The sequence below is a fragment of the Carcharhinus amblyrhynchos genome, chromosome 2 (genome assembly GCF_965287045.1).
Source record: "Carcharhinus amblyrhynchos chromosome 2, sCarAmb.v2.hapA, whole genome shotgun sequence".
In the NCBI taxonomy this organism is placed as follows: Eukaryota; Metazoa; Chordata; class Chondrichthyes; order Carcharhiniformes; family Carcharhinidae; genus Carcharhinus; species Carcharhinus amblyrhynchos.
This window is the reverse complement of record NC_137325.1, coordinates 59,136,966-59,281,144: the sequence shown is the minus strand read 5'-3', so window position 1 is coordinate 59,281,144 and position 144,179 is coordinate 59,136,966. Positions and strand designations below refer to the sequence as shown.

Here is a 144,179-nt window from a genome sequence, read left to right as displayed (position 1 = left end):
TCTGGTTGGAGCAAATCAAAAATTGGCTCCTCTCCATCCTGCAGGTGCACTTAGAGGAGTAGATAATCCACACAACCAGGAACGCGGCAGTCACAGCAGACAGCTACGATCTCACCCATAGGCCTGGAAACTCAGGCAGTCCTTTTCCAAACCATACCCATGATCACTGGCAAGATAAGCCAGGCAACATAGATGGGAAAGGACACCTCCTCTCACAAAAGAAAACACAAATAGGGTGCCCCCTGCAGTCCAAACAGATTTGATTTGATTTATTATTGTCACATGTATTAACATACAGTGAAAAAGTATTGTTTCTTGCGCGCTATACAGACAAAGCATACCGTTCGTAGGGAAGGAAACGAGAGTGCAGAATGTAGTGTTGCAATCATAGCTAGGGTGTAGAGAAAGATCAACTTAATGCAAAGTAGATCCATTCAAAAGTCTGATGGCAGCAGGGAGGAAGCTGTTTTTGAGTCGGTTGGTACGTGACCTCAGACTTCTGTATCTTTTTCCTGACAGAAGAAGGTGGAAGAGAGAATGTCCGGGGTGTGTGCAATCCTTAATTACGCTGGCTGATTTGTCGAGGCAGCCGGAAGTGTAAACAGAATCAATGGATGGGAGGCTGGTTTGCCTGATGGAATAGATTACATTCTCGACCTTTTGTAGTTCTTTGCGGTCTTGGACAGAGCAGGAGCCATATCAAGCTGTAATACAACCAGAAGGAATGCTTCCTATGGTGTATCTGTAAAAGTTGGTGAGAGTAGGAGAACACACAGAGGCTGGTATATTTCCACTGTAACAAAATAGGTCACTCCAGACCTGAATTCTGGAGGTTGCAAAGAATGCCCATAGGTCTAATAGGACCCCAGAGGACACCCCAATGGATAGTGCAAGCAGAAACCCTCACTGCAGAAACCTACCTCTTTGAGGGCATTACGTGAGCTTGACAAATGCCTAGAGAGTTTTTGGAGCTTTTGCCTTGGAACAGTGTCCCTGTACCTATTCCAATATGTGAGCAAGACCATTCTACTGCTCTGTTGTAAACTCCTTTGGGGCCACTCAATTCTTACGGTTGGAGGACAACATGTGAGTATGGTACAGCGGTGAGGCTCTGTTAAGTATATGGTAATATATGGTAATAGGGTTCCTGACCTTTCATTGCAGGAACTCAATTTGTCATTTTCAGGGGGTGAAGGCAATTGAATGGGGAAATCCTGATGATATGAAAGCCGTTTTGGGACTCCCCCTTCATTCTCTATCCCTGTCACCATTCCCACCATCTGCAAAACAGGGGTGGAAAATCCACCCCAATGCCCCAAGTTTTGAAAGATACTCTCTAAAAACAGGTGTTCATTTGTGAGCCTAAGTTGGAATCATTTGGGGAAAATTTTTGTAACACTAATTTTTAACTGTGAAATGTAATCTTGTGTGGTTAAGTTTGCCTTTCTTTTATTAAAAAATGTTTTGATTCAATATTTAAGATCCCCTGAAGTGGTACTAGAACTTATGAGTCCTGACTTCAGCATACATACCTTCTTGAAACAAAATCCAAATTGCAAACCTTTGCAATAGCCTGCCGAGTTTTCCCTTTGGGACTTGGTCAGCCTGGCAATTTCCACCCATCAGATCATAACAAGTAATGCCTCATTAAGTTGAAAATCAACAGGGGAGGAGAGCAGGAGCTGACCATCCATGAGGGGGCAGCGGTGTTCCAAAAAATGTGGAATGTGTATATGTCATGACCTCCCACCTAACTCCATCACATACACGGCACTGCTTGGAACTTTCAATATCACCTCAGCCCTGAGTTCTTACACCTCAGGCTTTTTTCTAGGCAGCTATTGGGGAAACAAACATTCAAGAAATAGCTCACTAAAATTTGCCAGAACAAGCAACCTGACAATTTTCCCTCTTGCCACCAAAATGTTGTGCATTCTCCAAATTCCAGGTTATTATTGGTGGTACATATCGAGCATGACATACTTTTATCCATAATAATGGAGCATTCATAAACTAAAATATCTTTCACTCTATCCATAAGACCATAAGGTATAGGGGCAGAATTAGACCATTTGGCCTAGCGAGACTGCTCTGCTATTCAATCATAGCTGATATGATTCTCACCCCCATTTTCCCGCCTTCTCCCCATAACCCTTGATTCACTTATTGATCAAGAACTTATCTACCTCTGTCCTAAGAACACTCAATGACCTTGCCTCCACAGTTCTCTGTGGCAATGAGTTCCATGGATTCACCACTCTCTGGCTGAAAAAATTCCTCCTCATCTCAATTTGTTCCTTCACTCTGAAGTTGTGCCCTCGAGTTCTAGTCTCTCTCACTAGAAGAAACATCCTCTCTATGTCCATTCTATCTAAGCCTCTCATTTTTCTGTAAATTTCAATTAGATCCCCCCTCATCCTTCTAAACTCCATTGAGTACAGGCCCACACTCCTCAATCGCTCCTCATATGACAAACTTTTCATTCCTGGGATCATTCTTATGAACCTCCTCTGAACCTCCCTCCAAGGCCAGCACATTCTTCCCTAGGAATGGGTCCCAAAATTGTTCACAATATTCCAAATTGGTCTGACTACAGTCTTATATGGCCTCAGCAGTACGTCCCTGCTTTTGTATTCTAGCCCCCTAGAAATGAACACTAACATTGAATTTGCCTTCCTAACTGCCAACTGAACCTGCACGTTAACCATTAGAGAGTCTTGAACCAGGACTCCCAAAACCCTTTGTTCCTCTGGTTTCTGAAGCTTTTCCCCATTTAGAAAATAGTCGACACCTCTATTCTTCCTACCAAAGTGCATAATCTCACACTTTCCCACATACACTGTTGATGTTCAGGTGGTCTGTATTAATCCATACAACATCATGCTTCCCTGGTAACAGTTAATAAATTTTCATTTGAAAGTGATCAGCAGTACAGATTCACCAGCCCCCCCTCCATTCTTGACTTCTCTTGCCGTGGGCTCTATTTTCTTCATAACATACACCAATAGCCAGCTATCAGGATTGCAATCATAGATGTTAGGCTGCAAATTGAAACTGGTGACAGGAGAGCGTAAATTGAAGCTCTCAGGAAAGGAAAGTTTTCCATTGGACAGTTATGAAAAATTGATGGGAAGTGACCAGTACCTGCCAGTTTCTATGAAGTAATGAATGATATCCCACTTTGCTCCAACTCACTGGATCATTGAAATTTTTCTGGTGCTGAACTTAAGTACTCTATGTTATGCTGCTGGCATTGCCGTAACAATGATTCCTGACAGGTTCCTGACCCACTGTTCAACTGACTGCTGGATATGGCTAGAAGTGGGGAAGGGTAGGTGGGAGTGGAGAGGACATCCCACTTCAATTTCTCTTCATGCTGCTAAAGTAGCCTCTTCCTCGAACCATGACCCTGCAGCTGCTGCTGCTGCTGCAACAACTCTTTGATGTTTCCCTGTGCTTCCAAAACTTCCTCAGAATATATAACAAACTCCCTCAAAAAAATGAAAAGCAATCATCTGTATCTTCCCCTAATTATGTCTCCTACTGCCTCATAGAGGCAGCAAGACTTCTTTCAGAGCTATTTTTACTGTCTGATGTTTTTCAATTGTACATCTTATGTTATGTCATTTTTTCAATGTTCAGTCAACGACTATGTCTGGATCTTCTTTGACACATCTTAGTAAAAGGCATATTCTTCATTTTATGACCATATTTGTTGCTTTTCCTCTACATCTTTCAATATCAAATGCCATTTGTGATTCATTTCTTCAGATGTTATGTTTTTGCAGATCTTTCTGAAAATTATTCCTTTGTTCTGAACATTCTGCTTTCCCACATAATTCTGTGTCACCAGCTGAAGGCTTGATGTTTCACTTTTATTAGCTTCTCAAAACATTCAGATGTTTTGAACCCAGAATTCACCTTCTCCCTGCGTAGCTTCCCAGCTATGTTATTATTGTTTCTTTAAAAATAAATTTTATTTTGCAATATTATTTTGTCACCATGCATCATCAATAAATTAGTATTAAAATTATTTCACCAGGGTAAGAATTATATTTACATAGCACTTCTCATAACTGGATGCCTCAAAGTGCGTTACATTCAATGAAGTACTTTTGAAGTGTATTTTAATGTAGGAAAGTTGAAATAATGTAATGTTCTGAACTCCCACTTGCAGATGGTGCCATATTGAGTACTGAAAATCAAGCACTTCTGGATCATGTACAATAATTGTTAAAATTAAGCATCCTCCAACTATGTGCCTAAACCTTAACCATCAAAAGCTACACTTTCATCATTTCTATCCCATTTGAGATATTTTTGTGGTCTCAGAAATGGCATCAGCTTTGCTGAGGAAGGTATGAGTAAAGATCTTTACCAGATTGTGCCCTACAACCAGACAGCTTCTCAATCTACCAAATAGACCGTACAGCAGCCTCAGGCAAGGTGAGGGGAGGTGGGGTCTGCCTCCTGATAAACACCTCATGGGGCCTAGACATAGCAACACTGGTGAGTTTCTGCTCCCCAGACCTAGAATACCTGACACTAAAGTGCCGCCCCCACTACCTTCCGCGGGAGTTACCCTGACGGCAGTTTACATCCGACCCCATGCAGACGTGAAGATCCCACTGGATGAAATATACACCACTACAATTAGCCTTGAAACGAAACATCCTGAGGCCTTGTCCATCATGGCTGGGGACTTTAATCAGGCCAAGCTCAAGAGCGTACTACCAAGTTACCACCAACACTGTTCCACTAGAGGCCCAAACAGTCTAGATCACTGTTACACACATATCAAACATGCCTACTGCTCTATCACTTGCCACAGTTTGGCAAATCACACCACAAGGCTGTGCTCCTGCTCTTGGCTTACAAGCAAAAACTGCAATGGGACAATCTGTCAAAGAAAGTCATGCAATGTTGGTCTGAGGAATTGGATGATCTCCTGCGGGGCTGCTTAGAGTCAGTGGACTGGTCAGTGTTTAAAAACTCTGTAACCAGCCTGAATGAGTATGCCACTACAGTAACTGACTTCATTAGTAAGTGTGTAGAAGACTGTGTGCCAAAGAAGCAAATCCACAGGTTTCCCAAACAGAAAGCATGGATGAACAGGGATATCGACTGCTTGCTGAAGTCTAAATCAGAGGCATTCAAGTCAGGTGACACTGGCCTATACAAGAAAGCCAGATATGATCTAAGGAGATCCATCAAAGATGCCAAAAAAAATACCGGACCAAGGTGGAGTCCCAGGCTAGCCACACCAACACCCGTTGACTATGGCAAGGTCCACAAGATGAAGGCATGTAAAATCATTGGCTTCAACGCAACCCTCCCTGATGTGCTCAATACATTCTACACCCGTTTTGAGCAAGAGATCAGCGAGAGTATGCCCTCCCCCCGGAAGCCTTGGATGAACCTGTATCTGGGGTCATCACTGCAGATGTTAGAGCAGCTTTCTTGAAGGTCAATCCACGGAAAGCGCCATGCGCGGATGGGGTACCCTGATATGCGCTCAGATACTATGCGGATCAGCTGGCAGAGATATTCACAGACATCTTCAACCTCTCTTTCCAATAATCTGAGGTCCCCAGCTGCTTCAAAAAGACAACCATCATCACGGTACCTAACAAAAACCAAGCAGCGTGCCTTAATGACTATCAGACGGTGGCTCTGACATCCATCAGTATGAAGTGCTTCGAAAGGTTAGTCATGGCAGGAATCAATTCCAGCCTCGTAGACTACCTGGATCCACTACAGTTCACCTACTGCCACAACAGGTCCACAGCAAACACCATCTCTCTGGCCCTGCACTCAACCCTGGAACACTGGATAGCAAGGACACATATGTCAGACTCCTATTTATTGATTACAGCTCAGCCTTCAACATCATTATTCCTGACAAACTCACCTCCAAACTCCGTGCCCTGGGCTTTGGCTCCTTCCTCTGGGACCGGATCTTGAACTTCCTAACTCACAGACCATAATCAGTAAGGACAGGCAACAACACCTCCTCCACAATCATCCTCAACACCGGTGTCCCACAAGGCTGTATTCTCAGCCCTCTGCTATACTCCTTATACCCCTATGACCGTGCGGCCAAATTCCCCTCCTATTCAATTTTCAAGTTTGCTGACGACACCACCGTAGTGGGTCAGGTCTCACACAAGTGACCAAAGAGGTGGATGGGGGTAAGGCAGTGGACGTGGTGTATATGGATTTTAGTAAGGCGTTTGATAAGGTTCACCATGGTATGCTTCTGCAGAAAATGCAGATGTATGGGATTGGGGGTGATCTAGGGAATTGGATCAGGAATTGGCTAGCGGATAGGAGACAGAGGGTGGTGGTTGATGGTAAATATTCATCATGGAGTTCAGTTTCGAGTGGTGTGCCTCAGGGATCTGTTTTGGGGCCACTGCTGTTTGTAATTTTTATTAATGATCTGGATGAGGGTATAGTTGGGTGGATTAGTAAGTTTGCTGATGACACCAAAGTCGGAGGTGTGGTAGATAGTGATGAAGGGTGTCATAGTTTGCAGGAAGACTTAGACAGGTTGCAGAGCTGGGCCAAGAGGTGGCGGATGGAGTTTAATGTGGAGAAGTGTGAGGTAATTCACTTTGGTAGGAATAACAGATGTGTCGAGTATAGGGCTAACAGGAGGACTTTGAATAGTGTGGATGAGCAGAGGGATCTAGGTGTATGTGTACATAGATCCCTGAAAGTTGGGAGTCAAGTAGATAAGGTTGTTAAGAAGGCATACGGTGTCTTGGCGTTTATTGGTAGGGGGATTGAATTTAGGAGTCGCAGCGTCATGTTGCAACTGTACACAACTCTGGTGCGGCCGCACTTGGAGTATTGTGTGCAGTTCTGGTCCCCACATTACAGGAAGGATGTGGAGGCTTTGGAGAGGGTGCAGAGGAGGTTTACCAGGATGTTGCCTGGTATGGAGGGGAGGTCCTATGAGGAGAGGCTGAGGGATTTGGGGTTGTTTTCGCTGGAAAGAAGGCGGCTAAGAGGGGATCTTATTGAAACATATAAGATGATTTGAGGTTTAGATAGGGTGGATAGTAATAGCCTTTTTCCTCTGATGGAGAAATCTAGCACGAGGGGGCATGGCTTTAAATTAAGGGGTGGTAGTTATAGGACGGATGTCAGGGGTAGGTTCTTTACCCAGAGGGTGGTGAGGGATTGGAATGCCCTGCCTGCTGCAGTTGTAAATGCGCCTAGTTTGGGGGCGTTTAAGAGATCCGTGGATAGGTTTATGGACGAGAAGGGATTGGTTTAGGTTAGTGGGTCAGTGTTTTGTAACTGGTCGGCGCAACATCGTGGGCCGAAGGGCCTGTTCTGCGCTGTAATGTTCTATGTTCTATGTTCAATGACGAGACAGAGTACAGGAATGAGATAGAGAATCTGGTGAACTGGTGCAGCAACAATATCTCTCCTTCAAAGTCAACAAAATGAAAGAGATTGTCATCAACTTCAGGAAGGGTAAAGGAGAACATGCCCCTGTATACATCAATGGGGACAAAGTAGAAATGGTTGATAGCTTCAGGTTTAACGTTTCCAGATCACCAACAACTTGTCCTGGTCACCCCCATGCTGACACTATACTTAAGAAAGCCCACCAACGCTTCTATTTCTCCAAAGACTAAAGAAATTTGCCATGTCAGCTACAACTGTCAGCAATCTTTATAGACACACCATAGAAAGCATTCTTTCTGGTTGTATCACAGCTTGGTACGGCTCCTGCTCTGCCCAAGAGCACAAGAAACTACAAAGAGTCATTAATGTAGCCCAATCCATCATGTAAACCAGCCTCCCATCCAGTGACTCTGTCTACACTTCCCGCTACCTCGGCAAAGCAGCCAGCATAATTAAGGACCCAACACACCCCAGACATTCTCTCTTCCACCTTTTTCCATCGAGAAAAATTTGAGGTCACGTACCAACCAACTCAAAAACAGCTTCTTCCCAGCTGCCATCTGACTTTTGAATGGGCTTATCTTGCATTAGTTGACCTTTCTCTACACCCTAACTATGTCTATAATAGTACTTTCTGCACTTTCGTGTTTCCTTGTCTATGAACGGTATGCTTTGTCTGTATAGCGTGCAAGAAACAACCCTTTTCACTGTATATTAATACATGTGACAATAATAAATCAGATCAAACCAAATCCAAATCAGACTGTTCAAAATAATTCAATGTAGTTACTAGAGAAAGGAGATTTCTAAATCCCCGCCATTTATGTCAGGTTCACATTCAGATTCCAGAAACGAAACTCAAAGTACTAATCAACTGATCATTTAACTTTCTTGTTTGATGTTTTCCAACATTAAAAAAAATGATTGTACTATGAGTAGAAATATTTCCTAGTAATACATTGGACCTTGATTTCTGTTATTTTCTAAATAGTAAATATTATGACATGTGGCAAGTAACATTTGCACCACACAAATGCCAGTCGATGATCATCACCAATAAGGAAGATCCATAATCTCCCCTTAATATTCAATGGCATTACCATCACTGAATCTTCCACTGTCAACAGCCTGGGGGTTACCATTGACTGGAAACTGCTTGGACTTGCTATGTAAATACTGTGGCTACAAGAACAATTCAGAGGCTGGGAATTCTGCACAAAGTAACTCATTTCCTGACCCCCTAAAGCCAATCTGCCACCTACAAGGCACAAGACAGATGTATAATGGAATAATCTCCACTTGCCTGGATGAAGCCAGCTCCAGGAACACTCAAGAATATTGAAACCATCCAAGACAGAGCAGTCTGCTTGATTGACACCCCATGCACCCACCTTCAACATTCACATCCTCCAGCACTAATGCACAGTGGCAGTCGTATGCAACATTAACACGATGCACTGCAGCACTCACCAAGGCTCCTTAGACAGCACCTTCCACATCCACAACCCTCTACATACAGAAGCACAAGGACAGCTGATGCATGGGAACACCACCACCTGCAAGTTCACCTTCAAGTCACACACCATCTGACTTGGAACTATATCACTGTTCCTTCACTGTCATTGGGTCAAAAATGACTGTAACAGCTCAGTAAGATGGCTCACCACCATCTTCTTAAGGGAAATTAAAGATGGGCAATAATTCCTGCTTTGGATGGAGGTACGAAACAGCAAAGGGCAGCTGACATTGATTGAAGTTGTTTATAGGCCACTTAATAGCAATGAAAATGTGGGGCTTGGTACTAATCAAGAGATGAGAGAAGCCTGTAGCATGGGCAATACTGTGATCCTGGCTGATTCCAATCCACATATTGCCTGTTTAAACCAAGTGAGCACTAATGCTGTAGAAGGCAAGTTTCAGGAATGTGTTCGAGATGCATTTTGAGAGCAGTTTGTTGATGACCCAACTACAGGACAAACTGGAGTTTGACATGCATCTCAGAATGTTGGGCAGCACAGTGGCACAGTGGTTAGCACTGCTGCCTTACAGTGCCAGGGACCTGGACTCAATTCTGGCCTCAAGTGATTGTCTGTATGGAGTTTGCACATTCTCCCTGTGACTGTGTGGGTTTCCTCCAGGTATTCTGGTTTCTTCCCACACTCCAAAGATGTACAAATTAGATGGATTGGCCATGGTAAAATTGCCCATTAATTTCTCAAGATGTATAGGTTAGGGGGATTAACCGTGGTAAATATGTGGGGTTATGGTGATAGGGTTGGGGGGGGGGGTGTTCCTGGGCAAGGTACTCTGTCAAAGAGTTGGTGCAGACTTGATTGATTGAATGGCCTCCTTGCATTGTAGGGATTCTGTGTGCAGGTTAGAAGGACTTTTCATTGCCTCTTAATAGTAAATTGCCTCTTAATACTAAAGATGTGTAGATTAGGTAAATGCACAGGGTAATGGGAATAGGCAGAGGGGGGTGCACTTTCAGAGAGTCAGTGTAGACTCAATGGGCTGAATGGCCTCTTTCTTCACTGTAAGGATTCTATGATTATAAGTTGCTATAGTGATTGTGGATGATTTGGTGATCTTTTTCTGAACTTCTATAGGTTCTGGAATGGTTCCTGAAGATTGCAATGTGGCAAATATCATCCCACTATTTAAGGGAGGGAGACAGAAAACAGGGAACTATAGACCTCTAAACCTTGCTTCAGTAGCAGGGAAAATACTAGAATCTATTGTAAAGGATGTAATAAATGGACATTTTGGTAATCATGATCTGACTGGAAATAAACAGAAAATTAATGGAATGGTGGCCTTTATCAGAAGAGGATTTGAGTAGTGAAGCCTTGAATCAATTGTATAGAAGTTTGGTTGACTGCAGCTGAGGTACTGTGAGCAGTGTTGATCCCCCTGCCCTAGAAAAGGTATTATTCTCACAGAAGGAGTGCAACAGAGACTTGTTCTAGAGGTGGCAGGACTATCTTATGAAGAGTGATTGGGCAAACTGAGTCTGTATTCTCAAGAACAAGAGATAATCTCTTTGAAACCTAAATATTACTTAAAGGTATCAAGAAGGTAGATACAGGAGAGGTGTTTTCTTTGGTGGAGTATCTAGAACCAGGAGGCACATTTCAAAATCGGGGAATGCCCCTCAGCTCCAAGAAGAGGAGAAATTTATTGACACAGAGGTGATGAATCTTTGTAGTTTGCTACCCCAGAGGGCTGTGGGAGCTCAGTCATTGAGTATGTTTAAAGCAGAGATTGATGGATTTCTGATTAACAATAACATGAAGGCATATGGGGATAGTTTGGGTAAAAGGTATTGAAAGGTCCGATCAGCCAGAATTGTAATGAATGGCAGAGCAGGCTCAATGGCCTGAATGGCCTACTCCTGCCCCTATGTTCCTAACCAGCAACGTCCACATCCCACGAACAAATAAAAAAAACAACTCAATCGATTTTCCTGATCGTCAACTTCAGCGATGATATTCTTCATGTCCACATCAATCATCCGCTGCACTTTATTTTTATTCTTAATTTGTATTACACGATAATATATTAAAATAATGAGTGTGGGCATGATTGTAATTAAATTAATCTTACATAAGGATTCAGACAACTTAAAGTTTTCTGGCATGGCTTGTTGCGTATGAACAAATTAAGCAGATTAGTATGGGCTGGCAGACGAGGCCAGCTTTCAGGGTAAGTTCACCCTGCAGTCCAAGTAGGTGGGAAACATATTACTGTGTAAAGGCCAGAACAAGACAGACAACAACAGTAGCCAGCCTGTAGTAGAAAAAGTGCCCTACCTTGTGCAGAGAGTCTATTGGAAGAGGACGAGTCACCTTCAGCTCCCTAGGTGCCAGTGTCTTTGCAAACTGTGGACCCTATTTTACCATTTTGATTCTACATGTTGAGCGGACTTGAAACTGGGAGTGTTTCAGACCTGACTTTTAGACTTGTTCTCAGGCGCCCCAATACGCACTCTGCCTGCAAAAATATCAGCGATTCCGAATTGTGCCACACAAGCCTGTGGGCAGGGCTTAATGCACCCGAAATCTTGCAGCTCCGATCGGTGCCTCCAACTGTGCATGCGCAGAAAAAAAACGATAGAATGCAGCTCCCTTGCCACATCCTTCCTGGGCCAGATAATATCTTCCCTTGGCCCCCACAGACATTGCCCCATCTCCACAACATTACTGACACCCTTATACCATCCCCCCCATCATATCTTTGCCACCGAGACCGATCACAGGCCCCTCCTCCCCCTTCCCTCCAACTGCTCTCAGGCAGAGTGGCAGTGGACACCCACCTTCCTCCCGCCCCCACTGATCACAAGCAGAGTGGTAGCAACCCCCCCCCCCCTCCTCTCCCCCCATCAATCTCAGGCAGAGTGCCAGTAGACCCCTTCCCCTGCATTGATCTTAGGCAGAGTGGCAGCAGGCCCTCTTTCACCCCCACTGAGCTCAAGAAGAGTGGCAGCAGACACCCTTCCCCCTCCACTAGTCACAGGCATAGTGGCAGCAGACCCACTCCCCCCCGCCCCCCACCCCCCACCTGCTGATCTCAAGCAGAGATCCATCAGACGCTTGGTACTTATTATTAGTGTCATAAGTAGGTTTACAATAACACTGCAATGAAGTTTCTGTGAAAATCCCGCAGCTGTCACACTCCTGCCCCTTTTGGGTACACCTAGGGAGAATTTAGCATGGCCAATGCACATAATTGGCACATCTTTGGACTGTGGGAGGAAACCAGAGCACCTGGAGGAAACCCACACAGACATGGGAAGAACATGCAGACTCTGCACAGACAACCATCTAAGCCAGGAAACGAACCCAGATCCCTGGCGCTGTGAGGCAGCAGTGTTAACCACTGTGCTATGACTCAAATGCATAAAAGGTAAAAGCCACAGTCAGTTTTAAAGCGAGTAGGGTGGCCACCAATATAATGTGAATGATCTTGCCAACCAGCAACTTACAGGAGTCATTACGGGGCCTGATTTTACCATCACGTTGCGCCCATTTTCGGGCACGAAATCTCAGTAAAGTCGGATATGAGGCAAGTAGTGTGATCCGCGCCTGCCTACACATCAGTTCCCTTTTTACTAAGGCCTGAAAATGGCTGCATGCATTTAAATTGACATAAATTAAATTGGTGCATGCCCAAATTTACCGGCACTTCCCTCTTTGGAGGCTTTGATTTCTTGGAGACAAAGGATGCCCGCTGAAGAGATGGTTTCTAACCCCAATGAGAATTCTGTGCACAGAGGCTGAGATGTTTTATAATGAGAGCTATGGTTCTTCCAGGGCCATCACAAAGTCCACCAATGGTCCTGTTAAAACGTGATTTTGAACATTGAACCATGCTGGTGGCGCTCTGGAATATTGTCCTGCTCATGTCTCATGGTTTAGTTTATTAAGGCAAGTTGCAAGAAATAGACTGAAGGGTACACATATATTGATCGAGTTAAGTTCAGCACCAAAGCTTTGGTAACATTTCAGGTTTCCTGATTTCAGCCATGCTTCAACCATCAGATATCAAACTTTGGTATTCGCTTAAATGGTCTCTATTTAAAAAAAATTGTGCAAGTGTGAGAAATATCGCTCTACTCTGTTCCTGAAATGATTATTAATACTGCTGGACTGAGCATTACATTGTGCTTATGGAACTTTTGAGCATTTACCACCTTGTTAAGATGCAAAGTGCTTTCAGTTTGGCATGCTCTTTCTTATACAACTCATCAGCACTTTTTTTGTGCCTTTCCTCTATAATTTTACTCATGAGTTATAGTAGATTCATTAAGAACATGTAAGAAAGCCTGAATAAGAGCAGACCATGTAGTTCAACAAGCCTACTGTATTCAAAATGCAGGCATACATGACTATTTCTCCACTGTTGTATCATGGACTTGATTTAAAATAATTTTGATCACCATGTTCTTTGGAACTACAAGATGACCTATCACTCCCACACTAGAAATCGTATAAAATAAATTAAAAATGATATTATTATGAATTCAAACTTAAAGTTTATTTATTAGTGTCACAGTAGGCTTTCATTAACACTGCAATGAAGTTACTGTGAAAATTCCCTAAATCGACAATACAGACTCTTGTTACAATCTTTTAAATCAGCTTTAAATGGTTAATTGCAGTGAGTATGAAGATTTGTTTGTTTATGAATATGATCAATAAATCTTCAAGGGATACAATTCGCGACTGCATTCTCTATGATTAGGTAACATAATTGGGAAAATCAGAGCCATTAAAGTCGAATGTAACCCATCAATAATTTAATTTGGAATGGTAATTTGTTTCTCTATTTTAACCTCCAAACAAAATTATTCCCTTTCTATTTTAGCAATTCATAATTTTAGATTTTAAATAAGTTACATGCTGCTTGTTACATAGATTAAGTTATACAACTCAGCAGTTTAAGCAATAGTTTTGTCAATTAACTATTCTGTTTATCATCGTGTTTCTTAAATTAACATTTAATTCCCAACCAATCAATACCTATTGTACTTTCCCGTTCAAGTACGAACAAGGAGAGCTTTGAAGTCTGAAATACCCTTTGATGAACATATACACTATGCAGGTTCTGTGAGAAATTACTGTTCTTATAATCAATATCTCTGCCAGCCAAGGTAATGTAAATCATAAATCCATGTAGATTTTTAAAAAAACATAATGACTGCTCTTTTAACAGCAGAATATTGAACCAGCGCAATCTCAAAAGATCCAGATCATAGTGCACTGCTACAATAAGGCCAGTTTCTTGTTCTCAGCCTAACCCTATTTACATATTTTTTCAATCATATTCCTCAATCCCTTACTCTCCAGAAACACTTCATATACTCATTAAGAGTTGATCTCATGTAAAGATTGACCCCATGAGTTCATAGTTTTTATATATCTCATTTACCCAACTTTTTCAGGAATCCCCAAAATTTCAGAATCAAAGTATAGGCTGGGATTTTCCATTCCTGTTCCCAGCAGCAGGGTTTGGCAGCAGGAGTGACAAATATAGAGAGAAGGCCCTAGACACATTACCCAGTGGCATAAATGAAAGATGCAATCTACCCTTCTCTGGCAGTGGCAGGCTGTGCTCCCCGCTGTCCAACATTAGAAAATTCATTCTAATTTTAAACATTTATTTATGTTCCTAGGCCAGCATTTATTTTCTATTCCCAATTAGCCTTGAGAAGGTGGTGCTGAGCCGTCTTCTTGAACTGCTGCATTCCACTCATTGTAGGCACATCCACAGTGCTGTTAGGGAGGGAGTTCCAGAATTTTGACCCAGCAACAGCGAAGAAACATCAATATATTTCAAGTCTGTATGATGAGTGACTTGATGGGGAAGTTCCAGATGGTGTTGTTGCTAGATGTTTGCTGCCTTTACCCTCTAGATGGTAGTGGTTATGGATTTGGAAGGAACTGTGGTGAATTCCTGTGGTGCTTTTTGTAGATGGTAGATGCACCATTGTTTTTCGGTGATGGAGGGATATTAGCTTTTCATTATTGGGTCCATACACCAGGATCATATCTTCATGTCAAATTAAACTTCCATGATGGTGTGATGCCAGACTGGCATGATGTACAGCCAGTCTCAAAAGGCAAAGACCAAGCGAACAGACCTCCAAACGGGGGCTCAGAGATTAGGGCTTTCAAACTGGTACAGCACTCATGGAGCATTTCCCTGTCTTCAGCTGGGGGGAAGGGGGGTGGTCACAGGGAGATCTGAACAGCAGTTTCTTCTTGGCTGCCTTGAGGTGCTGGGGATGGTCTTCCATGCAGGGATGAAGGGAGGGAAGGGAATGGAAGCCGGGAGACTGGGCCTCAATGGAATTGGAGGTGGGTAGTAGGAATCAGTATGGACCGAAAATGATATGCGAGCAAAGCACTGAATGATGGCAGGGCAGGTGAATTAGATGGTGCCTGCCAGTGATATGATGTGGATCCAGTGATATGTGCCCGCATATTTCTTTCACTAAGCGTCACACATTATGCTATAAAAAGTACCATTTTTCAGATTTTGTTGATTTCTGGGATGATTCCCTCCATAATCTTTACAATTACATCAAAAAACCCCAAACCATGATTCATTAAAACAGTTGCAAATACCATAATTGCTCCAATGGTACTTGTCAATCACGGCAGAATGAGTATCGATTGATTTTTGGATGTGTAGCCAATGGTAATACAAAATTAATAAACAGTGCATATGAAATTAGAGAGGGCAGAAGGTGTATAATCCAGAGGGTGGGTGGAGGGGCAAGGTCCCAGTGATGGGGACAGAATCCAGGCATACATTATACAACTTCACATCCTTCACTTCTCTTTGGCTTATATAGCTTAATTAACCAGATTTGAAGAGCTTTCCCCATTCCCGAAAAATGCAGGAATATATGTCTAATGGTATAATACTAAACATGCAGGATACAATACAGAGGATGCAGGATATATCCATATATATACCCAAGAGATATCAGATAAGAAAATGCTGGAAAATCTCAGTAGGTCTGGCAGTGTCTGTAAGGAGAGAAAAGAGCTGATATTTTGAATGCAGGTGACCCTTTGTCAAAGCTAAAAGGCATAGAAAGTGGGAGATATTTACTCTGTAGGGGAAGTGAATGGAAGATGAGTCATAGCCACAAAACAAGGGGAAAGACTGCTATTGGCAGTCCACAGAGAGGATAGAAGGTGTGAATGGCCAAATGGCAGAGAAGCTGAAAGCAGAGGATAAACTGTGACAGGTGAAGATGTGTGGGGGACGGGATAGACGGGTGAGAAACAGATAAAATTGAGAAAAAGGGGAAGCAATGGGGGAGAAAAGATAAAGGAATGGGGAGGTAAAACAGGGGGAAAGAGTGGGAAGGGAAAGAAAAAAAGAAAGACAAGAGATATCACCTTGAATCTTGTCTGTATTGTGGTCACCATGAAATAAGCGAGAGATGAAAATGCATGGCACGATGCAGAAAATATTCACAAGGCTAATCTTCATGAGTCTGCGTTATTAGGAAACACTAGAAAATCTTAACTTCTCTGCTGGGAAAGCAGATGGTGGTGTAATAAAGTCACCGTAGGGTTTCTATGGTTTCTATGATAATGTGGTCCAGAGAATAAAATGACAATTCTGCAATATCAATTTTAATTAAACTGTGATTGCAAAATAAGAACATGCAAATTCATAAAAGTTCATTTTAGAACTGGCATCTAAAAATTTGCACACGGAAGCAGGAGTGGAGGGGGAAATAATTCTGCCTTTGGAAATTGTGTATAATGTGTGATATTGGCTGGATCACCTATTAAACAACTCTCAGATTTTCATTTTACTTCAAGGCAATTGAAACAAATTTCATGAGAGGTGTTTAATGGGTTGACAAGCTGAATTGAAGCATTTTACACAATAGCTGAAGCCAAAATGATCCTAAGTGGCTGAACAGCATTTGAAATGACTTACAGAAGCAGCAGTTGTAGAGAATACCCAGGAAAATCCAGCCAGTATCACACATTATACACAATTTCCAAAAACAAAAATTATTCCCTGTAAGTGGAAATCCTAATAGGGTGGTAAGATTTTCAAACCATTCGACATTTAGGCACTGGCAGAAGTAGCAGCATTCAGTTAAATGCCTTTTAAAATTAGCTTATGAGCTAGCAAGAAGCAATTTACACATATGAGATGCAGTAGTTGATTCAAATGAGTGATTATGATTTTAAAACATATATGCTGATATTTTGAATGTACTATTATTGAGTTTGAGGAATATTGTTCTCTTTTGCTCCAGAGCATTTTACCACGAGGCATAATGGTAAAAGTCTTTAGGGCAAAGCCATATTTCGAGAGAATATTTGAACTTTGGAAATATGCAAGATTTACCAGTGAAATTTCATATGGAAGAAACATATAGGACACCTAATCACATTTCATGTATGGTGTCTATTCACTGTCCAGGCAAGATGGATTCATGCTCAGATGTGGAGTCATGTGTTAATCTGGTTTACACAGTAAGAAAGCTCACAACACCAGATTAAAGTCCAACAGGTTCATTTGGTAGCAAATGCTACTAGCTTTTGGAACGCTGCTCCTTCGTCAGGTGAACCTGGTGTTGTGAGACTTCTTACTGTGTTTACCCCAGTCCAACGCCAGCATCTTCACACCATTAATCTAGCTTGGCAGTGACCTTTAAGAAAACCATGGGAACATTCATTAGAAGTTTGAGCTAAGTATCTGGGGTTACTAGACAACACGGGAAGTGGGGCAGCCAAGACAGGAGTTAGCTTCCATATTCTACAGACTAATAAAATGCCATTATGCCAGAGAGTAGGATTTGATTGGCTAAAATATATTGATTTGTGTAAATTGAAGATGATTGATTTAAAGTTAATGAAAGGTGGGAATTATTGAAGAGAAAAATCTATAATTGATCTGTTTTGGATTGTATATATTAGATTCATGGGAGAGGTCTAGCTGCTCTACATCAGAGCTACTCTACCCTTTGATGAACTCCTGGCAGCCGCTTGTTTAAATAAAGTTATGTATTTGTACGGAGATACCTGCCTCATGCGTCTTGTATTGTCTAAACTTTAAGCAGTACCAATTACCTCGGTTACCAAACAAATATTCCCCCACCCCTGTGTGCAAATTTTTAGATGCCAGTTCTAAAAATAGCTTTTATGAATTTGCATGTTCTTATTTCACCATCACAGTTGAATTTTAAATTGATACTACAGAATTATCATTTTATTTTCTGGACCACATTATATACCTCCATCACATTATATAACTCATGAGTTAAGATTTTCCAGTCATTCCTAACAATGCAGACTCATAAAGATTAGCCTTGGGAAGCTTTTCTGTATTGTGCCAGGCATTTTCATCTCTCACTTCTTTCATGGAATTATGTAAAAACAATTGGAAGTTGTGATGCGGGGATATTCAGAGCTTTCTGGAATAAATTAATTAAAATGTACCAAATGTCCTTCCTCATCTATAATTAGCATAGCTGCCTCACAGTGGTAAAGGCCAGAGTTCGATTCATGGCTAGGGTCATTATCTGTGTGGAGTCTACACATTGTCCCCGTGTCTGTGTGAGTTTCCTCCAGGTGCTCTGGTTTCCTCCCACAGAACAAAAGGCATGCTGATTAGGTCATTGGCCATGCTAAATTCCCCCTCAGTGTACCCAAACAAGCACTGAAGTATGGCAACGAGGAGATTGTCATGGTAACTTAATTGCAGTGTAAGCCTATTTGTGATACTAATAAATAAACTTAACTACATCATATTTTTTAAAAGTTAAATGCACCACTTGCGAAGGCATGATGTTCATCTGTAGGATCTTCCTTTACCCAACAAGAACAAGGCCACATTCTACATCACATGCGCTGTTAGCTACTGCTCTAAACACAAAGACCTTCACTCACTGATGTTGACATGCCATCAACAAAATAACCGCATAAACATTGCTAAGGGAACAGTTTAATGTTGAAGTTATGCTTGTGTGCAGAAATTCTGATGCTACTGAGCAGCAATTACTGGGAAGCTTTGCCTTTCTTCTGAATGATGTAGGATTATTTAACAGCAGAGATCATGTAACCTGACTTCCTGAATTTAACTCTGGAACAAAAAGACAAATTGGTTCTATTTTAATCAAAGCTAAAAGTGAATCCACTCATGTTCGGTTAGGCAGAATGATGTTTTAAGTGCAACAGGTATTAGTCTGGAAGTTATATTGCTAATATTAGCAGATTCACATTTAACACCTTGCCAAGTCATTTCTCTGTTCAGGGCTATTAACCCATCTGCTATTTTTACAATAATAAAAAGACATTGACTAAAATTCTTGGACTTGCTCCCAACCATTGGTATTACTTTGCCAGAAGCTGAGATTCCCCAGCACATCTAGATAAGTAAAGCCAGCAGAGCGGGAGTAATCCTGAAGTTACTCTGAAGTAACTCATTGTGAAGAATTACTTCACAATGTAAGCAGCAGTGGAAAGGAAAATGATTCCAATTTTAGACCACTGAGTTAAGAAGATGGAACGAGGAGATTAAGTACATTGGCACCAAAATTCATGTGCCACAATAATTTTGCAATTGCCATCATTGTGCATATTGCTGCCTTTTAGCTATGAATCCACTAGATTGTACAGAAGGAGGACTGGCTATGTGTTTGCAGGGCCCAATGCATGCCTGTGCCCAGCTGCCCCATGCAACCTGAAAATCTGGTGCCTGCCTGCTGGGGAGGGGATAGATTCCCTAGATTCCTTCCAGGTCCAATTCAATGTTCCTTTTATAGGAAGATAGGAAACTAAATTCTGAAGTGGATATAAGGAGGCTACAAAGAGGTGTGGTTAGGATAAGTAAGTGGCAAAGATATAGAAAAATGGAGTATAATATGAGAAAGATTGAAATTGTCCATTTTGGCAGGAAAAATAAACAAGAACCATATTACCTAAATGGTGCTGGTACTGCCCCAGGATTTTCCTGACAAACCTGGGCATTAACCTGGCTCTAATCCTGGCAATGCCAGGGCACTGCTCCCTGCTCCTTTCTGCTTTTCCCTCCCACTATCAGCCTTTGCCGAATTGAAGTAAAATTCAATGCTGCATCTTGAATTTGGGCTAAAATGAAGGGGGGGGGGGCACATGTGAACTGTTCTGGAGTCTGCCTAACAGCAGACCTGGGTGACATGGCTGTTAAAGATTAAAAGGAAGTCTGGGGTGTTTTGTTGGAAAGAAAATGTAAGGTTCTCATGCTTGGAGACAATTTCAGAAGCATCTGTATTTATAGTTGTGAGACTTCCAATCTCCAAAGTCCTGGAAATGTGTTGAGATTGTTGAATTGTAAACAATTTTACTTTAAACTGTCTATTTAATTCTAAGATAAAATAGAGCTGTGGACTCCAGGATAGCTAATCAGCAGCTCTTGCTGGATATAAGGCCCAAGTGGCTCACATTGCCAAGGAGATGGACTTTGAGACGGGAAAGTTTCTAATATATCCTTGAAACTTGTAGACAGGTTAGGCTTTCCAGGATTGGAAAGAAAGGGAACATCTGGAGGCTGAAAGGCTGAAATTTTACCACCCATCCACCATGGGAATCAGAGCAAATGACAGGCAGAACATGGAAAGGTCAGTTGACCTTGGGTGGAATTTTATGGCTTTGGGATGAGCGAAGATGTAAATCCCGCTGAAGATCTCTGGTTCACTGTGCAGGAATACAGGTTAGAAGTCATAAGAACATAAGAACATAAGAAATAGGAGCAGGAGTAGGCCATCTAGCCCTTCGAGCCTGCCCCGCCATTCAATAAGATCATGGCTGATCTGTCGTGGCTCAGTTCCACTTTCCCGCCCTCTCCCCATAACCCTTAATCCCCTCTCTTATCAAGAACCCATCAACCCGCTTCTTAAAAATATTTAGCGAAGCAGCCTCCACCACTTCAACGGGCAGAGAATTCCAGAGATTCACCACCCTTTGAGTGAAGAAGTTCCTCCTCAACTCCGTTCTAAACCGCCTCCCCTTTATCTTGAGGCTGTGCCCCCTAGTCCTACTGTCTTTTTTGAGCGGGAAGAGTCTCTCCACCTCTACCCTATCCATCCCATTCATCATCTTATACGTCTCAATGAGATCTCCCCTCATTCTTCTAAACTCTAACGAGTACAAGCCTAGTTTATTCAAAAACAAAATTGTGAGGATGTGATGTCACTTGAATATTTGCTTAGCTTGTGCTCGAGGGTGAACCACCAGGCAAACCCTCAATGTGAAAGACAGTTCTGGATTAACCCAGAACTGTTAAGAGCCTATAAGGAAAAGGAACAATTCTTGGAGCCAAGAATTAATTAGTACTGAATCTGGGAAAATTGAACAAGCACTTAATGGATGATGTAAAGTTTACTGTTGAGTGGATTTTTCAATTGTATTGGAAGTAAAAGGGACAGGTTTTGTTCTGTAATTTAAAATATAAAATGCCTCCAGAAAGTGTTTAGTTAATAGTGATTTAGCCTGTTTGTTACAGTAGAAATCTTAAAATGTCAAATCTAGACATGCTATCCTTTCAGCTATCAACTGGAAATTTGAATTTTTTGCTTTAATTTTATGAATCTCTATTAAATATGTCAAGTGACCTGAAGTTTACAGCTGCATTTGCAGATTCAGCAGAGGTGTTCAGGAAGGCAATTAACCAATCTGTGTTTCACCTCTCCAATGCCATTCTTTGGGCAAATGAAAGGCAGGGTTGCTGCTTGGTTATACAGTATGTTTTGCATCACTGTTGACATTACTCATGCAGCTGTCAAGGCCTGAATTTCTGAAATCCCTTCCTAAACCTTACTACCTCCTCTCCATCTCTCCTTCCTCCTTCAAGATAAACCTTAAAAACTACACGTTAGCCAACATTTTGGTTCTCTGCTATAATATCTCCTGTGGCTCAGTGTCAAATTTATTTGCCAACACTTCTGTGACATGTTGTTATATATTTTACTCTGTTAAAGACACTATTGAAATTCAAGTTGTTGTTTTCAGTGTTGCACATCTTATTGTGCTTCTTGTAGGTTCTTCCCAATAAGAACAGTATCAAAGTAGCTTTATAAACTCAGGTGGGCTTGTACCTCCTTGTGGTGGATCATGATTTGCAGCTGAAATACTAGGTTCAATTGGACAATAGCTGGTTAATTATTTACAACTGTCTTTATCATTAGGCTGTGAAGGGGCTCAAATCATTGAATACAGCAGAGATCTACTGTGAACTGCCAAAGCCACATAGCCATGGAAACAATAAAAACAAAGAATAGGAGAGGATTTAGATACAAAACACGGATGCCATTGTTGAGTTTCTGCTCCAGCTAATAGTCAAGGGCTACTTACATGTTTTGATAGACAAAATAAGTCACTGTATAGAGTAACAGACAGTCAAGGACCACAGGTGTGTGTATTTGCTGATAGCATAAATTAAGTAAATATTCCTTGTTAATAATTGGGTATGATAATTAGGCAAGTGTAATTGATTAAATACTACTGTGAGAAACAAATAAAGTTATCGGAACTATTAGTTGGGAATGGATATTAATGATTTTTGAATGAATATACAATTTTGACTGGTGTATGTAAATCCCTTACAACAGAATCTGAAGGCATAATTGTTATTGTATTTCCCTGTTCGGGGAGTCTGTGAGCTTCTGTGCTTGTCGGACACCGTAGGGACTGGGGTGTATTATTGACCCCTTTAATCACATCTTTGTTTGATGTTTTAAGTTTTCTTTACTTTTTGTTTTGGATAGTCCCCCCTCTCCCCTCCCCTGTTCCCCTCCTCCCACCTCCCCCCCTCCCCCCACTCCCCCCTCACCAAACCACCCTTCCCCCTTAAGGGGCTGCCCCTTTTACTTTGCCCCTCAGTTTGTTCAATTTAGTTTGCCAAAAATAATGGAATCTATTATTTAGTTGAGTTGAGTTCTAGTTGAGTTCTTCGATAATGTGACTGAACACATTGACGAAGGAAGTACCGTGGACGTGGTGTACATGGACTTCAGCAAGGCGTTTGATAAGGTCCCCCATGCAAGACTTCTTGAGAAGGTGAGAGGGCATGGGATCCAAGGGCCTTTGGCCTTGTGGATCAAGAACTGGCTTGCCTGCAGAAGGCAGAGAGTGGTTGCGGATGGGTCTTTTTCTGCATGGAGGTCGGTCACCAGTGGAGTGCCCCAGGGATCTGTTCTAGGACCCTTGCTGTTTGTCATTTTCATAAATGACCTGGATGAGGAAGTGGAAGGATGGGTAAGTAAGTTCACTGATGACACGAAGGTCGGTGGTGTTGTGGATGGTCTGGAAGGATGGCAAAAGTTGCAGCAGGACATAAATAGGATGCAGGACTGGGCGGAGAAGTGGCAGATGGACTTCAACGCGGATAAATGCGTAGTCGTCCATTTTGGCAGAACCAACGGGATGAACGAGTACACTATCAAGGGCAGGAGTCTTGGTAGTGTTGAGGAGCAGAAGGATCTTGGGGTCCGGGTCCACAGGACTCTTAAATCGGCCTCGCAGGTGGAAGAGGTGGTCAAGAAGGCGTATGGTGTACTGGCCTTCATAAATCGAGGGATTGAGTTTAGGAGTCGGGAGGTAATGCTGCAACTTTATAAGACCCTTGTCAGGCCTCATTTGGAGTACTGTGCGCAGTTCTGGTCGCCTCACTATAGGAAAGACGTAGAAGCTATTGAAAGGGTACAGAGGAGATTTACAAGGATGTTGCCTGGACTGGGAGGCATGCCTTATGAAGTTAGGTTGAGGGAACTGGGTCTCTTTTCCCTGGAGAGACGTAGGTTGAGACGCGACCTGATACAGGTTTATAAAATGTTGAGAGGAATGGATAGGGTGGATTCTCAGAGGCTATTTCCCCGGGTTGAAATGGTCGCTACGAGAGGACACAGGTTTAAGGTGCGGGGAGGAAAGTACAGAAGTGATGTTAGGGGTAAGTTTTTCACTCAGAGGGTGGTGAGTGAATGGAATCGGCTGCCGTCAGTGGTGGTGGAGGCGAACTCGCTGGGGTCTTTTAAAAGACTTCTGGATGAGTATATGGGGTTTTATGGGATTGGGGATTATAGATAGGTGTTGATGTGATCGGCGCAACTCGTGGGCCGAAGGGCCTGTTTGTGCTGTGGTGTTCTATGTTCTATGTTCTATGAGCCCTGAGTGGTCGGCAGGCTTCCGTCCTGTAGCTTGAATAAAGATTTTAAATGTGAACCCTGAGTATTGCCTGGTCAATTACAAGGAGTGAGGTACACCATAATCAAATAGCTGTGGAACTCCCACAACAGCTGTATGTGGCATCACCATGACAGATAGCAACCTCATTTCTGATTTCTCCTAATGAAGACTCTCTCAGTATATTTAAAGATCGACATGGGCACACATCTCTGGCCTATATTAAAGGCACTTCACCTGATCCCCAGCATATTTAAGTTGACAAGGCAGCCTCTTGTACAGCGAAGTCTAAGGCCTGTTTAGCTCCATTCTAAGCACATGCAGGAAGAACTCAAATATAATGCAAGACGTATTTACCTCATTCTCTGCTGTGGATGCCCCCAGGACTACTATATGCTCCAAAATAAATTCAAACTCTATCAACTGCTCATGAACAATGGCACTGTTGCAGGTATTGGACACCTCTCTAATTGTTACCAGGTTTTGCAAGTGATATTTTAAAAAAAACATTCTATGGTTGTTTGAAGTCTAGTACATTGCAGCTGAGGAAGGATGTTAGCTGGTAATCAAATTCCTGTTCCTAGATTGCTGCCAGCACAACTGACTTTCTTTCACATATCACCAAGCGTACCGTCCTCAGACTGACTCTTTAAACTTCCCCAGGCTACATGCACATTTCACCTTGCTGTGCAGGATGAATAATACAGAGAATGATGCGGTACTGGCTTCTTGATTACCATTGAGTCATGTGACTGATTGCTGCAGCTTGCTGATAGAAACACTGAACAGCATATGCCAGAATATTGAAGTTAACTATTTAAGCAGCACATATGTTGTTAAAGTGTATGGCGATGGTATTCTGCTGTACATGAGTCTGAATGAATGAGTGAGGAGTGAATGGGTAATAAGTGACATTTGTCATGTCGCCATTGGTTCTCTTGCCAATCACATTAAATCTCTATACTTTGGGTTCTGAACTCTTTTGCCAGTAGGAATAATTTCTCTCTATTTATTGTCCATGCTTCATTAATTTGAACTCCTCTTCTCAATCTCCTCTCTCTTCAAAGGACAACAAGACCAAATGCTCCAATGCTTCCACAAAACGGAGGCCCTTCATCCTTGGAACCATTCTTGTGAATCTTTTCTGCATCCTCTCTAAAGCTTTCACCTTCTTCATAAAGTGTAGTTCCTAGAATTGGATATGATGTTCCAAATGAGGCTGAATTAATGTTTTATAATGGTTTCTTATAACTTCCTTGCTTTTGTATTCCATGCATAAATTTGCAAAGCCGACGATCCCTTTCAATCATGTTCTCAACCTGCTTTGTCACCCTCAAAGATGTATGCACATATAGCCCAGGTCTCTGTTCCTATACTCCCACTAGAATTGTATCCTTTATTTGCCTCTTCCTATTTTTCCTATCAAAACATATTGGGGGCAATTTGCCCAAAGAAGTTCTAAGTGCTGAATTCACGGGAAAACTGCTGTGAATCATTATTTTTTTTCAGTGGGAGTTCAGACTTGAATCTCCCCACTCTGTGCACTGCAGAGGTCACAATCGGGAATATCATTAACAGCTCAGGGTGGGGTTGGGGGGAGACCTATTCACGCCGGAGACTGACAGTTCTGGAACTCTGCACATGCACAGTGGCCCCGATCTGTCAACCTGCACTTTGCTGGCCAGCAATTGAGCTGGCCAGACTAGGACCGCCCCGCTCGTGGCCCCCTGTCCATTTGCAGGCCAGATCCGACCTCCCCGCCATCCCAGAGCACCCTGATCTCTAGCTCCCACCCACCCAGTACTGATGATTTTCCCCCACACCCACCCCACCCGGACAGACTCCCCCCATGGGAGGCAGACCCGCAACAGACCACTCCCCCCAGCCTGCCCTGATCGCTGGCCTCCCTCCAGCTCCGAGTAATCCCAAATACAGAGTGGCAGTGGGACCGTCCCAACCCCACTGATCACCCCACACCTTGCTCTCTAACCCCGCTCCTATGCCCTGCCCCCTAGACCCCGCCCCTTGGCACTGCCTGATGCCCAGTGGACAGTGTCAAGGTGCCCCCTAGACACAGACACTTAGCCCCTTGAGCAGTGCCAGGGTACCCATGCTCAGGGGGCACCCCCCACCACCCAAATCCATGGGGGGCCCCAATAAAAATCATAGTCAGATGTTTACAGCATGGAAACAGGCCCTTTGGCCCAACTTGTCCATGCCACCCTTTTTCTTAAACCCCTAAGCTAATCCCAATTACCCGCATTTGGCCCTCTATACCCATTGTACCTATGTAACTATCTAAATGCTTTTTAAAAGACAAAATTGTACCTGCCTCTACTTCTACCTCTGGCAGCTTGTTCCAGACACCACTCTCTGTGAAAAAAATGCCCCTCTGGACACTTTTGTGTCTCCCCCCTCTCATCTTAAACCTATGCCATCTAGTTTAGACTCCCCTACCTTTCGGAAAGGATATTGACTATTTAGCTGATCTGTGCCCATCATTATTTTACAGACCTCAGTAAGATCACACCACAATCTCCTATGTTCCAGAGAAAAAAATCCCAGTCTATCCAGTGCCTCCTTAAAACTCAATCTATCAAGTCCCGGGAGCATCCTAGTAAATTTTTTCTGCACTCTTTCTAGTTTAATAATATCCTTTCTATAATCGGGTGACCAGAATTGCACACAGTATTCCAAGTGTGGCCTTACCAATGTCTCAACTGCTGTATTCAATGTTCTGACCAATGAAACCAAGCATGCTGAGTGCTTTCTTCACCACTCTGTCCACCTGTGACTCCACTTTCAAGGAGCTATAAACATGTATTCCTAGATCTCTCTGTTCTGTAATTTTCCCCAATGCCCTACCATTAACTGAGTAAGTCCTGTCCTCATTCAATCTACCAAAATGCATCACCTCCTATTTGTCTAAATTAAACTCCATCTGCTATTCATCAGCCCACTGGCCCAGTTGCCGCCCCCTTCACTGCAGCGGGGTCTCCCGCTAGTTCCCCGAAAGTGGGGAGCTACTCTAAGCCCCACCAAAGTGAAATTGCGGGGTGGGAGATACTATTGGGCCAAGAAACTTCAGTCCCACGGGCCCGATAATCACATACAAATAACATTAAAATACAATTAAAGTTACTTACCTGCTGGTCCCACCAGTTTCCAGTGTTGTTTCAACCATGCTGGATATCCGCGCTGGTAGATGCTCATATGTTGGGAACACATGTGCAAATCCTATGAAGCAGCGCATACGCGATTCTTCCACCTCCAGGTGCTAAAAAATTAGCTTGTCAGAATGGGAGAATTGCCCCCATTATTCCGGAAATCACTGTATTACATTTCACCCACCACATGTCTGGCCTTTCATCCAGTCTATGTTCTCTCGAAATCTAACACTCTCCTCCTCACAGTTCGCAATGCAAGTCTTGTGTCATCTGTAAATTTTGAAACTGCGCTCCAAGTTTAAGCTATTAAAAAGTTCTAGTTGCCTATGGAATCCTACACTGTACCATTCAAAAACAACCACCCAGAACTGCTCTCAGTTTCCGGTCATTCAACCAACTTTGTATCTGTAGTTATTAATGAGGCATTTAAGAGATTTTGTGCCAATTTTTATTAATGGAAGCAAACAGAGAATATTCAGTATCTTAGAACATTTCTTCTCTTCTCTTGAGTATCCTGTTGTCTTGGAGGATCTGCAAACAGCTATGATTGCTCTGATCTCTGGGGAGCAGGTAGTCTCTGCCATGAAGAAGCTTCAGCCTGGTAAGGTGCTTGGACCATTGGTTTTGGGTGTGAATTCTATAAGAAATTCAAAGACTTGTTATTAGAGCCATTCATTGGAATTATAATCATTCATTTGGCATAGGTTTGCTACAACAGTCACTCCATGAGATGAATATTTCCTTAATCCTGAATCTGGCAAGAATTCTCAGCAGTGTACATCCTACAGACCCATGTCTTTATTGAATATTGATGTGAAATTGTTGTCTATGGTTCTGGTGAAGCTTCTGGAGGAAATCCTTTTTGTAATTATCCCGAGTGATCAGACTGGATTCATTAAGGGTCGGAACTCATGCAATAACATTAGGAAATTTCGAATATCATCCAAGTCTTCCAAAAGCACGCTTTGGATGGGTTAATGGTCTCCCTATATGCCAGAAAAGCATCCAATAGGGTAGAATGGAATTATCTGTTCTATATGTTGCATAAGTTTGGATTAGAAGGGGACTTTGTGAAATGGACTCATGTATTTTATGAGAACCCAATGGTGGTCATCCTTACAAATAGTAATAGGTCGGAGAATTTTGACCTTCAGAGAGGGCCTAGGCAGAGATGTCCCCTGTCTCCCTTTTTATTTGCTTTAGTTATTGAATTTTTGGCTGAAGCCTTTGGACATGACCCCTAGGTTTATGGGTTGTCCAGAGGGGACGGACAGCACAAAATTTTGCTTCATGTGGGTGATATGTCGCTGTTTGCCTCTGAGCTGAGCGTCTCTGTTCCTAATATTATTGATGGGGTGGCTAGATGTGGTCTTTTTCCAGATTATAAGATTAATTTCACAAAACTGGAGGTTATGCCCCTGAGTAGATAAGGGGCAAATTCCCCCTTCCTTCTCGTTTTCTCTTTAGGTGTTCCCCTTGGAGTTTACTTATCTGGGCATTCTTTTACCCTGGATTTTGGCTGTTATATAAGGTGAACTGACCTCCATTATTGGCCTCTATTAAATGGAATTTACATTGTTGGCAATCTTTATTGATTTCCTGGTCGGGTAGAATTGTCTTGATTAAGATCAATGTGTTGCCTGGGCTACTTTTTTTTCTGTAAATGCTACCTATCCTGTTGTCCTCTAAGATCATGAAATAAATTTATGGGTCATTTGGTTCTTTTGTTTGGAACAAGAAGAAGCCTCATTCAAAAGTAGCTAAGTCGCAGTTGCCTGGTTCTAAAGGAGGGCTGGAGATGCCAAATATTAAGGTGTACCAGTTAGCTTCCCACCTTAGATTTATACATGACTGGGTTAGACGAGATCCTTTCTCCAAGCGGCTTGATGTTGAAGTTGATCAGTCCTTATACTCCTTGCAGTGACTTTTATTTCTTAGGAATCCTAAAGTGGTCTTAGGTGAGAGTGATAATCCCATTGTCATTGTCACTCTGAAGGCTTGGAAGATGGTCCATGAGTTGAAGGGGAGATTTAATTTAATTTCTGCTCTTTCTCCAATTCAGATAATCCAGATTTCCCGTCATGTATCGCGAACCATGGTTTTATTATCTCGATGGATAGATTAGGGGATGTGTTTGATGGTGTGACACTGTTATCCTCTAAGCAGCTGTCAACAGTTTGATATCCTGAAATGCTTTTTTTTTAGGTACTTGGGGACTTTGTCCTTAAGAAGAAAACTCTTCATTTTGATGCTAAGATTTCTCCAGTGGAAAAATTTCCTGCTATCTGCGGAGCCCAGGCATTTAGTTAGTAAATTTTACAACACTTTATGCTCCAAACCTGGTGAATACATTGGATACATTGCAGTCTTAGGAGAGAGACCTCATAGTAAATACTGAGGTGGAGACATGAGGTGATATTTGGGAATAAGCTAATAAAATTTCAGTTTGTAATAAAACAAAAGAAACTCAACTTAAGTTATTGCACCATCTGCGTATTACTCCAATATTACAGCACAGATCTGCCTCTGCTGTATCCTCATTGTATCAAAAATGCAAGGTGGACATGGGGGATTACTTGCATTGTTTTTGGTCCACTGTCAAGATTGATTTGATGTTCTTAAAGAACTTGAAAGGATCTTTGATGCAGCCTTAGAGTTTGATCCCTTACACCTGATACTGGGTTTCTACTGGTGGCAAGTTTCGAACTTTGGTATTCAACAAACATGGCCCATCTTCTCTTTGATTTTGCTATTGAGTCTTGGCACCAAAAATAGCTTCTGGCTATCTCACCCATCGTTACTATCCTGCAATGACCTTCATGAAGTTGGTTTAGGACATGTTTCATTAGCGATGGTGGAGTGATGACCCTCATTCCCCAGAGAAGACAAACAGCTTATACTGGTAGTTTAAGCCTTTGATATATGGCTTCAACTCTCACTTTATTCCTGTTGTCTTGTTACGAAGTACCATGTCCATAACTTCTGACTGAAGTGGATCATTCCTGGTATACTTATCCTGTGGTTACAGAAGTATTATTGAATTCTTTGAAATAAGAAATGTTGCCACTCAAACTATTTATTGATGACACAATGACACATTAGGTAAAGATAATCTGAACATCCATCAGCGTTCCCATGGAGATTTGATTCATGATATTTTATTGTGTAGGTGTGAGCTATAACAGTATTGCCCATCTCTACATTTGGCTTGCTGCTAGAGACGGGATACAAATATGATTGTCAGTGGTCAATGATCCATTAGTAAAGTACATTTCCTTCCATATGGGTATTAGTAAAATGATGCCTAGAGCTTCCTTCCCTATCTGAGCAATACTTTATTTCTGCTTTGGTCATGGATCTTGATGCAATGTTATTGGCTTCACTGCATCATTGGGCATTACGTGAGAAGCCACTACTCCCACCTCATAAGGAGATGCATTGCAATCCAATTGTAAAGGTAACTTTGGATCAAAGTGTTTCAGGACTTCTGACTTTTGTAATGCCTCTTTAGTTTGTACAAAGATTTTCTCATAGTGATCCTCCCTTTTCCATTTCCTGTTTTGGCATAAGAGATGGGATTTACAGCCTCGCTTGCAGTGAAATTGTAAAATCCCTCCCGAGGTTAATGGACCTTTCCATGTTCCACCCCTTGCCCGCTTCAATTCCCATGGTAGGTGGGTGGTAAAATTTCAGTTGTGCAAAGGCTTGAGAACATTTGCAGGTTTTGGACAAACCTGCCACAATAGTTTAATAAGCCCAAAAACAACCAGAGTTAATTATGTTTTGAGGTTCAGGTGCCTCAGATATGGCTTTTACTTTTGAAGACAATTTGTGCAGTCCCTTTGTATCCATGACATGCCCAGGTATTCAATAGAAGATCTGAAGAATCTGAAGAATCTAAGATGTACCGTGTCGAACGCATTCTGGAAGACCAAGTGCAGCACATCTACTGCTTCCCCTTTATTCACTCTGGTTAAGAATTCTTTGAAAAACTCTAATAAATTAGTCAGGCATGATTTTCCTTTCATGAAACCATGCTGACTCAGTTTCTGTACTCTAAATCCATAATCTTCTAGTATCTTTAGCATGGCATCTAAATTTTGGAGGTGCTCTTCATTCTTTCCAATCACCAAGATGTCATCTAAGTAGCATTGGACTCCATCTAGTCCACTGAGAATTTGATCCTTGGTACATTGGAACAATGAAGATGTGGACATTATGCCAAATGGATCTCTAAATAGCCCCTTATGAGTCACGATTGTCAAATATTGTTGTGAACCTGGATCCACATTTATCTGGAGATAAGCTTGACTAAGGTCAACTTTATTGAAACTCTGGCTTCCAGCCAACCCAGCCAATAAACTGAAGGCAGAGGGTACTGCTCGACACACACTACTGGATTAATAGTGATTTTAAAATTGCCACATGTGCATACTGGGTACTATCAGCATAGGCTAATCACTTACACTAACAGGTTTGAGGACCCTTGTCTTAACCAACTTCTTTGATTCTGCCTTAGGCTTGAAGATGTACAGCATTCGCCTAGCTTTTAAGCATCTTCTTTGGTTTTTGTCCTTAACCTTTAGCTTGACTGAGATAATTCTCATGCTTCTCATCCCTCCAATAAAGACAATGGCAAGTTTCTTTAAATTTTTCAGGAGATCTGATTTGGACTCTGACATGGGATTCACCTTGGCCCAATTTAATTTGATTCTCTCCGGTCTGGTCTCTCCATTAGGACTGGATAGTTACCCTTTACCAATGGCAGGGACAAGTTTGTGGTCTGCCTGTTTAGCTGCTCATGTACATTGAAATGGCCCTCAACAGGACAATATCCTCAGTACAGGTTTTGAGTATTATCTTTAGGGGTTTCAAGGCAATGTGTCAAAATTTCTCTTGATTCACAATTTCCAATGAAACAGCGGCTCTAGTGTCCACCTCTATTGTTATTGCTTGTCCATCCAGTAAAAGTGTGAGCCAGTAATGGTTGGTTGCACCAGAAATTGTCAGTTTGTCATTTGACAATATGGGAACATGACATGGTGATAACCGCACTAAACATTCCTAGACACAAGATGATCAGGACAGATAGGAAAGAGAAGAAAAGAAATTGGGTGGCAACGTCGCCTTAAAGAAGACATTGCGCACCTATGCCTATATTCCTGGAAGTGGGTGGCATGTGAAGTAGTAACAGGCTCAGATTTTCCCTGAGCCTAAATGGCACACTAAAAAAATGCGATTGCAAAGCAGGCCAACTACTGCAAGACAGTCCCTTTTTTGTATCACACTCCCTCCATTTGATTTTCACTTAATTAATCTGGATCATGCTTTTTTATAATTCCTGTTTGAAACTTGTTTCTTCCTCCAACACATCTGTTCGATATGCCCTTTTTTACCACAATTTACTGCAGTAAACTGTTCCTGAGTGCTCAGTTTTTGCACATCAGTGGCAATCTCAAAACTGTGTTTGTATTTGGGTTTTAGTTGATGCCTTATAGACTTCAATTCTCAAGGTCAATTGTTCAGCTTCCTTAGCTGCTAATTCCATAGAGACCATGACTTCTAAAGCCTCCTTTCTGTTAACAGTCTTTTCTGGATAGCTTTGCTTTTTAACTCACATACTAGTCTGTCTCCAATGATGTCGTTCAAGATATCTCCAAATTCATAGAAATTAGCTAATTTCTTTAAAGTAGCTATGAATTGCGTGATTGATTCATTGGTTACACTATGTGGTAAAAGTGCCGCATAGATTTTAGCACTACCTTGCTTTTTTTCAAGCAAGGTAACCCTGAGCTCCAATGTTCCTTCCCAGCTCTCAAGTAATTATTGCATTACCTGCTAATCACAGTAGAGGGAGCACTGTTCCAGACACTGTCTCTGAATATTCCAAGCAGAGTGCATAGCAGGACTTTTTTTTGATGCTGTTTTCTTTCAAAACCTTTGTTTAAATTTTGATTTCTTTGAAGGTCGGTGCTGTTATTTGGCACCTCTCTGTCATTAGCTTTGGTGTAGCATGATTTTTATCTTCTTAATTCTGCAATTATTTTTGGAGTGTTTGTAGTGTGTATTCATCCCATCCTTGTCGCCAGTTGTCTTTGTACTATTTTAAAAGAGAAGCGCAGGGCACAAAGGTCTGAAAAAAAAAACAAAGCTTACATTGGAGAAGGTATTGTTCTTACAAACCCTCAGTTCAGACTGAATGTAACCCAGCCCAGCTGCTGATAACATCATCAGTATGTCACATAATTAAATTCTTAAAGGGACCTTGTCCAAATAGTGACAAACATGAATACACAACACTTCTCCTGCACCTTATCTTTACGTACCCACCTGATGTGGAGGGGGAAGATGGGTGGAGGTGCTGTGGGGATGCAGTTGGTGGAAGGGGAATTGTTGCTCAAGACTGAGAGACAAGGGGTTTATTTGGCTGAAGGGAACCTGAGATGATGTGCATTGTTGGGTTTGGTGTGGGGACATTGGTACCGCATTGGGTTGAGGTATTATTTAGTTGATTATATGATGACAACAATGGAGGCCTTTAGAGTCTTGGTCTGTGAGCCCCATGAGGTAGCAGCCATGAGAAGCTTATTGGAGGTTTAATTTTTGCTGCCATATTAATGGGATACAGTCCTTAAGTGAGGCTCCTGTCAAGGGTGATGCCCAAATAAACTGGCTGGAGATTGTGCTTCAGTCTCTGGCCATTCAGGGTGCTGTTCAGCTACCTCTTCATAATGTGAAGGTGGCCTGTTTTACAGGTGTTCAGTTTTGGGCGCTATGTCTTGCAGTAGTTGGCCTTCTTTATAATCGCATCTTTTAGTGTGCCATCTAGGCTCAGGGAAAATCTGAGCCTGTTGCTACTTCACATGCCACCCACTTCCAGGAATATGGGCATAGGTGCACAATATTCTCTTTAAGGCAAAGTTTCCAACCAATTTCTTTTCTTCTGCTTCCTACCTGTCCTGATCATCTTGTGTCTAGGAATGTTTGGCATGGTTTTCACCATGTCATGTTCCCATATTGTTCCCTGGCCTGAAGCTGACCAATCTTATCCCTCATGCTGTGTGTGTTTACATTCATGCACTGTAAATTTAACATAGACCTTACTGCATTTCCCCTTATTCTGCTCACCTACTGCTGCACTATTTTTAAATTTATTCATTCACAGGGTGTGAACATGATTGCCCCAGCCAGCATTTACTGTCCATTCTTAATGTCTTATTTCTTACTTTGGTGCCATCTGTCTCTCCCAATTCTATGTTCACCTTATTACTCATTTCTAATGTTGTAGGCTGGTTTCCACCACTCTACAAAGTTAGTTTCAAATCTCCCCAACAATCCTAGCAAACCAGCCATCAGGACCTTGATGTGAGTAAGTAAACAAATGTCATTGCAGCTATGTTAGGTGGTAAGATTTTTTTAAGGCTTTGCCTCCCCAAATACCATTTCAGGTTAATATGGCAATAAATAAATGTGCCATGCTGCAGTGTGGGCACAAATGTTAGAACGAGTTCACTTTTGAGACTTTAGATTAAATTTTAACCATAGTTGAACATAATAAGAGGACGTGCGAAATATGTCCATCCACTGAGCATGGGAAATCTCGACTAGCCTTACCTTGATAGTCATTGTGAGATTTTCAATCCATGGGCAGCCTCCTTTGTCCCAAAACCCTAAAGTCCTGCCTGAGATGAACGGACCATGGTCCGCCCCTCGATCGCTCCAATTCCCGCCGTGGGCATGACAGTAAAATTCCAGCCCTTTTCTTTTCTCATATTTGTTGGCTGTTTGACATTTATTCTTTCTGTCAGAGAGAATGGATCATCTTCTTGCTGATAGAGTTTTGGACACCAGGAAAGAAAGTCTCCTATGCTGCACATGTTGTAGAAGTTCCTCCAAAACAGCATCTGGGAATCAATAAGTTCCACATTGTTGACCAGCTGATTCCAATATACTTTCCAACAACAATCAAACAGCCTTTAACACTGGCTATGGCTTTTAAGAAATTCAAGTTGTGTGCTGACAGAAAGTTTCTGATGGGGCAATCTTGGCTGGGAGCTCATGGTGAATACATAAATCTGACTTAGGAAAAGTCCATGTGATGAAGCCAGTGGTTTATCAGTAAACATTGAGCATTCTGAGTCTGTTCCTCAGGCCAAGGCCAGAACATCTTTGATTTGATTTGATTTATTATTGTCACATGTATTAGTATACAGTGAAAAGTATTGTTTCTTGCATGCTACGCAGACAAAACATACTGTTTATAGAATACGTCAGGGCAAAGGAATGGAGAGGATGCACAATGTAGTGTTACAGTCATAGGTAGGGTGCAGAGAAAGATTAACTTTAAAGTAGGTCATTCAAAAGCTTTATGGCAGCAGGGAAGAAGCTGTTGGCTGGTATGTGATCTCAGACTGTTGTACCTTTTTCCCAGCGGAAGATTGTGCAAGATAGAATGTCCGGGGTGCATGGGGTCCTTGATTAAGCTGGCTGCTTTTCAGAGGCAATGGGAAGTGTAGACAGAGTCAACGGATGGGAGGCTGATTTACGTGGTGGATTTGGCTTCGTTCACAACCCTTTGTAGTTTCTCGCAGTCTTGGTCAGTGTAGGAGCCATACCAAGCTGTGAAACATCCTGCAAGATTATCTGACCTGTGTTCTTTCTACAAGACAATCTTGAAATCTTTAGTACTTCTTGATCTGATTGATGTATCCAGAACACATTCATTTGCCACTACATTTTGATAACAAGTTGTTCAATTCTATCCCATTAGAATACTGTTGAAGCTCTTCAGATAAAAGCTTTGAATGAGCATTTATCATGCCTCTGGTCGAACAGAAGTAGAGTACCTGTGGTGAATGATAAATGATGTTCTTCTGAAATAAGTGCTCTTCATGTGTGTGGGTTAATTAAAGAAAACTTTAGATTTCCCAGTGGGATGGAAATTAGTTCCAGTGCTCTGAGTTAATATAGTAATTCCACTTAATGATTCCTCAGGGGTGATTTTAAAGCTGAGATGAATCAGTGCAGCTGGAGGCTGAGGGAGTCGGAAAGCAGACTGGCACATTGGAGACTGAACTCTTGGACATGACTCCTGATCCACAACAACAAAATCAGAGATAGCTCCCTATACAAACTGGCTGCTGGGCATAAGCCTGATTTTGGGCAGTAAAACGGTGGTGTGAGGAACACAATTGAGCCAATCCAGGCACTGAAATAAATGGTTGGGATTGTGTTTGGAATGCTTGGAGGACAAAATTCTGGGAAGAATAAGCCTGATGCTTTATTCTGAAGTTTGGAATCATAGGTCTTTCTTTTCTGGCCCAGAGAACAACAGGGAAACAATGCAATAAGATACTCTTCCAGCCTTGGATTCACTTCTGAACAGGTTTGGCCTGGATTTTTGATAAGAGAGGGGATTAAGGGTTATGGGGAGAGGGCGGGAATGTGGAACTGAGCCACGACAGATCAGCCATGATCTTATTGAATGGCGGGGCAGGCTCGAAGGGCTAGTTGGCCTACTCCTGCTCCTATTTCTTATGTTCTTATGTATGCAAGCCAGAGGGATTCCTACATCCCAGGGTTCAGATTACAGTCGAATGTCAACAATAACATTGGAGACTGAACAGGATATTTATATAAAGACCTCTGGACAGTGTCCTTGGTGCCAGCATCAGTATCAGTGTTGGACAGCAGTAGATGGCCTGCCACCCTGTCCGCTTTCCGCTGGGGGACACAAGTTAAAATTCTTGGTGGTGTATTTATGGTGTTATTTCAACTCTTTAACCTTTTCTGTCAGAGTGAAACAAGATATTGTTTTCTTCTACAATCTCAACGGCTCCTTTCTCACAGGGAATCAAGGGGTGGGATTCTTGCAATCTGCCTGTGACAGGTTTGTTGGTGGGCAGGCACAGTGAATCTGGTCAGAGGCAAAAAGTTGGAAGTCCACTAGCGTAAAACCACCTTACAATTCTCCCAGTGATGGGTTAATGGCGGATCACCCCTCCCATTGGCAGGGGGCGCATATGCCATTTGCATCTCATGAATGAAACAGCTGCCTGCCAGCATCCCAAAAGGCCTTTCAATCTCGCGCTTCACCAGCGGGATATTATGTTGGCATCAAACTCTGAATGGCATGCCCAAGGCGGTGCCAGTTCACAAGAGATTACAAGCTGCGTGAAACAAAGCCTTTCTGCCATAGTGCTGCGCTGCTCCTGATGCAATGTTCATCACGCTGCCAGAGCACTTTCTGTCCTCCATCTCAGGTCGAGCTAGTCTTCATGGACAACACTGCACTGCTGGACCCATGTAACCCAGTCAGATCAGTACTGTGCCTGGGGTGGGGGAGTACAGGGCACTCCTACCCTAGTGTCACACAGTAGTGTCTATCTGGACAGCACTGTGCTGCGGGACTGATGCTGCCACCGCAACAAAGATCCAGATTTGACCAGAGTTAGAGCGTGAGATAAGGCTGGGAGTGGAGTGTGTGACCAAAATGGATCATTCGCTTAGTATTCCTGGCTGAAAGTTGTTGCAAATGCTTCAACCCTGCCTTTTGCACTATTGTGCTAGGCTCTACCATCATTGAGGATGGAGATGTTTATGGCATGTCCTGCTCTGCTTGTTAGTGTTTAATCACATCACTGGATGTGATGGGACTGCACTGCTTTTATTTGATCTGTTGTTGTGGGATCATCTTACTCTATGTCACGTTGCTGCTGCTTTTTGACAAACATAGAGCCCTGTTTTATAACTTCACCAGGTTGGCACCACATTTTCAGGTTCACTGAGTGCTGATTCTGGCATAGTCTTCTACACTTCTCAATGAACCAAGGTTATTTACCTGGCTTGATGGTTATGCTTGAGTGAGGGTGAAACAGTGACATGAAGTTGCTGATTGAATACAGTTTTGCTGCTGGTGATGGCTCTTGTGGATACTCAGCTTTGAGTTGTTATCTCTGTTCTGAATCTATCCTGTTAGAAAAACAAAGATAGTTCTAAGGGATATCTAGTTGTATTGGTAAACATCAAAAATAAGGTATAGTTTTAAGTGTGTTTAATTTAATGTTTCTGTGCTGGGAGGATAAAACCTATAATTAGATTCATGCTGGACGAAGTGTTTGTATGTGTGGGGGTTGGTGTCAATTCCAGTTGTGATTCTATTGTGCTTAGACAGGAGTCCAGCATGGAGACTAAATAAACCAACAGTGGGGTCTTGTAAGATGGAGAAGCCTTTAGGTTCTAGTTTAACTATTTTGATAGCAGTTGGAAATAGGTAGTGGGAGAGAAGACAACTCTCACAGCTTTTCTTGCAGCAGTTGAGTTTATAAGGCTAAGGAGGAAAACATCTCTCTCAGCCTTTCTAGAAGAAAAACCATACTATAGAGAATTTTCTGTGATCTGCTTACCTTCAGTGGTTCTTCTAAGTGATGTTCAACAGGGAAGAGTACTGATTTGTTCAGAAAGGTGAGAAGGCGAAACCAGGGGATTGTAGACCAGTTAGCTTAACATCTGTTGTTCAGAAATTGCAGATGTCAAAAAATTTGGATTTATTGTGAATGGTGAGGAGGACAGTGATAGTCTTCAAGAGGCCATCAACAGGATGGTGGAATGTGTGAACCAGTGGCAAATTAAATTTAATGTGGATACATGTCAAGTTATACATTTTGGTAGGAGGAATGAGCTGAGGAAATAAATGATACAAATATTAAAGTGAGTGCAGTAAGAAACTGCAACTTAAAGATGCCTGTCTGTAAATCATTGAACGTGGCAGGGGAGGTTGAGACAGTATTTCAAAAGACACCCAGGGTCCTGGGTTTCATAAATAAAGTCAAAGGACTGGATATTCATGTCAGAGATAGGAATCGGGAGACAGGACTAGTCCATAAAACTTCCCAAGTAAACGAACCAACTTCAGAACTGTTATTTCAACAGATGTCATCACTGAATACGTAAAAGTAATGGAAAAGATTACTTATTTACACTAGGGCCTGGATTTTCATGGCTTTGTTCACTTCAGAGTTGGCCAAAGATGGCTGACGATGGCAGAAATCATGCCTCCATTTCTGCCGGTGGCCATTTTTGGGGTGCAAGAAAGGGAGCAGGGTAGAAAGCCCACCTACTCCTACCTAAAAGCCCAAGGTCAAGATTTCTGCTGGGGTGGGCAGGATGGGGAGTTTGGAAGATGCCTGCAACCCTGACGAATGAGAAGAGGTAGGAACGCCATGGGGAGGAGACAGCAAGCCTGGAAACTGCTTAAATTAAAATTAGAACATTTTTAGGTGAGGCAAATTAACCTGAAGGGAGGTCAGTAAGAGGGCATGGATAGAGGGAGAAAGATAGCTGCATATTGTGGCCAAACTTTAGACAGAATTCAATTTTGATGGGGCTTCATTCAAAGGTCCTAGTTTTAAGTTCTGGCAACTGAAGCTCTAACCTGTTGCCAGCACTTACAAGGGATCATTGGAACTTGTGCAGGCCCGTTCCATGAGTCATCAGACCAAGCTCTGGCATGAAGTTGGGGCCTTCCACTAGGAAAATCACCAGGCAGCCTGGTGACAATGATAGGATTGCGATGGTAGGATTAATCCCATCTCCCAAATTCCACCTCTAGCAGGAGAATCCTGGCCTTCATTATCATTCTAATCTCCTCTTCCAATACTGGAAAGTACACTCTACTATTTTATCCATTTGATGAACCTTTTTAATTCAACTGAAGGCTTTTCCACTGTAACATTATTGATTTTTACTTGGCAGCTTGGTTGAAGCAACAATCTGGCCAACACATTGTTTAAGGGCAGTTACATCTTCAAATCATGGCACTCCAATGACTCACTTTAACAAAGAAAGAAGTCCTTCATGCTGCAGCGTTTAATGATGAACTGTAAAGGAGGCAAAACCACTGGACTTTTAAACCCTTCCCATCTCTAATCTGTGGTTCATGTCTCCATGCTGCTGGAGTAAAATAGACAGCCTCTTTAATCTGGCCACCTCCATAAAAATCAAAAATACATAACAGGAGATAGGGTCTCAGTGAGCCTCCAGGAGCATTTCGAGCACCTTCTCCCTTCTCTCCACCCTTGTGAAAATGACTGTGGGTGGAAATGAAGGTGAGACATTTGGGTCCACCACTCCTCAGGCATTTGTGCCTTGTCTCACCTCTGTTTGCTGCCAATCGAGACCATAAAAACTTGGCCCATAGAGAACAAAAAATAAACTTACAATTAGCCTTCATAAAGCATAGGTTCAGACTCAGCTGGAGCATTCTGTTCACTTCTGGGTAATGCATTTGAGCAACGGGGACAGTGCAGGAAGATTTAGGAAAATGGATCCAAGGTGAGGGACTTCAGTTATGTGGATAGATTGGAGAAGCTGGGGTTGTTCTCCCAGCAGAGGGGAAGATAGAGGGAAGATTTAACAGAGGAAATCATTAAAAATATAGACAGAGTAGATAATTTTGTGTAATTAAGTGGTTTTCTGGGCAAAATTCAGAGGCATTTAAAAGCCATTGCTGTAGGTAAGTCAAACCAGGTCATGATGGCAGGATGCCTTCCTTAAAGAGGAACCAATTGAGATTTTATGACAATCCGATAGCTTCATCATTCTTATCACTGGTACTAGCTTTTTACTCTAGATTTATTTAAATAACTGAATGGAAATTCATTAACTACCATGATGAAATTAGAATGTACACCTCCAGACTATTAGTCCTAGTCTTGAGTTTGCAAGTGCAGTAAGGAGCCATTATGCCACCATACCCTGCAGGGCCATTAATAGGGCAGTTGTGAATGGTAAAATAGACAGGAGTTCTGTGCCACTGGAACTCGAGCACATTGTGCTCTGGAATAATTTCCAAAGGGCAGGAGCAGTGATTTTGGAAGCATCCAAAATTTAAACAGCTGAATGTTTATTTTAAAAGTGTGAGGTTTGAAAATCTCTCTCGGCCTATCTACATTGCATACAAATAATTGATCGGGAATCCCACTCAGCTGCTGACATGCATGGTTCCTCCGGTGGTGTGTCGAGGGGTTGAGTGTGCTTTCAATGTTCTCAGCTCCCCATGATTTCCTCCATCAAATCTCCATGCCAGTCCCAGTACTTGGGCCGTCTGTTGGGGGAAAGGTAAGGTAAGGGTGGCAAACTGGCTGAGAGGCCAGTTAGCAGCAGAGGATCCAGTTAATTTTTATTGTATCAGATCAACTCCCAGTCACCACCCGCTTATAACAAGGGCAATTGCCCTGAGTCTGCCATAGCTGGAAGGACATAGCCGGTCTGTGTGGTTCAGCTGTTCACTGGCCAAGCGCCTGAAGTTGTTGGATTTCCCAGAAAACTGAACCAACTCATTCCGACACTTCCCAGACATAGAGACTTATTATCATTCATTAATTTTACATAAAAAGGGCTCATTTTATTAAAAATTGACTTTCAACTGGCGGGTACAGCTTTAATCACATCCTTCACAAGAGAACAGGATTAACATTTGAAGAAAAGAGATGTGCATAGACACAGGGAAGAGGGACGGAGTGGGATAGCCAAACTGCTCTTTGAAGGAGTTTGTACAGACTCGATGGGCCAAATAGCCTCTTTCTGCACTGTACTCTGCTATGATTCTATGAACAGTTACAGTCCTTGGCCTTACAATATTTTTGTAAAAGCAGCATCTAGGCTATTTCTTTTTTTTCTAGTGTAGTGAATTATGTAAAGAATTGGGGCTTTGTTTATCTGAAGTGAACTGTGGTGTATCTAAAAAGCGTCAAGAATTCTTGACCAAGGAGATTAATTTGTGGGGAATTTTCCTGCGCTAAAGTTTATTCATTAGTCACAAGTAACACTGCAATGAAATTACTGTGAAATTCCCCTAGTCGCCATGTTCCGGTGTCCATTCGGGCCAATGCACTTAACCAGCACGTTTTTCAGACTGTGGGAGGAAACCGGAGAACCAGGAGTAAACCCACATAGACGCGGGGAGAATGTGCAAACTCCACACAGTCACCCAAGTCGAGAATTGAGCCCGGATCCCTGGCACTGTGAGGCAGTATTGCAACCACCGTGCTGCCCCCATTAGTCTTGGTCTTGGGTTTAAATGCAATCATACTGCAAGAACTACTGTAATTTCCTGTAAAGAAAGACAGATTGCACAGCAACATGGACAGCAGCTGGTGTTTACCTGCATGACTGCCATTCCTGAAATTTGTGTACAATAGACTACTGGAGAAAGGCAACTTCCATCTATCCACCCAGCTGCAAAAATTGTTTCATTTTCTGTTCAGGCTACCTGCTGTTAGGTTTTATTTTGATTTGATTAAAAGTTGCACTCACTGCAATCACGTTATTACACTTTTCTCATTAAATTGCCAAGATGTGCAGCATATTTTAGATCACAGTAGTTTCATCTTTTGGTAAGGAAGAGACCGTCCCTAACAAATCACAAAGACAGAGATGGCACCTCCCTGATCAGAACATCTCAGATTTCCCCGGTAAAAAGCAGGTTATCCTTCCAATCAATATTCCCCATTCCAACTGATATCATAGAATCATAGAATCTACAGTGCAGAAGAAGGCCATTTGGCCCAATGAGCCTGTGCTGACAACAATCCCACCAAGATCCTATCCCTGTAATCCCACATATTTATCCTCCTAGTCCTCCTGATACTAAGGGCCAATTTAGCATGGTCAATCAACCTAACCTGCACATCTTTGGACTGTGGGAGGAAACAGGAGAACCCGGAGGAAACCCATGCAGATATGGGGAGAGTGTGCAAACTTCATACCAACAGTGACCTGAGGCCAGAATCGAACCTGGGTCCCTGGCACTGGGCAGCCAAGAAGTCATTCTACCTTACTTTTAATTGCCAAAAATTTACAATAGGCAACCAGCTGGTTTCCAGGACTGATTCTTTGCCTGTGATTTCGTTAGGCCAGGAGTGCAGTCAAATGGAAAAATGGAGCTGACCTCCTCCAGCCCTGTCCTTCCTATCCACCTGTGCTTTAAACCTATCCGTGCCACCTCCCCTTCCCACCCAAGCCTGCTCAAACTCTCTCTGCACAAGACCCCAGGCTTACATGCTCCAGGGATCCGTGGGCCTCCTTCCTTCTTCACCGTAGTCCCAATATTGATGTGCCCTCGGCACTGCCAGGACTGATGAAGCTGTCAACTGATCAGATTGTCTGGCAGCTCCAGAGGGTGGGATTCCCCCCCTCAGTGAGGGGCCTAATTTGCACTTGGCCCTTGTTTTGCCCGCCAACAGTACTTTATGGTGGCAGGGTGGCACAGTATGTAGCATGTCAGCTCCACACTGACGTTGATTCTGGAGGGGTGAGCAACCCACATCCCCATATTGTTCAGCCCTTTATTTGCCTTGGTCAAGGAAGCAGCAGGGCCTACTCCAGGAGGCCAACAACCTGCCTGGAGAGTCTACCACTGCTCCTCAGATAAATCTGAAAACGTAATTCTTGACTTGTACATTCTACAAACCAGACATGGCTTCCTACAAGATCAATGCCCATCACCTCCCATCTTTATCTGCTGTCTTCTGAGAGGCCACGTCACCCCTGGAGCTGGCTGCTGAAGCAGTGACCAAAACTTCTTCTTCTCCAAGTGTTCCTCCAGCTAGAATATCATATAGAATCATAGGATCCCTACAGTGTAGAAGATGCCATTCGGCCCATCGGGTTTGCACTGACTCTGTGACAGAATATCTGACCCAGGCTCTCTCTCCCACCTTATCCCTGTAATAATGGAGCAAATAGCAAGCATTATAAGCAGCTCAAGCTAAAGGTTGCTTTCACACCTTCATGTAAAAGATCCACGATGAGTAAAGAACCAGCAACTTAATAGTTATTATTAAATTTGACATAAAGTTTGGGAAGGAGATGTTTAAGTCACAAACTAAAGTTTTAAATTTTGGTAAGCCTGACTTTGAATAAAAGAGCAGAAACTGTCCTCGTTAGACTGGGCAGAACTGAAAATAAAAATACAGCTGAGCAGTGGGACCTGTTCAATGCAAATCTTGTATTTACTCCTACTGAGCAATAACTCTCTTTGTGTAACCAAAAGAACCCTTGTCAACAAAAGAAGTGGAATGTAGTATAAAACTAAAAGGAAAGGACTTAAACATTTTCTTTGTTCTTTGGGTAGGGGGTTTTAGTTCAGTCAGGCAGCATGGTCGGTGCAGGTTTGGCGGGCTGAAGGGCCTGTTCCAATGCTGTAATTTTCTTTGTTCTTTGTTCTTAAACAAAGTCAAAGTCAAAGAACTGTGGAGGTCCCAATTACTGGAAAAGATATGAAGAACTGCAACAAGTGAAAGTCAGCGGATTTGCAACAAGGAATTCATGAAAGAAAACCTGTGAGGGATGCCAAAGGCAACATCAAAGGCTTTTACAGGTATATTAAAGGAAAGAGAATGGCAAGAATAAAGTGAGGCTCTTCAAGGCAGACACAAGTGTTATTGTAATTGGAAATGGCAGACTTGCTCAATATTTGTTTCCACTGGTCCTCACAGTGGAGTAAGAGAATAAAATACCAGGTCCAAAAGGAAAACTTAAACTAAATCATAGCGACAAGCCATCAAATTTAATATTTGGGAATTCTCCCAAACAAAATTCTAAGTGTCGAATTTGCGTAGAAACTGGAGTCAATCCCACTATTTTTTCAGTGGGGTTTCAAAATGAGTCTCCCACACTCTGTGCATCACAGAGATCCCTAGCGTGAATCATGTTGAAGTTCAGTGGGTCGTCAGGTAAATGGAGAGTGGAGAATTCTCCACTCATCTGATGAACGTTTGTGGCATTTATGATCAAATAAACCTTTTGGACATTAACCTGGTGTTGTGAGACTTCTTACTGTGTTTACCCAGTCCAATGCCGGCATCTCCACATCATGACTCCCAGACGTGTCCAGGCGATCCCCGACCTCCCACACCGTAGCTCGCCTCAATTCCCCTCCACCTCCCCAACAGTAGTCCCGATCTCCCCGACCACCATGCCACCCCCCCCACCAGTCCCAACCAGCTCCCCTGCAGCCCTGACCCAAAACCCCCTCGCAGTCCCGATCCTTCTAGTAGGCCGATGCCACCAACCCCCCCCCATTCCAATGGCCAGCCCCGATTCCTGTCCATCCTCCCTCTGCCATCAGTCCCAAAAGCAGAGTGGCAAAGAGGCCTTCTACCTCCATCAATCTCTCCCAGAGACCCCCTCCAAATAGGCCCTCTGGCTCCATCCCCTTGGCACTGCCTGATGCCTGATTTTCGAGCAGCGATTTTCAATTCTTGAGCAACGCAGTGGGCTGGGAGATTGCCCCTTGTATTCCTGATCTTCCAAATTCTCTTCAAAATTTCTATGGAGGTTATATGTATAATTTTGCAGAAGGCATTTGAGAAAACTGTTTAGGAGTAATGAGACTGCATAGAGTAGGAGATAGTTCACTGATACTGTTATAAAGTTGGTCAGGAGCTCGGAAGGTAGGAATAATAAGTAAGTATTTAAATTGAGTGGAGGTGGCTGGTGGTGTACTCTGCACTGGGATCTCAGCTTTTCATTTATAAATGATTTCGACAAAGAAGTAGAGGTTTGCTGCTAACAAAAAGTGACACAGTAAATAGTGTAGATGGGAACAGAACATTGCAAAGGGGATATTGATACACTTAAGTGAGTGAATTTAATGCGGTGAAGTGCGAGGTGATCTACTTTAGACCCTAAGAAAGATAGGTCAAAGTGATTTCTAAATATTGAAAAGCAGGGGATTTAGGGATTCCATGTAAAGGAATCACTAAAGGTTAGTGGAAAGGTTCAAAAAGTAATGAATAAAATTAATTAAATGTTGGCCTTAACTTGAGGTCTGGAAGACATAGTTAGCAAATGGGCTGTGAGAGAGACCCATTGAAATTAGGCCGTCCTGCCTATCAGGTGGGCGCCAGGCATGCTTAATAAATATACCCAGCGAATTAAGTGGTATCCTGAATGCACTTACAACTTTGTCATTGAGCTGAATTTATTACTGTTGTGTCTGTAAAATTGTAAGAGCAATGCTAAATTTATGCTCCCATGTGTGAATTCCCATCTCAGAACAGTGCCTTCACTGCCTCTAATTCAACAGCACTTGCATTTGCAATACTTTCAATCCCTAAAGCAACTGCAGAGTGCAAGTCAATAACAGTGCTTGTGGACTAATTGTGCTGTGGATCTGTTAACTGGATTAAGAATGTACCAATCATTTTCAATCACATCTCTTAGCAGCCAGCAGTGAATGAAGACCATCATTTACTTCTGTTTGGAATGTAATTTAATCCAGATCCCAGAGGTAAAAGTACCTTGTTCAATCAGACTGTGCCATTCAATTCTCCATCAGCAGCTTGCTGTTAAATCTGACAAATGGTGATAGATTACATATAAACAAGGGAGTGTGTGCTTTGCTTCATTTCACCTTTAAATATCCACCATACAAAATTTAAGTCACTTCTTGTTTAAATGTTCTTTAAATGCACACCTTTCAAAATATTTTCTATCACATTTAACACTTGATACAAATTTAGAAATTGCAAACCGAATATAGAGATACCAACATAATACCCATTAGAAAGATAAAAAACAGCAACTTCCTTTTTGCATGTTAAAAAGTACAATGGAAATGAGAGGTCAAAACCAGAGGGTGATTATGAATCTGTCAATATTATAGAAGTTCATTATTGCGCAGCACTCTACAGCATAATTCAACATAAAATATCACATTCAATGTTGTCAAGTTCAAAACAACATAAGATGTTAATAAAAGTAAAATACTGCGGATATTGGAATCTGAAACAAAAACAGAAAATGCTGGAAAATCTCAGCAAATCTGACAACATCTATAGGGAGAGATTAGAGTCAATGTTTCAAGTCTAAATGAGCTCTGTTGAAGGGTCATCCAGACTCAAAATGTTGGCTCTATTCTCTCCTCACAAATGCTGTCAGACCTGTTGAGATTTTCCAGCATTTCCTGTTATTATATAAGTTAATATTAGAAGTGTTAAATCTGGACAATGAAATGATGAGCTAAAAACTTCCATTTCTGTGGCTCTATACTGACAAGCAGCTTGAATTCTGTTGTAGAGCATTGCACTGCCCAGAGCATTCAAATCATGTTTTTGCCTGTTTGACTGTCTGTTCCTACAACTGCTGTCTTTTGTCTGAAAAAAGACAGTGATTATTCTTTGATTGTTGCTTAATGGATGTAAGCAATCCCATCAGTTGTCACCCTCGCTAAAAAATTGATTTTCCTGCGCTAGACTGATGCTCAAGGTGTCACAAGGTTATAGCTGAAGGTAATTTTCAGACCTCGAATTCTGGCAGGGTTCTTCCAGCCAGAATATTTGATTTGTTAAAAAAAGATAGGGAAACGGCAAAGCAGTAGTTTGAAATGCTAATGTTATTCTGGTTTCTTTTTTCTCTCCGTGATGGCACTGATGTCCATTTTGCACAAATGTGGCTTTTTCTCAGCAGAACCAGAATTCAATCATCTAGCAAAAGGCCTTTTGAAAAATAATTGAATTTTTAAACAACATTTGCAAAGAAGCGATGACTAGCTGGAAATTGATAATCATGCATCCTGTAAATGAGACAAAAACAAAAAAAGTTTTTAAAATTTGAACTTAGAATTTATTTTCAAACCATGAATTATCCTGGAAAATATTCTCTTTGAATAAAGAAGTGGCTTAACTGAAGGTTAATTATGCTGCTTCTGCATTATACACTACTATCCTTAATCTGGTTTACTTTACCTATATGAGAACAATAGGTTAAATTTTCTGACTGGGAGTTAAATGGAAGTAAGGAACCTACAATTCATACTTAAAGTTTATTTATTAGTGTCATCAGTAGGCTTACATTAACACTGTGAAAATCCCCTAGTCATCACACTCCAGTGCCTGTTCAGGTACACTGAGAGAGAATTTAGCATGGCCACCTAACCAGCATGTATTATAGACTGTGGGAGGAGACTAGAGCACTCGGAGGAAATCGGGACAAACTGGGGAGAATGTGCAGACTCTGTACAGACAGTGAACCAAGCCAGGGATTGAACCTGGGTCCCTGGCACTATGAGGCAGCAGTGCTAGTCATTGTGCCACTGTGCTTTCCTTTATTCAGTAATCTTGATAATGGTCATGCCATGATCTCTGGGGTCAGCCTCATCCTAATTCCATTCGTCAGAATTGCCTTTGCACGAGGTCTCACCCATTGAGTTTGGTGAGGGTTGGTATGGGGGAGGGGGGTGCAGAAAATCATTGCTCCTAATCCAGCAGTGGTTTAAATGGCCAACCATCATCATGTTTCTAATGATGAAGCAAAATTATTGTGTGTGACGTGACTGGTAGGAGTTAAAGTTGCCAGAAAACAACAACATTTTCTGGTGGATGTGTGGACTTTGTGCTGGAAGAGCTATGAGAGAGGAGGGACCATCTCTGCAATGGTACAAGCCCATAACGAGAGCTGCCATTAAAGCTTGCCATATATGACACTGGCAATGCCATCATTCTACCTAAGTGTGAATAATATAGAAAGACATTTAATGATTTTAAGAGAAGCCACTTAGACATTGCATAATCTACTGTACATTTCTTGCAATTGCTTTCCCATTGCATTCTCTTATAGCACTTCTAAAAACAATACAGTTGCCATGAGACAGTGAAATAACCTTTCTGCATCTTGCCTTCAAGAGAAAGTGTTTATTCACTCAAGTCTTTCACAGAATCATAGAATCCCTACAGTGCAGAAGGAGGCCATTCGGCCTATCGAGTTTGCACTGACTATCCAGAAGATGATACTACCTAAACCTTTTCTGTAACCCCATATATTTACCCAGCTAAGCCCCCTAACCTTCACATCTTGGGACACTAAGGGGCAATTTTAGCATGGCCAATCCACCTAACCTGCATATTTTTATATGTACTGTATTCAGTGCAGAAGAAGTCTGCCCTTTATATTCATCACAGCTGTTATGAGCTCCTTGGATACTGCCAAATATCATGGAAGTAATTGCCACTTATCAATTATTACATCCTTAGTCAAGGAGAAGACAGGCAATAATAGAGTATGAATACTGACAGAGATATTGATGAATTAAGTATGCAATCCTTTAATCTGTATGAATGGCAAGACCTGGGAAGTCACAGCATCACTTCATTCTTGAAACAAAAATCCATAGACCGATAAGTGCCTGCCAATATCCTCTAACATTGTGGGCTGAGTGGAATGATACATGATTTGCATAGTGCATCTGCTATTACAGACAGTTCTTAGACACTCAGCCACCTCTTGCAGACAGAAACTATGGCACCCAGAAGCTGTTTGGGGTTGAGTACCACAGTGTTTCATTCGGTCTTTTTCGATATCTTATTTCACGCCTTTCAGTCCTGCATCATCAAGGGAGATGGGGTTAGCCAAAGTGGCATTGAAGTAGTTGATCAGACCTGATTTAATCGAATGGTGGAGCAGGCTCATTGAGCCAAATGGCTTACTCTTTCTTCTATGTTTATCCTACATGGCAGCTGATACTACATTTTTTATTTGCAAAGTAAGTATTTGGTCATCTTTGGAGGTCAGAACAAGGAAGCGAGCTGAACCATGGCTCTCACCCTCAGACCATTTGGACTTACGGTTGTACCTTTTTGCAGTCCTCATCTGTGCAGAAGAAAGAAATCTCCAAATAAGGATCGATACTCTTACAAAGAGGGTTAGAGGGAAAAGGCTTATTTTTCTTTAGAGACTCTCTGGTACTAGGCCCCCAGACTCAGCATAGTCCATCAGCATTCCTGGCCTTCTGGGACAGGCACGTTTCCAGGCTGTATCTAAATAAATGGCCAACTGGTTAGAATATTTCAATTAGGTGAAATCTGGCTCCATAAGCTGATGTGCTCAAGGTCAGTAGTAAGCAGATGCTACAAATTACACTGGGAACAAAGCCCTGGGATCAAAGCCCTACTGTAGTTGTCAGGAGCATTACGATAATTTACATAGAATAATTGACGAAAACTTAGGTAATGATGATAAAATGGTCAACATTTGCCTTCATTAATCATCTAAAACTGACAGCAAAGTCTTGGGTCCATATGTATGTAGTTAAATGTGAGTAGCCAGAAGTTGCTGTTAATGATTCTCTGTAGGCCGGGATTCTTTGCCCCATCTCACCTCCCAGCCTGTGGCATGTTTTCCTGTGGTGGCTTGCCTTTGGCTGCTGGTGGGATCTTCTGGTCCTGCTGAAGTCTAAGGCATTTTGCATGGCTCGCTTGTACCACTGCTGGAGAACCTGCTGTGAAAGTTTGTCTTTGATGGGACTGGAAGATCCTGTGGCAGGAAAGGTTGGAAAATCCTGCCCTATGACTTTCCATTGGGTGGACTGTAGAAGTTCCATAAAACTGCCACCAATCTGAAATCACTGGACAGATGAGAATCTGCCCTTTTACACTATTTAACTTGTGTAATAACCTATGGATACATTCCAACTTGTTGAATGAAGTGTAACTGGATTTTTGATGGTGCACTAAGTTTATAATTACCACTTAACAACTTCCCTGACCATGATTTGTGGAATAACAATTATCTACATTATGATTTTTAAAAATCCACTTTTAAAATAATAATTTTTATTGAAATTTGCTTATATTATGGGCAGAAGACCTGGACAATATCTTGAGATGTGAATGATAGCCCATCTAATGTCGCCCTTGAGAGGTTTGTGGTGGAACTTCTTGAATTGCTACAGTCAACTGGATAGTGAAGATACTTCCGTAACATTGCTAGGCAGAGAGTTCCAGGATTTTGTCAGGGTGGCATGTGACATGGAGAGGAATTTGGAGGCGAGTTTGTTTCCATGCACCCTACCTGTCTTATTCTTACCCTGAGAGAGAGCATGGGTTTTGGAGTTGCTGCCAAAAAAGCCTTGATGAATTCCTCAATTGCCTCCTGCAGATAATACAGAAAACAGTTAGAGGTTGCTAGTGATGAAATTGCTGAATGCTTAGGTTAATGAATGAGGTCTCACAGAGACAAGAACTGAAGAAGGGAAGATATTTTATTGGGCACTGGCAAATGTTATTGGTCTCTAATTGGATCTTGCCATAAATTTGGGGGTCTGATCTCGGACCATAACACACAATAGGTGGCACTTGTGATCATCAAGACTTGTCATCAGAAACCAATTGCGTACATCAGTAGGAACTCTAAGTGATGGCAGACATAGGAGTTTATGTGCATGTGCAGACTGGGAGCCATCTGCACTTGTGCAATTCAGCCTCTTTAAACCACTTGGGCTGAGGTCTGCCCTAATGCACATGTGCATGATTGAAAACAGTGCAAAAACCAAAGTTAGATGGCTGGGAGTGGAGTGTCATGGAAGGCTAGTGTCCCAGGCAAGGGACAAGGAGGGAGGATAAGAAGGAGTCCCAAATAGAGAGGGGAAGGGAGAGGTCCCAAAAGAAGAGAGGAAGGGACAAAAAGAGATTCCAGTTAAGTTACAAAAGAGAGAAGCAGACTCCAATTCAGAAAACGGATGTGGGTAGCAGATTCTAAGTTAAGTGAGCTCAGGAGAAGTCCTGGTAAGTTAAGAGGAGTGGTGGGAATACTTGGTATTTGCAGAGGGCTCAGTGTAAGACATGAGGGCCTAAGAAGGTAGCTGCAGGTTGGTGACATTGTGCTGCAGGTCACTAGGGCAAATATACACCATTGGAGCAGTAGCGTTCTGCCTGGAGTGGCCCCAGAGCTGAAGTTGTGTTTGTGAATTGGTGCTTTAGTGCATACTGGGAAATCCAAGGGAATAGAATCTTAGTAGACAAGATTGAAACCCTATGAAGTAGGCTGTTGTTGATGCCATTTGTGTAGTGTTGATTTTTGGAGAAAATTTTCAGATTAGATATTTGAAGACGAAGACTAGAATTCCTCAACAGAGTAACAGGGTTTCAGTTTTTGGATGGGTTGTCAAGAAATCTATTGACCATGCCCTGGTTACATGTGTCATTTATTGTGTAATGTGGTGTGTTCGACCTTAGGTTACTTGTCGCTTCATATGTACCTCATATTTACCTTGAATATTAGAGTGTAAGATATTAGAAATTGTTTCAACTTTGACTTTGTATAGTAGTTATTTTTTGTTTGTTCCAAACCCATGGGCACTTGTAGCTTTATTCTACCAGCAAGTCTCTTGAATCTTAAACTTTTGTCGACTTTAAAAATGTTAGTGGTCCCTAATTGGATCTTGCCATAAATTTGGGGGTCTGGTCTCAGATCATAACACACAATAGGTGGCACTTGTGATCATCAAGACTTGTCATCAGAAACCAATTGTGCACATCAGTAGAAAGGTCCTCACTGCTTTCAGTGTATACCATGATTAACAACCAAAATAGTATCCAACATGCCGATACAATTAAAAAGTAATGGCTGCATTCTCCAGCTATTTGAACAGTCCACATGATTTGGATATGATGAAACAATATCTTGTTGGCTATTAGAAAACCAGGCTTACCCCTTGCTACACAACTTCTCGGCATCATTTTTCTACCTAGTAGCTTCATACAGCTACTAGATAAAGAAATATTTCCACCTGAAGTACAACGCAAAAAATAAACACTTCCATCGTTTGGATACTTCAGTTGGGATCCTACAATATTCCATTGTTACAGAATTGTTATATGTTGTATGCAGCTCAGATATGTAGCAACAAAAAAGTTGTGGAAGACAGTGAGAAGAACAAGAAGTGCTATGATCCCGATAAAGATCAAAACTTTAAAAAAAGACATTCAGACTTCGAGCCACTAGCTGAAAGAATAATACGGCAAGTTGTCACATTTTCATATTTTTACCGCAACAAATGACAAAAAGTAGTAATGACTAAACCACTTTTTTTTTGCAGGCAACTTATACTTTCGGCTACAGGTAAGAATATTCCTCTTTTACACTTATTAAGCATCACACTCTCCATGGAATTATAGCCCTAATTGCTAAAGATCATAGTTGCTCCTAACTTCCAGTAGGTTCCTGTGTGCCCACTACACCAAGTAATAACTCAGAGTGAGCAGTTCCAGGAGCTATTCTCAGTTATCAGGGAGTTTCTAAAATCCATCACATGCTGTCAGAAAGGCACAATTGCAATTATTCAATCATTTCATTCCATCACCTCAGACAGTGGGAAATGTCTGGACAGTTTCAGCATTTATTGCATCTGCTTATCTGCTTCCGATATCCTTGTTTTTATCTGTAGCCAGTACAAGGAATTCTTCTAAGTCTTTTGAATTCTAAAATCTCCAGTTGGCCAATCCTCTGCGTAAGGACATGGATTTAAAGTTAAAAACCGAAGATAGAAAATGGAACTAAACATTTTCAGAAAACAATGCAGTGGATCAGTCATTGGCAAAACAATTTTTCTACCAAAAACCTCTGGAGGATACCTTTCAGAATTCACTCATCTGGTCTCAGCAACACTGTTTGTTTCATTTCGGTAATTCTTAGAAAGGCAGAGTTGATGTTGGAAATAATGGAACTTAGGAAGAGTAAAGCCATCCTGTTCTAAATCTGTTATTTACATACTCAATTCCACATACCTCTCTTCCCCACACAAATATCACCTGTGTTGTGCAGTCATCCCATTCCCAGGGATTTTGGCTCCTCGCATTTTGTTGTGTTATTTTAATATCTCCATTTTAATGTCTTTCAGTTCATAGGTGCCATTTCCATACTCACACCATGCTTCCCTTAAAGCTTTTATCTCATACATTTTTTAAACAAGCAGGAAGCTTTCTTTCACAGATGGAGGTGAAGTAGATAGGAAAAAGAATTTAGTAATTGAATTTCAGAACAATAATGGAGAAAATAGGGACCCATAACCTTTCCATTGACATCATTTCTGTATCTGTTACTGACTTTCTGTGGTAATTAAAGAATGGGAGCATTAGGGAAAATTCATGCATCCATTCCTTGACCAACCAGAATTACTCACTGGAAACACTATTAGTTACCTTGGGCTTCAATGTATTGTTTTATTTCAGAAGACAATCTATTACGCACAAAGCTGTGTTGTCTGGCAACTGAGAACATAACTGTCTCCATCTCTTGCTGGAATGGAAAATCAGCTCCCACTGGAGAATACTGTCTCTGGGAACATCTGATAATTTCAGAGATATGCTCCAAAGAAATGTGACGTACTTATTTAAGGCCCGTACTACAACGAAGAGTTATCAACAGTCAAAGCTCTGTCATAGACCTTAGCAGTTACTTGAAATTGTATTTGCTATACTGTGACATTAAGTCAGTGATCAACTTTAAAATAGTCACCAGTAAAGGCATACCAACCATAGGAATGGAAATTGTATTATTGTATATGCTGTCAATTGATTTAAATTTTAGAAATAGACTTCTTCCCATGTCGATACATGTTCACCCACAAAATTCTCTCCTGGTCCCAGAGATCAATTTGTAAATAAGGAACAGAAATGAGATTTTTCCGGTTTACATTACTTCTTCAACAGATGATCTAAGCTTATGGGGGGAATTCTCCTGTTTTCAGGGTAAGTGCCCAGGCCGGTGGGAAAACTAAAGGACTTCCGGTTGGCATTGGCAGCATCTGCCAAGTGGTATTATTCCCCTGCACCAGGTCCATGCTTGTGATTAGCAACACCAAAGTCTGCCTAGCACCATTTCTGCTGTGTTGGGGGGTGAGGGGGGGTGGGACTGCACGGCGTGAGCCTAGTGGATGTGCCATCAAACCTGTTAATTATATAACTATTTGCATAATTATCAGGTTGCCGCCTGCCATGGTCGGGAACACAATCTGGGCCTGCGAAGTGTAGTGAGTAAATCCCAACAGCCATCGCACCCATTGGGAATCCCAGCTTTTCGCCCCATTTAGCAGGGCATCAGGATTCCTGCCAGCTGTCTCACAAGGCTGGAGAATCCCCCACCCCCATTGTTAAAGCTATAATCAGTTACTGAGATGATCATGAACAACTCTACTACTCCTTACTAAATGGTTTGTTGTATTGTCACAAATTCCACTTTCTCTATTATCTTCTATTTTCATGTACAAAGACTTAATGAAGTCTTTCACTTCCAGGTATCCAGTAGTACCTGGACATGAACATATTGTATGTTTCCTCCCAGGGGTGTAAAGGTGAGTATAGCCCTCAGGGATGAGAGAAATGGCCAGGCAGTGCCCTGGCAATGCCACCTGGAACTGTCCCCTAGCACAGGTTGGCACTGCCAAGTTGGCATGGAGCCAATGTGGCAGTTCCAATCTGGCAATAGCAACCTTTGCCAAAGCGCAGTTCTAGGTGCAGATCCCAGTGAGAGCCTCATAGTGGAGGAGAAAGATTTATTAACTCGATTGTATGTGGTGGTAGCCGGGAGTGAATGTGGGGTCTGGGGATGCTGGTGATGGCTGTTTGAGGAGTTTGGATGCTGGCAGTGGCTGTGTGGATGAGGGGTCGGGGAGAAGGGATCAGATGTCTGGGGGGAAGGCAGAAGGTGGGTGATGGGGTGAGTGGGGTGGTTGCCAGTGCTGACTGTTGTGGAGGGAAAGAGAAATATGCTGAGTCTGATCAGCAGTGGGGTGGGGTGGGGGGGGTGCGGGGGGAGGTGTGGAGCCTCTGGCACCTTCATGCTGGGCTGGGCAGGAGGATTATTCATGTTCTTATCAGGGCACTCTTTAAGCATGGTGCTCTGATCTCAGTGCAGTTGGGCTTTGCCAGTGTGTTTAGGCCTTGCCCCCCTGCACGATGGCACAAAACTTACTCAGATTTTATTTTGACAGGGTGTAGTAAGATCGGGAGAGAAAGAGAAACACGCCGTTTTACTCGCCAGAACCCACATTCTGCCAAATTCTGGTAAGATTTCCCCCAACCAATTTTAAATTAAACAAACCTAACCAGCAAACAAATGTACGTCAAGTCATTTCTTAGATTATAGCTTGCCTGTTTTCTCAAAGTATACAAATAATCTTTCTGATATGGAAGTCTCTGATAACAGTGTAAATTTGGGGTTGCGGTCCTGCATGATCAGCTCAATGAGGTGGTTGAGGGAGGTGGTTACTGAGGTATTGGGTGTTAGGGTGAGGGGGCTATTAGGTTGGGAGTTTATGTGTTTCTGGGGTTGGGGTGGATGTCAAGATAATGTGTGCGTTGGAGAGTTTTTTTGAGGGAGGGGTTTCCTGGCTGCAGAGGTTTTGTGTCCATTGTTGAGTCCGACTCCATTTTTATCGGGGGGGGCGGGTAGCAGGTGAGCTATGGGAGGAGGGGAGCAAATCAGATTGTGGGGGGAGAAAGTCCTGGGGGTTTCCTGATCAGGATGTTGGTAGGTAGGATGTGAGTTGAAGGGTCGTTTGTTGCTTTTCCACATCTTGGCACTTTTGCCTCCCCTGTGTGTTTCTTTTAAGGTGAGTGGGGCAGGGGATGCTCCCAGAGCTGGTGGCATGGGGTGACTTTCTATTTCTGTGTGTTTTATGTTGTGGTGGACAGGATGGTGTGGTGTGGAGTTGGGTAGTATGTATTGGATTGGCGTGTGGGCACTAGTTGGTGGAGTGAGGGGGTGTAGCAGCATCCTTGTTTATCTGGATGGTTTATGGATTTGGCAGGAGGCAAGAACTTTAGTTGGCAGTACAAAGATGACTTCTTTGACCATTTATTTATTCAGTAATTTATGTCCAAATAGGCTTACATTAATAATGTAATGAAATTACTGTGGAAGGGTAAACTGAGGAAGAATTTATCATGGCCAATCCATCTAACCTACACATCTTTGGAGTGGGGAAGGACACTCGAGCACCTGGACATAGAGAGATCATGCAGACTTCACACAGGTAGTGGTCCATGTGGGAACTGGCAGTGTGAGGCAGCAGTGCTTACCAATGTGCCCCTGCACTGGCCCATAAATAAATGATTTCACATTTATCATGTTTTTTTCAAGTGATCCTGGGAGGATTAGTTGTAGCCCTTCTTCAAAGTTTCTTTTGTCAGTGATGATAAGCTACGCTGTGTTCAGGATTCTTTCCATTGCTCCAGGTGATTCAGGGAGTACAGGCATTTGCATTTTTAAGGGAGAGCCGTTTTGTTAATTGTGATAACCTATCCTGTGTCCAGGTTTGTCCTATTGTTTCTGGTGATCGAATACTTAAAGATTTGTGTTTTACTTTGGCCTGCCTGTGAATTTTCAGAGTCACCCTGTGGCCAATATGGCCTCCATTTTATATCTGGCTTGAAAAGTACAGATTTATATTTTTGTTTTATGGGTTTACATTTTTCTGAGTGGATTATTTTGATGGTTTTAATAGGTTCCCAAGTGTGTTGGATTACCCCCATTGATTAAGATGAACCCATATCAATCTGCGGTCTGTGTCTAGAGTTTTTATTTATCTGGGGATGTAATAGATTCACCCATCGTAGGGCTGCTGAAGGTTGAGACCAGGTCCGGCTGAGGTTCATTCGTGTTGGGGGGAATGTCACCAGTGTGTGAAAGTTCTGACCACTTGTAAATGTGGCCAGTGTGTTTGTGGTCTGAGAGTGTGGGTGGATGAATATGAGCAAAGTAGGATATGAATGGTTCTTCAACATTTTTATTTCCCCTGACATTCCTTAATCACCCTGTCGAATTGCACAATTTCACCATTCAATTGCAGACCATCTCTGACGGTGGTGAAATCCATAACTTGCTGGGAACTGATGAACTGATCGAATCAAACTGTGGCCTATAGTCTATAATGATCTCTGGCAAATCCCATTCTGTGAACAATTTGTCTAAAATATCAATGATTGAAGTGATGGTTATGGGATGTATTACAGAGATTTCCAGCCAGTTGCTATGTAGATCAGGGACAACGAGCATAAAACGTTGATTCCTGGAGGCTGCTTGCACTTCTCTAAAAATATCTATTTGGACTTGTTGCCATGGTTTTATTGGCCATGGGGTCAGTTGTAGACGTGCAGAACACAGTTTAACCGATTTTTCACCGAGTGTACAAGCTACATATTTTCGTAATGATCTCTTCTATTGCGGGCCATCAGACTGCTTCACAAGATTGTTGTTAACAATATCCAAATGACTGGGGAGACAGGGGCAAAGTGCAACTAACACTGGACTAGCAATCCAGTGACCCAGCTCTGGAGACCCAGGTTCGAATCCCATCATGACAGATGGTGAAATTTGAATTCAATAAAAATCTGGAATTAAAAGTCTAATGGTGATCCATCTGGTTTGCTAATGTCCTGTAGGGAAGGAAATCTGCCGACCTTACCTGGTGTGGCCTACAGATCTACAGCAGTGTGGTTGACTCTCAAATGCCCTCTGGAGGGCAGTTAGGGATGGGTCCAGCCAGCAATGTCCACATCCTGTAAAATGAATAAATACAAATGTTCTTCATGGGTAAGGTACAATACAAGTTGCTGTAGCATTTTAGGAAACCTCTCAAATTCCACATGTGACACTGTTGTCACCAAACAATGCCTTTCTTGTACAGCACCAGTTCTTTTTCACAAGACCACTCAGTTTTTACATACTGGCTTACATTCTGCCTTACATGCCTATTGCCAATTCTCTTTTCAACTCCTTTTGTGTAACAACATTTGCAGTCGCATGTGAAATCACTGCAATTACATCATCTTCACCATTGTTAACACTGTCTGCTACACATGTCAGCTACTTGGGTTTCCTGCACTTATGAGGTACTTGACCTCAAAGCTCTACTGATGGAGACAATATGAGCATTAATAGATGCATGGAGGTCAATGACTGGATTCTGATACAGTTAATAATGTAGTCAGTGTTCAATGATTGATGTGGAGAGTGAACTTTCTACCATAGAGCTACATGTGCCAATGTTCAGAAGTGTAGAGGCAGGCTGCTGCGTCCTGCTCTCCAGCAGAGTATTTGTTTTCAGTTTCTGACAACGAGCATGACACACAAGCGATTGGTTGTTCACTTCCTTTGCTGTCCTGTGAGAGCACACCTCCAATTGCATTTCCTGGTGCATCTGCTGTGACATATGTTTCTGCTTGCGCGTTGAAATGCGTGAAGATTGGCAGAAATGCTATCTTTGCCTTTAACGTGCCAAACATTACTCATCGTGCAATTGTCCATTCCAATTGTGCACATTTGTGAAGAAGCTTCCGTTCACATGAATGAATTAGTGATAAAAGCTGGTAGTACCAAGGAACAATGGCAATGTTTTCACGTTGGTTGGGGCCAGAGTACATGAATGACTTTGATGTTGTGTGTAGGATTTGCTCCAGTTCCTGTCACTCTGCACTCTAAAACGTTAATCTCTGGCGCTACAAATATCATTTGCCATTATTGAGCACTAAGTTGTGTTGTGCATGTCAAGTATTCTACTTTGTCAATTCCATGGACAACACATTGACAGATAGTTTGGGCACCACCTCAATGTCTGACAAGACTGAAGAAACAATATTCTATAAAGCATTGGGTGCTGAATTTAGTCCATTGGGTATTCTGTGGTACTAAAACACGATATGGAAATGCCGGTATTGGACTGAGGTAAAACACAAAGAAATCCCACAACACCAGTTTAAAGTCCAAACAGATGTGTATGTAGCAAATGCCGCAAGCTTTCGGGACAGCCTGTCCCTTTGTCAGGTGGCTCGGAGCTCTGGTCGTAAAAATGACACAAAGGCACAAACTCAATTTACATGCATAATGATTGGAATGTGAGTCTTTACAGCTAATCAATTCTTAAAGGTATAGACAATGTGAGTGGAAAGGACTTTAAGCACAGGTTAAAGAGATGTGTATTGTTTCCAGACAGGACAGTTAGTGAGATTTTGCAAGTCCAGGCAAGTTGTGGGGGTTACAGATAGTGTGACACGAACCCAAGATCCCAGTTGAGGCCGTTCTCATGTGTGCGGAGCTTGGCTATCAGTCTCTGCTGAGTGACTCTGCGCTGTCGTGTGTCGTGAAGGCTGCCTTGGAGAACGTTTACCCGAAGATCAGAGGCTGAATGCCCGTGACCGCCTAAGTGTTCCCCAACAGGAAGAGAACAGTCTTGCCTCGTGATTGTCGAGCGGTGTTCATTCATCCGTGTCGTAATGTCTGCATGGTCTCCCCAACGTACCAAGCCTCAGGACATCCTTTCCTGCAGCGTATCAGGTAGACAATGTCAGCCGAGTTGCAGGAGTATATACCATGTACCTGGTGGATGGTGTTCTCACATGAGATGATGGCATCCTTATCGATGATCTGGCACGTAACCTGTGCTTAAAGCCCTTTCCACTCACATTGTCTATACCTTTAAGAATTGATTAGCTGTAAAGACTCATATTCCAATCATTATGCATGTAAATTGAGTTTGTGCCTTTGTGTCATTTTTACGACCAGAGCTCCTAGCCACCTGATGAAGGGACAGGCTGTCCCGAAAGCTTGCGGTGTTTGCTACAAATAAACCTGTTTGGACTTTAAACTGGTGTTGTGGGATTTCTTTGTGTACTAAAACACACCATGTGTAACAAATCTCTAGAATCTCAGCCCTGATTACTAGCGGTATCAGAAGTGTGATGCTATTGTGCTCTTTCGATATATTTTGTGTTTAAGGTGGGGCTACTTTAGGATGTTTTGTTACAAGAATCGATTTGCCTGGGAAACACGCAGATCAAATACTAAGAATGCAAGATAATAATTGATTTTAGCTGGGAATGCATTACTTTGAAGAATTAATGAACCTTTTATTTACTTGTGTTCTCCTGGGATTTTAGATTAGGTATGCAGAGTCATGTGAGTTTTGCTTAAGTTGATTGACAGGGACAGAGTTATGTGGTTAATGGGGGAACTAAGCTCACAGGAAAGAACAGTTTCATTTTCATTTTTAAAGTGAGAATAGTTGCTGCCTGGAGCCAGTAAAGTAAAGAAATGTCTCTCTGTTCCTCTCATTCCCTCTTCAGAGGCTTTCTGGAAGCTCCAAGACTATTAACCTAAGTCAAATCATGTATACCTGTCTTTTGCTCACTAATTATAAAGAGGGGTTTAAATCTATAAGAGAAATATTGCTTGATTGAAACTAATAGTGACAGATTAGCAGAATTGTCTATTATAATGTTTAAGTACTGTTCAATTGTTAAAAGTTAAGCTCATTCATTATTTCTAGTTAAACTGTATTGTTAAATGAAGTTTGTTTTGATAAAGGCTCCCTAATTTGTCAATAGAATCTCACCTGGAGTGAAACATCCTATCCTTGACATTGATGCCAAAGTAGAAGAATAGTTGGAGTCGAGTCTAGCTTCCCAATATACCGTGAGGTTTCTGATCTGGTAGCCTAACAGACAATACCTTATTTGAATATAGAGCTTTGTGAAGACCATGGAGTCTTGGAATTACGAAACATTTCTTAGATTTTAGAGGTGGATACTTGACTGGAGTGATAGATTTGTTGATCTCCCTAAGACTGACACATTGTATAAGTTAGCCATTGTGTTGTGCAATGACGAGGTTCAGTATATACAGTAAATAGTTGATTCACTTGATGGTAAGGTCTACTTCTAATCATTTCCGCTCCTGTGACACTTTGGCATAGATTACAATTGGCAACCATCTCAAAATTTGAAAAGCGAGTAGAAGTGATGTGTCAATGCAAAGAGCATGAAAGTGCTCCTTAATCTGCCCAAATTTTGTACATAAGGAAGGTTACCAGCATGTATAGTTTGTGTCATCAGTCAAATTCATGTCTGCTCCAGTGAGGTCTTCATGTTTGAAAACAAATCTAATCTAAAATGTTTAACCCTTGACGCTTCTGCTTTTGACCACATAAAATGTGAACCTGTCCATGGTAGTGTTTTTGTAGCGTGCTGCATGTGTTTAATCGAGTTGTCATAAGGTTGAAGAATGTCTGCCACAGGAATGACGAAGTTGTGAAAAATATTGATTGTATAGCTTGTCATTGAATGGTCCTTCATACCAACATCAATGAGAAGCCATACTGAGTTGTCTGCAGTCTTGACTGAGCATCTCTTGAAATGACTAGGTACTTTAATGTTTGTGATGGTATACACATGCTGTACTCATTCTCAGGAAGAGATCCTCCAACTGTAGACCTGCAGACCTTTACAAAGTGATTGACTTCAAGCATGAGTTATATTTTTCCCTTTGAGCTGTACATGGTGTTGTAAATCAACAAGCATTTCTACAATTTGTCCCAGTGTAGGGGTGATGGGTCAAGAACCTGATGAGGCCCTTTTGTCCGTATCCTTTGCATGAGAGCTGGTTGGACAAGCTTTGTCCGCAACCTTGAGTCTAAGGGCCCGATTTTACCATTTTGATTCTAAACGGTGGGAGCATTTCAGATCTGACTTTTAGACCCGTTCTCAGGCGCTCCCATACATACTCTGCCTAAAAAAAATCAGCGATTCTGAATTGTGCTGCACAAGCCTGTGGGTGCTCGAAATCCTGCAGTTCCAATCAGTGCCTCCAACTGTACATGCGCAGAAAAAGTGATAGAATGCTGCTGCCCTGCCATATCCCTCCCGGGCTGGATAATGCCTCCCCCTAGCTCCCGCAGACATTGCCCCATCCCCACAACATTACTGATCCCTTTATCCTCCCATTTTACGTCACCCAGGCTGATCACAGCCCCCACCCCCTTCCCCCCCCACTGATCTCAAGCAGAGTGGCAGCGAACCCCCACCAACCCCCACCCCCACCCTCCACCCCACTGAGCAGAGCAGCAGCAGATCCCCCTTCACACCTACCAATTTCAGGCAGAGTGGCAGCGGACTCTCCTTTCCACCCACTGATCTCAGGCAGAGCAGCAGTGGACCCCTCTTCCCCCCCACAGATCAGACAGGGCGGCAGCGGACCCCCTTCCCATTCCACTGATCTCAGGCAAAGAGGTCCTCCCTCCCCTTCCACCCCACCAATTGCAGGTAGAGTTATTCCCCCACCCCCTCACCCTGGATCCTCCCTGAAATGTGGCTAAGGGAGGGACAGGAATGGCAGCTTAATGTTCTAGGGTATAGATAGAACAGGGGGTAAGAGAGGAGGGGGAGTTGCACTTTTGATAAGGGAGAGCATCACAGCCGTACTGAGAGGGGATATATCCGAGTATTCAGCCACTGAGTCTATATGGGTAGAACTGGGAAATAAGAAGGGGGAAATCACTTTAATAGGGTTGTACTATTGGCCCCCAAATAGTCAGCGGGAAATTGAGGAGCAAATATGTAAGGAGATTACAGGTAGCTCCAAGGAAAATAGGGTGGTAATAGTTGGAGACTTTAATTTCCCCAACATTGACTGGGACAGCCATCGTATTAGAGGGTTGGATGGAGAGAGATTTGTTGAGTGTATTCAGGAGGAATTTCTTACTCAGTATGTGGATGGCCCGACTAGAGGAGGGGCAAAACTTGACCTCCTCTTGGGAAATAAGGAAGGGCAGGTGACAGAAGTGTTGTGAGGGATCACTTTGAGATCAGTGACCATAATTCCATTAGTTTTAAGATAGCTATGGAGAATGATAAATCTATCCCAAAAGTTAAAATTTTAAATTGGGGAAAGGCCAATTTTGATGGTATCAGGCAGGAACTTTCAAAAGTTTCTTGGGGGAGTCTGTGGGGAGCAAAGGGATGCCTGGTAATGGCATGCTTTCAAAAGTGTGTTAACCAGGGTTCAGGATAAACATATTCCTCTTAGAGAATGGGGCTGGCAGGATGGGGGGAGTGGATTTGAGGGGAGAACGTGACACATGCAAAAAGGGGTGAGGGCCCAGCCAACCTCTTCCTACCTACTCTTGAGCTTACCCCAATAACATGGACAAGCATGGAGTAAGCAGCCTACCCATCATATGTAAATAAATGATTAAGGGCCAGTTGAGTTTTATACCAAGCCATTTGACGCTGATAATATGCTGCTCAAGCCATAGTATGGTTAGTGTGGGAATGGGCAGCTTGTTTTAAAAAAATGTTTTTAGAAGGATGAGCAGGGAGGATGCTATCACCCTTTGCACATCAGGAGGCATCTTCTAATATATAGTGTGTCTTCCCCTTCCTTCCAATCCACCTATTCTCTAAAACTCACCAACAACATCCCCAACCCCTCCCTAAGTGGCCTTCAAGCCACAAAACAACACAGAATCGCCAAGCAGAAGCTGATATCTAAGTTCTACATGCATTAGGGCAGCCTCAACCGGGATCTTGGGTTCATGTCACACTACTTTCCCATCATACTGCCTGGATTCACAAAATCCTACTAACTGTCCTGGCTTGAGACAATTCACACCTCTTTAACCTGTGATTATCTCTCTTTCCGTTTGCACTGTCTGTACCTGCAAAGACTTGATTACCTGAAAAGACTCACATTCTAACCATTTTTCACATTCCAATCTGTAATTATCTTGCAATTGTGTCTTTGTCTATATATGCCATGTTTGTGAACCTACCTCCACTCACCTGATGAAGGAGCAATGCTCCGAAAGCTTGAGGTTCCAAATAAACCTGTTGGACTTTAACTTGGTGTTGTGAGACTTCTTACTGTGCCCAGCCCAGTCTAGCGCCAGCATCTCCACATCATGGCTCCCTAAGCTGGCCAATCCATCCCTGCCCAATATCCAGGATTTATCACACTCTGAGATGCGTTGAGCTTTCTCCTTGGCTCGAGTCACAATCCCAGTAGCACCCATTGCTGAGCTCTTAGTGCCATCAGGACTGCTTGACCTCCTGGTCAATCCGATTGGTCAGCAGCATCCGAGGGCAAGAAGTCCTCCCGAGGTAAAGGGCAGAAGTCCCCATTCTGAGCCAACTTATCCTGTTTGCATTGTGTTATGCAGTATCTTATGGCTGCAGGCGGGCTTGAAAGAAGCCCATTTTTGTGCCCATTCCTATTTTACTGAGAAGGTGAGGGTGGAGAGGGGTTATTGGAATGAGACATCATCTTCCCTGCAAAATGCGTACCAAGGTGTCTGTAAGTTATACACTTGGAAGGTCAGCTCAGGGTTGAATAAAACACAAAGATTGTAAGCAATCTAGTTCAAACTGACACAGCAGATTCAATAATCCAAAACCATTTTGAGTAAAGACAGTCTACAGAAAAAAGACACTTTCATTACATCCATTTAGAGTGGATTCATGCTACTTTCTCTGATGTGAAATGACAGTGTTCTAATCTTCAGCATTACTCAGTCCAGCTTCAATTCAAACTCACCTGTCTACTGTATGAATGCTGATCTTTATTGTCTAATGCAGAAACTGCTCACTGCACTACATCTTTTAGCTGCGCCTAGCACATAGAAGTAGGAAAATTGATCTGAACACAAACTTATTTCTGAATTGCTAATGTACTGTGGTTGTAACAATGTGGGTGTGAGTAGTCTGTGACAAGGTTATTTCATTCCTTTTATACACCACACTTCTGAAGTATCCATGTGCCATTCTTCCTTTCAATGCTGAACAGAGATTTAATCATTTCTAAAGGAAATTGTTAAAAAATTAAATCACTACGGGAACTCCAAAATATGAATCAAACTTATTTTGCCAATTTATGATCATTTCCAACTTGCTCAAAATAACAGAATTTAATTCAAAAAATATGTTAAAGAATTGGTACACATTTCCAGCACTTTTCTAAATTGGCAGACAACACAGGAATGGCAGGGATCATGGTCAGGTATACATTCAGGAATATCTATCTGCATGCATCCCAACATCGGAAATTGCTGCCCGAGATTAATGGACCTATGCGTGATCTGTGTCCTGTCCATTACGATTCATGTGGTGGCAGGACAGGAAAATTCTGCCAATAGTGCTGTGGGCGGGATTTTCCAGTTATGCGGACCCCAAGACCAGAAATACCCTCCTGGAGTCAATGGGCCTTTAAATAATGTGTCAAATTTTCCGTCCTGCCGGCTACAAATCCTGTGCTGGGCGCGATTGGAAAATTTACCCCATTGTGTTTTGGAAGGAACTTCTTCACCCAAAGAATGGTATGAATGTGGAACTTGGAACCACAGAGTTTCTGAAGTGAATAGCATGGCTGCATTTAAGGGGAAACTGGACAAGCACAGAAAAGAGAAGAGAATAGTTATTGGTTTTAATGATAGATTTGGATGAGAAAAGATGGGTGTTGGCTCATGCAGCCTTTTTCTGTGCTGTATATCCTATGTCTTCCTATAAAAGCAATATTTGAGGAACACTGAATATCATGGAGGTATCCATGAAAAGAGGGTAGATCCTAACTGTGAAGAGGCTAACAATTTTTTTAAAATTCATTTACTGGATGTGGGCCTCACTGGCTAGCCCAGCATTTATTGCCCACCCCTGGTTGCCCTTCAGAAGATGATGGTGAGCCGTCTTCTTGAACCTCTGCATTCCCTGTGGTGTAGGTACAAATACATTGCTGTTGGGGAGGGTGCTCCAAGATTTTGACCCAGTGAAGGATAGTGAAGGAATATATTTCCAAGTCAGAATGCTGAGTACTTGGTGCAGAACTTCCAGGTGCTGATGTTTCCAGGTATCTGCTGACTTTGCTCTTCTAGATGGTAGCAGTCGTGTGTTTTGGAAGTGCTGCCTCAGGAACCTTGGTGAGTTCCTGCGGTGCATTTTATAGGTGGTGCACACAACTGCCACTGTCCATTGGTGGTGGACGGAGTGTTTATGGAAAGGGAAACAATCATGTGGGTTGCTTTGGCCTGGATGGTGTTGAGCTTCTTGACTGTTGTTGCAGCTGCACCCATGCAGGCAAATTGAGAGTACTCCATCACACTCCTGACTTGTGCGTTGTAGATGGTGGACAGGCTTTGGGGAGGCAGGAGGTGAGTTACTCACCGCAGGATTCCTAGCCTTTGACGGGCTCTGGTAGCCACAGTATTTATATGGCTAGTCCAGTTCAATTTCTGGTCATTGGTCATATCCAGGATATTGATAGTGGGTGATTCTCTGATGGGAATGCCAACAAAGGGTGATGGTTTGATCTTTTATTGTTGGATATGGTGAAAGCCTGGTACTTCTGTGGTGTGAATGTTACTTGCCGGTTGTCAGCCGAACTGGATATTATTTAGAGCTTGCTGCATTTGAGCATGGATTCCTTTAGCATTTGAGGAGTTGCAAATTGTGCAATTATCTATAAAACATCCCCACTTCTGACCTTGTGATGGAAGGAAGTTCAGGGATGAAGCAGCTGAAGTCCAAAAATATGCAGGTTAGGTGGATTGGCCAGGGTGAGATGCTCTTTCAAAGAGATGGTGCCGATTCAACGGACCAAATGGCCTCTTTCTGCACTGTAGGGATTCTATGGTTCTATTCTATGGTTCTATGGTTGGTCCTAGGACACTATCATAAGGGACTCCTGCAGTGATGCCCTCGAGCTGAAATGATTGATCTCCAACCACAGCAACCATCTGGATTACTCCCATAATTCAAAGATGTGCAGATTAGGTTGATTGGCGATGATAAATTGCCCCGTGGTATCAAGGGGATTAGCAGGAATAATACATGGGGTTACGGGTTAGGACCTGGATGGGATTGTTGTCGGTGCAGCTTTCTTGGGTTGAATGGCCTCCTTTTGTACTGTAGGGACTTTAAGATTCTACGATTAGTGACAGATTACGTTGAAACTGTAACCTGTCAATAGCTTATGTGGGATTAATCCTGATTCAAGTTAAAGTTGCACCTTCATCTGTACACCTCAGAGATATGAACAACAGAAAGTTTGTGCTCATTCGACCATGTTTATTCGGAGATTTATGTATTGTTTTTAGGTCATTCTTTTGTAGAACATTAGAACCAAATCCATAAGAGGCAATCTAAGTAGTCTGATTGGGCCTATGTCCATTGATGCCCAGCAGTGTGAACATTGCCAGAGTTTGTGGGGTCAGTGGAAGTAATTGCCTGGGGTAGGCAGGCACAGGCTCCAGTTTGGATGTACCACTGGAGCCTGCCTATTACATTCAACTGCACCATTTGCTGTCCAGCTCCTTCTGTGGGAGAGAGGGCTCTCTTTGCTGGTGTGGACTGCTTGGGTAGGACCTATATCTTCTTGTTTGGAGTCTTGAAGCCTCAGAACTGATCCAGGTCTAAAATGTGCCCAACAATGGATATTTCCATCCCTGCTCCATACGTTCTAGACATATGTCTTGCAGGCAGGCTGGAGAATCCCAGAAACAGCATGTGGCCAGCACCATTGGGTGTCTCTGCCAAGGTTCTGTCAGAACTTTATATAAGAAGATGCAGCATAAAAGTAAATAAGTCTTGCTAGAACTGTACTGGGCATTGGTGAGACTGCAACTTGAGTATTGTTGTACAGTTATGGTCCCGTTATTTAAGGAGGAATATATATGCATTAGAAGCAGTCCAGAGAAAGTTTACTTGATTGATTCCTGGGATGTGAGTGTTGTCTTGAAAGGAAAGGCATGCCCAATGATAGGTGATCTTATTGAAACATTGAAGACGTTGAGGGGATTTGCAGGGCAGTGCCAAGAAGATGTTTCCCCTTATGGGAGGGAGATGAAGAGAATTTTTTTTTCTCTCAGCAGGTTGTTAGTCTGTGGAATTCTCTTCTCCAGAGAACAGTGGATGTTGAGTCACTGAATAGTTAAACTGCTGAGTCGGAGAGATTCTTGATTAACAGTTGCATTACAGGGCATGGAGACTGGACAGGAAAGTAGAATTGTGGCCACAGTCAAACCAGTCAGGATCTTATTAAATGGTGGGGCAGGTTTGAAGGGCTGAATGGCTTTTTCCTACTCCTAATTTGTATGTTTGTGTGCCTCAGGAGGGGGTGGTAGCAGCAGCAGCCAGCACGATTGGCACAGTGGTTAGCACTGCTGTCTCACAGCCCCAGATTGGGTCACTATCTGTGTGCAGTTTGCACATTCTCCCGCGTCTGTGTGAGTTTCCTCTGGGTCCTCCAGTTTTCTCCCACAATTTGAAAGATGTGCTGGTTAGGTGCTTTGGGCATGCTAAATTCTCCCTCAGTGTACCCGAACAGGCACCGGAGTGTGGCAACTAGGGGATTTTAGTAACTTCACTGCAGTGTTAATGTAAGCCTACTTGTGACACTAATAAATAAATTTTAAAGTTTACCCCGGTGTTGCTGCCGTTCAACTATTTCATTCACAGGCCTTCCCTAAAAGAGATGTGTCTCTCTCCAGCTCCTCGACTGATGGGTGAGACTCTCATCAGCTCCATTTAATACTGCCTGACGTTTCCCCTCTTTGCCGAATCCAGACTAGGAAGCACAGTTCAGAAATAAGGAGCTTCCCTCTCTCACTGGTTCATTGATCTTGAGATTTCTCTTCCAAAGAGAGATAGAGCTGGATGATGGAATGTATTCAAGGCTGAGTTGGGCATTTATGGTCCACAAGGAAGCCAAGGGTTACTGGGGGAAAGAAGGAAAGTGGAGTTAAGACCACTCTCAGATCGGCCAAGATCTTATTGAAGGTGGAGCAGGCTCAATGGGCTGAATGCTCTTCCCCTGCTCCTATCTCTTGTGATCTGATGATCAGCTGAAGCCCAACAGAATTGCTACCGGTGTTCAGGGACATTACTGTTGTTACTGTTATCATCAGTTTCTTCCACCTAGCAAGGTAACATTTTTTCCTATCAGTTGTAATTGCTGTCAGCTCGTCAGTGACATGGAAAAGCTAAACGTGCATTAATATAATTATCATAGATATACAACAATTCAATTTGAAGTCAACCTTTAATATTGAATATGATTAAAACTTCAGAGGGCTTACTTAAAAATCAGCTTGCACAAATTGAAGCAATGCAACTTTTTTTTTACTCGAACTGTATCATGTGGAGATCATGTAATGATGAGGCTCCGACCAATGGAGTATGAAAGAGATAATCTAATTGTTCCCATGTGAGGTGGGAATCGGTTTTGGCACCAAACATACATTGTGTTCTTGCCTGCTATTCCAGGCTGCCAAGATTGGCCTTGTGATGGGTCACATCAACAGACTCGAAGTGGGAATCATTTAAAGACCCACCTTCAGTCCATTCACAAATGCATCGGCTTAAAAGATTTTCAAAAGGATCTCAAAAATAATTTCAAATTTATCTGTATTTAACATAAGAACATAAGAAATAGGAGCAGGAGTAGGCCACCTAGCCCTTCGAGCCTGCCCCGCCATTCAATAAGATCATGGCTGATCTGCCGTGTCTCAGTTCCACATTCCCGCCCTCTCCCCATAACCCTTAATCCCCTCTCTTATCAAAAACCCATCAACCCGCGTCTTAAATATATTTAGCGAGGTAGCCTCCACCACTTCAACGGGCAGAGAATTCCAGAGATTCACCACCCTTTGAGTGAAGAAGTTCTTCCTCAACTCCGTTCTAAACCGCACCCCCCTTTATCTTGAGGCTGTGCCCTCTAGTCCTACTGTCCTTTCTGAGCAGGAAGAGCCTCTCCACCTCTATCCTATCCATCCCATTCATTATCTTATATGTCTCAATGAGATCTCCCCTCATTCTTCTAAACTCTAACGAGTACAAGCCTAGTTTATTCAGCCTCTCCTCATTGTTCAACCCCCTCAACTCCGGTATCAGCCTAGTAAACCTCCTCTGCACTCCCTCCAAGGCCAAAATATCCTTGCGTAAGTGCGGCGACCAAAACTGCACACAGTACTCCAGCTGCGGCCTCACCAGTGCCCTGTACAGTTGCAGCAAGACCTCCCTACTTTTATATTCAATCCCCCTCGCTATGAAGGCCAGCATCCCATTCGCCTTCCTGACCACCTGCTGCACCTGCAAGCTGGGTTTTTGCGACTCATGCACAAGGACCCCGAGGTCCCTCTGCACCGTCGCATGCTGCAGTTTTTCGCCACGTAAGTAATAATCCTTCCTACCATTATTCCTACCAAAGTGGACCACCTCGCACTTGCCAACATTAAATTCCATTTGCCAGTTCCTGGCCCATTCGCCCAGCATATCTAGATCCTTCTGCAGACTCTCCACACCCTCCGCACAATTTGCCGTTCCACCAATCTTGGTGTCATCAGCAAATTTCAACCCCGTACACTCGGTTCCCTCCTCCAGATCATCTATATAAATGGTAAATAGCTGAGGCCCCAGCACCGACCCCTGGGGCACTCCACTAGCCACCAACTGCCAATCTGAATAGCACCCATTAACCCCCACTCTCTGCCTCCTATTTGACAGCCAATCCCCTATCCACGCTAACACCCTACCCCCAACTCCATGCTCCCTGACCTTCTGTAATAACCTCTTGTGCGGCACCTTATCAAACACCTTCTGAAAATCAAGAAACACCACATCCACTGGCTCTCCTCTATCCACCGCCCCAGACACATCCTCATAGAACTCCAATAAATTTGTCAGACACGACTTCCCCTTAACGAAACCGTGCTCCGTCTGCTCTATCAAACAATTCTCCTCAAGTTGCCTCGCTATTTTCTCCTTGATCATGGATTCAAGCATTTTACCTACAACAGACGTTAAACTAACCGGCCTATAATTCCCTGCCTTTTGCCTGCCACCCTTCTTAAACAACGGCGTAACATTAGCCGTTTTCCAATCTTCCGGCACTTCCCTGGAATCCAGCGACGTTTGGAAAATAATCACCAAGGCATCCGCTATCACCTCCGCCATTTCTTTCAGAACCCTTGGATGCATTCCATCCGGTCCTGGGGACTTGTCCACAATCAGTCCCTCCAGTCTTTCGAGCACTACCTCTCTAGTAACAATAATGTCATTCAGGCCCTCTACTCCTACCATCTTTCCATCGCTAACACCCGGCAAGTTATTCACATCCTCCTCCGTGAAGACCGATACAAAAAAGTCATTCAAGGTCTCAGCCATTTCCCCATCCCCTACCACTAAGTCCCCCCTCTCATCCTCTAAGGGTCCAACGTTCACCCTAGCCAGCCTCTTCGTTTTTATATATTTATAAAAACTCTTACTATCCTTTTTTGTATTAAGCGCTAGCCCAGCTTCATAGTTTAACCTACCCTTCTTTATCAACTTCTTCGTCATTCTTTGTTGATATTTAAACCTCTCCCAATCCTCTTCTTGCCCACTACTCTTAGCTACTCTAAACGCATCCGCTTTTAATTTAACACTTTATCTCCTTCGTTATCCACGGCTGATTATCTCTCCTCCTACAATCCTTTTTAACCATCGGAATACATTTCTGCCGAGCACCAAGAAAGATCTCCTTAAAGATTCTCCACTGTTCCTCAGCAGACCTACCTTCCAATGTGCTCCCCCAATCAACATTCGCCAATTCCTCTCTCATCCTATCGTACTTCCCTCTGTTCAAACAAAGGATACATGTCCGGGAACCCACTTTCTCCTCCTCCATCTGCATCAGAAACTCCACCATACAATGATCACTCTTCCCAAGAGGATCCTTCGCCACAAGGTCCCTAATTCTACCTGCCTAATTACATAACACCAGATCCAAGATAGCTCGCTCCCTCGTCGGCTCCTACACACACTGTTCAAGGAAACTATCCCAGCAGCATTCCAAGAACTCTTCCTCAAGCCCACCACGTCCAACATGGGTCAACCAATCAAAATGCAGATTGAAATCCCCCATAATTATCGCCGTTCCATTCCTGCACGCCGCATTTATTTGTGCGTTAATAGCCCGCCCCACCTCCAGATCATTATTTGGGGGCGTATAGACGACACCCACCAGTGTCTTCCTCCCTTTGCTGTTCCCAATCTCCACCCACAACGATTCCACTTTCTGCTCTTTGGCTCCTATATCATCCCTTACTACCACAATCTGATTCTTGATAGATATGTATACTATATGTATTCTATACTATATGTATTCTGTTTTCCCTGTCCATTCCCCCCTTCACCACAAACCCTCGCTCACCACCCTGATCCCTATTCCTTATCTGCCTTATCAACTGATGAAATCACATGCTGGATTGCTTCTAAGAGCCCATAAAACACCCCAAATAAACAATATGACTCATCAGAGCAGCTGTATACATATCATCAAGAATCCGATTGTTGGGGCTCTTGGAAACAGTTACCTTTTGAAATTGTTTCTAAGTACTTGACATGTCGTATTGGTCCTGTTTCTAAATGTTCTAATATGTGGTAGCTGCGAATTACTTGCACATTTTTCCCCAATATATCATTCCGCATAATGAGGTAACGTATGCAGAAAAGGGTTCAATGCCCTTGCTGCAGTATATAATTATCAATATTGATGTATAATTCATCAGAAGTATTACCTATGTGTCTTAGGAGTTTGAGTGCAGATCTGAGATGTGTAGTACTGAGTACATATTGCATTGAATCAGTGTCCTTCTGTCTTTCTGGATGATCCAGAGGGATGTTAAAGATCCCATGCCACAACTAAAGGTGTTGGTGCAATATCTTCAACATAGGCTAGCAACAGATTATTCAGTGGTTATTCGTCTCAATGCCATTTGGGGAACTAGCAATGTTGCCCACATTATAGTCACTGCAATTCTGAGTAATTCAGTGTATGCTTTCTTTATATTTTTCAAATTCAGTTTTACTGTGCATCAACCTGTTGTGCTTGGTTTGTTCCCCATTGAGGAATCTGTGTTGATATTACATTGGGCTGTGTATTTTTATTACTATGCAGCTGCTCACTCTGCTCAATAGTGATATTGCAATTTAATCAATATAAGAAGTCAGGCTGAATGCCTTGGTAAGACTTATGCAACAATCACCTGATACAGGACAAAGACCTCATTTGTTCTTAATTTCAATCTGTGTTTCATTTTGCTGCATGCAGCAGTTCTTTGAGATTCAAACAGATCAAAAGGAATACAACATATATTGGACCAATCAATGGCCGCCTGGCTGCGCTAACTAAACCCAGATAACTGCAAATCTTCTGTCTCTAGCTGCAGAATGCACCTCACCTTTTAATAGTGTTTTATTTATATCATCTGCTTAATACCTCAGCCTGAGCATAACCATTATTTCTCAACCATAAGTAATCAGATAAATAATCATTCATTTTCAGGGGAATAATAGTATCGGGAACTCTATTGAACACATTTTACTACTAACTGCTGTACATCAGCAGAAAAGATGGATTATAAAATAAACCAGAGATATTGCCATTCCAAAAATTAAAATTGCTTCAGGAGGAAGGTTTCACATTTTTACTTTTCTTTCCTTCCTGCCCAATGCCTCCACTCTCTAGGGTAGAGGCACCTTCTAATCCCATCCCCAAATAATCATTTACAAGTATGGATCCAGGCAGTGTGTGTTGACTGATTTCTGTGGTGCAAAGGCTATTTTTGCTATAAAGGGAGTGCAGAGAAGGTTTACCAGACTGATTCCTGGGATGTGGGACTGGTGTATGAGTCAGTTAGGATTATATTTGCTGGAGTTGAGGAGAATAAGGGGGATCTCATGGAAACCCATAAAACTCTAACATGACTAGACAGGATAGATGCAGGCATGAAGTTCCCGATGGTGGGACATCCAGAAACGTGAGTCATAGTCTAAGGATACGGGGTAGGCTGGTTAGGACAGAAATGATGAGCAAGTTCTTCACAGAGAGATTGGTAAGCCTGAGGTATTCATTTCCACAAAAAGTAGTTGAAGCCAAATATTTTCGAGAAGGAGTTAGATATAGCTCTTAGAGTGAAGGGGATAAAAGGATTTTGGGGGAAAGGCATGATCAGGCTATTGAGTTGGATGATCAGCCATGATTATAATGAATGGTGGTGCAGGCCTGAAGGGCTGAATGGCCTAATCCTGCTCCTATTTTCTATGTTTCTATGAAAGCATTACAACCAAGCCTAATCCTAACCTCACTTCACAATCAGACACATTATCCAGGAGGCAGCATACAGGCAGGCTGTGCATGAACAACTGAGTCATAAGAGAAGCATGCATCCAGAGACAATTATAATTCAGAATACAGAAGCAGTTGGCTCACAACGCAAACCGCTCTCTTCGCAAAGGTGTCCAGTTACCTGAGAGTCAGGGGGACATCATTTTTGAAGTACTAATGGGCCCATCAAGAGCATCAAGTCAACGACTTCGCTTGGGAAGACTGTTAAGTGTGATCAAACCAAATTTACCCAGCAAAGGATGGATCCCATTTTGTCTTTTTTGAGAAATGCAGGAGCGAATTTATTTGTGTACAATTCATTTGTCTCTATTTGGTCATTTTCTACAGTAACATACTGTTGAATTAATTTACTCGGCCATTGACCCTGAAGCTTACTGTCACTCAAATCCCAAGCAGATGGTATACAAAATGCATTAGAAATAACATGTATTCAATTTATAGACTACCCTGATTACTTGTGTCCAATGTTACAAATGAATTGTTAAATTCTGTAGGTCTTTAAAGCACACTCTTGTACTTTCAAGGAGAAAATCATGAAATCATATAAGAAGAAATTGGGTAGTGTGCTTGGTAATATGTACCATCTTTCTGGAACATCAGCTAAGATAGTCTGAATGGCCTTTATCATGTAATCTGACCAAATCTTTTAAAAGTATCTTAAAGTATTTTCTGATCAAGATAGCATCAGGGGAACTTGTACTGGTGGTTATGGATCGAATGTGAGATAGTATTCTGTATGTAAGTGAATGAAAGCATAGCAGATTGGACAACACATGGGGGAAAGGAATGGATATGAGAATTTAGGTGGAAGAGACGGTCAGTGTTGACATACAGGAAGACAATGCAGGGCAGGTAGTATAATGGTAAGCACCCTATTTAAGACATAAAATACATGAAGCTTTATCTCAAAAGGACTGATAAGCAGAGTCAAAATGTATTTTAATTACATTAATATGATCTTAGCAAGTACTTTGCCAAAAATATAAATTGGAATAAATAAGTGTCTGAAAGAAGGCAGGTGAATATAAATTACCAAAAAATTCTTCTAGCAAAACAAAACAATATGCATCAAATAACACAAAGTACACCTATAATTTTAAGCAAGAGTGTTTTAACAATTAATGGAGGTATTACATCCTAAGGTAAATAATTACTTTGACCTTCACAGTTCACTCTGTATGTCTTGCAGCTTTGTTATTGACCAGTGATGAAATGTCACTGGACCCTGCACATTTTTTCCCAAAAATATACTTTATTCATGAAATTTGTAAAATTACATCACATAACAGTTCAAATTTGGCATTAAATGAATTGCAATACAGATCAACTTCTTTCAATATATTAAACCAGGTGAGAAGGGGTGAACTGGCTCCCCTCTGTTCAACCTCTTCGGTTAGGCATAACAAAGGTGTAAGTTTCTTCTTCACGAGAGTATGCCTTTTCCCAATCAGAATGTATTTAACAATTTAAACTCTGAGCAATAAGGCACCAATCAAATTGAATCAAAGAAAGAGCAAATCCATTTACCATTAAACTCGAGAAAATAATCAGAATGCAATGTCGAGCATTCAGCCCTCATGTCGTCATTTGGGCCCACAAACATATACATACAGAAACAGACACACAAGTATCAGAAATAAGGTGAGTTAGAGTCCAATAAAAAAGAATATAGAAGAATATATTTAAAAAATCTAAAAGAAGCCAAGGTGGCATGGTGGCACAGTGGGTAGCACTGCTGCCTCACAGCGCCAGAGACCCTATTTCAATTCCCAGCTTGAGACACTGTCTGTGTGGAGTCTGCATGTTCTCCCCATATCTGCATGGGTTTCTTCTGGGTGTTTGGTTTCCTCCAACAGTCCACAGATGTGCGGGTTAGGTGCACTGGCCATTCTAAATTCTCCCTCAGTGCACCCGAGCAGGCACCAGAGTGTAACAACTGGGGGATTTTCACAGTATCATCATTACAATGTCAGTGTAAGCCTGCTTGTGACACTAATAAATAAACTTTAAAAACTTTAAGAATACATGTTTAAGTGTCCTTTGATTACCCTTGAAGCATAGATTTAAACGTTGTGGCAGACTTAGGTTAGCTGGTTTCTTGGATGCAGTCAGAGGTGTTGCAATTATAATGAGATCTCAGTTCGCAGTAGGTTTCTGGCTCCTTGAACCAGGCAGCAAGCTTATTCCAAAAGAGAGAAAGGGAAAGAGAGCTGCCTTTAGCCCGTTTCCTCTGCTGAAGACTTTCTAATCACTGCCTGTGTCACTTGTAATCTCTATAAAGTACCTGAACATCCTCAGCTTGAAATACTTCACCTGGGGGTGACACAGTGGCACAGTGGTTAGCTCTGCTGCCTCACAATGCCAGGGACCTGGGTTCAATTCTGGCCTTGGGTGACTGTGTGGAGTCTGTACATTCTCCCCAATTGGCATGGGTTTCTTCTGGGTGCTCTGGTTCCCTCCCACACCCTGAAAGTGTATGAGTTAGGTTGATTAGCCATGAAAAATTGGCTTTTAGTGTCAGGGGAACTAGTAGGGTAGATATGTAAGATTACAGAGATAGAGTTGCGGTGGGAGGATGGTTGGTGCAGGCTCAATGGACCAAATGGCCTCCTTCTGCACTGTAAGTTTCTATGATTCTGTGATTGTGTATTTCCAAGAGAGCAATGTGCAAAGATGTGGCTCCAGACACAGCAATCTTTCTCACTGTCAGCCAAACTGTATCCTGGTGCTTGTTTGAATGTTCTGGCGATGTGGCATTCCACTGAATGACTTTGACAGTCTGCTCAGGAAAACATCTTGCAGGATCCACCATCTCCTTTTCCCACAGAACCTTGAGGACCTTAGTCATAAATCATTGTCTGATTGAGTTCTGGTTCAAGAGGTTTTTCTGTATGACACTTTTCCTGAAGAGACAAGTGATCTGGCATGGTCCGACTGAGTTGAGCGTTATGTGACAATGTAGCCAGACTCATCCTCTGCAGCACTTGGGACAGACAGAATGATGATCGAGTTCTTACCTGCAATATCAAGGGACCATTGCTTCCACAAACCCAGTTTCTGTATCACTGTGGTATACACTCCTACCAGCTTTTGGCATATCCCCCAGCCCATCCAAACCACATCCCCAGCAGACCACGTAGTCTCCTAATTCCCGGAACTGGGACGTGCTAGCTGCTTCACTACTCCCGGCTTTCGAGATCTGGAACTTCACTGTTCCCGACTTCCCGGAGCTGGGATGTGCTGGCTGTTTCACTACTCCTGGTTTCCCGGACCTGGGATGAGCTTGCTTTTTCACTACTCCTAGGTTCCCAGGTTTGGACTCGTCAATATTCCTGGCGTCCTGGTGCTGGGGTGCGCTTGGCCCTTCACTGTTTGCAGAATTTTGGAGCTGGTTGTGGGACAGATCTCCTCTAGCTCCTTTGTGTTTTATCACTTGTTCGTGTTACCTTTCTTGTCTTTTCTTACCTGATGAGGAGTACCTGCTGAGAACTGTTTTGGACACGAACCACATCTTGCCAGTAGTGTAGATGGTTTGTTCCCTTGTTTGTGTCTTCTACTTGGAAGTTTTCTCTTAAGCACTTCCCACGCATCAGATTGCCCCGTGTGCTGGCCCCTTTTCCATTGATTCTGTCTCCTGAGGAGGAACCTCAGAGCACAGTGGCTGTGCTTGCTGCAACACCTTTCTCCTTCACCCGCTCCCTCCATGTGTCCTTCGTCATGTTCCCCACACTGGGGGTCTTGGTGGGGCGGAGGATTGGTGGACCCCTTGCAGCAGCAATGCTAGCCCATTACTACCTCCTGCTCCATTTGTAAAGGTGACCTGCCACACCACACACTTTGCAGCTCTTACTCTGCTTTCAGTCTTCTGTCTGGTGAACGTCCTGCTTCCAGTTCTTGCAGATGATCTTTCTGCAGGTAACTCAGGTGTCACCAGATTTTCTGCAGGTACAATAAACTCTGGGCTGTTGTATGTAGACCACGTAGCCCCAGCTTCCCACCAGAGCAAAGCTGGCGGAGGATGGTTCCAAGGTCACATTGATCTGCCGTTTGCTGGTTCAAATCCTGAATCAGTCCTTGGCCTCAGCGCGACTCGCAGTCACCTTGATGTACCTGGCGAGGGAAGTGAGCACATCCATGATTGAAATGTGGGGATTGTAAAGATAGACGGTCACAACGTAGTTCCGTTTCAATGGCAGCAAGGCGGTGGGTTCACAGTCAACATCGACAGTTGCACCGTAATTCCTATCCCCATGAACACCGTCTGTAGTTTCAGGCTTTCGGCAGTGTTTTTAAAAGTCACAAATACCTGCCGCTAGGTACTATACAGTAAATCCTATAGGTAGAAGGTGTTTGTGGCTTCAAATCCACCTGCATATACAATGGCTATCAGGTGGATTCAGTTTTAAAACTGACCTCTCAGTGTGGTTGATTCTTAAGTGCCATCTGAAATAGTCAGCAAGCCATTCAGTTTGTGGGAAATTAGGGATTGACAACAAGTGCTGGCCGTGCCAGCAATGCCCACATCCCATGAAAGAATAAATTAGAAACAGCTCTGGGCCTCCTGGCACCTGAAGGTGCCTTTTGCCCCCCCTGACTCTGCCAGGCAGCTTGGTCTCTCCTTTACACCACAGGGCACCACACAGTGACTCAGTTCATCTGCCCAAAGAATGCTGCAACATCACCCATCACACAGAGCCACCTTCAGCTCTACCTCTCTCACAGGGACCCGTCCTCACCTGGGCATGTGGGCAACAACCGGGACTCTGAGCCTGCTCACAGGGCCCTGTCCCCCAGCCATAGGGCCTTGCCACACAGAGCAAGGCTCTCAAACTCATTCCCCAAACCCACTCCTGGAAAGAGGGCCTGGCCTACCACCAGCCCCACCCCAAACCACAATGCCCTGTCCCTAGCCCCCCACTCCATCCACAGGGCCACACACTCCCAATGCCACTCAGAAGAGCCCCCTCCCCAAAAATCATTTGAGGTGGCACAGTGACACGATGGTTAACACTGCTGTCTCCCAGCACCAGGCTTGGGTCACTGTCTGTGTGGAGTCTGCACATTCTCCCCGTGACTGTGTGGGTTTCCTCTGGGTGCTCCGGTTTCCTACCACAGTCTAAAGATGTGTAGGTTAGGTGGATTGGCCATGCTAAATTGCCCCTTAGTGCCAGAGGGACTAGCTAGGGTAAATGCATAGCGTTACCGGGATAGGGTCTGGGTGGGATTGTGGTTGGTGCAGACTCGATGGGCCAAATGGCCTCCTTCTGCAGTGTAATGTTCTATGATTGTATGATCACCACAGGTTCCCATGCCCAGCCCTGTCGTACGGTTATACATACAAGTTATACATATCTGTAGGAGCTCTGCCCGGAGGGTTGTTTTCACTGGTGTTGTAAGGGTGGTCACTGTACAATCTGAGGAGGAACTCTGGCCCTGGGGGGGAGATGGGGGAAGCTGCTGAAAGCAACAACAAGGGTTCTCTCCAGTCTGAGCTTTCAAAGCCCAGCCTCCCGCAGCTGTCATCGCGAGGTGTGCCCATAGAGAGGAGCTGTGCTTTCTTCCTGCACTCACTACTTCCACAACAAGCATAAACGTGACGAGTGGGGGATTTTCTTCCTTGCAGGTGCGAATGGTCTTTCATTTCCGCGCAGAGCAGACGGTGCGAGAGGAAAGTGAGTTGCGGAGAGCTGCGGACCAGCTTCTGATGTCTCCTTCCCCCTACAGCCCCGGCCAGGAACAAGCTGCCTGTTGCTACTTTCTCTCAGCGTCCGCAGTTGCTGTTTCTGATGGTTAGTAATGGTTCTGGATGGGCTGTGAGTTATTTTGCTCAAGACACTTTATTGTAGGCGCTGGGAGCCTCTGTCCGGAACTGCGATTTGAGGGATCCGCTCCCAAATCCGCAATGAGATAAACGTTATTAGATCAGATTAGCTGAGAACACGCTGCATTGCTAGGAGGGAAATTAACAAAAAAACTGCAGCTCAGAATTATAATTGTATTAAATGCAGGATTGATTGCAGTATGGTATAATATCCAAATATTCGAATGCAGCAACTATTCAATATAATGCATTTGAAACGATTAACTCGCCAAGAAGCGTTAACTGTTTAATCGCCTATTTTTGCATCATCGTCAATATTGGAGTAATATTGAGCAGTGAAATTTAAAGCGGATTGTGTGGCTTCTTTACCGCAGACAGCAAGCCCTCAGCACCCCTGCAAGGGGCTGCATTGGAATGAGTTTCAGGAACAGCTATTTTCAATATGACCACTGCAAAGTTGCTGAAATTATTGAACACATAAAAAAGAAAGTTTTCTCTTTCTGTGTCTCCCCCAGCCCCGCTCTCTGCGCGAGTGCCTGCAGCTCCTGCCATTTCACATCACTCCAGATGGATTTCTGTCACCAATGATCCCAGCAGATTTCATGCTGAGGGTTCCCGGAGCCACTTTCTGCCCGGGTTTAATTACCCTGCTGCCTTCAACCCACAGACTTGCATTTTGAATTTGTAACTATTCTCCCCACCCACCTCCCCCTGAGCATCTCCTTAATATGTGAGCGAGGGGAAAGAGAGAATTGTGCAAGAGGCTTGACTCCAATTCTGATGGGAGTGAATATTTCACTGCCTCTCTCTCTGATTCTGCGAGGAATTGGCAATGATGGCACATTTCCAAATGGATTCAATCACACACCCCGCTCTTGCCTGGTGACATTCAGATCCGCCTGTCCTGCTGGATGAGTTGAGCAGATATCAGTCTGAAAAATATAATGAACACTGCATAATCTGCAACTCGGCTTGAAGGAAATGCAGTGAGTTCGATTGCAGTTCGTTCCCTCACGGTACTGAGGTTTACAAGTGAGGGAAAATGTGGAGAAGTGAGGATATAACAGTTCCAAACTAGCCTATAATAATGCCGTTTGTTTAATATATGCACCCTCAATTATCTGGTGTATGTGATCCTTACTCCAGAGGGTACACAGGATGAGCAGCACAGCCCCGGGTAATGGGTGTATGATAGAAAACAAAAGTTTCATCTTGGGCAAGTTTAAAAAGGGAATTGTGCAGTCTACACTACTGGAAGGAAACACGTCTTTCCATATATTTTGACAGTGAGTGTCAGTGGGCAATTGACTGCAAAGAATCACAGAATCAGGCAGTGGTTACAGCGCTGAAAGAGGTCATTCGACCCATCGTGTCTGCACTGGCTCTCGGAATGAGCAATTCGTCCAGTGCCATTCTCCGTCCTTCTCCCCATAACTCTGCAGATTCGTTTCAAATAATCATCCAATTCGCAATTCAACCTGCCCCCCCCCGCCCCTCCCCAAACCCCCAGCGGGCCCCCACCACTCGCTGTGTGAAAAAGATTTTCCCTGTCCCTTTTGCTTATTTTGCCAAACATTTAAAATCTGTGCCCTCTCATTCTTTGTCCTTTCACCCGTGAAAAGTATTGTTTCTTGTGCACTATACGGACAAAGCAAACCGTACCTAGAGAAGGAAAAGGAGAGAGTGCAGAATGTAGTGTTACAGTCATAGCTAGGGTGTAGAGAAAGATCAACTTAATGCAAGGTAGGTTCATTCAAAAGTCTGATGGTAGCAGAGAAGAAGCAGTTTATGAGTCAGTTGCGGCGAGTCCTCAGACTTTTGCACCTTTTTCCCGATGGAAGAAGGTGGAAGAGAGTATTTTTGGGGTGCGTGGGTCCTTGATTATGCTGGCTGCTTTTCTGAGGCAGAAAGAAGGAAGTGTAGACAGTGTCAATGGATGGACTTTGTTCATGACCCTTTATGTTCCTTGCAGTCTTGGATAGAGCAGGAGCCATACCAAGCTGTGATACAACCAGAAAGAATACTTTCAATGGTGCATCTGTAGAAGTTGGTGAGTGTTGTAGCTGACACAATGAATTTCCTTAGTCTCCTGAGAAAGTAAAGTCTTTGATGGGCTGTCTTAACAATATTGTGTGCAGAGCCAGACCTGGACACCTAAAAACCTGAAGCTTTCACCCATTTCTATTTCATCCCCATTGATGTTGATAGGGGCATGTTCTCCTCTACGCGATCTGAAGTTGACACAATTTCCTTTGTTTTGCTGACATTGAGGGAGAGATTATTATCATTGCACCAGTTCACCAGATTCTCTATATCATTCCTATACTCTGTCTCATCATTGTTTGAGATCCGACCCACTACGTTGGCGTCAACAAACTTGAAAATCGAATTGGAGGGGAATTTGGCCATACAGTCACAGGTGTGTAAGGAGAATAGTAAGGGACTGAGGACACAGGATTGTGGAGCACTGATGTTGAGGATGATCATGGAGGAAGTTTGGTTGCTTATCCTTACTAACTGCCGTCTGTGCATTAGGAAGTTCAGAATCCAGTTGTGGACTGAGTAGCTGAGCCGAAGGCCATGGAGTTTGGAGATGAGTTTTGCAGGAATAATGGTTTTGAAGGCTGAGTTGTAGTCTATGAATAGGAATCTGACATAGGTGTCTTTGTTATCTAGGTATTCAAGGGCTGAGTGTAGAGCCAGGTAGATGGCATCTATTGTGGAACCTGTTGCAGTGATACGTGAACTGTAGTGGATCCAAGCTGTTCGAGCAGCTGGAATTGATTCACAACATGACTAACCTTTCGAAGCACATCATAATGTCAGAGCCACCGGCCGATAGTCATTAAGGTACACTGCTTGGCTTTTCTTTGGTATCAGGATGATGGTCGTCTTCTTGAATCAGATAGGGAGCTCAGATTGCTGTAAAGAGAGAGTGAAGATGTCTGCAAATACCCCCACGAGCTGATCTGTGCAGGATCTAAGTGCTCATCCGGGTATCCCATCTGGACCAGTCACTTTCCGTGAGTTGACTTTTGAGAAGGCTGCTCTAATGTTGGTGACCTTGGATACAGATTCATCCAAGCTTTCTGGGATAGAGGGCGTGCCCATGCTGACCACTTATTCAAAACAGGCATAGAATGCATTGAGCTGATCAGGGAGGGACACATTGGAGCAGTAATTTTACCTGCCTCAAAGAACAAAGAACAAACAACAACACAGCACGGGAAACAGGCCCTTCGTCCCAACGAGCCCGCCCCGCCATTTCAACATTGTGAGTCCCCTCTTCCACCATCTTTCTACCTTCAATCTGTCTTTCTAAACAAGTTTCTCATCTTCTGAACAGCTCTCTTTTGCACTCTCTCCAATGCCTTCACATTCTTCCATATGAGGAAGGATCTCATTTCCAGTCCAATCCTGTCAACACATCAGCATTGGCAGCTGGGATTAATGGGTAACAATCAGTCACTGATACTCCCCTTTCTCACTGTTAATTACACCATTCTTACCACGAGTCTGGATAAAATCCGATAATTTAATAAAGACCAGGGATTTTTCTGAGCTTTATGACTCATCTACATCACAGTTAAATTCTGCAAGTTGGTGAGCTCCCTTTTTTGCAAGTTTATGCCACATTCTGGGATACTTTACTGCCACATGCAATCCTCAGATACTATTGATATGGTTACTTTTCATGTATCATCTTACTGACAGTAAGCATCAGTTGATTATTTGACTATGAGGAGCGTCACAATGAAGCCCAATCCTCTCAGGATCAAACCCTCTTTGTAGAAAGAGTTACTGAATAGCTAACTAGAGCAGGTCACTTTCTTTTTCCCAGCCAAAGGATTGAATTGTTGCTAACAGTTCAGGTTTACATCAGCTAACTTGGCATAAACTCAGATACAAACTGGAACTTTCTGCTCATGAAACGTAATGCTGTCATTACTCTCTCAGCTATCGAAGAAGATTTACTATAACTAATCTAATCTACTATACTATATTCTAATCTAATCTACTGTACTATTATACTATAATCTAATGTAATTATATGTAACATTAAACATTTGGCATACAGTGCATATTTCTGTAACTAACACACATATTTCATGTAATAAATTCCCCATTATGTTTTGCCCATGGCTGATCTTTGATAAAACGACTTACATTTATATTGCACCTTTGATGTAATAAATCATCTCAAGATTCTTTACAAACATTATCAAATAACATTTGATGCTGAGCCACATTACGGGATAGATGTGATCACCAAATATTTGTTCAAAGAGAAGGTTTTAATGAATGTCTTAAAGATAAGTAGAGAGGCTACGAGAGCTTTGGGCATTGGCACCTAAAGGCATAGCCTATTCCTAAAGTAGAATATCCATTGATACACCATGGGAAATCCAAAGTACTGCACCAGATATTGCTGGAAATGTAACATTGCATGACAAATTGAAATGGATAGGCAGCAAATGGTTTCCTGAATAATTCTCATTTCTGTTTATCATCATGGTGGATGGTGAGCTTTTCAGCAGGTGAGGCACATGATATGCACAACTATGAGTATTAATATTATTGGATACAATAGCGTAATATTTATCTTACTGAGCGTGTAATCCAGAAACCAGGGATAATAATCAAAAGATTGTGAATTTAAATTGCACAATAGCACTTTATATTTGAATTCTGGTTCCTCAAAAGAAAATCTGGAAATCTTGTTGTCTCACCATTGTTCAATGAAGGCTATGGCTCAAGAATGGAAGACTTTCAGATCATCTGGTATTAGAGGGCATTCTAGGAGATATTTCATCTTTTGGGATGCCTCTCCACAGTCACAATTAAGCGAATGTGTTGGTTGTATCCTCATGTCTACATATGGACTTAGCCCTTATGATTGAGACACAGCCAAGTAGGCTGTGTTTCACTGGCTCCTGTGGAGGAGGGATTCCTGTGGAAATAAAAACTGGTATCAGTAAAAATGTAAAAGTAACTGTCGATGTGTGGTAAAAACCTAACTTAACCAATAAGCTTCAGGGAAGGAAGTCTACCATACTTACCCAAAATGACCACACATGACTTAAGTCCAATACCAACTGCCCTCTGAGGTAATCTAACAAAAAATCAGTACAAAATCACTACAAAGTTCAAGAAGAAAAAGCTAAAGAAATTGCTTTAATGCAATTAGGAATGAGGAATAAATGCCAGCTTTACATCTCTAAGATGTATTAAAATTAATTTGATCACCTGTCCTTGTTTGTCCTGTACTGAGATTAAAAGAGTAACAAATTATCAATGTCAACATTTCAAATCTTGAAGCCTATGCTTCCATTCTTTGCGCAGTAATGGGGTTTATTCACCAAATAAAATGAATTATTGATTCAGTAGTTCAATAACAAAGCTGGAAGTATATTAGGTTATACATAAAGTAAAAAAACTCTTTCTTTTAGAATAATGTTTGTTCTTTGACATTTATTATATATGTGTAGCTAAAATATAGACAACCAATTCATTATTTAATATTTATTTGACCTGGTTCATCCATGATGATCAGGCATGTAGAAAGAACATTAGAACATAAGAACTAGGAGCAGGAGTTGGCAATCCAGCCCCTGGAACTTTCTGTGCTATTCAATATGATCATGACTGATCTCATCTCAGTCTCATATCCACCTTCCTGCACGCTCCCCATAATCCTTTATTCTGCTACTAATTGAAAAGCTATCCATCTCCTCCTTAAATTTGTTTCATTTTCCAATCTCCACTGCACTTTGGGGTAGAGAATTCCACAGATTCATGACCCTTTGAGTGAAATAATTCTTCCTTATTTCTGTTTTAAATTTGCCACTTCTTAGTCTAAAACTATGGCCTTTCCTTCGAGAATGTCTAACAAAGGCAAACATTTGCTGTACACCTACCCATTCAATCCCCTTTAGCATCTTATATCTGAATTTGATCTCTCATTCTTCTAAACTCCAGCGAGTATAGGCCTAAACAGTTCAATCTCCCTTCATGAGGCAAATCCAAGAATCAATATAGTGAACCTTCTCTGAACCATCTCAAATGCATTTATATTCTTCCTCAAGTAAGGGGACCAAAACTGTGCACAATATTCTAGATGTAGTCTCACCAATATCCTATATAATTGTAGCAGTGCTTCCCTACTTTTATACTCTATTTCATTAGCAATGAATGCCAAAACTCCCTTTGACTTTCTTGTTATCTGCTGCACCTGCATACTAACTTTCTGCAATTCATGCATGAGGATGCTCAGATCCTTCTGCACCAAAACATTTTGAAATTTCTCTCCACTTACATAATAAGTTGCCTTTATTCCTCCCACCAAAATGGATAACCTCACACTTATTTATGTAAACTCCAACTGCCAGATTTTCACCCACTCACCTAATCTATCCAAATCCATTTGTAAATTTCTTATTTCCTCAATGCAACTTGTCATCCCACCTCTTTTAGTGTCATATGCAAATTTGACTATTGTACATTCTATCCCTTCATCCAAGTCATGAATATAGATTATAAATAATTGGGGCTCGAGGATTGAACCCTGTGGCACACCATGAGTTACATCTTATCAACCAGAAAAAGACCCATTTATCCCCACTCTCTGCTTTCTGTTGCTTAGCCAATCCTCTATCCAAGCTAATATATTACCTTGAACCCCTTGGGGGTCTTATCTTGTGTATTAACCTTTTGTGCAGCACCTTATCAAATGCCTTCTCAAAGTCCAGATACACTACAACTACAGGACCCTCATTACCCACTTTGCTTGTTACATCTTCAAAGAACTGCAGCAAATTACTCACACGATTTACCCTTCTTAAAACCATGCTGACTCTGGTGGCTTGTGCTTTGACTTTCCAAATGTTACTACTTTAATAATGGATTGCAACAATTCCATAGAAAGGTATTTCATGTTACATAGCTCCTTTCATGACCTTAGGGCATCTCAATGTTCTTTACATTCATCGCTGAAAAGAACATGAGTTTTTATTATCTGGAGGCTAAGTGACCTGTTGCACTCCCGAAAAAGTTGCAGTTGAGAACAAGCATTAAAAAGATTACTTTGTTTCATCAATTTATCTGTACATGTAGAAATGATTGCTAGTATTTCTGTACTCTTTGCTAATTATACTGTGCACGCAAGTTTCTGTTTAATTAACAGTCATAAGACTGTGAGAAAAGCATTTTGAATATAGATTTAATTTTGAGAAGCCCTTTGCTTCAAATTGAAGGAGGAGATGTAAAGGGAAGCACCGGTTTCATGGCAGTGTCTAAAACATGGCAGATGTCACTTGGAACATGAATCAATAACAATGTTAGGTGAAGCAATGTCTCATTTATTATCATGGCAGGATACATATGCTTGGATGTCCTTGATTTATCCAATACCCGATCATTGCTAACAAAAGTACTATTTAACCCCATTATTAGAGAGTGATTGTAAGGTTACAGACAAATTGGATCAGTGGAGGGACAAAACCTGGAGAGGAAAAAAAAAATGGAGAAATTTGGGAACAAAGTAAAATATATTGGAGGGTCAGAGATACACAGCGAAGGGAAATAGAGATTTGGAAAAAGAAATGTGATGGTCAGAGAGGCAAACACAAGAGAGAAAGAAATAGACAAAGCAGACAAGAGAGGTTTACGGACAAAGAAAGAGGCGTATACACACATGGGGTGAGGTGGAATGAGTAAGTTAGAACAACAAAGAGATTTGAAAAGCCAGCGTCAGGTCCTTAGGCAGTAGTCAAACTGTGACATGCCACATATAAAATTTGCCATGTTTTTGCAACAAGACAAACCAGTCTAATTTTGTGAACTATACTGTCGAGCTGTATTCATTATCTGACCTGCAGCTATTGATTAACTTTAGACACTGCCACCTTAAGTTGAAAAATGTTGACATGTGAGCCTTTAATTGAAAGGAAATCATTCAGCACTGAAAAGCAAGTTGACTGTATGCAAAAAGACTAATCACTAATCAAATATAATTCACATAGACTTACTTTCAAATTTTTTTTAATCTAAAGAACAATTTTGGGGATTTCCTTGAGTTTATTGTTTCCAGTGAGAAATATTTTCCAATTAAAAAAAATATAATTTGTACAAACAGCATTCCAGATAGCACGTAGCAACTATTCAATGTGGAACATCGGAGGCTATCACACAGAACGAACTGCCTAGAGTAGAAGTATAACAGGATGTAACTGAAATATTGGACAGAATATCGGCAAAACAACAGGGTGGAAAGAATAAAATAGAGACATGATTGACTTAATGCCTTTAACACGGCAAATTAGTGTTATTAACGGCTAACCTGTAACATGGATATATGGAAATGTGAAAACACAATATATAGGCTAGGTGGGAATAGGGAGAAATCAGATCAGTCTCGATCTTATTGAATGGTGGAATAGGCTTGAGGGGCCAAGTGGCCAATTCTTACTAATTGGTATGTTCATAAGGAATGAATTTCTGAATGTCACTGAAAATGTATTATTCTTGCTAAAATAGATAACCTTTGGAACTGGTATAGGTGACAAAAATATGGCGATGAGATCATGAGAATGAAAAACAGGCACAACTGATTCTGGATTGAAAGATAAAGGTGTGATAAAAGGTGAATGCAAATTGCCACGTATGAGAGCAAGATTGTAATGTCAGGAAAAAAATAACCTGAGAAGGTGATGCTAAATTTTGACAAAATATTTGTGGCTGAAAAGTTGGGTAAATCTCATATGAAACTGGATGTGATCTTGTCCAATGCACATGTATAACAGGTCTAATTATTTAATTTATAATGTGATCACAATTGAGGGAAAGCCATTAGTGCAATATCTAATTCTGATAATGCTTGAAAGACTGTGTGCATTTAAATTATTAGAAGTGAGAACCACCTGGAAAGAGTATGGGATGTAGATAACAATCCAGGAAAGGATTTTGATTTGATTGATTTATTATTGTCACATGTATTAGAATATAGTGAAAAGTATTGTTTATTGCGCGCTACACAAAGCGTACCTTTCACAGAGAAGGAAAGGAGAGGGTGCAGAATGTAGTATTACAGTCATAGCTCACTCTTCGGCACTCAGTTACTAGACAGACTATTGATTTGAATAAAGATAGGAAGGATCTTTTCTCCTAAGTAGAGGGATCAATAATCAGTGGGCATTGACTTAAGGTAAAGTAAAGGACGAAAGATTTAGAGGGAATTTAAGGAAAAACGTTTTCACCCAGGAAGTGGTGATAATCGAACTAACTCCTGAAAGGGTGATAGAGGCAGGAACTGTCATAATATTTAAGAAGCATTTAGTTGAGTGCTTGAAATGCCATAGCATACAAAAGTATGGACCAAGCATTGGAAAATGGGATTAAAATGGATAGGTGCTTGATGGTCAGTGCAGACATGGTGGGCTGAAGGACCTCTTTTTGTGTTGTAAAACTCCATGACTCTAAAGGATAATTATCAATTCAAGATAATGAACACAGCCCAAAAATGTAGTTAACAAATTTGAACTGGTTTGTCTTAGAAACATGGCAAATTTTATATTTGGCAAATCACAGTTTGACTATCGCCTAAATTATAATTTAATGACTTTTGCTAGGTCATGAAAAGAGTGATTGCGGAGGATGTGGCATACCTCCAATCTTCTTTCCATTGGGATGATTTGAATAATTGGGATTTCCATTGGATGTAAGGGATCTTAACATCAAGTTGTTACGGGTTTCCTCTTTACCATCAGAAGCTACGCCTTCAGCTAACTATGTCCATCCTCTGAAATCTTCTCCAGTGCACTGTCACCTGATTCTAAACATCAATGGTGCTTCACCCTTTGTGCTACCCCAATCCTGTTCTCCCTCTTTTTCCTGCTTCTCCCTTTTCCTCCTGCTTCTCCATGTTTCCATTTGTATAAACCTCTGAGACATTCTCCGTACTGTGACAAACATTGTGGAATATTTTGTCCTTAAGTTCTGCTGCTTGGCTTTAGAGAACAGTTAAACACGAATGAATATTTCACAGACCTGAAATGTTAACTGGATGCTCTCAGACCGGCTCAGCATTTCCAACATTCCATGTTTTTATTTCAGATTTCCAGCACTTACAGTATTTTGTTTTGTGCATAAACTATTATTATAAAGTTTACTACAGCATTCAAGAAAAATTAAAAGAATATATTTAAATAACTATCCTTTTGAAACACACAAAATTGGTGATTTTGAAGAACCATGATTAGCAAAGCTCAGGAAGCTGATTTGAACAGTTTTTTGGTGATCAAGTTACTTCAAACCAATTAGGAGACATAGGGCAGGATTTCTCAACTGCACTCGCCCCAAGACTGGAAAATCCCTCCCAAGTTCAGCGGACCATTACCTGGTCCGCCCCCCTATCTGCTATGATTTCTGTGGCGGGCGGGATAGGAAAATTCCCACCATGATCTTAATTTCACTCATGATCAACAATGCCAATGCACCCTTCTAATAAATATTAAAATGTTGTGGTGACTTACCATAATGGTGGGAAATTGTCGGGAGCAGGTTGGTCATTCCTTTTACTATTTGCTCAAGTTTACTTTCTAATAAAGAGTAAAGTTGAGTGAATTGTAAGATAAGCTGCCAGTTTGATCCCAAATGTTTGCCACATGTGGGTTAAGCTAAAATTACCCTCCTATGTGTGGTGCATGCTTTGTCTGCCATACTTTGGGCCTCACATTTTGGTGCCATTCTTGAAAAATGGCGATTTCTGTATGACAATCAGGTCTGATTGGTTGAAATGACACACTCAGAACTGAGCAAAATGTCACAACTTAGGATGGAGGGATGGAAAAGCTTTCATTGAGGAACCACTAAAAATGTATGCAAATAGACACAGTTTGAGCAGTCAACAATATCTGCTGATTAAAAGAGGAAAGTTGAACGAGTTACGTTGCTGCAAGTATTTTTGAAAATTGCTTATATCAACAATATAGTTTTCTTCATGAAGCTGCATGCTTATGACTAAAAATAAAATTTGTCACTTTATAAGTGATATTTAAACAATTAGCACAAGAATAGGATCAATGTAGCAATAGAATCACACATCTTTAAAACACCTTTAATGATATGTCTTCCAAAGCGTATATGGAAAGTTTCAGCTCATGCAGATTTCCATTACTAGATTGTGAAACTTTACTTGTCTGTTACGGAGGGAGAAAGATTTTAAACATTTTTTTCAGCATGGGTTGTTCCTCTTTCCTTTGTACTTGCAAAAGAGTTTTTGGAATATGGATTGGGTGAATATTGTAACAGACTTCATTGTTGTCTTGATGGGGCGGTCTTCATTGGCTTATGAGTTTTTTATTATTCTTTTTGATATATTCTGTGAATATCTTAGCAGTTGGGTCAAGGTTATACTGTTCAGATACAGTTATCTGATAATTAGTATCAATGTCTCAAAATTTCGCTACTGCAAAGCAGTGAATTGTCCAAGATACTTCAGCATCAGCGCGTTACATTATAACAGAAGAAATATTGTCAAAAATGAACAAAGTTAGAGAAAACGTTTCTTCAAAAGTATATGAATACATCAAAATTGTAGATTAAATAACAATTAATACATACCAAGAAATATAAATAATTTTGAGAAGTAAATTTATTAATTATAAATACCAGCCTGGACATTGATCTTGATATTTACTTTGCTTGATTGTCCTTCTGAAAGTTGTGATAATCCAAATCTCTGGGGTAGATTGTAACTCTGGCTGAGTAAAATGAGTGATCAGAACCAGCAGTCTGTTTTACATCACTCTTCACTTTTACTTCCATTGGAGCCAATGGGGGAAAAAAAGGATGTAAATTGGACTGCCAGTTGATTCTCACACATTTTATATTATTTCACAATTCAAAGCCTAGCCTTCTGTGTGTCAATTAACAATGGAATATTGAATATTACAGATAGGCGAATGGAAGATTGTAAATATTATGCATTGGAGAAAATGAAATCTAGAAATTTTCAAACATATGGCAAGACGTCAGATATGTGGAGAAACTAGAGAAGCTGGGATTGTTCTCCTTACAGCAGGCACAATCAAGGAGCATTTTGATAGAGCTGTTCAAAATCATGCAAGGCCTCATCTGCCTGTTCTAAATCTGTTGCCCACCTGAAAGAGGAGGGATGCGGCAGCTGGCTAATGGGTGGGAACAGGATGTCAAGCAAAAGGAAGTAGCATAGTGGGGTGGCACTGTGGCACAGTGGTTAGTGCTGCTGCTTCACAATGCCAGGACCCTAGATTTGATTCCAGCCTTGGGTGACAGTCTGTGTGGAGTTTGCACATTCTCCCCATGTCTGTGTGGATTTCCTCCCATACTCCAAAGATGCACATTAGGTGGATTGGCCATGATAAATAGCCTGATAGTGTCGCAAGATGTGTAGGTTAGGGGGAATAGTGGGGTAAATGCATGGGGTTATGGGGGTAGTTCGGGGTGGGTCTAGGTAAGATGCTGTATCAGAGAGTTGTTGCAGACTCAATGGGCCCCTTCTGCAATTAGGAATTCTATAGTTCTATTCTAAGCCACTGGCTGGGATTCAAGGATTGGTCCCAGTCACTAAGGTACATCATGGACATGGGGTTTTGAAAAGATTTCATGATTGGGAATGGGGGTGTTTGAATAAGGAGGCCTAAACATTGTTTGTGGGTGAATAACATAAAGTTTTTCATGGCAGTATTAGAAAAATGTGGTGAGCTCTCCCAGTGTCCCATTAATATCCATTCCTCAAGAACTTCTTTTACAAAGACTAACTGGGTATTTATTTTGTTTTTTGTTTATAGAATCATGTTGTGTTCAAGTTGACTGCAAACTTGTCTATATTTCAAAGGAGCACTGTGGGAATCGCAAGGACAAACAAGGTACCATATCAATGCAATTTCAGTCCTTTATTACCACTGTACTGATTGTGAGTAAACACACAAAAGAGATAGGTAACAAACTGTACCTGTATGGGTCTGTGCCATTCACATGGTACACTTACCTAGATTCTCATAGGAGGGTCTGTCTACCAATGCATAGAAAGGCACAGAGCAGAAAAAAATGCAAATTGCATTATCAGCATCAGAGTGAATGCTAATCCGGGGATGATATTACCAAGGGGAACTTGTAGACATGGAAGAGAAGTAAGGATGGGCTGTAGGGCAAGGTTAGGTTCTAGGAGAGCATACAGATAGCAGTGCAGAAACAGAGGAGAAGCCATTCATTACTGGATGTGCCCTGTTTGTATTTGGACAGCAATGAATTAAACTTTATAAGGGCAGTCCCTTGAAACTAGGTGATGGAGCTGAGATATTAGAAGCAAATAGTGTGGCAGCTACTTTAAATTGTCAAGGAAGATGAGGGAGGGAGGGGGGAACTGTACCACAATCTCAGATATGACTGTGACTCTTTCTTAATGCTGGGAATGCTGGCCAGGATATTTAGGATGGCAGAATTTCCCTTCCCACCATTGAGTGCATTCTGCTGATACTGGCTGCCCCACTGTTATTGATCTCTACTACAAATGTTAATTGACTGGAGGTGGGACTTCTGCACTTTGTTTGGGAGAAAATCCTATTTCAGATATGTCGGCCAATTAGATTGCCTGACAGCTCACCAGCTCCAGCAGCATCAGAAGCTGTTGGAACTCCAAGCAGTTCCCAGATTCTAAGTCCTGGAGGATGTGGGGATCTCAAGACAAAGGAGGGAGGTGAGACCATAGGGACCATAGGCAGGGGGTGGGAGAGGGGGTATGGGGGGAGAGTACACCTGGAGGGGCCAACCTGAGGGGGGGTGCTCTATGTTGAAGGTTGTTGATGGAGGCACACCCCCCATTCCCCTTTCCCACCCAAGGCCTGAAGAAGGTCACTTTCCAGACTTCTCCCCTGCCCTTGAACAACTCCTGCCTGAAAACTAAAGCTGGGTAGGAAATTTCCCATAAGTGGTCACTAATTGGCCACCAAGGGCCTCGATATATGGTCAAGGTTGAGCCAGCCGGCTTAGGCCTTGTTTGCCCACTCAGAATTGCAGAGAAGTCAGGATAAGCAGGAGTCCAGTGAAAAAGCCATCTGAGGAGTTGTACAGATTCCCCTCTTGCATGCCCATCAGAAGGGTAATGTTTAGTTCTGCCCACTGAGTGTAGAGAGGTGGGCTTTGAAGGAGATGAATATGGCTTAAAAATTCATGGCTAGCTTCATCCTCTGTTTTACAATTGAATTGAATTCTGTTCGTGATCGTTAACCTATTGGTAGTCCTCAACATGTTTTAATTTGATTTGATTTGGTTTATTATTGTCACATGTGTCAGTATACAGTTGAAAGTATTGTTTCTTGCGCGCTATACAGACAAAGTATTCCGTACATAGAGAAGGAGAGAGTGCAGAATGAAGTGTTACAGTCACAGCTAGGGTGTGGAGAAAGATCAACTTAATGCGAGGTAGGTCCATTCAAAAGTCTAATGGCAGCAGGGAAGAAGCTGTTTTTGAGTCAGTTGGTATGCGTCCTCAGACTTTTGTATCTTTTTCCCAATGGAAGAAAGTGGAAGAGAGAATGTTGGGGTGCCTGTGTTCCTTGTTATGGTGGCTACTTTTCCAAGGCAGTGGGAAGTGTAGACAGTGTCAGTGGATGGGAGGCTGGTTTGAGTGATGCACTAGACTTATTCATTTCACCTTGATCTGAAAGAATGTGGAACTTGCTTTTTGTGAAATTGGATGTAATACTTTCCATTTACAATAGTTATACTGTTTGGAGCTCTGGAGACATAAATCAAAAATCTAGCCTTGTATTTCTTAGAGGTGTTCAGTCATTATCCCACAGGTAGGAACTGCGTTCTGTTGTCCCCTTAGTCAAGTGTATGCATTGTACACCAGAACCTCTGGTTTCACTTTTACTGAGCAGAAGTACTATTGCAACAAGACAATCATCAGTAGAGTAAAACTAACCTGTCTCACAATGGCCTAAATCCAGCTCACGTTCCCAATGAATGGGTGAACAATCCAATGCTTGGCAAATTCTGCTTCACAGTGATAGGAAAGTCAGCATCGAAGGATCAAAGAGGGATGTCATTATGAACTCCTGGCCACTGCAAGCCAGTTATCCATGTTGTAACTTTTCTGAAAGCTCCTGCGTCAAATCCAAAAGACCAGAAGGAACCCTCATTGGCAGTGCATACTGACCAAAAATACCCCAGTGGTATAAAACACATTCCTTTTCCATATACAGTTGCTGGTGGACCTCATACATTCACGCTGGAACTCTCCCAAAAGAATTCAAAGTGTTGAATTTGTGGGAAAACTGGAGTAATTTACGTTGGTTCTTTCAGTGGGAGTTCAGATTAGAATCTCCCACGCTCTGTGCAATGCACAGGGCACCAGCATGAACATCATTAGATTTCAGGGGGTGGGGCCTATTCCTTCCTGGAAGACTGAAACCAATAGGCCTCAGTGCATGCGCAGTGGGCCTGAACTGTCAGTCTCCCTCTTTGCTGGGCAACTCAATTACTGGCCAGCCTGGGACCCCCAAATGTTGCCCCCCCCAAACCCTTCCATGCACCCCCGCCCCACAGTGCAGATCCCCCCAGGAGGCAGACCCTCTCCCTGCCCCCCCACAGCCTGCCCCAATCGCTGGCCTCACTTCCTGCCCTCATCAACCCCAATGGTAGAGTGACAGCACGATCCCCCGCACTGATCACCCCTTAAGCCCTGCCCCCAAATAGCACCCCCCCCCTTCACTTCATGGGGTCGTCCCAGTAGATCCCCAAACGTGATGATCTACTGTAAAGTCTACTGGAATGAAATACTCCTTGTGGGGGGGTGGTGGGGAGGCTAGTGGGCTCAGAGAACTCAGTCCTGAGCCTGCTAATGACATTAAAAACAGATTTAAAATATCTTAAAATGACTTACCTGGCCTTCCTACCAGTTTCCAGCACAGATCTGACGGCACTGGAAATCCAACGCTGGGAGATGTGCAAGCGGCGGAAACTCATGTCCAAATCCCGAGCATACCTGGCCGCAAGATTCTCCCACCCTGCTGTGCCAGGAAACTAGCGCTACAAGGATGGGAGAAACACCCCCTCAGTCTCAGCTATTCCATATACCCACATTTTAAGTCATTTTCAGCTGCCTTTTCTTCAGTTCTCTCAGACAGCTAGGACTTTTGCACCAAGTTCACAGAATAGAGTACAGATATGGTGTGAAACACCATTTATAGAATTGTCTTATTCTACTGTGCAATCAATAGCGTCACTATGGTGGTACACAACAAAGGCAATGTCTCATATACAAGGGGACTAATACCTCCTCAGGAAATGGATAAAGATTTTATCTGTCCTTACTGAAAATGATGGTTGGAGATTTCCAATTGAAAGTGCGTCCTGATCATCATTTAGGAGCATTAGTAGTCCACGTGGTGCCTAAAAAGTTGGTGCAAAGCAGGCTCATTTACAGAGTGTAATATTTAGTCTCACAAAACTGCCTCTTCCTAGTTTAGATCGGCTTGTCATGTGTTCCATTTATCACAGGAACATGACGACGATTAGGGCAAAATGGGAAATGTGACGCATTGGAGGGATGGTGATAAACATGCTTCTTTGTAATTTGCATGCTTAGTCAGGTCAACAAATGAATAACTAGCTAATCTCCTGTTGTTTTGCTTTCTGGGAGCCTGGATTCTGCAGCATTATAACATTTAGACAAGTCTCAATGTGAACCAAGGCGCAACAGACAGCAGTGAGTGGAAGTGGAGAGCAGGGAATAGGAGCATTTCTGCAATCTTTCTATGTTTATTAGAATAGAAACCATGGGGGTGAAATTGAACCTGTGCTGTAGCACAGTACAGTCAATAGGCAATCAGGCAGGACTTATTTCTTCAATTGATTTCAGCGAAAAATAAAATTTGCTGGAAAGTAAAATGCGCTTTGCTACCATCTGTTTTGTGCTACCATCCAAAACCAATTTCACCCCAATCTTCCCTGCCACTTTATCCATCGGACTGTGCTATCTAGTTACTGAAGAACAAGATAAGTTCAGTGGTTCATCTTCTCCTTGCTAGTTAATTTATTGGTGCTGTTTTTTGATTGCTGACTCCTGATTGGTGTTTCACATCTTCTTGATGATTTTAGTATATCAGTCTGTCCCCAATCTGTCCTGTTCAAAATTGATTGTGCTTTACAAACTATAGTTAAAGCAGATCTGAGGTATATTTTCAAGTATGTTGCATTGATGGATGCATGCTGGAGGCAAAGCATCTGATAGATGAAGGAAAATATATCAAAAAGAATTCAACACACAAGTTCCATGGATTCTGAAAATATCCTTTCACTTTTTAATGCACTAATCCCAATGCTGTTCTCCAGTTATTGAATGGTGCAGCACAGATTGTTGCCCTCTCCCACCCCCATGCCAGCCCTTGTATATTTCTGCGCTACCCTATGCCTCTTATTTGCTCCCATGTTTCCTCGATACCCTTTAGTCTATAAGCGACGTGGAAGTTTTGGAGAGAGTACGGAAAAGGTTTACCAGGATCTTACCCTGGTGTGGAGGGTATTAGTTATGAGGAGAGATTGAATAAACTGGGATTGTTCTTCTTGGAAAGATGAAGGCTGAGAGAGTGATCTGATAGAAGTTTATAAAATTGTGAGGGGCACAGATGGAGTGAACAATTGGAAGCTTTTTCCTATGGCAGAAATGACAATTACAAGGAGGCACATGTTCAAGGTAAAGGGGGAGGGGTGGGGGGGGAAAGGTTCAGTAGAGATGTGCAGGGTAAATTTTTTACACAGAGACCTGGAATTCACTACCAAGTGAGATAGTTGAGGCAGATATTAGCCACATTTAAGATTTATTTGTTCTAGATACGTGAACAGACAGGGAATAGAGGGATACAGGCGGTTGGTCTAGATAGGCACAGACATGATTGGCACAGACTTGGAGGGCTGAAGGGCCTGCTCCTGTGCTGTACTGTTCTTTATTCTTTGATTACTGACAAAGTAGTTGTCAGTAACCAAAGAATAAAGAACAGTACAGTACAGGAACATTTAAAAGTTTTAGAACACCAAGAAAAAGCCATTACTCATGGATAGCAAAAATCCTAAGTACTGATCTTTCATTATTTAGTCTATCAGTCAAAGTAATTACTGACAAAATACTTGGAAACTGCACTTCCAATCATACAATGCTTATTCCTATAGATTGAATAAATCTCCTCTATTGATTCCTAGAAACTTTTATTCCTGTTCAAATGCAGGATAGAAGCAAATAAATGCAGCAACATCTGTTGGCGAAAACAAGCACTGTAATTGAGACTTAGAGTATGCGAATAACAGAATATTTAAATCAACGTTAAGAATGCAGCAATTTTAAGTTGTGATAAATAGTTTAGCTTGACTACATGATACCTCTTTCTCTATTTAATCAAACTATCATATAATAGCAATCAACAACCAGCTCCTGTTGCAGCGATACTCTTGACATAGTGCTATGTTTTGTTACAAAGGAAATACAATTATAGAAGCATTCTGCAGTGTTAGTCTAACCACAAAATGGATGCTGTACTTAGAAGAAAAATATGAACAAATGTCTTCTTAGCGTGAGAATTCACTGTGTCCCTGGCTAAGATCAAGCGTAGTAGCGACATGCTGCACTTGGTTGAAGTCATTAGGTTACAATTTAGCTTCATTTGAAGCAATTTTTTAAAGCGGCATCTCGGCCTTTTGGCTAAGATGCAAATGAGATCAAGCCTTGGAGGAGGAGCTACACCTACTCCAATCAGCTTGGAACATGTAGATCACGCCCAAGACAGGAGGTGAGAGCCCTGTCTTGTCAGCTTGGATCGGGAATATCCCAACTAGTTGGGACTCTGAATTGGACTTGATTTGATTGGATTAAATTGGAATAAAGAATAAAACAAAAATCTGCAGTATAAGGGTCTGGCACATATAGGGTTAATGTCGAATTGTATATATTACCAACCACACAGAGAACACATGAGCCACATGTAGAATCAATCAAATGTTGGACAGAGCTGTGTGCACAAGCAAACATGGACAAAGCTCCCAGCTTTTGTGACACCTAGAATTTTTTGGGGGAAAATTCTGTTTTAGACTTCATTTTTGTTTAAAAACATAAAATCTTGTGCCATAGTTCTGTTGGTCAATCGTTAGTTGTTTGAGTTTCTTGTTTAAATGGTTCCTAACCTGGTTGCAACATTTGTAACATAGATGATTGTTGTTAATGACAGAAACTCTAGGCATCATGAAACAAGGAGGTAATGGCTGCAATCTATTGACCACATTAGCCACAGGCGCAAATCCTGTAATGATCGCTAAATTTCACAAGAAGGCCTAAAATGAGATTTGCGCCACCAAGATCTCAGTTTGATATCTTCTCCGCGGCCCCTGCCCCCCAAAACACCCCAGAACCTGACTTCTATAAATGGATAAGTACTTACCAGCCTGGATGCCTTAACATCTGCCCAACCAGTCAGCACGATGTCATGCTGAGGTGAATCACTACTGGTTTTCAAAAGCGGGAACCAGTCATGATGACCATGCCAGGGACATAGAAGTGGTGGTGAGGGACATGACCAAGCACAGAAACTGCCAATCTGGCAGTGTCAGATGGGCAATGTCAGATGAGCAGTGTCAGGTGGGCAGTGCCAAGTTGGCACTGCCAAGGGTGGGTTCTCCCAGTGGGGCTCCCTTATGTGGGCAGGGTGGGGAGAGCGAGGGGTGGGTCTCGATGCATGCGAGGGATGGGGGGTGTAGAGGACTACTGCGCCTGCACCCATCTGTTAGCACTGAGATCGATACATGCACAGTGGCTTTGCTCTGCCTGCTGGCCAGGTCAATCGCTGGCCAGTCCCACCACCCGCATTGCTGCCATCTGTCTCACAGCGGTCTGATCGCTGGCCCCGACCATTCCCAGGCTAGCTCCGAACCCTCCCTCCTTGACTGCCCCAATCTCCAGCCCTCCTTCCGATTCCCCACCCCTGCAGTCCCGATACTGCCAGCAGCCCTGCCCCCTGGGGCCCCTAGGCACTGTCCGAAGCCCAGTGTGTTTCCTCTTGGGCAGTGCCAGAGGGCCCAGGCTGGCATTACCAAGTTGGCAATGTCCAGGGGGCACCCTTCCCTGCTGCCCAACCCTCTGGTAGGCCCCATTGCCCCCCCTTCACTCCAGCCACTTGGGCCACTAGTTCCCAGTTAGTGGGGAGCTACTGTAATGCCTGCTGGACTGAACCACTCTGGCAAGGTGTTGGGGGGAAGATGCTAGCAGGCCCAGAGATTTCAGTCCTGGGCCTAATTACATTTATATTAAAATGACCATTTAAATGGTCTTTTTGTTTCCCTGCTGATTTCTGGCGCGGATATGATGCTGCCGGAAATCCAACACTGGGAGATGCCATCAGGATGGGAACGCTTGCATGAACCCCACAAATTGGCCAACGTGGGAATCTCCTGGCCCACTGCACTAAAAAAGGAGCGTAGCGGGATGGGAGAATTGTCGCCATGGTTTGGCAGCACCGGGGGTGGGGGGGTGGACTTGGGTTTAGAAAAGCACTCCAGAGAGGAAAAGAATATTAAATGGCTACAAACCCATCAGGAACAGGCTTTTTGATGCAGCCCTTGAAAGAAAACAGATTACACCAACACCAAGGGTATAGATATAGGGAGCAGCTGCAGACACAGCTGGAGCGCATGCAGTGGCTGTAACCACAACAGGGGAACAAATACTGTCTGTAGCTAGACAAGGAGCAAATATAGAAATGACAGCTGCCTTGGAGGACAGAATGCTGTTTATTTTTATGTAGAAAAGTATTAAGAATAAAAAACTGAACAGCGACAGTGAGGCTGCGGACGAGCGAAGCCCTGAAAAATACGAATTCTCGACATCTAGGCTGAGTAATATCAGCTCCAGAAAAAATAAAGACTTAACTCTGCAGGCAAATCTTGTCTGGCAGATTCCAATCCAGACTTGATCAATTTTCAGGATAAGGGTAAATACTTTTTGTGTTGTGTTAATGTTGTAAACTGTATCCTTTATAAATCTATGTATGGTTGGCTATCAATAATTTAAGCAATTTGATTAATTTTGTTGCCATTATTAATTCCCATCTGGTAACATAGATAAAGGTTTGAATAATCTGATTTATTGTGGTTTTATGGTGTGATTAGTAGTTTTTTTCCTACCAGTCTATATTTGAGTAAATCAGTGTGATTAAGTTGGCAGATAAAGGTGGAGGGATTATCCTTTATCCATAAATCTGAAAACTGAACACATTTACAAATCCCATTATTTTGAACCACATCGACCTTTGGCACAGGAAGTCTCTGTCCTGAGCCACCATGAACCTCGCTGACTATATCTGACCTTTAGCACAGGAATTCTAGTTATTTGTCTGCACTGTGCATCATGTGATTTTTGTCCACAATGTTTACCTTGCGACCTTCCTCCTACAAGCAGAATCACAGATGGTGCCACAGGTGTGAAAATATTACATGTACCCTGAGATCATTATTTATTCAGTGATATATCTTCCTTTTTGAGCCAGTTTATTTATCTTAGACTAAAGCTAGCTGAGGCTTTGACTATTGTAAGGTAAGTAGGCCTCCATTACAATATATGCGGTATTTGAAAAGTAAAATGATCTGAAATCCTCAATACAATCAGACCCGAGGGTTTCGATACTCACTCGACCTGTAGTTGGAAACACAGGAGTGTGGGGGGTGTGGGGGGACCAATCTTAACAAAAACATTTCTAAGTGTTAAACGAGTATGGAAATGGGAAAGAATCATGTAGATCTTTTGGATGAGTTCCCAATAATGTGGCACTTAGAGAAAAAAAGAGCCAAGATGTGATTCTCATCAGTAAGGGGTGGGACAGAGCCTGAACTCACCAGTAGAGCTGGTGGCTGAGCTTTTGGGCACCATTGTGCAGACGCCCCATCTCTGAGAGTATACAAGGCTTAACATAGTGTACACAGTACACCGGGAGATCTCCTGACATCCTGGACATCAACATCCCTTGCCGATCGTCACTCACCCGTGCCCCCCCCCCAAACATTGCCCCCCGCCACATCCACCCCCCACCCCCTGACCACTGTCCCAGCCGACTGCAGCCCCAACCGATCCCCACCTCCCCGATCGCTGCCCCGGCCAATGCCAATGCCCCCCTCCCCCCAACTGCAGAGTTCCCCCCTTCCCTTACCCACCCTATGAAGCATCTCCCTGCCTCCCCCCATTATGGCTCCACCCACTTCTGGCCCTACCTCTTTGGGTCTGATCCGACCAGTAGGACAAGCCACGAAGTTCATCCTCTCAAGGAGTCCCTGATTTGCTCAAAAATCTTTTCAAAATTCCTTCATGGATATGCAACGCAAAATCTATCCCGAAAGAATGAAAAATTTGAATATCTTGTTGCGTAGCATATGGAGATCCCAACTGATGACATTTTGAAAAGGTAAATTTTTGAGAGCAGAAATTTAGTGGGTTACTACAAATCTGCACTAGATATATAGAATGTGGTAGTATGTCACAGATCCTGGGCAACGCAAGGTCAACCATTGCTGATACCTAGATGGAGTTCTGTCACAAACCTTACAGTTTCAAAAATACAAGAAAATGATCCCATTAGAAAAGAAAGACTCGTATTTATTATTGTGTCTTTTGTTCCTTCAGGAATGTCCCAAAGCATTGTATAGCTAATTGGTACTTTTGAAGAGTGTCACTGTTGTAATGTAGGAAAGAACAGAGGGTCAGTTGCAGTTTAAGGACTTGTCAGTTGTTAAAAATATCAGTGAAAAAAGCAGTCCTGAGTCAGAAACCCAAGTGGTTTAGATGCAGTGTTAATACAGTTGTTAATGTGCTGCGTGACTGTGCCATGACTCAGTGCATCAGACTAGTCATTAAAGGCAGTGCTCATCTTAACCTGGTCAACGACCCAGATAATGTACAAGTAAACGCAAAGGTCAAAGCACCCCTGAGGAACAGGAGTTACAGAATTATTTTAACATGATTGGAATGCTACCACACTGAGGATCAGGAAACAGGTTTCTAAATTTAAAACAAATAAGTTCAAAGAGATGTGGGAAGAACTGAGACAAATTGATTGGTGAACAATGTTAATATTTCCATCTAGAAGACAAATGGAATGTTCTTTAAAAAATGCAAACATACGATCTAAGAGCAAGAGTCGACCATTCAGTCCCTTGAGCCTGCTCCTCCATTCAATAAGATCATGGCTGATCTGTATGTATTTCAAATTCTACATCCCCATCTATCCACAATAAGCTTTGATTCCCTTGCCCAACAAGAACCTCTGCCTCCCCTCCACCACCTCCTGATGCACAGTTCCACAGTCACAAGACCCTCTGAGAGTAAACAATTCTCCTTATCTCTGTCCTAAAAGGAAAAGCCACAATTTTAAAACGGTGCCCCATATCTCTGGATTCACCCACAAAAGGCAATAGAATTAACAAACTAAAAGGGAAAAAAAGACTAAAATCCTTCAGAAAGAAGGAGTTCATAGGGATAAACATATCATTTAGCAGAAACTTATTCAGACTGAGCAGGGCAGCTGAGATCGACCTAGAAAAATGCAGATCAAGGCAAAGTAGAACAATAAAATATCTCTTTCATTTTACAAAAACAGGGAACAGGCGAAAACATTAAAATATACAAATTGACTTGTAACTGATAATGACCACAATATAGTAAATATTCTGAATCACTTCATTAACATGAACATCATGCCCTTCTTCCAAAAAAAGGTGTATTTCACAACTTCAGTACAAATGAGATTGAAGAGTTTAAAGTGAAGCTTCTAGGATGAGCTGGTTTTTACCTCAGTGTTCAGAGGCACTGCTGAAAGGCCTCACTGTCATTGTGAGGAAGTCACTGGAGCTCCTGGTTTTTTTTTAACTGGAAGCGATTTTATTTATACAACGTTTCCATTGTAAACTTTTCCTTCCGAGAGATGAACCTGGAGGAGTGAGTGGCACCAACACCAGGTTTGCCATGCTTGACAGGCTTGTAGATGATGGAGAATTCGCCAAGGTAACGGCTGATTATTTCAGGCTTGATTTCAACCTCATTAAAGGTTTTGCTATTGTTGCGCACCAACCATGCTGCAAACCGTCTCTGGGAGGATAATCAGACCCTGAAGGTGAATTTAACAATCTCTGCTTTCTCTATTCATGCAGTCATAGATTCCCTACATTGTAGAAGGAGGCCATTCAGCCCATTGAGCTTGCACCGACAACAATCCCATCAGGTGCTATCCCCATTACCTCATGTATTTACTCTGCTAATCCCCCTGGCACTAAAAGGCAATTTATCATGGCCAATCAACCAAATCCACACATCTTTGGGCTGTGGGAGGAAAGCAGAGCACCCGGAGGGAACCCACGCAGACATGGGGAGATCATGCATATTCCACACAGACAGTGACACAAACTGCAAATCGAACCCGGGTCCCTGGCGCTGTGAGGCAGCAGTGCTAACCACTGTGTCACATTGGTGAAGCTTCCTTTTCAGCCTAGTGCAGCCACTTGCGGAGGAACTGCTGTTTGTGGCACAGGCCTCTGTTCATACATCAGCACTGACGGGTACAGTACTGTTCATCTGCTATTCATAGACATGCTGAGGAGCTGATCCAGGTCAACATCTCTTTAGGTAAATTTCCTGAAAGTCCTTTTCTTCTTCTGTTCTACTTGGTCAGAGATTTTCACAAAGCCTGCAGGCAATTACAGACCCATTACACACAACACAAGAACAAGAGAAATAGAAGCAAGTGTAGGCCACCAGGCCCTTTTCTGTGCCATTTCCCCAGAGCTCTCTATTCCTTGAGCTATCAAATATTTATCCACTTCCACTTTAAATACTTCCAATGACCTGGTCTCCATCACCCTTTGGGGAACAGAATTCCAGACGTCCTCTGCAAGAAGAAATTTCTACTTACCTCAGTTTTAATTGACCAGCCATTTATCTTGTAGCTATGTCCCCTGGTTCAGAACTCTCTTACTGGTGAAAATATCTCATGTCTCCCCTGTCAAACTGCCTCGGGATTGTGCATGTTTGAATAAAGTCACACACTATCCTAAACTCCAAGGAATACAGTCTAAGACTACTTAGCCTCCCTAGGTAGCTCAGTCTTCTCATCCCAGGAATTAGCATGGTGAATCTCCTTTGGACTGCCTCCAATGTTACTATATCCTGTTTAATGTAATAGGACCAAAACTATATTCCACACAGTATTCCAGGTAAGTCTCACCAATACTATGTACAATTGCAACAAAACCTCTGTTTTTAAACTCCAGCCCCTTTGCAATAAAAGCCAAAATGCCATTTGCCTTGATAACTACTTGTTGGACCTGCCTGCCGTCTTTTTGTGATTCATGCACTAGAACTCACACAACCCTCTGAACTTCATTCACCTGCAGTCTGTCTCCATTTGGATAACAATCTGCTTTTCATTCCTCCTACTGAAGTGCATGACTTCACACTTCCAACATTAAGCTCCATTTGCCAGGTTTTTGCCCAGTCACCCAATCTATCTATAACCAGAGCCACAGTATCCTCATCACAGCATGCCCTCCCCCCTATCTTGGTATCATTGTTGAATTTGGAAATGTTATATTCCTTTGTAGGGTCTATTCTCTTCTTAGAATAGACATAGACACAACTGGTCAGAAGTAAAATTTCATTTATTGAACATCATTTAAAATTAGCATTTACAAAAAGTGAAAGATATTAATTTACTGGTAAGCAAGAGAGAGAGAGAATACAGACTCAATCCAAAAGCTCGTACAGGATTCAACACAACTGAACAGCTGAACACGTTGCTGTTATTAACAATATATGAATTTGATCGTCTATTATTAAAGAGCTGGGTACAAGCAGTCTCCAGTTTTCAAAAACAATTCATAGCTGTGTGACCACAATAGTTTCTGTTTCTGCAAAACTTTGCTTAACATTGCATTCTCAAATGTAGTCAATTTCTAAGCTCAAAACCTAGAATTCTAACTGAGTTTTAAAATGTGGCCAAGCTAGCTTCATTAGATTTAAAGCATAGCATGACTAGTTACATTAGGCAGAAATACTTAGAATGAAGCCTTTTAATTGAGGCAAACCATATAGAGGATCCCACACTTCTTCCAGATCATTAATGTAAATAGTGAACAATTACGGACCAAGAAGTGATCCCTGTGACACTGCACTAGTGATATCTTTCCACTCTGAAAAAGGCCCATTTATTCCAACTGTCTTTTCTATGTGACAGTCAGTTTTCAATTCATGCTAACATACTTCCTCCAATTATATGGGCTTTTACATTACGCACCAGCCTCTTATGCAGTACCTTGTCAAATGCCTTTTGGAAATCTAAATCCACTACAGCTACAGGTTTCCCTACATCTACTCTCCCCGCATTATCCTCAAAGAATTTGAGTAAATTTGCCAAACATAATTTACCTTTCATAAAACCATGTTGACTAGATGTGATTATATTCAGCTTTCCAAAATGATTAGCTATTTTCTCTTTGATTATTGACTCCAGTATCTTGTCAATAATAGATGTTAAACTAACTGGCCAATAGTCTTCTGCCTTTCTCCCTTTTTGAACAAGGGAGTCAAATTGGCTGTTTACCAATCTTCTGCCACCCTCCCGGAATTTAACAAGTTATGAAAACTTTCAACCAATGAGTCCACCATCTCTGCAGCCACTTCCATTAAAACTCTAACATGCAGTTCATCAGGTCCTGGCGACTTGTCTGCCTTTAGTCCCTTGAATTTTTCTAATACTCTATCCCTTGTGATTTGGATTTTTGTAAGTTCTACCATTGCAAGTATATCCCTCCTTAAGTAAGGAGACCAAAATGCATGCAGTACAATAGGTGCTGTTTCACCAATACCTGTGCTATTCTAAGAAGAGTTTCATCATTAAAACTCCATCATGTCTCAGTAAAGGCCAAAATTCTGTTTATTGGTGGAACCAGTGAATTCTTGATAGTAATGCACAGAGCTAGAACCTCGGGGTTCAACAGCTACTCAAAGATGGAGGATCATTCAGGAAGAGGCTTTGGGTTTTGTGTTTGCTTTAAAGTAGGCATGAGGAGGGCAGTGGGAAATATCCTCATTGTATTCTTTTCTCCAGTCACATTGTTCATTGAAGTTAAAAATGGAAGGCTCCTATGAACAACTGAAGGGGAAAACATTATGGTCTGGAGAAATGAGCAGAGGTTTGTCCTGAGGAAGATGACTAATCACTTAAATCTGATAAATTCTTCAAGGTGAAATAAACATAAGACCACAAAACATAAGAACAGAAGTAAGCCATTCTGCCCTTTGAGTCTGCTCCACCACTCATGAAATACTTCACAGATGGGTAGATCACAAGAACAGAGCAGTATTTCAATTTGCGACTCTGTAAGGTTTATTGATAAAAATGGCAAAGTTCAGGTTTTGTTGAATGATATTTATGCTGAGGAATTAAGTGCTTTTTCAATTTTTGCACCTCTGTCAGTATCAGCTGCTTCCTGGTCAGATATTGCATAAGACATGCCTTGAATCTAATCTCAGTAATGACGATTCTACTGCATTAGTTTGAACTTTTTATTTTCCTCAAGGGAAATGTCTGGATGACATTTGTGCTGATTGTTGTTAAATGATGGTTAATTTTATGAGGTGGATTCACATTGCTTAGGAACCTGTTCATGAATCTTATTCACGTTCACCCAGTGTACAACCCATACTGCTTAAAGGGTATTTTCATTTGATGAGTTTAGTTTTAGATTCAAGTCCAAATCCCAGCTAGAAAGGTGTTTGTACCAATTGTTTAGTAGTCCTTATCAATAAGGCTGTATTTTGATAAGGTCCCAAAATGGCCATGGCTCTGTGAGGCTGCCCCCACTCAGATGGTACCATTTGTCCTCCCACCACTGCCACTCTGCCAGTGCTCTTACTGTTCCTAACAGCCAGTCAACCCAAACTGTTGCAGCCTTTGCTCAGATGGTGCAGTTTGAAGCTGAGTTTTCTCAGCCCTCAGCCACTTGAGGTCATTCTGCAAAGCCATCTGCAATCTTTCCCATTGAAAGTCGGCAGATATCCACTGGCCATGCTGCAGCCACTGGTGGAGCAGTATGCAGGAGCAGTGGGACAAGCGAACGTACAAGGAAAATAGGCAATAACGGAATGCACAAGGATGATACATTGACTTTCATATAGAATAATTAACAATTTGATTTAGTTTGCCTTGTTTGCTTGTTTGGGTTGGTTGGACTGGCTTACATTTCATTTGTCATTTGTTCATTCATTCCAATATCCTGCCTGTACTCTGTTGAGTCTATCATTATCTTCCTCAAAGTTCACAATACTTCCAAGTTATGTGTTATCTACAAATTCTGTAGTTGTTCTCCAGTTACACTGGTTAAGGACATTAATTTGGATCTAGAAAGGCAGTGACCCAGGTACCACCACAGTCCCCTCCATGGATCCCTACCTTGATATGATGGATAGGCTTGTGTGTAGAACATAGAACATTACAGTGCAGTACAGGCCCTTCGGCCCTTGATGTTGTGCCGACCAGTGGAACCAATCTAATGACCTTCTAACCTAAACTATTCCAATATTATCCATATGTCTATCGAATGACTATTTGAATGCCCTGAAAGTTGGCGAGTCCACTACTGCTGCAGGCAGGGCATTCTATGCCCTTACTACCCTCTGAGTAAAGAATCTACCTCTGACATCTGTCTTATATTTATCACCCTTCAATTTAAAACTATGTCTCCTCTTGTTGGCCATCACATGTACTCCAATGATCTATTCAATGATGCTATCAGAAGCTCCTTGTTCCTGGTAGGGCCACCCATGGCAGCAGGGTCATGAGGAAATGCCAGACAAAGTGTGGTCCAGAAATTCCTCAATGCCAAAACAGATGACAGAAGACTGTATGTCTCTCCAGCTGCAAAGACCACCAACCTGTCAAAATTATGTGGACAACAGGGCACCTGCCCCAAAATCCACATGTTAAACAAAGTCACATACAGGCTTCCACCAGAAAATGGCCTGTTCAGTCACATGAAGACCCATGGCAGAAGGTTGTGGCAATGAGTAGATGTCATCCTCATCAATCAGCAGCCAACAGTCTGATTATCAACTCCTGATTAACCTCGTGTATACCTTTCTCCAGGTCACAAAACGATTCATCATTAATCTCTGTTTCCTGTTATCCAGACAATTTGTTATCCACGTTGCCATTGTTGCTTTTCTTCCTTTCTTTGTTGACAAACCTCTTATATGGCACTTTATCAAATGCTTGTTGGAAATTCATGTATACTTCGTCAACAGCATTACCCTGATCAACCCTCTGTTATCTCCTCAAATAAATTCCAACAAGTTAGTTAAACATGTTTTTCCCCTCAACAAATCCATGCTGATTTTCCTTAATAATCTGATGTTGTCCAAGTGACTGTTAATTTTGGCTGAAATTATTTCAAATGTTTTCCCACCGATGAGGTCAAATTGACTGGTTTGTGGTCGCTCGCTTTACCTTTACACCTTTCTTTGAACAAGGCTATAAAATTTACAGTTCTCCAGTGCTATGGAACCATCCCGAAGGAGGATTGGAACATTATGGCTAGTTCCTCTGCACTTACCATCCTTAATTCCCTCAGTATCATCAGATCTGAGTTGTTTCAGATGATTTGTCAACTTTAAATACAGCCATCCATTTTAACACCTCTTTATCAGTTTGTTTGACCAGCCAGCATTAACCACATTCTCTTTCACTATGACTTTGGCAGCACCTTCTTCCTTGGTAAGAGACATGCAAAGTATTTGTGTAATACCTCAGTAAAGCCCTCTGTCTCCATGAGTAAATCCCTTTTATGATCTCTAATTGGCTCCCCCACCCTTTCACTGTTAATAGGTAATTAATTATTCTTAGATTTCCTTTTATGTTGGTTGCCACCATCTTTCATACTCTCTCTTTGCTTGTCTTGTTCTTTTCTCAGGTTTCCTCTGAATGTTCTGTTTAAGCCTGATTCTTATTTATATTATCAACCTGATAGCTGTTATGTGCACTATTTTTCAGCTTCATCTTACTTTCCAGCTCAATCAGCTTCTAGGAGGATCAAGATTTGTTTGCCCTGCCTTTCCCTGCCTGGGGGAAGTGATGGCCAAGTGGTATTATCACTAGATTATTAATCCATGAAATTTAGCTAATGTTCTGGCGACCCAGGTTCAAATCCTACTCATGGCAGGTAGTGGAATTTGAATTCAATAAAAAATATCTGGAACTAAGAATCTGCTGATGACCATATAAACCATTGTTGGGAAAAACCCATCAGTTTACTAATATCCTTGAGGGAAGGAAATCTACCATCCTTACCTGGTCTGGCCTACATGTGATTTCAGAGCCACAACAATGTGGTTGATTCTCAACTGCCCTCTGAACAAGGGCAACTAAGGGATTGGGCAATAAATGCTGGCCAGACAGTGACACCCATGTCCCATCAATTAATAAAAAAAACCTTGACTGCACCCAATCCATTCTTTTAAGATATCCTATATTTCCATTACAATTTTACCTCCAAATCTTTAATTCCCAGATACTTGGGCCCTTTCCCGTAAATTATTTTTACTGTGGTTTGCTCCATGTACTTTCTAGAGTTAACCGTGAACCATTCATACTCGATCACGGTCCTTAAATATTCCCCAAGTGCCAGTAAGTCCACTTGACCCATCTCATTCACCAGAACTAGATCCAGTAATACCTCCTTCTTTGTTGGAAAGGGAGCACACTAACCTAAGAAACTCTTCTCACCCCATGTCCTTACACTGTTATCCTGGAGAATTTCAGAGCATGAACTGCCTCCTCCCTCCACCTTCACCCCACAGAATATTACACTGCCCCAAGGTGTGAGACTGAGGAGGGACCCAGATCACAGGAAAGTGATGACAGGGGTTGGTGGGGGAGGGGATGGTCATGGGGTGAGTTCACAGGGGAGGGGGTATGAAGTGCCTGGCCAAAAGGGCAGGGGTGTGGCTTTCAGGCACTGGCTTGAATTCAGGGACTGCCACTGGATACCTGCAAGCAAACACATCACTATTTGCTTGCCATGGTCCCTATACAGTAGCACCTCATCATTGCTGGGTTAATATCAACAGCAGTGGGGGCCTAAGTGGCACTAATTAGCCATTGAAGGGCCTCATTTGCTAGTGGGGTGGGAAAGATATTAACAACCTTCCCTCAGGGACTTAATCAGGGTTGAGGCAAGAAGGTGATGGGCTCCCCACCACCACCCTCCTGGCTGATTGAATGTCCCTTACCATCTGCTGAGGAGCAGTGGAGGATCTTTAAGGAGATCTTTCTTGGTGCTCAGCAGAAATTTATTCCGATGGTCAAAAAGGACTGTAGGAGGAGAGGTAATAAGCCGTGGATAACGAAGGAGGTGAAGGAAAGTGTTAAATTAAAAGCGGAGGCATTTAGAGTAGCTAAGAGTAGCGGGCGAGAAGAGGATTGGGAGAGGTTTAAATGTCAACAAAGATTGACAAAGAAATTGATAAAGAAGGGTAGGAGAAACTATGAAGCTGGGCTAGCGCTTAATATAAAAAAGGATAGCAAGAGTTTTTATAAATATATAAAAAGGAAGAGGCTGGCTAGGGTGAACGTTGGACCCTTAGAGGATGAGAGGGGGGACTTAGTGGTAGGGGATGGGGAAATGGCTGAGGTCTTGAATAACTTTTTTGTTTCGGTCTTCACGGAGGAGGACGTGAATAATTTGCCAAGTGTTAGCGATGGAAAGGTGGTAGGACTGGAGGGTCTCAATGACATTATTGTTACTAGAGAGGCGGTGCTCGACAGACTGGAGGGACGGATTGTGGACAAGTCCCCAGGACCGGATGGAATGCATCCGAGGGTTCTGAAAGAAATGGCGGAGATGATAGTGGATGCCTTGGTGGTTATTTTCCAAACGTCGCTGGATTCCGGGGAGGTGCCGGAAGATTGGAAAGCGGCTTATGTTACGCCGTTGTTTAAGAAGGGTGCCAGGCAAATGGCAGGGAATTATAGGCCGGTTAGTTTAACGTCTGTTGTAGGTAAAATGTTAGAATCCGTCATCAAGGAGGAAATAGCGAGGCATCTTGAGGGGAATTGCTTGATAGAGCAGACGCAGCACGGTTTCGTTAAGGGGAAGTCGTGTCTGACAAATTTACTGGAGTTCTATGAGGATGTGTCTAGGGCGGTGGATAGAGGAGAGCCGGTGTATGTGTCTTTCTTGATTTTCAGAAGGTGTTTGACAAGGTACCTCACAAGAGGTTATTGCAGAAGGTCAGGGGACATGGAGTTGGGGGTAGGGTGTTAGCGTGGATAGAGGATTGGTTGTCAAATAGGAGTCATGATGTGGGTATGCCGGCGTTGGACTGGCGTAAACACAGTAAAAAGTCTGACAACACCAGGTTTTAGTCCAACCTATTTATTTGATAATAGACTCACAAGCTTTCGGGGTTATCCCCTTCGTCAGGTGAATGGAGAGTTCTGGCCTCAGACAGAGCATATAAAGCACAGACAGTTTAGAGATTACTGATTAGAATGCAAATCTTTACACCTAACCTGCTGTTCAAGACCTGAAGTGGCTGACAATGTGTGTGGAAGGAGCACTGATCACAGGTTAAAGACATGTGTATTGTCTCCAGACAGTACAGTAAGTGAGGTTTTGCAAACCCAGGCAAGTCACGGGAGTTACAGATAGCGCGACATGAACCCAACATGAACACATTGTCAGCCACTTCAGGTCTTGAACAGCAGGTTACGTGTAAGGATTCGCATTCTAATCAGTAATCTCTAAACTGTCTGTGCTTTATATGCTCTGTCTGAGGCCAGAACTCTCCATTCACCTGATGAAGGGGCTAACCCGAAAGCTTGTGAGTCTATTATCAAATAAATCGGTTGGACTAAAACCTGGTGTTGTCAGACTTTTTACTGTCAAATAGGAAGCAGAGAGTCGGGGTTAATGGGTGCTATTCGGATTGGCGGTTGGTGACTAGTGGAGTGCCTCAGGGGTCGGTGCTGGGGCCTCAGCTATTTACCATTTATATAGATGATCTGGAGGAGGGAACCGAGTGTATGGTGTCGAAATTTGCTGATGACACCAAGATTGGTGGAACGGCAAATTGCGCGGACGGTGTGGAGAGTCTGCAGAAGGATCTAGATAGGCTGGGCGAATCGGCCAGGAGCTGGCAAATGGAATTTAATGTTGGCAAGTGCGAGGTGGTCCACTTTGGTAGGAATAATGGTAGGAAGGACTATTACTTACGGGGCGAAAAACTGCAGCAGGCGACGGTGCAGAGGGACCTCGGGGTCCTTGTGCATGAGTCGCAAAAACCCAGCCTGCAGGTGCAGCAGGTGGTCAGGAAGGCGAATGGGATGCTGGCCTTCATAGCGAGGGGGATTGAATATAAAAGTAGGGAGGTCTTGCTGCAGCTGTATAGGGCATTGGTGAGGCCGCAACTGGAGTACTGTGTGCAGTTTTGGTCGCCGCACTTACGCAAGGATATTTTGGCCTTGGAGGGAGTGCAGAGGAGGTTTACTAGGCTGATACCGGAGTTGAGGGGGTTGAGCTATGAGGAGAGGCTGAATAAACTAGGCTTGTACTCGTTAGAGTTTAGAAGAATGAGGGGTGATCTCATTGAGACATATAAGATGATGAATGGGATGGATAGGATAGAGGTGGAGAGACTCTTCCCGCTCAGAAAGGACAGTAGGACTAGGGGGCACAGCCTCAAGATAAAGGGGGAGAGGTTTAGAACGGAGTTGAGGAGGAACTTCTTCACTCAAAGGGTGGTGAATCTCTGGAATTCTCTGCCCGTTGAGGTGGTGGAGGCTACCTGGCTAAATATTTTTAAGATGCGGGTTGATGGGTTTTTGATAAGCGAGGGGATTAAGGGTTATGGGGAGAGAGCGGGAATGTGGAACTGAGACACGACAGATCAGCCATGATCTTATTGAATGGTGGGGCAGGCTCGAAGGGCTAGATGGCCTACTCCTGCTCCTATTTCTTATGTTCTTATGTTCTTAATAACCTCCTTCTGTGCTCTAACCGCTCACTGATTCTATATGCAACACTACTCCCTGTCGACCTCAGCAGTTTTACCAGTGTGAATCACCAAATACTTCCACTGATTCAACAGCAGTCAGTGGAAATCAATCAACGACTAAACAAAGTGGTTGTTGATCCCTGTAAAGATGAGGATTCTTTCCTACTGCTAAATGATCCTTCAGATGTGCAAGGTTCAGCCAGGGCAATAGCCAGAACATTAAAAATAAAATGGCATCGCTAATATTCAAATACTGATTAACCTCACCGTCTGCTATCCCTTTGAATGTCTGGAAGACGGTCCCTGCACACTTGCAGAAGGAGGTCCCTGACCATACCGATTCACATCTGGCAGAGCCTGCTGTTTTGGACGCACAACAATACCTGCAGCACAGAATATTTGGGCACTATGGAGCTGAATTCTAAGCTGTCTGTATTTTAACTGGAACTACCTCACTTCCTATTCTCTCTAAATGTAAAATATGGAAAAGAATTTGAAAAACTCCTACTGACAGTCTGTGTAATTTCAAATATGCAATGTGTACACAGAATTTGAAATCAGATTGCAACATTGCAGGGGCACGGTGGCACAGTGATTTGCACTCCTGCCTCACCTTGCCAGGGACCCGGGTTCAATTCTGGCCTCAGGTGACTGTCTGGTGAATATTGCACATTCTTCCCATATCTGCGTGGGTTTCCTCCTGGTTCTCTGGTTTCCTCCCACAGTCCAAAGATGAGGGTTAGGTGGATTGGCCATGCGAAATTACCCCTTAGTGTCAGGGGGATTAGAAGGGAAAATAATGAGGTTTACAGGGATAAGAGCCTGGGTGGGATTGTTGTTGGTGCAGGCTTGATGGGCCAGATGGCCTCCTTCTGTAGGATTCTATGATTTAAAGTATGCCAAAAGCACTGAACATCAGCTAAAGGGACCAATTATGATATGATCAACAGTTCAACTTAATGAGATAATTGCTTCTCATTTAACCACTTGTTCTTCCTTGCACTGTGGAAGTGTGAGGTTTAGAAGCTACTAGTTTTGCTGTTGTTTCATCTGCTCCTTATCATTGTATGATTTTCTGTCAGGTCTTGAATGTGTCTCTCCTCTTTACTCCCCACTCCCTGAATAGTTCATTTTCTTCAGCTTTGCAAGAATATAAAAATCCAAACCCGAGGAAACCGTTCTGACCAATTATAAAAACAGAAAATGCTGGGAATATTCAGCAAGTCTGGCAAAATCTATGGAGAGAGGAATGGAGTTAATTTTACACACCAATGATCTTTCGTTACGAAATGTCACAAATTTGCAACATTAACTTTGAGTCTGGGCAGAATGTATTCTCCCTGGAGATGGGCTGAGAGCCAGGGGGGCATGGAGTGGAGACCCCAACATCCTCCTGATTCCCTGCCCAGTCAAAGCCTAGGTGGATGGCCTTCCCCTCATATGTCAATTAAGGCCCTCATGTAGCCACTTAAGGAGCTTGCCCCTGTTAATGTTCTACCAGCAGCTGGCTCTCCATGTGGCCTAGCCTGTTAGATTTATGAGGCACTGTGCCCAGCTGAGAGTCCTAGCATCAGGAAGGGGGACACCGATGGGAAGCCCTCCCTGTCCTTTCTATTTGCCCCCACCCCTTCTCGCCAACATTTCCCCAACCCACAACACTTACCTTTTTCCAGGGCTACATCGACAACCCATGATATGGGCCCCGTTGCAGTACCAATAGTTTCCATTGCTCCCAGTGATATTACAGTACAGGACAGCTGCAGTCCTTTGATCAGCAGCTCTTCTGAGTTGGATATCACACCAGAGGGTACAATGAGCAATGTAATGGAGATTGGGCTGGGCTCCCCATGTTAAATTAAGCCCTCTGTTTCCTTTTCCACACATGCTGTGTGTAGCATCTTTCAGACTTATTTCAAATTTTCAACATCTGCAATAGTTTGCTTTTGCACTGTAACTAGTTCCATTGTGTCAAAAAATAGACAGTTTTGAGCTTAATTAATCGTTATATCCCATCATGCTTATGCTGTTCAAGCTATTCCAATGCAAAGCAGTTCATTATCCATTATAAGCAGTATTACTACGGAAAACATCAGTTTGATACTGGTGAATTTTTGTGAACAAAGTTACTTCAATTTATGGTATAAATGTGCAAATGAAAGCTAGTGGATAGCCACAAAAATCATTAACAAGGTTAACTGTTGTCCTTTATCTCAAGAGGGCTGGAATACAAAGGAATGAAAGGTATATTCATAGAATCATAGAATCCGCACAGTGCAGAAGGAAGCCATTCAGTCCATCAAGCCTGCACCCATCCCAGCCCCTATCATCATAGCCCTATGTATTTACCCTGCTAATCGTCCGTACACTAAGAGGCAATTTAACATGGCCAATGCACCTAACCCACACATCTTTGGACTGTGAGAGGAAACCAGAGCACCTGAAGGAAACCCACACAGACACAGAGAGAACCTGCAGACTCTGCACAGACAGTGACCCAAGGCCAGAATTGAACCTGGGTCCTGGGCGTTGTGGGCAGTAAGGGAGTGTTGCTGTCTGGGAGTTGGCCCCCTGCCCAGTTGTAGGGGGTGGGGAGGTCGGGTTTGGAATCAGGAGATCAGGATTGTCATGAGTGAGGGAATCAGGGCTGGTCAGGGGGCTGGGGTTGACACTGGCACAGAGACATCTGGGAGGCCAGTGATGGTGGGGGCGGAGGGGAATCAGGACGGGGGAGGGGGGGCAGTGTTAAGGGGATGTGGGGCTGGCCAGCAATTAGGAGGCCAGCAGTGCGGGGCCACTATGCATGCGCCAATCTCTGCTGTGGAGATCAGCGCATGCACAGTGGCCTACTCAGTGCTATGCTACCATCTTCTTTAGCAGGAATAGGCCCCGCACACAGCTTTTCAGCGTGAATCACGCTGAGGTTCTCTGCAGTGTACAGAGTGTGCAAGATTCATTTTGAAAAGCCCACTGAAGAAAGCAGCACGATTTACACCAGTTTTTACGCAATTTCGGCACTTGGACTTTTTTTGATGAATTCCACCCATAATGTTGACAAATGTAAATATACTTGCTATCATTTCAGTTCTCCTCTTGTGTATACCTCCTTAAGATGAACTGCATACCTGTCAATTATATGTGATACATTAGTTCCTGCACACACTAATGGCAATTGTCTGTATCTGGGCCTCTTTTACTGTGTTGCCAGCAGACTACAGTGCATGTCCTACCTCAACATAACTCTCCATAGCAGTAATGCCTGCACCTTCATGTAAAGTGTGGTTGTTGTAATAAGTTCATTGCCATGCCTTGCAAAGTGTGCATTCTTGGCTCTGCACGATTGAGGCAGATTGAGGTGTCCCCCTACCTTGTCTACATTTTTGAAAGATGAAAGTGTGGAGATGTGTTAATGTATGCAAGAGGCTCATGTAGCATCCAACCCAGTCTGCCTGCTGTCCCTCAGCAGGGTTTTGATGTTATGAGCCTATTAACAGAGCTTGTGTGCTGCCCTCAGGCAAACATGTGTCCAACATTTCCAGTCTCAATCTGCTGATCTTAGCAAAGAATGGGAGCAGCTGAAAAGATCGTGCTGCAAAGAAATTTGTGGCCAGAGTCACCTTCAAAGCCCCTGGCAATGCTGTCCTCCACCTGCTCTGATGTTGCTCAAGGTGGTAGATTTTCATAGAACCATAGAAAATTACAACTCAGAAACAGGCCTTTGGCCCTTCTTGTCTGTGCCAAACCATTTTTTGCCTAGTCCCACTGATCTGCACTTGAACCATATCCCTCCACACCCCTCTCATCCATGAACCCATCCAAGTTTTTCTTAAATGTTAAAAGTGACCCCGCATTTACCACTTTATCCGGCAGCTCATTCCACACTCCTACCACTCTCTGCATGAAGAAGCCCCCACTAATATTCCTTTTAAACATTTCTCCTTTCACCCTTAACCCATGCCCTCTGGTTTTTTCCTTCCCTAGCATCAGTGGAAAAAGCCTGTTTGCATTCACTCTATCTATACCCATCAAACTCTTATACACCTCTATCAAATCTCCCCTCATTCTCCTACGCTCCAGAGAGTAAAGGCCTAGCCTATTCAATCTCTCTCTGTAACTTAGCTTCTCAAGTCCCGGCAACATCCTTGTGAACCTTCTCTGCACTCTTTCAACCTTATTTACATCCTTCCTATAACTAGGTGACCAAAACTGTACACAATACTCTAAATTTGGCCTCACCAATGCCTTATACAACCTTACATTTCCTTCATAAAGCAAGATGATCCCCTCACAGCTCCTGGCATCACTGGAGGAAAGAGAGTTACTCCTGGAAGACTCTAGATGGATAAGTCCTCTTGTTGAGAACCCTTCTTCACGCCTCTTTGCCGAGCAGCTTGTCACCTTTACTGTCTCTGATTCATCCCCCCCATGTGCCCAATAGGAATTGCAATAATAGTGCCAATGGGAGTAAGTGGTCTGACCAAAATCTTTACAGCCACGACCAAGGCTTTGTGGAGGTGCAGCGACACACTGTGCAGACTTCACTAACTTGAACTATTTCCTCAAAATACACAGCATTTACACAAACTCAAACCAAGTTAACTGAGAGCAATCAGCTACTGCCCACAAGCTGCCAGTGCACTCTTTCAATAGCTGTGATGTGGAGAGTGGTCTTACTCACTGCTGACTGTGTATTCAGCTTGTTTAAGAAAGAATGTGAACTCAAATGGCAAGATCGAAAATGGCAACACTACTGTCAAATCAGTATTGTACACCCATCAATGTCATGCTGTGTGTCTCCTCTGTATATTTTGGGCGCATGCACATAAGCCCCTAGCTGAAACAGTGATCTCTGTGCAAAACACAAAAAACATTTTCAATTCCAAGCAGCACCCAGACAATCAAATCTCAGGGCACCATGCAACCAAATGACACGGTCGTTATTGCTGAGTGTGAGGTAGGTACAGTGTACACAACATCTCTTTATCCTGAAGATACAGAAGACATATTCCTACATAAACAGTGGGCTTGACTAGTGCCAGTTAATTAAGTACGAATTACAAATTTTGTTTGCCTAGTAATGATGTGAAAGTTAGCATCACTTTAAAATTAGTGAAAGGATAAATGTCTGGATATTATTGTTTGCTACGGTAGTTGGCGATTAATGCATACATTTAACAGTTTTATTTGATATTTTAATGGGGTTGTTAATTACTAGATTGTAAATGGTCAAATTACTCTCTCAAATAATGGAGAAGGGGCTGTCATAAAAACTTATTGAGCATTCAGCAGCGAAGATTATTGGCAGTAATTTCCTGGACACCTTTTTTATACATTCATGGGATTTGGGAATTGCTGGCAAGGCCAGCATTTATAGCCCATCCTGAAATGCCCTTGAGAAAGTAGTGGTGAGCTGTCTGTGCACAACATTTTCTTTAAAAGAATTCCAATATTTAGTTAGTCTAGATTTGAAAATGGTTCAGTCTGTTAGTGACTATTTGGGTGCGGTTTTCCTGGCCTGCTGCCTTGCTCGAGTAGTGCAGCAGGCTGGAAAACGTCAGTGGAGGACGTGTAGCGAGAGTCGTGATCAGCATCCAGATGATTGCAATTTTCCCTGGCCCTTTTTTTAAGCGTAATCAGCCTGGCTCCGGAAATCAACACAAGGCTGATTACAATATAGAAATTGACATCATTGCCAAACCTGAGACGGTATTCTCTGTGCTCACTAATGTCTCCCCCGGGAGAGGTTCCCACCAGTGGGGAGTAAAGCGGGTCCCCATCAACAAGGACCAGGCATGATCACCCCATTGGTGGAGAGTGAGGCTATTAAGACCCCACCAGGAGGTTGGGGGCAAGGAAGGTGCCCCTTGGGCAGTGCCAGACTGCCACTGTGCACTGGGCACCGGGGAGTGCTAAGGGGGTGGAGCCAATTGGTGGTGGAGAGGGGGGGTGGGGACCTGCTGCGCACTCTGCATTAGGGATCAGTGGGAGAGGGAGGAACGAGGGCAATTGGGGCTGGCCATGGGGGAGTGGGGGTTTGGATTGGACTGGCCATGGGGGCTGGTGATTGGGGGAAGGGGAGGTTGGGAAGCCAGTGATTGGGAGGAGGGGCCGGGTAAGTGATCGGAAGGTAGGCAATTATGACGCTGGCAATGGGGAGACCAGCGCGCAAGTGCCAATCTCCCAACTGACAGATTGGTGCACGCGCAGCGGCACAATCAGCACAATGTGAAGCACAGAGTGCCACAGATCCATCAACTAGGTAAAAAAATGTGCAGGAAAATCTTCCGGTGTATATCACTAAAGGCAGATTACCTGCTCAGGTATCTCACTACCATTTGTGAGACTTTGCTATATGCAAACTGAATCGCCATGTTTCCTCACACTGTCACAGTAACTACACATCAAGCCAATCAGCTGGCTGTAAAGGCTTTCAGATGCCCTAATGTCAAGAGGTGTTATGTAATTGTTTCTTACCTCATTCAGTCACCCAGTTCATCCCTCTCAGATGTTATATTTTTGAGGCAGTTTGCAAAAGAAACAATGGTGACATGAGGAAATTCTTTTTTCGTACAGTGAATGGTTAAAATCTGGAATGCCCCCCCTAAGAGTTTGGTGGAGGCAGATTCAATCCTGGCTTTCAAAGGGGAATTGGATATTTATCTAAAGAGAAAGAAATTGCAGGGCTAAAAGGAAAAAGCAGTGGAGTGGGGCTAGCTGAGTAGTTCATACATACAGTGAGTCAGTCTGTACACAATAGGCTGAATGGCCTTCTTCCATCCTTGTAACCATTCTATGATTCTATCTATTCTCTTGCTCTGTGAAACAATTTTCCTATTTAAAGAGCATTGGGAGAAAATACAGCCAGAGCTTTTCCTACCTCCACCTGACCCCAATGCTCCCATCCACTTTTTACTAGACAGTAAATTCCATGTTTCCCTTCAACACAGATTAGACAATTTTGTGTTCTCTTACATAATGACCCTACAGTCTACAACTGGTTGCTCTCTGTAAGACTTCACGTTTAAGCATGATCCAAGGATAAGGTTTAGTTTGCGTAAACCTGACATCAAAGACAAGGATAAAAGCAAAATCAAGTGAAAGTGAGTCACGATACATGACGCGTGAAACTTAAAGAATTCCATGCTAGTCAGAAGGCCATGGTGAAAAAGCACTGAGATGATAAGAAATGTGATTGGAGTTGTAACGAAACTAGGTGCGATTAAATATCTAGAGAAACTTGGCAAGAAACTGTTAATGTCATGTAGATGATTGTCTTGAACAAAGAAATCTGACAAAAGGAGAGCATGAGGAATCTCCTATAGTCCAAATTTCTCCTACAGTCCAAATGAGAGTCAAAAAGAAAGTGAAAATCACAAAGAAACTGAAAGTTTGCCAGTGCAGAATCCACTCATCATGAAAAATGAGCCAAGACCTTGGATTGGGACAAATTATTCAATGTCACAGCATGATCTCAATCATTAAGTGGAGGTGGTAGTTTGTGGAAAAGTTTAGGTTTGACACAGTCAGAGTTGTTGAGAGAGCAGAGTCAAGCTAATTGAAATGGTAAGAGATGCCCAAAAAGAAAAATAAACTGGATGGGTTAATAGGGCAGCACGATGGCACAGTGGTTAGCACTGCTACCTCACAGCACCAGGGACCCGGGTTCGATCATGGCTTTCTGTGTGTGGAGTTTGCACATTCTCCAATTTTTCATCACATTCTTCAGGCCTGACAATCATGACAATCAGCTTCAAGAAGACCAAAATGATGCCTTTTATAAGAGACTCCACCTTCCATCAATATTGACAACCTCATTCTGCAGGCGATTAACAGCTTTGCATGCCTTGTGTCAACAATCACCAACAATCCTTGATGATGAAATTAGCACCAGGGTTTCCAAGGCCACAATTGTTGTGTCAAAGTTGAAAGGTCAAGCATGGACCAACAGCAAACTAACCTAAATATAAAGATCTGTGTGTACCAGGCTTTACCAGGTAGGTAGATTTCTGATAGACAAGAGAATTAAGGGTTATGGGGAGAAAGCAGGAAAGTGGAACTGATTCACTTCAGATCAACCATGATCTTATTAAATGGCGGGGCAGGCTCGAAGGGCTAGATGGCCTACTTCCTGCTCCTGTTTCTTAATTTCTTATGTTCTTATGTACTAGGTACGCTGCCTTGCAGCCGTGGACAACCTGTGGAAACCAACAAAAGTAACTGAACATCTTCCACCTCCACTGCCTCAAACAAATATTGGGTATCTCTGGCAGGACCAGGTGCTGGGCACCAAAGTACACAAGTGTGCAGGGGTCCCCAGCATGGTTGCTGTTTTCTTGAGTCAGCTGCGACTCATGTGGCTCATGTGCACTGAATGGATGATCGTCGCATCCCCAAAGACATGCTTTATAACAAGTTTGTTATTGGCATGAGACCAACAGGTTTCCCATGTCTGCAATATAAGGACATCATGAGTGAGACCTCATGCTGACCATGTTCAGAGTCAATGCATGGGAATTACTGGCTACTGACCAGAGACAAGCAGACTGGAATGGTGTAGAAAAGGTAGAGGACAAAAGAAATGGCCAGATGGTGGAAAAATAAGCCCGCCAGAAGGAAATATGATTAGTCGACCTCGCGCCAATGCCAACCATCTGTGCCAGTTGCGGCAGGGACTGTCTCTCGCAAATTGGCCTTGACAGTCATAACACATGATGTTCACTATAGAAGTGACATACACCTTGGGCACAGTTCATCCTTCTGTGATAAAAGTGTGCAAAAGACATTTATATATAATAATTTTAATGTTTTAGGAAAATGTTTTAAAGTTCAGCTTTTTTCTACAGGTAGTCAGTTTGATTGGAAGGAATATAGCACAAATGCAGGGAGAGGAGGACAATTACTCATTTTAATCTTGTAAGTGGTTATGTTAAGTAGAGTTAATAGACTTTTTTTTACTTAAATTCTCCTGGGATTTCAGAATAAAGTGCTTGACAGGGTTATACGATATTGTGGTTTGTATGCAGTCCTGGATCTGCAGCAGAGAAAGATACAGGTTTTGCAGGAATGGAATTGAAGTTTGGCTGTTCTGGTTGAATTTGAGGGAGGGGAGCAGGTTTGCAGGTTTCTAGAAGCTCTGTGTCTCTCTGAAAATTCAAAGGGTTTCTACACTCTCTGTGATTGCTAACTATATTTAAAGTAGATTTTAAGTCTATAGGAAGAATGTTGCTTACTTGGAACTGAAATAGCGATAAGTTAGTGTTGTTTCTTTTCATGTTTAAAGATTGTTCAAGACTGTTTCATTTTGTTGGAGTTGTATTTCAATTGTGTTATGAATAAGATTTGTTTTGATAAAACATTCTGAATTTGTCAGTGGAATTACTCCTGGAGCAAAACAACCTTTCTTCACATCTATGCCAAAATAGAAACATTGTTGGGATCTGGCATCATAATATACATTGGGGATCTGGTCCAGAGACAGACAGATTCCAAAAATAATGTATTGGAATTTACTGATGAAATAGAAAAAAAAAGTGGTTTGGCAAATGTTAAGACAGATAATAATAAATGACTTTAGTTAACATCAGGATGGTTTAAATAGATTGGAAAGATGGGCAGGCATGTCACACCCAGCTCCCCCTTCACTATGATCTTTCATGACTCCTCCACTATGACTAAATATACAACTGCATATTTGGCATCCAGTGAGCAGAAATTTCTGCAGTTAACCATGTGTTATAAACTACCTAGCTACTGACTCCATCCCTTTCCCTGGTCTGATGCATTTTTGCAACCTTGATATCATATCTTACCCCAAGCTGAGCTTACAACTATTCATCCACAGCTTCACTAAGGCCTCCTATTTCTACCTCCATGACTTTTTCTGATTCCACCCCTGCCTCAGCTTATCAGCTGTTGAAACCCACACGCCTTTGTACTTCTGGAGTTAACAATTAGAATGCAGTCTTGACTGGACCCTCGCATTCTATCCTTTCTAAGATTGAGGTCATCGAAACTCTGTTGGCCATGCATGGACGTAGCCCAGCCCATCTTTAACTCCTCCATCCCCAGGAATAGCTACCTTGGAGATAGCTGTGCTCATTTAATTTGGCTTCATGAGCATCCCCATTTTAATTGCTTCACCAATCATGGTTGTACACTCAACTTCCAAGATCCTGGTATAGGGTGGCACAGTGGTTAGCATTGCTGCCTCACAGCACCAGAGATCCAGGTTGAACTGCAGCCTTGGTTACTGTCTGTGTGGAGTTTGCATGTTCTCCCCGTATCTGTGTGGGTTTCCTCTGGGTATTCCAGTTTCCTCCCAGACTCCAAAGATATGCGGATTAGATTGATTGGCCATGCTAAATTGTACCTTAGTGTCAAGGGCAACTGGATTAAATATGTTAGTTATGGGTATAGGGCATGGGTGAGATTGCTGTTCGTGTAGGCTCGATGGGCTGAACAGCCTCTTCCTGCACTGTAGGGACTCTTCCCTTCCCTTCCTTTCCCTTCCCTCCCCTTTCCTCTTCCCATCCCATAAGGCTGCTGTGAAGCACCCTTATTCTGTTGTGTTATACTAAATGTGCTAAATAAAAACAAGTTGTTCGTTTTATAGTGCAACAAGTTTAAGGAAAGACAAAGAATGGGAGAATAAGCTCAATGGAAAATTATTGAAGGTGGTGGGTGAACAGAGAGGCCCAGGAGATTAGACACAAAGGCCGGAATTTTCATGGAATCGTGGAGACTGTAGTGAATCCAGAATGGTGGAAGGGCCCCTGATGTGGAGGTTGCGGTCCCATTTCCGGCAGAAACTATTTCTGCTGGGAGTGGGTGACCTGGGTGGGTGCGGGTAGTTGTTTATTGGGAACAGGAGCGGGATGTGACTCACACATGAAGGAAATCTAAACTCAGCAGGCCCAGTTGATCTCAGTGCTGAGTTCAAACAGACCCTATTTTCACTACAGCAAGGACCTTATCCTGCAGCATGTGAGTTACAAATATTTAGAGTTTATATAATTATCCTAGATATTGCCTGTGAAAGCGTCAAGCTATCAAGTTATTTGAATCCCTTGTCCTTTGAAAATTGAAAAAAAAAACTGCCTGCTTGTCCCTGAGTTGAAACAAAAATCTATTCTAGAAGTTTCAGTAGCTGATTGTTGACATATGCCTACTTGCTATCTTTATAGCATTATAGATTACTGCTTCTAGCGTCTTTCATTATCACAGTAAATTCACAATTTGATTGATAACTTAAAGAGTTTATTAAAGGATTGGCTGCCTTTAATGTGGGATTATGAAGGGAAATGTTTGTTTTTGTAAGGGATTAAATACTTGAAGAAATTTAAATGTATTGAATGGCCTTTTATGAATGAGAGCACTTTCTATATATAGTAAAGACTGGAATAGATATTTAGAATTTTATTTAATCTTACCTGAGGTCTGCCCATGATGGATACTGGGGAAGAAGGCACTTAGAGTGTAAGGGGGAAGGGTGATGAATAGGGGGCATTACTTGGCAGTAAATTGGCATTCGGACTGTAAATAGCCAATGGGGTGGGCAAGAGGTCATGAGTTGGTATTAAGTTGGCATAGGGATTATGGAGTGGGAGCATATTTAGCATGAGTTGGCACTAAGCTGACATTGAGACTATAAGGGATCATAACAGTAGAGGGAAGTGTCTTGCATGTGTTGGCATATATGAGCATGAGGAGTGATTGGTGGTCTGTGGGCCTAATGTTTATGGAAAGAACCGATTCAAAGTCCCAGGGAACTGAGATTGGCCTGTAAAACTACCCACCTCAACAGTCAGCAGCCTGTGTGGGTGTCTCTGATCAATACCTGGACGTGGCAGGCTCAACTCCATCCCACACCCATCCCTTCCTGAAAGGGAGCTCCTGCTATTTGGGGCAATTATTCCTGAGGTACATGCAGCAGGCCAGGAGGTTTCTCAGCTCTGCACATTCACCTCAGGAGTGATAATCCAGACCATGATTCCTTGAAAATACAGCTAGATAAACCGATAAAAAGGTCAAAAACATTTTGAGTTTAACTAATAAGGCATCCAATGAATGAATAAAAAGACAATAATAAATTGGTATGAAGTAATGTTTAGAGTGCAATTATAATGCTATGTTTTGGTTCTTCATTATATAAAACACAATAAAACCAGAGAACATACACTCATCTGTTTAATGCCAGGATGGGAGTCTATTTGAGTATTTTTCAATTTTGGAGAGATTTTAGTGGTTAAGATTAAAATTAGCCTGATATTAGAATTGTTTTATTATTTGATAAACTATATATGATAGATATAATTGAGATAACAGGGGTGATTTTCCAGCCTCACTGTGCCTGGCGCAGTTCGAGCTGGTCCTGGAAAATAGCGTGGGGCAAAAAACTTGATTCCGTGCCTGGCGCCAAATGGTTTGCAATCATCCTGGTCCCTTTCTAATGTTGCCAACCAGATTCTGCACTTTCTGGGCACAAAGCTGATAAGCATATTTAAAGTAATATTTAAATATACATAGCCTGTTTGAAACCTAGCTCCCGGGATCTCCCAGTTTTTGGGCCCAGCACGAGCCCAGCAAGATTCAGTACGTTCTCCACCAGCGGACACCAGGTGCGATGGCCATGTCAGGGACTTGGAGGCATTGAAGCCCCTCGGTGTTGGGGGCAATGTCACACAGTGCCCCCAGTAATGCCCATCTGGTGGCACATACCCTGATAGTGCCAGTTGGACACTGCCAGTGTGCCAGGGCAGTGCCAAGGAGGTGAGGCTTGAGTAGGGGGTGGGCCTTGAGTGGGGGCTATGCGGGGGTGGGCTATGCAGGGAGGGGCTATGCAGGGGGGCTAGGTGGGCGTGGGCTATGCAGGGGAGGCTATGTGGGGGGGCTACGTGGGGCTATGTGGGGGGGGCTATGCAGGAGTGCTATGCAGGAGGGGCTATGCAGGGGGTTATGCAGGGGGGCCATGCAGGGGAGGCTATGCAGGGGAGCTAGGCATGGGGCTATGGAGGAGGGGCTATGCGGGAGCGTTATGCAGGGGGGATTATGCTGTTTAGGGGTGGAGCATGAAGGGGATAATGATGGGGGAGGCTGTTGGGGGTCATGATGGGGACATATAGGGAGGGCTTCAATGTCCCGATGCTGGCAACCCATGCTGGGGAGGGGTTGGGGGAACATGCTGCCGAAGAGGGGTGGGGGGTTCCCGATGCCTGTGGGGGGAGGGAGGGACCCTCCCAGTGCACTGGAAGATTGGGGTGACCTTGTGAAATGGCGCCTCAGTGCTCTGCAGCTGGGTTCACCTGGTGTGGTCAGTCCCCGCCTGCCCAGTACTGACACGCAGCTCACCGCTGTCCAAAGAAGTGAGGGGGAATGGGACGATTGCGGTCCAGAGGGTGCCTGGGAGACCAATACAGATTGCTCCGGTATTCACGTTGTTTCTTTGGTGGAATGATCAAAGGTAAACACCAACATATCAAATTTGAAAGTGACCTCAGTACAATGCAGATAATTCATTAGAAGACAGTTGAAGCAATCTGATAGAAAAAGAATCTGCAATCAAAAATCCTGAAACGAGAGATGGATTGTCACCAAGGACTGGCAACATACAAGGCTGAGAAAACCATGGTAACCGTCATTGTGGCTGGTGTCCAGGCATGTTCTGACAGTTATCAGGGTCGGCTAGAAGTGAAAGTGAATTCCTGTCCTGTTTATTTCCCTTTTGAAGTCGTGACTGGACATCCTTTGGATAACATTTCCATTCATTAGATTACAATGGAACATGATTAAAGCTCAGTTCATTGTATAGATTTTGTTTGGTATCCTGAATGTCACAAACATTTTGTCGATAAATGTGTGTTCAAGCTGACATTTCAGTTTGGAGGTATTTTAAGACATATTGATACCAATCTTCAGAAAGCGGGAGATAATGAAAGCTTCTTGAAAAGTGAAACTTAATGGGAGGAATTTTACTGGCTCGCCCCGCCCATTGGGGATCAGGCCCAATTTCTCAGCGCTCACGATTTTACCACAGCTGGGTTTTCGGTGTGGTCAGCATTCACCGGAAATGGGTGACAGACTGAATAATTTGTTCAAATTTATTTAAATACTGCTTTGCATCTGTTTAGCGATCCCAGTGCTCAATGGTCTGGGCTCACTTTGCCTTTATAGCCTTTCCAGGAGGGGTTCTCTCCTGGCGAGGAAAATACCTGCTCCCCATGAACGGAAACAATTGTGTTGGCCTCACAGGTGGAAACAGAAAACATTGAGGCCCCCAGGGAGGCTGAGGGCAAGCCAGGTGTGCCGCTCAGGCAGTGCCAGACTGGCAGTGCCACCCTGGAACCTTGGCACTGCCAATCTGGCATCTGGGCACTGCCCACTGGGCATCGTGGCACTGTCTACCATGCAGTGCCACGAGGCGGGTTCAATGGAGGCAATGTCAGGGGATGGTGCCAATGGGGGGTGTGGCCAACAGAGGTGGGGCCAATGGGGTGGGGTCAATGGAGGTGGGACCAATGGGGGGGGTTGGACCAGTGGGCCAGTCCCAGGAGGAGGGCCAATTGGGATGGGGCCAAATGGGATCTGTCTGGACAGTGGGATGGTAGCATGATCTGCATCTTGGCCCGCAGGCCTCCGCAACTGCAGTGGGGAGGGCAGCTAGTTGAGGCTGCCTGCAGTAGCAGGGCCAGACAGCTCTCTCTCTGTCTGTCAGACCCCTACTACTGCTAATGCACATGTCTGTAATCCCTCCCTCTGTAGACTGTCTGGTGAGATAAGCCCCATCCACAGCCTCTCTGACTAGAAACTGACTGGGCCATCCTTTCAGAGACAGAATGCATAACATTGGTGTGAAAACCCGCCCAAAAACAGGATCTGGGACTCTCCCATTTTCAGACTAGCTGGACACTTAGGAAAAGTTTTGTAAAATTCCACCCAAAGATTTCCATCTCAGGACCACGAGATAGGTGGTGAATTAAAGTCTCCCTTACTGAATAACACATGTCACAGTGTGGTCTGTAATGTCCGTTTAACATAACAAATTTATATGAAGGGAAGTTTAGTTGTACAATTTGTATCACCGTTTCAAAAGTCATTCTATCAACATAGAGGGCTTTTAGAAAACTTGATTATCTGTATACCTATAAGGCTACTGGAGGACACCATAGCAAGAGTTTATTGCTCTTTCCTGAGGTTAGTTTAGTGGTGGGAGCATTTAATCAGGTGAGAATTAGGGAACCCACCATCTTCCTACCTCTGCTCCAGTTAAGTTCATGGACTTCCCGCCCTACCACCAACTGAGGTTCATAAGTGGGCAGTTAATGTCCGCTTACTGGCTTCATCCCACGGTCACTGGTATTCACCCAGCAGTACGTGAGGGACTTGCCATGCAGGAAGCTTCCAACAGGAGTGGTCTTTTGTTCAAATGCATTCAGTGCCTGTTCGCGGGATGCAATAGTGGGGTAGGTGAGGCCCATTGAGAGACCCCCACCCCTCCTCCCCACATCCCCAACCTGCAATCCCCCTCCTGCCACCATTCACTTGGGGGTCTGGGTCCCTCTTCAGACCTGGGGTTTGGGTCAGGACAGACCTCAGGAGCAGTCGCGTCCAGGCTTTGTGCGGGGTGGGCTGAGTCAGGCTTTGGGCCTGGTTCTGGATTGGGACCAAAGTGTCCCTCTGGGTTGGAATGAGTCTTGGGTAGGTTGGGGGGGAGACTCCTTGGGTTTTGGAGAGTGTGTGGTGATCCTGTAGCGGGGAGTGAGGAGTTGGGGGAGAGATGCCTGGGGGGATGTCAGGGAGGTGGGAGAGATCGATGGAGAGATTGGGAGTGTGGGGCTGTCCTGTCGGTCTGGATAATCATCACCCAGAAGATAGAAGGCCTTCTAACTTTTTCTGGCTAACTGATGGTGCAACCCAGTTGGAACCAGATGAAGTTTACGATTTAAATTACATTTTTCACATGATTTCCAACACAAGGCAATCGCCAAGGGGGGTCTTTGCATTTCTGGGCAATGGCCATGCAGTCCTTATCTGGAAGCATCTGAAGGGGATTCCCAGGATATCTTGGGGGGGTAACCTCCGGAAGTTACAGCCCAGTATTTTTTTAAACAGAGGATTGTTGCAGCGTGAAGTGTTTTTCCATGGAGAGTACTTGTGATCGTTGCATTTTCTAAGGAACAAAGTGGATACATTGTTGAATTACAGGATGATTATGGGGAAGAATGGAGCTAGTGTTATGTTTTATTAATTAGATTATTATTAAATACTGTCATTTATTAGATTATTCTTTTGCAGAAAATCCTCTTTTATTCTTGATTAGTCCTTTGCCACATTGAGTATTGAGACAGCGAGAAACAAATTTGTGGCAGAGGAAGGTGCCAGATTATTGAGAGAGAAGATGAGGGCTGGATCAGTGTTGGATCGATCCTGTGAGGAGTTGGTGCAGACAGAATGGTCCAATTGTCAGACTTGGGCACATTGTAAAAATTCTCCCTAATCGCATTGCTTTTACTCTGGTCTGTTTTTGGTAACTGAAGTCACCCATAACTTGATCCTGCTTTTTCTGCATATTCTTCTATATTTTATATCTTCATCTGTCTGTCTCCTTTCTACTATTTATCTAGAATAAGCTCCATAATCAGATAGATTCAGCATTTTCATGATCTCATTTATTATCCCTATGTTTTAATGCTGTCATGAATTATTTGGTAAATACTGCCACAGCATCTGCAATATTGAATAAGAAAGAAAGGAGAAGCAATAGCTCCTGTGCATTTTGTAGACAGAAATGTCAATTCCCAGTCCATCCTGGCATAAATTGCTATTTGATCACATCTCCATATCAAAATGTGCATCTAGCTTTAGAATACTTGCTGTTTTTTCATAGCCCTTGCTGTTTGATAATGTAACTCAGCTTTTAATATCTCTCACATCCAAACTGTGGCTTTCAGTATTTTATTATACTCCTAGCCCCTTTTGCTTTCCTCTCTGCTTTCTCATCTTTCTCTCCCACTTGATAATAGAGGTGAACTGATATTACCAGCATGTAAGATCCTTTAGTGGTCACTGCACTATTCACTCTGAATTGTACAGCCTCTGAAAAGTGATTGCATTTAATTTTGAATCCCTGGCTTTGGTTTGCTCAGGTTAGATAAGTCAATTTCTATTTGTTTGGAGGCATTTCCCTGAAAAGAGTGATCTTTGCCAGAAGTCATGGGAGACTGAAAATCCATTCTGACAATATCCAACAATGCACATCTTGTCACACTGTGAACACTGCAGAATTCTTCATCATGCTTCATAGCAGGAAATCATCAGCAAGTTAGACTCAGAAGAGCAAGGGGATGATGCAAGCAAAGGTGTGTCTGGAGGGTAACGTTTGAGGAGATTAGAATGTCATTTCAGCGATTTGGGACAAGATGGTCGCAGGGTGTGCATTGAGGGTAAAGATGAGGTGGGGGGGGTTGGATGGACAATAAACCAGAGTCAGCAACAGACTCTGCATGCTGAGAGAGAGGACCTCAAGAGGTCGCAGAGGAAGGCCACGTAAAAGCTTGTAATTATGACAAGGATTTTTGACGGTCAATTCTCCTGCTCCCCGGGTCCCTCTGAAAACGTCTCCAATTCTGAGTTAGGGTCGGAAAATTTGGAAATTTCCAACTTACCTACCTGGTTGTTACTGAGGAAACGTTAGACAGATTTAACTTTATCTAATATCTGGGTAACAACAGAACTGAATCACCAATCATACACACTGACCCTGCTGATCCTCCCTTGACCCTCCCAATCGCTGAATCCCTAGTTCGACGACCACACGATTCCCCTCCCAACCCTCCAACTCCCAGCTTGACCTTCCTACTGCCCTCCAGCCTGACCTGATTCAACCTCACCAACCAACATCCTGCCCAGCTGCCACCCTAAGTCCTGACACATCCTACCCTCTTACCCATTTACCTCACCCACCTAACATTTCTTACCCACTTACCTCACCAACCTGAAAATGAGCTCAATGCGATGATAAAGCCAAAGGGGGATGGGGCCAGTGATGCAAGACCAGTGGGGGAGGGGCTAATGTGGGGAGGGGCTAATGGAGGGAAGGGGCCTGCTGCTACTCTGCAGGGATTGGCGAGGGGAGGGTGGGAGAGGGGGTCCACTGCCACTCTGCAGGGATTGGTGGTGGGGAGGGAGGGAGGCAGAGGGACCTGCTGCCGTTCTGCAGGGATTGGTGGGGAGAAGGAAGTGGAGGCCCGCTACTAGTCTGCAGGGATCGCTGGGGGGAGAGAAGGAAGTGGAGGCCCGCTGCCATTCTGCAGGGTTAGTGGGAGGACAGATGGAGTGGGGGCCCACTACCTCTGTGCAGGGATCAGTGGGAGGGAGGTGGGAGTGGGGGGCCCACTGCCACTCTACGGGGATCGTGGGGGGAATGCAGGGAGTGGGGGGCCCGCTGCCACTCTACGGGGATCGTGGGGGGAATGCAGGGAGTGGGGGGCCCGCTGCCACTCTGCAAGGATCGGTGGGGGGAGGTGAGAGTGGGGGCCTGCTACCACTCTGCAGCGATCAGTGGGGAGAGGGCGTTGGGTCAGCGACGTGGTGGAGGGGGGTCCACAATTTGTCTGGGTGATGTTGGGGGTGGGGGGGGGAGTCAGTGGGGGCTGTAGCACGGGCCACAGGACCTGCAATTGCAGGGGAGAGGGAGCTGCTTCAGGCTGTCTGCACTAGCAGGGGCCTGACAGTTCTTTTTTTCTGTCAGACTCCTGCTACAGCTAATGTGCATGCGCAGTATCAGAGGCTGCACATGCGCACTGCCTCCCTCTGCAGGGTTTTGGGCATATTAAGCCCCGCCCACAGGCTTTGCAGTAAGCAACAGGCTCGTTCAGAATTTTGCACACATGGCCGGAGTGGGGAGTGGGGTCTGAAAACACGCCCAAAAGACCAATCTGGAACTCCCAGTTTTATATCCGTCCAGCACTTAGATAAAAAATGGTAAAATCAACCCACTCCCCATCCACTTACCCATTCCACCCCCTTATGCCAGCCCCTTGGGTGGATGTAGCTGTTACTAGGGGGCATAACTATAAGGTTATTGGTGGGAGATATAGGAAGGATGTTCGAGGTAGGTTCTTTACTCAGAGAGTGGTTGGGGTGTGGAACGCACTGCCTGCTGTGATAGTGGAGTCGGACACTTTAGCAACTTTCAAGCGGTTATTGGATAGACACATGGAGCACACAAGAATGATAGAAAGTGGGATAGTTTGATCTTGGATTCGGACATAGCTTGGCACAGCATCGAGGGCCAAAGGGCCTGTACTGTGCTGTACTTTCTATGTTTCTATGTTTTATCTTAATCACTTTACCCCCCACCCTCCCTAACCCCTTACCCATTTACCTTTTCTTAGTCATTTTTCAAAGAAGGTTAGCAACATTTAAACCAGAACATGACAATAAGTGCATAAAAAGAGGACACTGTTTTTGGAATTGATTTTCTTCTGTAATCTCTTGTAAGTATAAAAGCAATATAGAAGATTTTTAAAAGGTTGTACAAAATAAAATGGAGCATTTGAAGAAGAAAGACAGATGGAAGCTTAAAATGCATAGCAGAACTGGCAAGGATCCTGATGTAGCAACACTTTTGATGAAAATTAAGTCCAGTTAGTTTTTCTCACAACATTGAGATATGTTGTTTTTCTCATTTATAGCAGACAGTAAAACATATCACAGAATTACAATCGTAACTAATGTATGCAGAACGCATTGAATAGAAGAAAAGCAATTGTTGTTTCCTGGCTGAAAGATGACAATGTGGTTTCATTATGTCTCAGTAGGAGATTGGAACGATAGTTAATCAGAATTACAATCATGTGTATTGGACAGTCTGCGCCTTTAAATTTCACTTCATGTGTAAAATGTGTACATTTCTCTTTCAGGTAAAACCCTTTTGAACATCATTAACAAGATATAAATGTGGACGACATGTGCAGCCTGACCATGGTGTGTAAATTGCTTACCGAAGAGCAAAAGGTTTATTACCGCAGACTGTACGTTCATTGCTGGATGAAGTAATTGGCCATATGATTATGCAGACATTCCAGCATGAAGCTGATGGACCTATTCCTAGCTCGCCCCCTCTCTACGTATTTTCTGCTGCAGAGTTTCATGCTCCTGATACTGTGCTTTCACTCAGCCAGCATGTGTCCCAAAGGCTGCCTGTGTTCTCACATCAGTAGCTTAAATGTGAGCTGCAGTAATGCGAATCTTAAAGAGATTCCGAAAGACCTTCCTCCTGAAACTGCTTTACTTTACTTGGATTCAAATCAAATAAGGTCTGTTCCAAATGAGATATTCAAGGACCTGCACCAGCTCAAAGTGCTTAATTTGTCCAAAAATGTTATCGAGTCCATAGAAGAACAGGCCTTCAAAGGGGTGGCTGACACCTTGCAGACTCTTGACCTTTCGAACAACAAGATTAAAAGTGTACATAAAGACACATTCAGCAAACTGAAAGGCAGGGCTCAGTTTTCTGATAATCCATGGCACTGTGACTGCACCCTCCAGCAGGTGCTGCATGGCATGCCCTCTAACCATGAGATGGCCAGCAACATCATCTGTGAGACTGCCGCTTTGGAGGAACACACTGGGAAATCCTTTATCAGCGCTGCAAACGAAGCTGACCTCTGTAACCTGGCTAAAAAAACAACCGACGTGGCCATGCTGGTCACGATGTTTGGCTGGTTCACCATGGTGATCTCTTACGTGGTGTATTACGTGCGTCAGAACCAAGAAGATGCAAGAAGGCATCTTGAATATTTAAAATCGCTTCCAAGCAAGCAAAAGAAGCCGGAAGAATCGGATGACATTAGCACTGTACTGTAATTGGTTCAATTAAAGAAAAGGTTTGGAAATGGAGTATCTTAAGTGTACATTTAATTCATCTCCACTTTGCAGCAAAGTGGCTCGAAAATCTAACTGCAATGAAATAGGAGATAGTGGAGCTCAACTACTTCAGGATGGTTGGAAATCCATAAACCATGTGAAAAATGAAGGATTGAGAAATTCTTTTCACATCTGTCCAGTGGTGTTAATTTGGAAGAGAAAAATCAAGATTCAGGTCCTAAGTAGAAAGCAGTTGAGGATTTTATAAGCTTCCTGTGTTCATATGGTTTTCCTCTGTTTGGTATTTTAAACTAACAGCTCTGTTAAAATAACAAACAAAAGGAATGACAGACAAACATGATAAGCTTCCAGCTGTCAGTGCTGCTGACAGTCATTTATCAGCTATGGTGGAATACATGAAAGGTTGCTTTTTGAAAACTTTGATCATTGTCCCACATGTATTCTAAGATGGTGCTATAGATCTGAGGATCAAAAACTGAACCTCTCTATGCACAGGATACAAAGTCTGCTGCAGGTTGATGATACATCATGTTATATTAGATCCAAGCTGGCAGAGGATTAAAAAGATATAAAAGTGGCAGACCAATTTATTACATTTAGGGAAGTTGCCCTACATTCATTGCAAGCATGGCAGATTGTCTGCCCCTTTCGTTAGATTTGTATATCTGGATAGGGTGCAGGACATGGACACAATGCCTGTTTCAACTTGCAGCTGAATAAGGCACATGTGTCAGCAGATTGGTGTCTGAAGAAGCTCATCCAACCTGTGGCTGGTCAAGTGAGAATCACATGGAGAAGGAAAAAAAATCAGTGTGAAAGAAAGATCACTGAGATGCATCCAAAGAAATGCGGGTCAGGTGGATTGGCCATGCTAAATTGCCCCTTAGTGTCAGGGAGACTAGCAGGACAAATTTGTGGGGTTACAGGGATAGGCCCTTAAGTGAGATTATTGTCAGTACAAACTCAATGGGCCAAGTGGTCTCCTTCTGTACTGTAGGAATTCTATGATTCTTTTAGAAGGAAAAGTCTAGGAAAACTATTTGGAGGAATTATTTCTGCCAAGTTGTACAATTATACCATGCAGCAGAGGAGAGCAAGAATAGATCCACTACTTCATTTACTGAATATCTATATCAAATTGAACCACAGTTAACATAGGTGATATGTCTCAATTTGTAACTGTTTCAATGTCAGTGATTGGAATGATCTTTCTGGCAACTGTTTACAGTCACAACAGAAATTATTTCCAATTAATATAAATTATTAATGGTTGTCTATCCCATAAGAAACTTTGGTCTAATTTGTAGCCAGGACCAAAAAGAACTGTAAGGCATCTATCAGAAAGGATACAGAGCCTTTCAGATTAATCAGAAACATTCTCAACCTTCATATGTCAATAGTCTGCCCTACACTGAGAGAATATAAAGCTCTCAGCTGGCTCCAATGCCTGGCACTGTCAGTATTAGAATTCAATTGTAACTCTGCCTGTCAGCCTTTCCTGCAGGCAGGCAATTTAAGTTCTCCAGCGATACCTGTCAATATCAGGGTAATATGAGGGTAAGGGTCTATGGCAGTGACAAGGGGAGCCAGAATTCTGAATGTCTGTCTTTCTTACCAGACAATGCAAATATGTCCACTTTTTACTGAACTGCCGAAGCTTGAATTTAGAGTCGTAGGAATAGGTCATTTTGCCCTTTGGTTCTGCTACTCCATTAGGTCATGGCTGATTTATACCTTAGCTCCATTTGCTCATTTCCCTCCATATTATTCGATTCCCTTGCAAACATCAATTGAATTACAAGTCTTGAAAAATGCAATTGATCCAATGTCAACAGACCTTTGGGAAAAGAATTCCAGATTCCACCTATTCTTGTATGAAAACATGCTTCCTGATTTCATTCCAAAATGGCCTACCTTTAATTTTAAGATGTTGCGTTTGTTCTGGATTTTGTGTAAATCTGTTGGAAGAATGATTAGCTGAGGCTGGAATCAAGTTCGAATGTGATACATCTGATGCAAAATAGACCTGTCAAAACTCACTGGTTGGGATCTTACAACCTCGCTTAACCCAAAACTGTAAAATCCCATCTGAGGTCAACAGACCTTTCCATGGTCCACCCCTCGCTCGCTCCAATTCCCGTGGCGGGTGGGAAGGTAAAATTCCGGCCATTGTTTCAATTAACAGATGGAAAATAAACAATCGAACAAGGTACCAGAGAACACCTAACACACTGTATCCTAATAAAATCCTGAACTGGCACCTGAGTGTGGCGACTAGAGGATTTTCACAGTGTGAATGTAAGCCTACCATGGGCTGAAAATAGACTTTATTTTTACTTTACTTTAAGATGTCAGCACCTTCAGAAAACCAAGTTGCTGGAAAGAAATTGATGAGAAAAATACAAACGATCTTCTGCTAAACAGGCCCTTGTGTAAAGCACAAATGTAAAAAATGAGCAAGATACCTAGATCATTCTCATGAATAGTTAATTAAACGTGAAAGAAGTTGCTGAGGTGATTAGGAGAGAAACAGCTAATAGCGCTCCTTATCTGGGCATTCTGATCATTTTGGTTCTCCAAAGAGTGAGAGTTTAAGAACAAGCACAATCTAGCACAGAATAATTCTGATCGCCTGTTAAGTGCCTGAACATCTGTATTGCCTGTTGATGCATTAAAACTTACATGATTTCTGTAAGAAAGTATGTTTTATTATCTGTCCATTCGACACGTCTATAGCAATTGCATTTGGAAATATGCTATTAATGTTATCCAGCTATTTGTCATACCACATATTTCAGTCTCAGAAGAAAATAAATGCCAGACAATTAACTCGTACTGTTCCTTTCTTCCCACTTTTTTTGTCCTTTGGATCAATTAAGTAATGTTGTCTTTTCCTTTGGCAAAACTATTTTCAATGGCCTGCAGATCCTTTTGAAATCAGTTGGAATGATCAAGTTAGTATCTCTTTAAATACCCAACTTTGTCCTTTCCAATGATTTTCCTTAGCAAGACAAATGGAATTAAGGAAACAGAGAGCAGCTGATCGTTGATGGAACTGTATGTATAGTCGATACACTTGTAAATAGAATTGTACTTCTAAAGGAGTAATGGCCTGTATTTTGCAGTCAGTGTTGAAGTAACAATGCTAACCTCAAAGAAAGCTGCTTAAGAAAGATCTCACCATCTCTGTGGCATGGATTTCTCTATTCACAATGTCACAATCCGGAGTCAAGTGAAGGGGATCTCCAGGTGTTCAGTAATAATGAAAGCATCAAGCAGGTAAACAGTCAATCACAATGAAGAATTCTCAAGACTGGAAACTTGGAAACAAAATGCACTGACAGTGCTTCAACCTTTTGACTATATTTCACAAAAAGTGAAATAAATCATTGGAACATACAGATTAAAAACTGAAACATCATCAATATTTTTTAAACATTAAAAACTATGGATTTATGACTTATAGAAAGAAATGACATTACACAAAGATAAAATTAGTTTCCAGGAGCCAGTAAAATTGTTCAGCAGTAGTTATGACTTGGTACACTGTTAAAAACCAATTACACCTCTTTAACAAGGGTTTTTTTAACAGCAATATTACAGCCTTATGGAGGTGATGTTCTCATCAGCTTAGTGATTCCTAATTGACTGCAGTACATGAGGCTTCAATGGCGTAGTTGATGGAGTACTGTCGAATCACTGACTAGTAATCTAGAGAATGTGAGTAAAAGGGCGGGATTTTCCAGCCATGCTCACTCCTAGGTTGGAAATCCCTGCTTGGGGTCAATGGACCTTTGTATGGTCCATGTCGTGCCCGCTACAATTCTCATGGCGGGCGGGACAGGAAAATTCTACCCAAAATCTCACAATGTCCATTTGAGAATTTGAATCCAGTTTAAAAAGAATCTTGAAATAAAAAACTGGTAGGAAACCAAGTCTCCTTACTTGATATGGCAAATATATAACACCAGCCCAGACCTTGTAGGGATGAACTGTAAGAGCTGACCTTGACAGTTAAGCCTGAGGAAGAATAATAATTTGAAAACTGGTTTATATATGATTGATTCATTAAAACAATCAGTTTGGCTGGTGAAAAAGCCATTAATCCATGTTGTTTTTCCAAAATGTTCATTGTATTTCAATAGTACCATTTTGTCATTAGTTTCAATGACAATTACAATTAATCCAAGCAATTCTACACAACAAGAAACTGAATAAAAGACTGTGGAAAACCTTACAATTAGATTTACAAAAGATATCTGACAAAGTTGCACAAAAAGTGAAACAGAGGATCTAAGGTAAATCTTCTGAATGGATAAGGCATCGAATTTGAGGAATTATGTCAGATAAGAGGGAAGCACGGAATTGGGTGCTGCCAGAAATTTTATTGGAACCATTATGGTTTATAATTCACGTCAGTGACGTGGGGCTGAATTTTGTGGGTGATGCTTAATTTGAACCGTGACGCTTTGGAATAACTAAAGATGCAACCGGAAGAGACAGAGGTACTAGGTCGGCACAGTTCTCAATATATCCAGCCTGGTGGCAGGACCATGGCAGCCTGTTCCAGCAGCTTTGTTTGCTTATTGCTGGTGAGTTATGGATGTCAGTGAGGCCTCCAGAGGCAAGAGGCTGAGTGTGCTTAGGTCTCTCGCTGAGATCCCGAGAGGTGACTTGGCAGTGAGATTTAAGTGAGTGGGTAGGGGTGAGAGGGGAAAGGGGGGAATGGTTGTGGGGAGGGAGGGTTGGTATTGGTGATGGAGTGAGTTCGTAGCTGGCAGCAGCCAGTGGATTTAATGTGGTGAATTAAATAAGTTTTTAAAAAGTTAAAGCTTATCTTTTGTGTAGCATAGATTTGCAGGTTAGGTGAATTGACCATGTAAATGTATGGGGCTACAGGTTAGGGCAAGAGAGTAGGCTTTAGGTAGAATGCTCCCGCAGAGAGTCGGTGCAGACTCAATGGGCCAAATGGTCTCTTTCTGCATTGTAGGGACTCTATGGATTCTTCAGGTTCTTGACTGCCAGGTCAGCATGTAACTGGTCTGCTCACTCTGAGTGTTGTGTCTAATTGGGCTGTTCACTCTGGGTGCTGTGTGTAAATGGGATGTTCACAGTGGGTGTTGTGATTCTTGTGTAACTGTGCTGTGCACAGTGCGTGCTGTGTGTAAGGGGCTGTTCACAGTGGGTGCTGAGGGGTGATGTGTGAAACTGGGCTGTTCATAGTGGGTGCTGTGTGTAACTGCTGTGCACAGTGGGTACTATGTGTAACTGGGCTGTGCACAGTGGATGCTGTGTGTAAATGGGCTGTTGACCCTGGGTGCTGTGTGTAACTGGGCTGTTCACTCTGGGTGCTGTGTGTAACTGGGCTGTGCACAAGAGGGAGCTGTGTGTAACTGGGCTGTGCACAGTAGGTGTGGCGTATAACTGGGCTGTGCACAAGAGGGAGCTGTGTGTAACTGGGCTGTGCACAGAATATGCTGTGTGTAACTGGGATGTGCACAGAGGGTGCTGTGTGTAACTGGGCTGTTCACAGTGGGTGCTGTGTGTAACTGGGATGTGCACAGAGGGTGCTGTGTGTAACTGGGCTGTTCACAGTGGGTGCTGTGTGTAACTGGGCTGTTCACAGGGGGTGTTGTGCGTAACTGGGCAGTTCACAGGGGGTGTTGTGTGTAACTGGGCTGTTCACAGTGGGTGTTGTGTGTAACTGGGCTGTGCACAGAATGTGCTGTGTGTAACTGGGATGTGCACAGAGGGTGCTGTGTGTAACTGGGCTGTTCACAGTGGGTGCTGTGTGTAACTAGGCTGTTCACAGGGGGTGTTGTGCGTAACTGGGCTGTTCACAGGGGGTGTTGTGTGTAACTGGGCTGTTCACAGTGGGTGTTGTGTGTAACTGGGCTGTTCACAGTGGGTACTGTGTGTAACTGGGCTGTTCACAGTGGGTGCTGTGTGTAACTGGGCTGTTCACAGTGGGTGCTGTGTGTAACTGGGCTGTTCACAGTCAGTGCTGTGTGTAACTGGGCTGTTCACAGGGGGTGTTGTGTGTAACTGGGCTGTTCACAGGGGGTGTTATGTGTAACTGGGCTGTTCACAGTGGGTGCTGTGTGTAACTGGGCTGTTCACAGTCAGTGCTGTGTGTAACTGGGCTGTTCACAGGGGGTGCTGTGTGTAACTGGGCTGTTCACAGGGGGTGCTGTGTGTAACTGGGCTGTTCACAGGGGGTGTTGTGTGTAACTGGGCTGTTCACAGTCAGTGCTGTGTGTAACTGGGCTGTTCACAGTGGGTGCTGTGTGTAACTGGGCTGTTCACAGTCAGTGCTGTGTGTAACTGGGCTGTTCACAGTCAGTGCTGTGTGTAACTGGGCTGTTCACAGTGGGTGCTGTGTGTAACTGGGCTGTTCACAGTCAGTGCTGTGTGTAACTGGGCTGTTCACAGTGGGTGCTGTGTGTAACTGGGCTGTTCACAGGGGGTGTTGTGTGTAACTGGGCTGTTCACAGGGGGTGCTGTGTGTAACTGGGCTGTTCACAGGGGGTGCTTTGTGTAACTGGGCTGTTCACAGTCAGTGCTGTGTGTAACTGGGCTGTTCACAGGGGGTGTTGTGTGTAACTGGGCTGTTCACAGTGGGTGCTGTGTGTAACTGGGCTGTTCACAGGGGGTGCTGTGTGTAACTGGGCTGTTCACAGTCAGTGCTGTGTGTAACTGGGCTGTTCACAGTGGGTGCTGTGTGTAACTGGGCTGTTCACAGTCAGTGCTGTGTGTAACTGGGCTGTTCACAGGGGGTGCTGTGTGTAACTGGGCTGTTCACAGGGGGTGTTGTGTGTAACTGGGCTGTTCACAGTGGGTGCTGTGTGTAACTGGGCTGTTCACAGGGGGTGCTGTGTGTAACTGGGCTGTTCACAGGGGGTGCTGTGTGTAACTGGGCTGTTCACAGGGGGTGTTGTGTGTAACTGGGCTGTTCACAGGGGGTGCTGTGTGTAACTGGGCTGTTCACAGGGGGTGCTTTGTGTAACTGGGCTGTTCACAGTGGGTGCTGTGTGTAACTGGGCTGTTCACAGGGGGTGTTGTGTGTAACTGGGCTGTTCACAGTGGGTGCTGTGTGTAACTGGGCTGTTCACAGTGGGTGCTGTGTGTAACTGGGCTGTTCACAGTGGGTGCTGTGTGTAACTGGGCTGTTCACAGTGGGTGCTGTGTGTAACTGGGCTGTTCACAGTGGGTGTTGTGTGTAACTGGGCTGTTCACAGGGGGTGCTGTGTGTAACTGGGCTGTTCACAGGGGGTGCTTTGTGTAACTGGGCTGTTCACAGTGGGTGCTGTGTGTAACTGGGCTGTTCACAGGGGGTGTTGTGTGTAACTGGGCTGTTCACAGTGGGTGCTGTGCGTAACTGGGCTGTTCACAGGGGGTGCTTTGTGTAACTGGGCTGTTCACAGTGGGTGCTGTGTGTAACTGGGCTGTTCACAGTGGGTGCTGTGTGTAACTGGGCTGTTCACAGTCAGTGCTGTGTGTAACTGGGCTGTTCACAGTGGGTGTTGTGTGTAACTGGGCTGTTCACAGTCAGTGCTGTGTGTAACTGGGCTGTTCACAGTGGGTGCTGTGTGTAACTGGGCTGTTCACAGGGGGTGTTGTGTGTAACTGGGCTTTTCACAGTGGGTGCTGTGTGTAACTGGGCTGTTCACAGTCAGTGCTGTGTGTAACTGGGCTGTTCACAGTGGGTGTTGTGTGTAACTGGGCTTTTCACAGGGGGTGCTGTGTGTAACTGGGCTGTTCACAGGGGGCGCTGTGTGTAACTGGGCTGTTCACAGTCAGTGCTGTGTGTAACTGGGCTGTTCACAGTCAGTGCTGTGTGTAACTGGGCTGTTCACAGGGGGTGTTGTGTGTAACTGGGCTGTTCACAGGGGGTGTTGTGTGTAACTGGGCTGTTCACAGTGGGTGTTGTGTGTAACTGGGCTGTTCACAGGGGGTGCTGTGTGTAACTGGGCTGTTCACAGTCAGTGCTGTGTGTAACTGGGCTGTTCACAGTGGGTGCTGTGTGTAACTGGGCTGTTCACAGTGGGTGCTGTGTGTAACCGGGCTGTTCACAGTGGCTGTTGTGTGTAACTGGGCTGTTCACAGGGGGTGTTGTGTGTAACTGGGCTGTTCACAGTGGCTGTTGTGTGTAACTGGGCTGTTCACAGGGGGTGTTGTGTGTAACTGGGCTGTTCACAGTGGCTGTTGTGTGTAACTGGGCTGTTCACAGGGGGTGTTGTGTGTAACTGGGCTGTTCACAGTGGCTGTTGTGTGTAACTGGGCTGTTCACAGGGGGTGTTGTGTGTAAC

General features: G+C 43.0%; 1 protein-coding gene across 4 annotated transcripts; it reads left to right on the top strand.

Annotated features, from left to right (window-relative positions):
* The first annotated feature begins 80,660 nt into the window (after positions 1–80,660).
* Positions 80,661–138,685, top strand: lrrc3b (leucine rich repeat containing 3B). Of its 4 annotated transcripts, none has more exons than XM_080216237.1 (3): positions 80,661–80,841; positions 93,701–93,778; positions 134,904–138,685. In XM_080216237.1, exon 3 carries the CDS (start codon positions 135,070–135,072, stop codon positions 135,847–135,849), a length of 780 nt encoding a protein of 259 aa, XP_080072363.1. In that variant the 5' UTR covers positions 80,661–80,841; positions 93,701–93,778; positions 134,904–135,069; the 3' UTR covers positions 135,850–138,685. The 4 variants fall into 4 exon arrangements, with proteins under 4 accessions (XP_080072363.1, XP_080072379.1, XP_080072372.1 ...); XM_080216246.1 differs by lacking the exon at positions 80,661–80,841 and adding an exon at positions 82,848–82,923; XM_080216253.1 differs by lacking the exon at positions 93,701–93,778.
* The last annotated feature ends 5,494 nt before the right edge of the window (positions 138,686–144,179 follow it).

What these genes read in the sequence shown, in the direction of transcription:
- lrrc3b (XM_080216253.1), top strand. Translation starts at nt 135,070, where the DNA reads ATGAAGCTGATGGACCTATTCCTAGCTCGCCCCCTCTCTACGTATTTT.